The sequence below is a fragment of the Amblyomma maculatum genome, chromosome 5 (genome assembly GCF_055883805.1).
Source record: "Amblyomma maculatum isolate TAMU_Amacu chromosome 5, ASM5588380v1, whole genome shotgun sequence".
Classification (NCBI taxonomy): domain Eukaryota; kingdom Metazoa; phylum Arthropoda; class Arachnida; order Ixodida; family Ixodidae; genus Amblyomma; species Amblyomma maculatum.
Window position 1 is genome coordinate 112,247,669 of NC_139348.1, and position 139,677 is coordinate 112,387,345.

Here is a 139,677-nt window from a genome sequence, read left to right on the forward strand (position 1 = left end):
CAGGCCATGTTTAGTCCCACCATATTTAAAAAGTTTTATGCAGCGTGTAAACTTTGCCTGAAAAATAATTAAAAACATATTTAACAAAGTATTCCATTGTTGCACAATGTGGAACTTAGATAAAGCAAAATATTTTGCCATGACTTCTAATATCTCAATTCAGAGCAGAATCGACCTTATATATAGTTAGTGCGTTCGGATTCGTCAGACCTGCTTATAATTGGTTAGCTGTCCAGTGGTATGATAACATAGTACATTTGCGTGAATCTGCAACCTACGTACTGCACTTAATACCACGTGTGCGAATGACATTATAAATTGAGCTGCTAGCTGGTGGCTCCTCAAAACACTCTGCACGTATTAATTCGATATCATTTAAGGTGCCAGGTTCCTTGCAGGACGAGAACAATCGTCAAATATTAAGCTCACTGTTAATGTAATAATGAGACTATTTTGAGCCTCTTCTAATTTTTCACATGCAGTAACTGCCTTCGGCAAATTGTTTCACAAAGTTGATTGAGAAATGGTAGTGTTTAGTTCGCTTGTTGTTCTTGTTTTACCTTGCTGATATTATTTATCTGCCCCAACACCAAGTTGCAACCATCGAATAAAGTTGTCAATTTATCGCTTAATCGCGACATAACTTAACATGCCACCGCATCATAAGCATCAAATCAAGACAATCCTCTACCATAGCCGAAGCTCGTTAGGCCTGTCGCAGCGAGGATATTTTCTGGAAAGGCGTTGGTGCCGCAGTGGAAAAAAAAGAGCGATTTTTTTGCACAAAACAACGAAGTGTGGTAAGGGCTATCAGCCGGGCTTCCGCCTTGAGCGGCTTTCCGCAGCGTCATTCTCACCTCTAAGATGTATGAGGAGCCCCGGGGATGTCGACGTTGAGGTAAGGTGGTGATGGATGGACCCCGATGAAATGTCAAGGATGCCATACTCAAGCTCCAAAACTTTGTGTTCTTGATCCACACAGGCCAGTGGAAAGTCTCACGGATTGACAAGACCGAAAACATTGATGTGCGCTTAGATTCTGTTCTCGCTTTTTAGTACCCGTCGACTAAGCCTGGAAGAATATATATATCAAAAGCGATAGAGCTTAAATATGAAGGAAATGCATGAATGATATGCTGTCTTGGAGCGATGGCTTATTTTTACTCTCTGTATTTCGGAACGAAAGAGCGTAGTAGGCAAAAGGGAAGGAAACAATTTTACTAGTGGAAAGGTAGATAAGGTGCGCCGTTTTCAAAATGACTTTCTCCGCCCAGCATTTTACGTACAACTATTATTCGTAGACAAGGCCGGATTGTCCAGGCCTCAATAGAGTCAAAGCATGTTCCTGATTTCTCACAATTAAAATTAGAGCTTAGGTATTGCAATTTCGAATGCTTCAATAGATATTCGACGCATCGAACGCTTCATCCCAAAGCCAACCTGATATCTTTCCCGTCGAAGTACAGAACATTTTACTCACCCAGATCGATGAAAGAAAAATACCAAATTCAACTTTAGCTGGTTTTAATTGGTTTCAGGTGATTTTCATTAGATCGCAGCTGGTACTACTTTGTTGCTAACTGATTCTAGATACCTGCCAGTTGAACGTCAACGGGTCCCAATTTGTGGCCAAGTTCACTGAACAGGTTTTATCTGGCTTTCAGTAGCGAGTCAGCACCGACCCCAGCCATTTGGGCTGTTGATACCAGATGGGTGGTTTATTAATATGAGCTGCGAAAGCTGTGAGAGAAGCAATAAATCGTTAGTTTGAGACTATGACTCCTCCTAGCCGACAGCTCCTGAGTAATTTATCACTGCTGTGTGTACAGACGCGGGACTCTCAGGCTGGTCAACTTTGAAGATCTAATTAAGAAACTCCCCCCGCAAATTGCTCGAAACGCTTATTGAAACGTAAGTATGTTTATTCACTTGCTTCAGGGCAGAAAAAATAAAGCATGTGTGTTGTAAGAATAGAAATCCCATTGAAAATTTGAACTCCTGTGAACTATTTAAACGTATCTTCTACAATGTTTAAACATGTAATGTTTCCGTAAAACAAAATGGGAGGCCGCTTAAGCTTCGCCTTGTAGACACGACAAGATAGCACGGCTTAAGTCATCAACTTGTTTTAAACGTGAATGTACGCGAACGAGGATCTTCATGGGTGGCTAGCAATGAGAGCTATTACGCTCTCCTGTATTGCACTTAAAGAAGTAGGTTTACCATCTACCCTTTTTTCAGGGCCAACCCTATTTTTTCCGACCGCTGTCAACGGCAGCAACGGCTTCTCGTAAGAACGAGCTGCATACGCTTTGTCGTAAAATGTAAATTTATTCTGTAAATTGAAAACAGTAAATGTACCTGACACCAGCAAAAGTGCATCCTCTCGTTCAAAAGTGGAAATTATGTGCAAGCTATAAATATACTGTCTTTGTGTGAGGACAATCTGTCTAATTTTAAATATATATTACTTAATACTTGAGCACGATAAAGCTTTGGTTCTTTGTCAGTTCAGTAGCGATGTGATTTCTACAGACGCCACCATTTAGAAAAAACATAGCACCCCGTATAATGACAGCGTTTCGGGCACTGAACAATGTTTGCTGTACTTTAGGTAAACATATATAACATTGCTTTGCAGTTTTTGTAAGCACGCTACCTTAGGCGAACTTCAATTCGCCTTGCTGGATGAATTTACGAAACGATTACATGTTTGGTAGCATTTTTACGGTAACAATTTGCGAACTGCTTATGAGCAAGACCCATATCTACTTACTCTGTGCTGCCACACAGCCAGTCGTCCTGCGCTATCGAATTAGCCAAGAAAAAGAACACTCGATAAAGTTATTTTTTAGGAGTGCATGTTTTGAATTTTGAGGAATGTGATGCTGTTATTTACTAGAATAGCTCAATCTGAGGGACGCAAGTCTGTGCGTGTGCTGAGCGGGAAGGTGTTTGCTCGGGCGCCGTTCATAAACAGTCCGCAGATACTTCGAGTAAATATAATGTGCGTACGGTAGCTGTACGAAACTCTAAAACGCGCCGTCTCAAACATTACAGCATGAGGAAGGCAATGTGGTGGGTAAATAGGGTTGCTCTTAATTTTTTTTTTTTTTTTTTTTTTTTTTAACCGGGCCCTCACCAATGTTAATCCGCCCCTGCTCGCAGAGGCTCCTCCGTATTAAGTGCGCCTAGGCTTGGGAACCCTGCGCCTTACTATGATGCCCAGATGAAATTCGTGTGACACTGATTTAGCATTTCAATTGTTGTCCGGTGGAACAACGTTTGCAGTTATATTTTCTCTGTGCCAATACATTCCATTCAGAGGACACAGTGTTAGAGTTTCAGCTGTTGGCTATTAAGGATTAATTGACTTATTGAGTAAACATTAGGTGGACGCTTCAGCTTCTCCTTAAAGGTGGATGCGAAGCACCATTAACAACCCCTTTTCATTGCGCGAATTTTAAAAATGTCTTCTTGTTTAAATCATTTCAATTTGAAACTAATGATAACTGTGACATCAGTTCAGTTCAGTTCAGTTCAGTCGTTCAGTCGTGTCCGACTCTTCGAGACCCTATTGACCATGTCACGCCACGCTTTCCGGTCTCTCACTATCTTCCTAACATCACATAATTTCATCTGCAGTGCCTCGAGGATGCCATCTAACCATCGCGTTCGCTGCCTACCCCTTCTCCGGCGACCCTCAACCTTTCCCAACATCAAATCTTTCTCCAGCGACTCCTCTCTTCTCATCAGATGACCAAAGTAGCTGAGCTTTAACTTTAGAATTTGACCCTCCAATGAGCAGTCAGGGTTTACGGTCGACAATATTGACTGATTTGATCTTCTGGCAGTCCAAGGAACTCTCAAGAGTCTTCGCCAGCACCACAATTCAAACGCGTCAATTCTTCGGCGGTCAGCCTTTTCACAGTCCAACTCTCGCATCCATACATCACAACTGGAAAGACCATAGCACGAGTTATACGGATCTTGGTTGGCAGACTAATGTCTCTGCTCTTTACTAGGCGGTCAAGGCTAACCATTGCTCTCTTTCCCAGAAGCAGGCGTCTCCTAATTTCATGGCTGCAGTCTCCTTCCGAGGTAATCTTGGAGCCCAAGAAGAGAAAATCTGTCACAGCTTCCACTTCTTGTCCCTTGATGCTCCAGGACTTGATAGGGCAAGACGTCATGATCTTTGTCTTTTTAATGTTCAGTTTAAGCCCAAACTTCTCACTCTCTTCTTGTACGCGCATCAGAAGTCTCTTGAGTTCCGCTTCACCTTCTGCCATTAAAGTGGTATCATCCGCATATCTAAGGTTGTTGATACGTTTTCCAGCAATCTTCACTCCAGCTGAAGACTCGTCCAGACCAGCCTTCCTCATGATGCACTCTGCATATAGGTTAAATAGGCAGGGCGACAGTATGCAGCCTTGCCTCACTCCTTTCTCAATCGGAAACCAATCAGTAAGACCATGCCCAGTTCTGACTGTGGCCTCTTGCCCTTCATACAGGTTCCTGAGGAGACAGATGAGGTGAATTGGAACTCCCATCTCTTGGAGAGCTTGCCACAACCTGCTGTGATCTACGCAGTCAAACGCTTTCGCGTAGTCAATAAAGCAGAAGTAGATGGGTTTCTGGAACTCTCTTGCTTTTTCCATGATCCAGCGAAGGTTGGCAACTTGGTCTCTAGTTCCTCTGCCCTTGCGAAACCCAGCTTGCACGTCCGGAAGCTCCCGATCCACATACTGCTGCAGCCTACCTTGGAGGATTTTCAACATCACCTTGCTAGCATGCGAAATAAGCGCGATCGTGCGGTAGTTGGAACAATCTTTGGCACTGCCTTTCTTTGGAATGGGGATGTAAACTGACCTCCTCCAATCCTGTGGCCACTGCAGGGTTGTCCAAATCTTCTGACATAATGTATGCAGAATGTTAACAGCGTCATGGTTGAGGTTTTGAAGCAACTCAGCTGGAATTGTATCAATTCCGCTAGCTTTGTTCTTAGCAAGGCTGGCTAAGGCCCATTCAACTTCACTCTTCAGGATGCCCGGCTCGAGATCAGTGACCACAACCGTCTTATGTTGGGTTTGCACATTCGGGTCCTTCTTGTACAGTTCTTCTGTGTATTCCTGCCACCTCTTCTTTATCTCTGCGGCTTCAGTGAGGTCCTTGCCTCGTTTGTCCTTTATCACGCCCATCTTAGCACAGAAGCTTCCTTTGATATCTTTGATTGTCTTATACAGAGCTCTTGTGTTCCTTAATTGGCTGTTGTCCTACACATTATAAATGCACGTTAGTAATCTATACGCACTACAGCGCCCCTCTCACATGCTTTCTACCAATGACACTGCTTTACGTTCCCTTGTCAATGCTTTGCGTTCCCTTCTGGCGTGCATATGATCTAGTTTGGACCCAAAATGGCGTAAAATGTATTTCATTGAACCTATTTCATTTGTTTATTTTGAATGTGAGGTGTTTGAAATTCCCGCATGAGATCATGTGGTTGTGACGTCAGAACCCTGCGACCAATCAATATTTTTCCGCACTAATATTTTTATCCGTAGGTCCCAACAACTGCTACTAGGACACCGATGGCTTTATCGACTGAACACGCTTAATACGTTTCGCCTATAACGGACAACAATGACGAACGAGACACATTTTCTGTTGCCGCGGCATTTGCTGTCGATGCCTGCATCACATCAGCTACACCTGTGGTATGGATTGGGAAAAAAGAAAGAAGAAAAGAAATAAAAAAGAAATAAAAAAGAAAGGAAAGAAGAACGCAACAACGCCACAAAAAAAAGAAAGAAAGAGTTCTGGGCTATGTAAAAAGGCTTCGTGAGACGTTTACGACTGCTGTTTCCTATGAAAGAAGATTCCTATAGTGTGCAGGTCTCGGGCAAAGATGTGTACCGACATTGCCAGGTCTCTTTGTTCTGCATTATTTGTCTCTGCAGGCTGCACAGAATGAAGACAAACCATGTTGCTTGTAGAGGCAGCAGTCGCTATATAGAGCTTTGTAACACTTGCCCTTCATAGAAAGACCTCGCAATGTGATAAACAAGGTAATGAAGACTAACGCGGCAAAAGAAGGGGCAACACATGAAAGATAGTTTTCGCTCGCAGGAAACAGTGCTTTAACTGCACACTTCATTTATTACCTGCTGTCCAGCCTATTTCTCTAAACGGAAAATCGATCCCGCCATTGTATGAGAAAAAGCACGCGGAGAAGTCGCTGCAACGAGATGTGTACTTTTTTAACACAGTACAAAAAGAACGTTCGCAGCTTCGCACGGATCTTCTCACAAATGTAGATTAATCTTTTTTGAAGACGAACCTTCCAGCGCGTATTCCCGAGAGTTCCCAGGAGCGAATCTAAGGTTTTGTGTGTCAAGTAGAGAAAAGAAACAGTCGATAACAAAGTCATTAGATAAGCAATAGGCCGCACCTTCTGTTTCTCCTTGTCTCCGGTGACCCGCAACAGGTAAATCAAGAAAATGGAGCTGGTCGTCTCATAGGCTTCTTATTGTTTTCTCTTTCATGAACAATTCTCTGTGCGGTATCAAACGTGCCGCCTGGTCTCTGCGGAGTCTGGTAGGACGAAACATGGGAGCCACTTAATCAGCAAAGCTGTTCTTACGAAGTGTATATTTTTTCTCTGCAAGTGACGCGTATCGGCATTACGTTTCGAGGTCTATTTTATGCCTTAAGGAATACTTCTTACGAAGTAAATACGCAAGACAAAGCGGGGAGATATCAATAACGCATAGCCTCAGTATAAATGCTTGAAAACGTTTGTAAACTATCGAATAAAGAAATATCTACAAGGTCCGCAGTGCGACGCACCGGTATATTGCATTTAATTAGGAGCGTCCTCTATATCAGCGCTTTTATGTAGTGATTTGGTTTGATTCGTTATTTATTATTACTGGCACAGTTTGAGATTGTCGAATTTTTTGGTAAATAAATGTTCTTTGGGTTATATCTGATCTGTATCTGCACTACGGCACGAACGTCATTAACGGAGCCTGAATACCCTACTGAAAAATGAAATGCTCTACGGGGCAATAACCTCATAAAATCTTATTTCATCGCATAGAGTTTCATACGGTGCACATCATTATCATCAAATATCGTACATAATTTATGATAATGTACAAGAAACTATGAGAACTTGTGCAATTATATGCGACTTGTACGTGATTTCTTATGTGAATTGAGTGAGATTGTGTGAGAAAATGTGAGGTTATCGCCTCATACAATGTTTTCAGTAGGGTAAGGCACCAATGTAGTATAGTACACTAAAATTTGCAGCTATTTGTAGGCCCTGCTAATATTCGTTATGACATATATATTGCAGTGAACATACTTTACTCTAAAGTTTTCTACTTCGCTCGGCAAAGAATACTGCTACCTCTAAAGAGAGGATGCAGTCAGTTCTACGTAAATGAACATAAAAATGAAAGGTAAGCAAAACGCGCTTGACAGTTTTTATTTTAAATGTATTCGCTCCGACCTTCCCTGTGTTTCGTCAAAACCTGCCTGCTGTATTATCTTCCTTGCTCATTCACAACGCCATACTCTCCCAGAAGAAAAACGCTAAGCACTTTAGTTGTTTGACAAATAGGTAAGCAGACAGTGCTTTCAAAAAAATTAGTCGAAAATTCAAGGCTTGTGCAATACAGGTACTTTGGCTGCTTCCCTAAGGGCTGCCACATGCATCGCGCAGAACTACTCGATTTTGCAACGCAGTGTCAAGCCAAATCATAAATAACATTTTTATTTGAATACTCTCCCTGAAAAGCGATAATGAACAGGTATGATCAATAAATCTGCATTACACTGTTTCATATTTACTCTGCTTCGCGAAAAAGCTTCTTATAATGCTACCACAATTGTCGTCAAATATCGGAGTAGGGCAGGAGCGAAACAGCAGCATTCAAAATTGAATAACCCTAATTTGACCTTCAAAATGTTGAAAGACATTGAAAGCTGAGACAGGTACATAGAGGCTAACTATCACTTATACGTTCGACATTTCTTGAGTAATAATGCCTCTCGCAGTATACCGTCACAGTTTGCTACATAGTTGTTTGGCGCTTGCCAGGGATAGGTAGAGCAAATCATAATTTATTCAGCCGAAAAGAAAATTTGAAAAGAATCAATTCTTCAATAATACCCGTGGCTGCGATTCAGCGTCTAAGAATCAAGGCAGGCCTTTTTCTGCCAGCTCTGCTTTCCCTCTTAACTCGATAGTGTTAGAAGCCCCGTTCACTGAAACTCCAGCGTTGGCGGCCGTCGGTCAGCGCCGTCCTTGGCGTTGTGAGCGAAAACTATAGAGGACGGCGCTGGCAGGCAGTAGTTGCCAGCTGACATGGCCGTGCACTACTGGACGTAGGGCCTACTGAATTTACGTAAGCGGCAAACATGCTCAGTTAAATGCACAAATATACAACTAGATAATACAAAAGCAAGCTTTGAATTGCCGTAGTTTTTTTATACAAGCAGAGCCACGCTCAAACAGTAAATAAATAGAGAAATTATATTGCTCAGTTACCTGAAGTTTTATATGGTGGGATGCATAATGTGTAAGAGCCTCCGAAAATGCAGCGACCATAAGGAATTTGCAGTAGTAAGCCTTCCTATGACGTTGTTTTAAAGGCAAAAAAGTTCGAATTTTCGGAGAACTGAGGACGAGAGTTTTTATCATTTCGGCGTGCTTTAAAATAGTGGCCATAAAAAAGGCCGACATATTAAGCCCGACTGAATGATTTTTGGTCGCTTTGCAATTCACAGACGTCGAACGCTCCTCAGATATTAACTGGATAACTGAGATTCAGAGCTAACCTTGAAATGCTGTTGCTTGAATTTATTTTCTTCTGCACTGGCAGATTGTGACATTAACAAGGCGAACGTGATTGGCCTTGTGGGGAAGAAGCGATATTGTCAGCGAGGTCTCGAGACCGTTCCAAACAACGCAACGACAAATTGAGCCGAAACAAGGCAGCATAGGTCAATTAGCACCTCCATCAAAGGAAGGCTGCGATTCGTCCCTAATAATGATCTGCGGGGTCCAAGAGCGACAGATTCTATTCCTGCGCCGCGGACCGTGTCTTAGTTTCCCCATCACTCCATGTGTGGTGGGATATTGCGACCACAACGTCTACTACTGGCCTTCTGCATGGTTGGCCAAAGTTTGTATACATTACTTTAGCGGGGGACCCGCTTTTAAAGGTTAGCATTAGCTTCACAGCCTCCAGCATATAACTTTACAGAGTCGGCGCGTGTGACTTATAATTAATCCTTAAGCTCGTATAAACTATTCAGTCGTACGTATTTTGCCAGAGACAAGCAAGGAATGATTGTGATCTGTGGCAATCGTCTTGAATGGCATCAATTTCAGAAAGGCGCTTATACAGCTGCGGTTCGGCACCGCGCCTTAGAGGGCGGTGCAGAGAAGGAAGTAAGTACAACAAAGCGCCGTCTTACCGCCAAGGAAGCAAATCTTTCAGGCGCATATTGAAACGAGCAGGAAATTGGAGCAAGTTAAAAGTAAGAAAAAAAGCTCGGTGAGTTCATGTAGTTTGCCTCATTGAACGACGTTCTTTAAAGAGGCTTTTAACTTACTCGAGCAATCTAACTAAGCCGGTGAAACCGGATCTGTCATCAGGAGAGTCTTTAAAGAGTGAAGAATATTCAATACTGCTTTACAATCTTAATGTTTGAAGTGAAAGGTTCACTACACCATATAACGCCAAGGGCACAGTGCGGGCGAGAATCCACTACACATGCGCCCACCTTCTTTTCTTCTTTCTGGCCGTCTTCCAAATCTTCTCGGTTTCTGTCTGCTTTTTCTTTCCGTGATATGTTTTCTTCTTGTTGGCGTATTTCGAATCTTCTGCTCCATTTCACCGACCTCTTCTTCTGTAAATAGAAACTTTATCATGCGTAACAATAAGCATGAAGCTTGCTTTTACACACTAGGTTTATTCAGGGTAAACACTCAGCAATATTTTACTACAATGATGCAATATTTGGTTCATTTTTCCTTTGCGCTGACCACGCTACCTAGAAACAGGAACAGAATAGGAACAGTTTTTTAAGGCGTTATAATATGTTGTTCCAGATTCCACAACAATTTCTGCCTCTGCGCAGCGCTTGCATTATCATACTCCAGCAAGTAATACCAGTGCAAAAGCTTGCATGTTCTCGGCTTTTAAAACCGCTCAACAATGAGACACAAGAAATCCGAAAGCACGTTCTAAAGAGCTACACTTTCACTCACGCAGAATGCACATATGACAAAACCTAAAAACCTTTCCTTTGTATTTTCTTGTGTCTGCCGTCATAGAATTGTGCGCCATTTGTTGTAAAGGGATCGACATATATGTGCAGTCATAATCTGTACACTGTTTATAAGCTGTAACCGAAAGCAGAGGAAACATGACACACGCACAAAATGTAATACTGGGATTTTAGGAGATAAAAATTGTATTATGGTTTAAGGAAATCTTAGTCGAAATGAACAGTATAACATGTACTGCTAGAATACGCTATTGCATCTACTCTTAAGGCGAAGTTTAGGTGTCCTCGTAATGTTGTTTGTGGTGCAGTAACATATGTCATGAAAACCTAGAATGAAGATTACTTCTTGAGGACATTTTCAAAACTCCTTGGTGTGCAGTAAATAAATTTTTTTCTGAAGCTCTCGCAGATTTTTTATGCGTTACTTAAATGGATTTTGGTTTTTCAGATTCATCTAAAGTAAAACGAATCAATAAAGTACTTTGTGAAAATTACCTTAATAGTAAAATGCAGTAATAGGTCAATAGATGTATGAACCTTCAAGTAAAATACAGGTCCTCACGTCAACAGACAACGTGCAGTGAGTGTCTTGATGTATACGAGAGCGCCTTGCTTAGCATTTATATTTCTTGAACGTAAACCTCTTTTTCATTCTGTCGTGTGAATAAAATCCTTGATCCTAGTAACCCATTTCCTTTATTCAGGAATAATAGTGTAACTGGAGTGATCTGGGAGTTGTGAAACAAAAGAACGTTTTCCGTGTTTTAGCCAACCAGCAAAGACACACGGGAAGATTCCATGGGCAAACCCACATAGCGCGCATACCTGCGACAACTTGCTTTTCTTCTTGGAGGGCCTAACATCATCTCTGGAATTCAGATTACTTTTATACTTTACTGAGTTTCCGTACAACCGTAGGAGAATGTCGCTTACGAGTAGTAGCAGTAAGGGATTTTATTCAAATAAACAAAAAAGCGGAAGTACAAAGGTGTTTGCCAGCCCAAGTGTCTGCTATCTAATCATCATAAGCACCTGAACTGGGGCGGCGGATATAAAGGAATTTTAAGTAAGAAGGCAGGAAATCAAAGAGCGGAGGGGGGTGGGGGGTGGGGGGGCTCCAAGAAGAAAGGTATGTACACTATATTACAGGGGAGCAGTGGGATGCACGAGTCCCGCCCGTAAACTGTGTTAGTCACTGGAGTACTCAGTACAGCGGGCGAGCCTCCGCACGAGTGATGGCACTGGCATTGTCACGGAATTACAATGTGGGCTGATGGGCCATTATTGTCTGAGACTGCACACGCGGAGCGATCGGTCACTGCGCGCATTGTCTGGCGAGGTAGAACAAACAAATCGTCAAGCCCACTGTTCGAGGTATTTGACAGGCTCACATGTATTTACCCAGGCTCATTGCACGGCGGCCACAGGAGCGTCTCAACGCTGTACGGGATTACACCCTGCGTCCTGTAAGCCGCCAGCAACTCGCGGCGGTGTTCGGCTAGTGCAGCACAGTCATTTAGAAGACGTTCGAGAGTTTCTACCACGCCGAAGCCTACACACATGTCACTGGTGGCGAGTCCGTGGCGCATCCGTCGTCTCCAAACCACACACATATAATGCGCGAGGAAGATGATTGCGCGCTTCAACCGAGTCATCGACCGGCTGCCTGCACTATCAGAGCGCTCACCTCGTGCGATGCGTGGGTCGGGGTGCTGCGTCTGAAGGTGGTCGTCGGTGACCGCACGCACGTCCTCCATGGCGAGAGAGTCGTCGCTGGGAGGAAGTTGAAGTTCTGTGGTGGCGAGCTCGTCGGCGCATTCGTTGCCCTCGATGCCGCAGTGATCAGGGATCCGCTGTGCTCGTATGGTGCAGCCCTGCTCCGCCAGGCATTCGAGGCGCGCACGAATCTGGCACAGTAGCTGGTTCCCCGGACTGTGGTTTGAAGGCGGCAGAGTAGGGGGTGGGAGTCGCACAGCTAGGAACACCTGGATGGTGGCGGAGTAGGTTCGAGCAGGAGGTCGAGACCTATGCGAATTCTCTGCAGCTACGCCGTGGTGGAGAAACCCAGGTGCGCAGAATATATTTACGATTCGAAGTGTTTAGTCAGCATAAACGTTCAGCGTTTATAATAACAGTTCTCTCGCATTCTGAGCATTGTCATGTTTTTTTTGTTTTTTTTTTTAATAGAGGAAATCAAAGCTTTAATCACGAATAAGCCCAAAACAGAGCAGTAAAGGTTGACGTATCTTTTATACTCCTTACTGAAAAATTTTGAAGCTCCTGATAAAAACCGAAATTGGCAATTTCCTTGCTTTACTACTGCGGCGGAAGTAAAATATCAGCTGTGGTTTAGCTTGTGGTTAAACTTGTAGTTACGCGAAAGTAAAGACACGGCTTTTGCGCGTAGTAAGTTACTCTATGGTTTAAGCTTGATTTGTGTCATAGGGGAACTACTTCATGTATGAGCACCCCTTGCCTCTTGTCTTTGACTATTCTCAATCGGGTGTAGGAGACTTCCACTGATATGACATCGTCTCCACGTCGGACGTATACAAGGCGTGATAAATTATTTTTTTTTCCAATTCTACCTAGGTTGCTCTGCAGTTGTTCGGTTTAACGTTATCGGCTACACTGCCGTCAAAAAATTCGAACGAACCTTCTGTCCTAGCAACTCGCGGTTGTCGTTCCCCTCTAGCAACTACGGAGTTATGTGTCTTCTTCTTCTCATTTATTTTCATCTCTTTCTTCTTATTTTTTCTCTTCTTTTCTTCTTTCTTCTTCTCCTTCTCCTTGTTCTTCATCTTCTTTTTCTCGTCTTTTCTTTCTTCGACTTCCACGCTGCAACAATGGTACGGTGTAACGCCGACAGTTTGAAAACATACCGCAGTGTACCTTTCGCTACAAAACATTTTAGGGGGCACTTTGGACCACTGGAAATGAGGCGAAAGTGCTTGTTTAAAATGCCGCTTACTACTGTTTTTACTGCGTCTGTATGGTGTGTGGCACGGCGTTCAAGGAACAGCCAAATGAAAGCCGCTGCACGGACGTTTAAATGGGACGCCCGGAGGGGTCAGCTCCGCATGTGCTTGAATCGCATGATGGCGTCCCTAGTCATAATCGGATGTGACGTCATGATAATGTTACATCCTATGATGAAGACGCGTCCGGTTAGGGCCAATGACGCCACCAGGTTATGACGTCAGACTGTGGCGGTATACCGCGGAATCTCGCGAAGAAATGACGCTTCCCGCGGACGCACTCACGCACCGACGGACACTCTTCAGCTTACAAAGACTCTCTCTTGAATAAAGCCTCGACATGATTTTACTACTTCTCCAAACAGAAAAAAATACGTCGGTAAGAATACTTATTCAGACCAAAATTGAGTTTGAGAACTCCTTGCTGAGCGCCTGTGCGGCCACCCGCCGCCTTGTGGCTGCGCTCTCTTTGGCGGGCCAGCAGTTCAGGGCGTCCTCATCGCCGCTGGCTCATTTTTTGCATCTGCTTGTATTCCTTCACGCGATTACCACGCTACAAGGCACAGGGTTACCGACGCCTTCTATGGCGATATGCTACATAGAAAGTATACTTGAAAGCGCCAGCAAGTTCACTGAATGCTTCGTATGGCTTCTCCTGTGCTGTCGACCTGCGAGATGCCTATAGCTTCAGCAGGCTACCATGTCTGCTTCTTTCAGGTTAATCGTGAATTAAAACAAACCTCCTTTGTTGTCGTGCCTTGTAGTCAGATATAAAAAGACATATCTGCATTTCAGCACGCAATGTCTCTAAGGGTGTGGTCCGCTGTTCAAGTGTGACGGGGCTACATTCCTTTATTTTGATACATTACAGACTGGATACCGAAGATGAGAGCAGGTATCAACCTTTGGTTTTTCGCAAACTTTTAAAGTATGGGCCCAATACTCGCCTGACATGTTTTGCAGCAATAAAGCAATAATTGTAATCAGTGCTTGTAATTCCATTGTTGTATTCACTCTGGAAACAAAAGGTATAAAAATAGGCTTGTGTTAAAGTGTTGCATTTAAATTAAACTACGTAAGGAAAGAAACTATCATTTGCAATCGTAGGAAAGAATGACAGCCCATAGTTGACTATCCTTGCCTGTATTTTGCACAGCACTTTGAAGTGAGGCCGGGTACGTCCTGGAAGTAGCTTCGGTAAGCTACCTGGCCCAGTCCCACATAATGTGCCACAGGTTTGTCGAGCCTACTTCACATACACTGCATACACCGCTCGTGTAGAATCTATATAGCAAGGTTGGTAGTCACCATAATTGATGCTTAGTCATGTTTTCTTTATTTTTACAGAGTTAAGGTTGCAGCGGCCAATGCTCGCGCTTAAAAGGTTACCTTCAAATTATTGCCTAGTAACCTTTGCACAGTAACCTATGAGTTCAAGGTAACCTATGTGTTGACAAGCCAGAAGATGTGCGCAGGAATACGCGCATGCGCACACGCGCTGCGCTTGACATACTTTTGAAAAGCGGTAGTTTCGCTAACGGTTGGCTGCGCTGGACGCGGTGGTCTGGACGGCGAGATATATCCCGAATGTTAGTGCGGCGGTGGCAGCGCCGTTAGCGCTGTCAGTTCGAGGGATTCAAATCTCATGAATCAAGCCGTTAGTTGGCGGCTTTTTTTGAGTGCATTGCTTTTTTTTTATATAGAAGTCTTTGGGCTTGTGCGCGCACTGCAAAATCACAATTGACGCTAAGCAGAAATGGCTTGTGTGTGCATCGCTGTAACTGTAACGAAACTTTAAGTGACCGTCGGCGGTATGTCATTGTCTGCTCATTGGAAGGCTTCGCAGCTAGCACGATTAGTTTTTTGACTGTTGTAGCAACTGTCCGGACGTTCACAGCACAATGATGGATTTGGGTCAGTGCCTTTCTTGCACCTAAAACATATTAACGACTTGCGACGTATTCGTTTATACGTTGCTTAACAAAACGTGTATTTTCTCTGCACATTTCTTAACTTCGTTGATTAACTGCACTTCAAACCTAAATCAGGTTTATTAGCTTTCTATCAATTCGTGACTTACCTATCACGCGAGATTTTGTATTGATGAGTCTAGTTACCTATGATATTGATTCGCATCGGTAACTTGGATACAATCTAAGAAAGGTACAGTTAGGTAATCCACTACTAGTGTTTGCTTCTTGGCATGCGTTTGAGTGCGTGTGTGACATGTGCACTTTTGTTTACTTTCATATGAGCAAGCTTGAGATGTGCGGCTGTACTTGGGTTCGCGATAGCAATTCTACGCCTGTGCTCATGTTTTCACTTCTAGTCGATTGATTTTTTAGTGCACACATATACGGCGCTAAATCCAGGTACGTGTAAAAAAATATTGCATATGTGGCTGTATCGAGCCACAGGCTGTGCATTGTGCGATATACCATACAGCGTACTGATGTTTCAGTGCAGTACAGACGACGTGCAGCGACACAATATAGCGTGACAAAATTTAACACGTCTTGCGAATTGATTTTTTCGTGCGTTTTATCTGTTATTCTGCCTAGGAGGCTTAAAGCAAGAAAGTGGAATTCAATCGCCCCAGCATAGTTAAAACCATGGTTGCTCAAATGGTTAGGGAGCTCAATACACAAATGCTAAAAACAAACCTAAGTTCTGTAAGCACTTGAAGACGCTGAGAAATGTGGCTTAATTGTTTCAGCGAGCACTACATTACTCAAGAAAAGCGTTATACCTCTACTTGAGTGCTTAACACAAAATCTCATATATAGAAACGCTACAGGTGTAGCGTAACCAGGTGTGCGTACACGCAGTGGCAAGCTTTAGCAGAGCTAAGTGGTATCACCACCGAGCAGACCCCGTCACCTATACTAGAAGTGATAAATTACTTTTTTTTTCCAATTCCAATAAAATTGCTCTTCAGTTGTTCGGCTTCGCGTTATCGGTCATCCCTGGACATTTGAAGCCTCACTGAGGCCCCTGGGAATGCGCTTATATTGCTTCAACGCTGATTCATTGCATTTCTAAAGCAACAGTTCAAATACAGAAAAGCTAAAAGAAAAAACACAGAGAGAATCACGCATGTCGTAGTCTTTTTTGGCTAATACACGTTCGTATACGTGTTCCGAAAATTGGGCTGTATCAGCTGGCATAAAACATCGGCAAGCATACTTCGTATTTCTCTGCTGCTACTCTGGTGTTCGGCTTCGTGTAACAGGCCTCGACTGAAAGTTTGAATCCTTTAGAAACTACGGGAGATGTGGCTAGAATCTGATCACTTGGACACCGGCTGTTTGTGCAATGATCTCCTTTCACATCTGATGCCTCAGATGCTCGAACAGCCTTATACACGAGCTAGGCGAGCTTCCTCAAGTTCTGTGACCTGCTTCTCGGACTATTTCTTTCTTAATTATTGCATTTTCGCTTGTAATCAGGTGAGAAAAGAAAAACGAAAGCTTAGGCTTCTGGGAGTCCCATTATCCACCGCATAAAGTTGATGTGGTCCCTCTATACGGCGAGTATTCCACGATTTTCTCAATTTAAGGTTCATTTTCAATTTAAATTAAAAGAGCGTTGTTCTCTCGTTGAATCAAATTTCACTCTGGCGATAATATGAGCTATGTATTGCATACGAAAGGTTGCACACTGCTTTAATGTGACATTCCACCGGTTCGATGACCTGCAAGGGGCGATGCTTCATATACCTCCATCGCAAGCACTTTTGTTCATGCAGAAATTACTATATGAACGATCTGGATCACCAGTCGAAGTCTAGAGCGTGCTTTCACATTCTGCCTGCTGACATATTGCATAAAAAAATAAAGTATACATCGATGCACGTCCTACATTCTGCAAACGATTGCGCTGCAAAGAACTATACAGTGCCTCGAAGACTGCTAAACAATCGCCAGAAAAGCCTGGTCACCCATTTTAAGAAGACAAATTTGTGAATGTTTTGTAAACAGAAATGTTTCGCTCGAATAGTTCCCTTTCTAAGATGCTGAGGTATCATATGTTAAGATAACTTCATTAATATTGTTTTCCTAACCGCAACACATCTGCTTCTTCTATGGCTGTAAATGTAGTCAACCTTACGGCATTGTTTGAACGACACGTTCTTGTTCATCGCTTTATTAATCCTTGTTCATATGTTTGGAACTGTCATCATATTATTATGGAACTTTCCGTGAAGGACATTTGTTGATATACTTAAGGAGATGTACTCTACTTTATGAAGTTGTACACTCTAAAGTGACAGACAGAGTATAGAATAGAAAGGCAGGGAGGTTAACTAAGCGATACCCAGTAGGCTTCCCTACAGAAACAAAGGGAGAAAAAGGAAAGAAAGAGTTCAAAGGAAAGGAGTCTGTTGCATGTCCAGAGATCTATAGTAAAATGGTGCAGAAAGCGTACACTTAAAATCTTGAGCTCAACCCCTAGTCCTTAAAAACTTCGGGATCGCCTTCACTCCTTTCCTTCGTGATGAAGGTGCCGTCCAAGGACCCAGACTCTTAGCTTGTTTAAGAGTCCGAGGCTATTTAGAGGCTATTTAGGACAGGTAGTACCCGCCGATTCGGGCCATGAAAGGGAAATAACAAGGAGAATAAGACTGGGATGGAACGCATTTGGCAAGCACTCCCAAATTATTACTAGCAGCTTACCGGTATCGCTCAAGAGGAAAGTATACAACAGATGCATCTTACCTGTACTCACCTATGGGGCTGAAACGTGGAAGCTAACAAAGAGGGTTCTACTTAAGTTGAGGACAACCCAGAGGGCTATGGAAAGAAAATGGTATGGATAACGTTAAGAGATGGAAACGTGCAGAGTGGGTCAGAGAAATAACTCAAGGTACTGACATTCTAGTGGAAATTAAGAAGAAGAAATGGGCACGGGCGGGACATGTAGCGCGAAGAGAGGATAACCGATGGTCGCTTAGGGCAACAAACTGGATTCCAAGGGAAGGAAAGCGTAGCAGGGGGCGGCAGAAAGTTAGGTGGGCGCATGAGACAAAGGCGTTCGCAGGGATAAAATGAATGCAGCTAGCACAGGACCGGGTTAATGCGAGGAATATGAGAGAGGCCTTCTACCTGCAGTAGGTATAGTCCGGCTGAGGATGATGACGGTGATGACAGTGAACTATTCAGTTTGTGAAGGAGCCGTATGATGAACTGCCATGCCGAATCGCCACGATCCTCAAAGTCAGTGTAGCGAGAGAAATGTGCCTTGGTGCGGGGAGTGTACGCCTCTCTGGAAGAGCCGCTTAGGTTGCTACCGCATTGCGGTGCTTGTGTGTGCTTCCAAGATTTTTAGCATTTGTTTTGATGGCGAATCAGTTGGGTATCGTGGGCTTGATTTAGGCAGCCCGGTGATTTGCAGCATTAGCTGTTCAGCGGTCTTCTCTTCGGAAGTTTTCCTGCATAAAAGAGAAGAAAGAATTTAGACGGGTTAAACACTGCTTAACCGAAAATGTAGCGAAAGAACTAGATGCGGGTAACCGAGCGTTCTTCTTCTTCTTTTCCTTTTTCTTTTTCGTTTCTTTTTCTTCTTCATCTCCTTCTTAACTAGACGCGGCTCTCGCGCATGCGCATAACGGGCGGGGCACACACGCGAAACTGGGCTCTGACCCGCGTGGTGTAGCTTTACGCTACAAAAACTTCGTCGTAGCGTAGTTGTTACCGCATTCTGCTGGGGCGTGAGAGTTGGTGGTTCTAGTCCTGGCGTGGACAGAGTTAGTTATTTTAGCGAGATAGTGAGCGAAAAAATACGAACAAGTCTCTGAATGGTAGTAGAAGATAGTTGATATCACCATGCACTGATCAGACTTAGGGTTAGTGAAGGTTCCTTAACAGGAGCTGCCAACTCAAGTCTGTCCTTTCACATGAGAAGACAATATCAGAATAAACTTGCCAGGCCTCTTTCATTGACGTTGCCCCTACGCCACGCAACCACGTCTATACGTCCCGGTTAAAGTGGGGATTTATAGGTCGAGTTGTAGCCTACGCTATCATGACATACACTTAATGGCGGAGCTAACTTGTCGTCCATATTTTTTTTTTTGCAGTAACACATCCGGTCCATACACCTCTTAAGGCAAAACATTTTTTCACTCAAAAATACGAACCCCATATATTATCCGCAATCGATTTCGCTTAATGTACTTACCTATAGAGCATTGTGCCGATGCGGCACTTTTTACGCCACGGGAATGCTATGAAGGAGACAATAAATAGCTGGCCGGACACGCGTTGAATTTGGATTATGTATTCAACACTTCGAATGAAAACAACCACGAAGCGCCACTAGAATAATTTCGAGAAAAAAACAAAACATAAAACTAATTTTGGACATTCCTTTCAAAGCTCCAGAAGCAGGGAACACAACTATTGTAATATTTCATTGCTTACAAAACAAACAGTATTTTTGTGGTTCGGCATTAGAATATATGTTCTACAACATATACTACTCAAGACAAATAAGATGTTTTCACGACCAGCGTGTTCGCGCTGTTGTTGTTATTACTTCATTTTCTAAAAGAAAGACATAGGGGACGGTCCTTCGAGAGGCTCGAGGTGGTAGACGGCCAGCGCCCTCTTCTCTTCGTCTCCACCCTCTCGCGTGCAGCCTTGTGTATACGACCCCAGAGAAGCTCGGCACGAGGCAGACCCTGTCCACCCATAGATGATGGATTGGTGAGATTCGGTTGTCCAGGAACGCGTCGCTAGACGGGCAAGTGCTTTGCGTTTTGAATGATTGGCGTTACAGCGATTGAGATGTTGAAGGTGTCTCCTTGTAGCCGTGGCGTCAACGATGTAACCCCAGAATTGATCGCAAGTGTGGGCTCTCTCACCATCGAGGAGGAAGGCGGAGGATTTTAGGCTTCGGGGTCGAACCCATCTACTTCGCGATCTCGAAGATTAGGGTACGGTTTAGGGCCGTAGCTTCTCCTACTACTCGCGTTGGTAAAGCTCGCCTAGATAATAACGCATCTTTGTAGCTCACCTAATACAAGCGAACTGTAGTCATCTAGAGTTAGACACCTTCCACAAAAGCTTTCAAATGTTTCCATTCGGCGATATCATGTTTTAAGGGTGGCTGCGCAGCTGTTGGTATCTTTGTTTTCATTCTAAAGAAAAACTCACATCCGACCACCTTGCACTATGAATTCACGATGGGCTGTCCAAGTAGCATGAAAAACGCTCTGAAGGGATGCCTTAACTCGTAACGAAATTCCTGGTTTAGCTGCTTTTCTTTGGAAAGCCACTGACTGTAAATGGGCCACATGAGAATGGCTGCGTCGGGCTAGATAACTCTCATAGTAATTTTTTTTTATTTGATTACTCGGCAGCTTCTAGGGCTACGTAATAACGTTCATAGAAACATGCTTTTTATAAAAGTCATATAGCCCCATCATGACCGCAGTAATTGTCGCGTTACTGCTTGACTCTGAAAAATAATAGTGCCGATGCAGCTTAAAAGTACATGAACGCGAATGCGATATTCCAAACATTCTTATATTAAATAAGATGCAGTGTATTCGTTTCCATCCCCACTCGCACCGGCTGCTCGAGTTACAAGGATCGATTAGAAGACGGAAGCAGAGTAGAGCATTTGGTTAGTACGCGCAGCTGCAACAAATGCTGAGTAGTAGTAGTATAAAACATTTATTTGGGAAATTGTGTTGTGGGACCTACGTAAGTTTCCTTTTTCATTTTAGCGCGACACGTTTAATGCCTCGTTCACCAGGAAATATGACATCGGCGTTACAGGCGTCGGCATTGCATTTATACGAACGGTACTCCTTCAGGTTGCCTAAAGGAGCACAGAAATGGCATCAGAGGAAGGATATAAACTACGCATGCCAAATGGAGCAGACAACCCAAGCCTACATTTTAACATAGATGACACACATTTATTCTCTAAAGGATATGAGGTTTAGAATCAATATAGCGCCTCAGTCAGTCAGTTCAATCGTTCAGTCGTGTCCGACTCTTCGTGACCCTATGGACCATGTCAGGCCACGCTTTCCGGTCTCTCACTATCTTCCTAACATCACATAACTTCATCTGCAGTGCCTCGAGGATGCCATCTAACCGCCGCGTTCGCTGCCTACCCCTTTTCCGCCGACCCTCAACCTTTCCCAACATCAAATCTTTCTCCAGCGACTCCTCTCTTCTCATCAGATGACCAAAGTAGCTGAGCTTTAACTTTAGAATTTGACCCTCCAATGAGCATTCAGGTTTTATAATCGACAATATCGACTGATTTGATCTTCTGGCAGTCCAAGGAACTCTCAAGAGTCTTCGCCAGCACCACAATTCAAATGCGTCAATTCTTCGGCGGTCAGCCTTTTTCACAGTCCAACTCTCGCATCCATACATCACAACTGGAAAGACCATAGCATGCGTTATACGGATCTTGGTTGGCAGACTAATGTCTCTGCTCTTTACTAGGCGGTCAAGGCTAACCATTGCTCTTTTTCCCAGAAGCAGGCGTCTCCTGATTTCATGGCTGCAGTCTCCTTCTTAGGTAATCTTGGAGCCCAAGAAGAGAAAATCTGTCACAGCTTCCACTTCTTGTCCATTGATGCTCCAGGATTTGATAGGGCAAGACGCCATGATCTTTGTCTTTTTAATATTCAGTTTAAGCCCAAACTTCTCACTCTCTTCTTGTACGCGCATATAGCGCCTAACGGAGCTTAAATTGTAAGCCCTTTAGTTTTATTGCAACTCAAGGTCTCTCTCCTAAAAACATGGGCCACACATAAATTCCTCCTCAAAGGGTATGTTATGCGACAACAATAACTGGTCTCGTCAGTAATTTAACTCACCCATGACGCCTTCATGGAATTTGTTACTAACAAGGTGCCTTCTACAGCGCACTATGACGCTACCTTGGCCTCCATGTCAGCCGAGCAATTGTGACGTCCTATGATGGCTAACACCAGCTGCCAACATCCTCTCCCCCACAATGAAGCCATCTGCACTCAGGGAGTCTCCATATATCCAGTGGAAGGTGACATCCAGCGCTGTGCCCACCAATGAGAGAACTAAGATAATAATGGGGCAATCCGTCTGGGGCATTCTGTAAGGTCGGACTGACGCCGCCACCGACGAAGATGACGTTGGAGGAAATCTAACGCTGATGCATAAAATATTATTCAATATATACACGAAGGATGAAATGTTCTATCCTGTCTTTTATATCCAATCGTGGTACAATTGCGTACTATTTGCTTCAATTATAGCTACAAAAGAAATATTGTTGTACCGTGTACTGCACAAGCGACCAGTAATTTAACGGTATAGCTGCATCGGCGTTAACAATTCCCTTTGGCAAAACGAGGAAAGGAACCCACATGCTCCACGAATGCCTCCTATTCGTAGTCAGCCTACCCCTCTCTTTTTTAACAGAGCTTTCTAAGGCCAATTCTTTGGCACTAAGGTGATAATGTTGAAGAACAGGCTAGGGGATGGCACGGAGAACATGCGCGATTAGTAGCAGTAGAGAAGGAAGCGTTCCTCCAATTTCCATATGCGAGTTCAGCAGATTCTTGGTAAATCACCGACTATCAAAATTTATTATTACGATCATGAAACTATACCGTTTATGTAGACTGCGGCGTTTCACCAATATTTCCGTTTATCGTTTCTGGAAAAATAAGTAGGACGCACAGGACGGCGCTTGAAGTAGAGATTAAAAGAATGACATACAGGACTTGGTTAATCGCAAAAACAAAAACCTGCCACTTCACAACCTTGAAAGAACCAGAGAAAGTAGAATGCAAAAGGAAACTCTTTCGATAAGTGCGGTACTTAAAGAAAAAATAAAAATTATATCAGAAGAGAGATTATTGAAGAAAATAGAATCGCATAGACCTTGTGGACCATTGCGTTAACGTTATATTCTCTGGTGATATCAAAGACATGGCGTTCTTTGCACTGCGTAAAATTATAATTAGCTTCGGCTTTCGAGTGCTATCGCACTTTTATTCTGTGATGCTTCAAGCCATGTACTCTTATCTTCGGCAAATGAAATCAGTGATCAGTCAGTGATCTTTGTGTATCTTCTATCTTCGTCTTCGTCTTTCGCGGTGTTTATTCCATCATGAGCAACCAGCTGGACCGCAAATAAACGCTTGTATACACTAAATATAAAAAAACAAGTCATTCAGTAAACCCACATTTCAAAAAAAGAACTGTTTTACAAATGCTTTTTCATCAAAATTAAGACCAGTGCTACGAACTGCGCTTGGCACAGGGGTGCCTTTTTGCTTTTTGTCCTAGGCGTCACAAAAGAAGCAGCCTTGGTTCCATGACCGGGATGGTTCAGTCAATTTGCGCCAATCGCACTACTTTCGAAACGCTTTGCAGATGCATACTCCGATAAAATTCAGGATTGCAGCGGTAACACTGCTCGAAAGAAATCCTGGCCCCGATTGAGTCCATCGAGATTGTCGCGATTAATCTCGTGGTTCGCTTTCGTGATCTGCAGCCTTAGCTAAGTATAGAAAAGGGAAGCAGAGACGCCTTTTTCACTCTGTTGTGGTGTGTATGGTTCGCAGAAGGAATGCGGTGGACTGGAGGAGGAAGTAGAAGTGGAAACACGGTTGGCTGTAGCCTATTCTTCACGAGACGGGGACAAAGGCCAGCCACTTTCTTTCTAATGCCTGGGGTTGTACGTATAGCCACAAATGTTTTCCGCGAGTATTTCACGCTGACTTTCTTGCTAAGGAGTTAATCTCAATGTCACGAGGACTGACGCCATAGGCTGGAGGACCTCCTTTGGGGTTATTTGTCGGTTTGTTGTTGAGTTGTATTCGACTACGGTAGATGAAGCACTCAACTACTTAGCCTGTCGCCAGAAATTCCGCTTTAATAGACTACTGAAGAGGCGAGTAAGACAACGCTTTTCATAAAATGTGTAAAAAAGCTAAGCATGCTTAATATTCGGTGTGGCATTCTTGCCCACTAAGATTCAGTTGCTTTTCTTTTACTCCGATTACCTATTTTCCTTGGAAAGCGTAAAGTTGCTCTTTCTCACGACGCCGAGTGAGGATACTTGCAGAACACATAGAATGAAACTCAGTTTCTAGCAAAGGTGCATTCCAGTCAACTAGAATAACCACTTCGTTGCTCCTCAGTTATACGGTAGACGATGCTTGCCTCGTCCGTGCATATACTGTCGCTAAGTTCGGGATAAGGGCCTCATTTGTTCCATCCCAGTTGAACAGCGCGCAAAACTTGCGTATTACGACATCGTTACACTGCCGCAGAATGTTCTCATTAATTTCTGCCGGGGACGTCAGTGTCATAGAGATTTTATCAGAACTGTTGCTCGGGTTTTCTTTGAAACTTTAGCAGTTGTGCGCCAGGGCGCGCCATTTGCATAATGAACGCCTAGTGGAAGAAATGGAATGTGTTTTGGCCGATAGAGCATCAATCTTCTCTGGGAATTCTGGTGAGCGTGTTCCAAAGGAATTACTATGAAATCCTGAGATTAAATAATGTACAAAGTTTCGCATAAAAGAAAGGCGTTTTCCGCTTGAACTAAGCTCAGACGAAGTTTTGAAATATCCCAAGGTAATTTATGTCTCTAGTACATCCGCTCGAAAGTATTCAATAGAGAGAGTGCTTAACGAAGACTATGTCAATTCGTTTCTCTAAACGTTTGCCGCAACAGATGAAATACTTAGTTCACTTTCACGACTGGCAGTCCTGTATGTTCAATAAGCGACTGCTGTTTATTTTTTAAAACAAATTATCTACCGAAACGGCTTCTTGCGATTGAGCTTATATATTAGTAATGAGATAAAAATTTTGCAAGCTCCCAATTGTTGATTAGTGGCCGATTCTGACATCTATCAGAATTGTAAGCCGTCTATTTTGATCAAGTACTCACCAGTGCTTATTGGACAAGTCTCATGGAAAGCGGGGGGGGGGGGGGGGGGGGCAAACGCTGCTCCAGAGTAGCGCATCTTGTTTTGAGCAGGTATTGCAATATGGGCCATGGTCCCTTGCATCATACCTACTCAAGCTTAGTTGTTAAAGGCAATCATCACGGAGATTTTTGTTAGTGTTTTACGGCAAATAATTTAGCCGCTACACGATTCTAGCCGTATTACGTTGTACGCTAGGCGAACGCTTGTGCCTCTACACTATCGCTGCATAGATGATCACTTGTGCGCTGAGATAAGATAACAAAAACGTTTAAAATATTCTGAAAGCAATAAAGCAAGCTGCCATAATTAAAATTGTAGTGCAACGCCTAAACACAGAAACAAAAACAAGTAAACCCCCTCCCCCCCCGCCCCGCCAAGAAAAAAGAAAGAAAATAAGGCCAAGAGATAGTGATATTCTAGCCGCAAGTAGAAAGAAGCGATAAACAGTGCCAGGGGATGAACTGCGAAGTTCAGATAACATATCATGATTTAATGTAACTGTATAGATTGCTAGGGAAGGCAAGCGGTGCATGGCGCTGCACAAACTTACATGACTAGAAAAACCGCAAAGCTGACCAGGATCAGGCGGCTCCCTATTGTCAACAATGAAGTTAGCTGAAGCGATTTGGGAAAGGCTTTTTTTCTACAGTGGGACAAAATGAACCCATTATTGACGAGTACCCAGTATGCCCACTGAAAATGTGTTGCAAATAATGCCATTGTAGTTTTGATATTCTGCTCCAGTCGGTAACTGCTCTTTGTGTGGCAGTAATCTTAGTCTCTCGCTTCGTCGCAGAACAATAAAAGAACGAGAAATGAGGCCACTGGGAAAGTAGAAGTTGAACAATGTCCCAAATGCCGGGTCACGTAGTAGTGTTCATCTGGTTGCGGAGAAGAAGATCAGCAGTGGCCCGAGAGGAACCCTAGCGCTAGCGCAGCGATTAAATCATATTTTATCCTGTCTTCATATTGTGCTGTCTTCTCTTTTGTCACCACGTGTCATTTTTTGTGGAGTGCGGTTCTACTCCATCCTCGCCTTAGTGCGTCGACGCAAACTTACTAAGAACGTAGTTCTTCTAAATAGCCGAAGAAAATATGCGAAAATTGCTTCATAAAACTCCTTTATAATGCAGGGGGAGCAGTAACCATAAAGCAACACATTCATAGGTCAAGCAAACAGGGCAATAGTTTTATTCACAGCTCTGGGTGAGGAATAAGCACAGTATGGGTTTTCAAAATGTTGAAGCCAAAAACAAAGACATCACATCACAATAGACGAAAGCACAAGAGAGATGAAATTGGACGTACATATTACAACGACGGCATTTAGGCGTATAAGTTTGAATCCTCTCAAAGAACAGCAGAAAAACAGCAGACAGACAAAGTGTGTACATGGTATAGGAATAGGTGATCCATTCCATCAACGAGGCGTCACTACTGAGCCAATAACATATATTCGGTCAACACTATGGAGTTATTTACAGATGCGATTTTCATATACACACGGGTGACAGCTGCCGCCTTTTAGATACACTGGTGCACAGCGTTACATAACACAACAGGAGTTTAATAAAAAGGGGAAAAAGTTTTATTTCGACCACCCGAACACTTAACGATACCAATTTATAAAGGATGCCAATATGCCTCAATAAAGTTGAAAATATAGGCATCATCGTGAAAAGACTTATATATTTATATCGCACTTCTATTGTCGCGGTTTTTGAAATGTCCACTGCTTGTGTTTGGGCTGAGAACATTTACAGGGTGAAAAAGGAGATTCAATTATTAGTGGCTAGATAACTTTCAAGTTTAAACAGTGTTCTTTCAGCGGGTGTACCTTTTAGCAAGAATATATTTTATTTGTGCTCAATCAGCCCCCCATAATCACCTGCGTTATGGGTGCCACACAGCTTAAAAAAGAAGCTCTGGAGCTTCACTACAATGAAAACAAAGTAAGAACATTTTTATATAAACCGGATCTTTCTCAGCACCTTCATGCCTGTAATCTGATGTATGCTAATAATTAACACTTCCTTTAAATTGAGCTACTGCTCCATGACCACTGGTACTAAGACCGAGGCAATTAAAGAAAAAAATACATATTTCCGTAAGTTCATATTTCAAAGCGCTAAGAAGCTGATAAAAGGAGGAGGGGGAGATGGCAAACACATGATGTCATGTCTCTGTTTTCACCGTGTGCGCGAAGAAGAATGTACCAACAAGGCGAGGTTTCTGTTTTCACTGAGCGTCACGAAAACACTCGGCAACAAGAACCAGGAATATTTATACTTTTTCAATTTAAATGCAGGTCACGTGGTGCGCGACGAACAGCTAGACAGTAGACGTGTGCACGAGATCACACACACACACACATTCTTAAAGCACTCAGACCCAGTCCAGTGAGGGTCCGGAGACTACGAAGTGGAGTGCCCCCCTTCTCGCTGTCTTTCCGACGCCGAAGGGGTCACAGAATGGAACACAGCATGGCGCACAAAACACACGCACACACAGTGGCACAAGCGAGTGTGCTCCCACATGAAGAAACTCCAGTAGCACGGGAGAAAATAGTAGATCACAAAGTACGTACACATAGCGTGATGGAGGAGGAATTCGAAATAGGCACGTCCGCAAGTGGGCGCCGCAAGTCTTTGATTTTAGGTCACAGTCTTTCGGGTATGACAGGAGGTAGGGAAAGAGACAAAATTCAGTGCTTGGACTACACAGTCCTGCCCTGAGCCCACTTTGCTCCTTTCCGAAGCGCCGCCTGGCCTATTGGAAGCAGCCGCTAGTCGCTGTATCACACGAACGCTAATGGTATAATGAGCACTTATGCGGGAGGCATGAGAAGTTCGCGGGACCGAAAATATTTGCTTTTGTATTCTGTCTAGTAAATCAATTTGTACCGTCATTTGATTGGGCGCGGAGCATAATTTTCAGCTCTAACAACAACTGGAGTGCTTTATAAAAATAAAGTACATTTTCCCACAAGGTAGCCACTCTGTTGTCAGTGCTAACTTTCATCATGCGATATGCACTTCTACGCAACAAAGTGTGGTCAATAAATATCCACAGAGAAGTTGAACACCATAACCATTCCTCTCGTCCTATTGTTTATGGCGGTTTCTTTGAGACCGGAATCAGACCTCTCGTCAAAAAGTGTTTGATTTGCTACACTTTCATCACATGTATCAAGTTATATCTCTCAAATATTTATCGACAAACCGGGTTGAGAGGACAAGTGTTCTGTTTTTTTTACTTATGGAAAAATACGTTTTGAAAGTCGACTGCCCTACGATTGGAACCGCTATCTTATACGACATTTATGAAAGCGCATCCCCACTGCAAATCCCAAGGATAAAAATTTATAATATGATCATAAATAACATTTTGGCTTTTTTTGTGGTATTTCAAAATTCTTTGAAACAGCTGCCAGCTCACAATTCTTTTAGCGCTTACCCAAAAATGTTATTGGCAACGTGTTCTTTTCAGAAATTACAAGGCTCAATGCTGTTCTCCTCCTACTTGAAGCACAAGTGATACAACAGCACGGAGACTCGAGCTCCTCCTAATGCAACATAAACATTCCACCGAATCATTTCAGTGCAGTGAGGTGGGGCTAGCACAAATTTACTAATCGTGGTACTATGCCATGCAGGAAAAAGCAGTGGCCTAAATTTCAGTTGCCAACAACGAAATGCAAGCATTCTGCCTCTTCACGTTAAATTTTTTGTTTTGATAGAAATAGTATTTGACAATACATTTAGGAAAATATACTCCGGCTCAAAAAGTTTGCAATACTGCGAAAGCCGCAGGCACCTCGGCCCAATCAAAATCACGCGCAGTATGTAATCAGTAGGTAACTGTGCTCCTACGCGCATCTCGCGCACTGAATTGGCGGGGGCGACAGTGGGAGTACAATTATCTATTTTAGTGCAAAGGAATGAGAGGTGTGCAGGAGCACAATTACCCCTTATAAAGAGCCTTATAATACTGTCCCTAGCAATGCAAGCAGCTTGTGAGACGGAGTATAAAAATTTACTTTAGGCAACTCAATAAAAGCCTCTAGCAGCGACTTCGTGTATTCTTCAATTATAGGTTCCTGCAAACTGACCTAATTGAGGATTTGCTTCACGGATAACCCCATCATGCTTCTGTAACAATCCACACGCAATTTTTTCAGCATTCAAAAAGCAGAAAAAGATAACATCCTTAATGTCAATCAAAACTTTTGGAATACCGCGCCGCAATGCTTGAGGCAGTGCTTTGCTGTCCACAATTTGTAACACAAATGACTACTTGGATCTGTATATAAATTATACCGCATTTCTAGTGCAGTCCTCTTGTGGCAGCGTAAAAGACCTTAGAGAGATTTAGCCTACCGTGATTCGCGATCCGCTACCGTGACCCGCCACCGCGCGTTCCACTGCGCATGCCCAGATCTCCTTGGCGCCGATACAGGGCGCCGAATACTTGATGTCGGCACATAGACCTGCCACGTGGGGACCAATCCCAGCCCACGCACGGTAGAGGGTCACGGTGGCGGTCCAGTCGCGAATCGCGGATCACGGTAAGCTAAATCTCTCTATTTTCGCATACGTCTCCACACGTATGTGCTCCAGAAGCCAATGTTGCATACGCATCGGCTCACAGTATCAAAAACAAGTAAAAATTAACATTTCCATATGAATATTTAGAATAACAGCATTAAACAACCGATATGTCCTCGAAAATGAGGTGCTCAATGTTTCTTTCGGGAAGCTAGGCGGCAGAAGCTACGTGTTCTTTTAGCTTATCACGCTCAGTTTAAAACTCTAAAAACTCTTTCGGCCTCAGGTCCCTGAGGATGTTTTCGGAGATCAGCCCTGCTCAACAGGCGTTGAAAAGGCCTATCATAGAAGCAGCAAAAGATATTACTCTCTCGAAGCACCTGCATTGCCTGTACGTCTAGGCCTGCACGTTTAGGTCTGTACGTCGAACCACCTAGATAATCACATGCAGCGATAATCAGAACTACCTATAGCACGTTCTGAGGTAACAGGACTAATAACAATTATATTTCTATCACTTTTCAGTGTCGTTAAAGCATAAAAGCGCTGCTTGTCTATTCAGAACCATGTTGGAGCGAGGCCCATAAGAGCATGCGTATTGTCAGTGCATCTTTTAGAAATATAACTAGGTACCATAGAGCAAGCTCATTGTTAAAGCGCTTGTCGGCAGCTTAGGCTTCCATTTCATCGCTCGAAACTTTTCCTAACGCCCGCCTTCAGCATTTCGCGTTGGAGTGTTTACTCGCTCTTGCCACAAAGAAGCGGATGCTGGATTATGGCAACAATCATTTTTAGCCCACAAGCAACACAGCGCCTAGAGGATGTCGTTAGATAAATTGGATGCCTTCGTGATGCAAGTGGCTGTGGTTTCACGCTCAGTTCGTTCCACGTCGTCCACCGTCCGCGTGCGTGCTAAGCAAGACCCACCGCTGCCTCCTGGGCCACCAGCACCTTTCCGGTAACAGAAGATGACCTTGCGGAAGCTTTTGCGGAAGTTGTCCGACAGGAATGCATAGAGGAATGGGTTGACGCACGAGTTGGTGTAGGCGAGGATTTGCGACGCTATCTGCACGACGATACGAGGAGGGTTCATGGGGCGACCGTAGAGGTCGACGCTCTTGAGGACCAGCACGACGTGTACGGGGCACCAGCAGACAGCGAAGACCAGCACGACAACCACGACGAGTCGGGTAACCCGTTTCTTGGAGCGCACGCTTTCGGCACTCACCCTGCCGCCCGGAGTGACTCCTAGCCAGAGCCGTTTCAACATGAGAACGTATAGCGCAAAGATGAGCGCCAGTGGGACGACGAAAGATGACATGAAGAAGGATATCTGGAAGGCTGCTATATTGTAACCCAAGTCGACTCTGAAAGTGCAAGACGAGTAGGTATCTTCAATGAATACCATGCCGTGAGAGAAGAGGGCGGGGATGCAGGCTATCAAGATAATTATCCACGTAAAAAGGATTGCTAGGTAGGCATTCCTCTCAGTCCTGATGGACATGGACGTAATAGGGTGTACGACGGCTAGAAACCTGTCCAGGGACATGAGGACCAAAGTGTAAATACTGGCGTAAGCGCACACAATCACGAGATACTGCACAATCCGGCACCACGTGTCGCCAAAAGGCCAGTAGTTTAGCGTGTAATCCCAGCCTGTGAATGGCACACAGAAGACAATGAACAGAAGATCGGCCATGGCGAGGTTGATGATCAGAATGTTAGTAGTGGAACGCATTTGCGGATTGCAGAGCACAACAAGAACGACGAGGGCATTGCCGAAGAATCCTATGACAGCAATAGCTCCGAAAAGGATCGGTACTGTGATGGCCAATACTTCTTCGACCATCCTTGTTTCACCGTAGTCATCGTACTCTCCTCTGTCCTGTTCCAGAGATGACGTTCTAGAAGCATTCGCAGCGCCGTTGTCCGTGCACTGTTCTCCAGTGTTGTTGCAGAGAGATTCAGCGGAAAGGAACGTGGTTTGTGTGAGCATGGTCAGGATTGTTGTGAAAGCCGCGACAGGTTGTGGTGTGGGGCTTGTGAATGGAGATTCCAACATGGGCCCGTTTCTTCCGGCTGCATTTGTTGCAGCAGTTGACAAAAGGCTCGCAGAAGTCACAGCCATTGCTGGTTATATCCGTCCCTTTTCCTTCAAAAATTCGAAGAGGTTCACAGAGTCATCTGCAATGAACAAGGAAACAAAATATGAGCATTAGTGATACAACAGCAAGATATACAAACACACTGCCTTTTCTCGATAACGCACGCATCCTCAAGTAAACTGTGAGTGCAGTAATTTGCCACCTAGTGGCTAAATTTCAATGCTCCCAGCCTATTCACATTTGGCGCCAAATCCTAACATCTCAACTATCACTTCAACATATTAACTAAGGAAACTATATAAAACCTTATGGCGAATGCTTATAATTTAAGGTACTCTAAAACCCACTAACCTAAAGGCCTTGCCGTGTCCAAAAAGAGATCGTCAGCCAAGGCACTGGGTTTTGTGACTCATTCGAATATCGCTAATACACTAGAACCTGTTCCTGCACGCATCAGACTATGACGATGACAAGAACGTTATGCGGAAGTAGAACTGTACACCAAATTTCATCTTGCGCCTATGGTTACAAGGGCTTTTAAACTTTTGGTGGAATAACGTGAAGCATGCTTTAATAAAACTGCACCTAAATCTCTAACATCAACGCAGGTTTCGCACAAAACTTTCAATATTTCATTGCACACTATACAGACATTACTGCAAAACAATAAAGACCTGCCTAACAATGCACCTGCTGGACGCTTATAGCTGATTTGTTATTGAAATTATTATTATCAGTGTCGATAAATCGACCGCACACTAACGGATCCCCAAGAATTACGCTCACAACCATTTGCAGGTGCACGAGCCCAAAGGCAATAAGTAACACCTCTCTCGTGAAGCGGTACACGGAATCAAAGTTCGCTTGACCTTATTATACTCGACCAGTTTGCTTTCTCCCTACATATCGGGACTACAAAAAGCAATATCACAAATACGCTCGCTAATATTCTAACTTCCGCAATTATCAACTGACAGCTGTTTAGGAACGCGTTCTGCTTCACACGTCGCACGATTGCCCTTTAAGAGCACGTATACACTGAGCGCACCTTTTAATATGCCAGTATGGCGAGAAACGCAGCCCATTGCATTTCTATTGCCGTGTTATCTGCGTATTGCAATTGTAGGCCATGTTTTAAAAGGTAGATATATTTAAACATCTGAAGAATAGTCAATCCCCATAAACATGATTACAAAACGACGTTACAATGTTTTGCAGCTGCTCCCTAATAAATGTAATATCCATATAATATTAGATCATATTTCACATTATCAAGAAAGAAGAATTGCAGAATGTATAAACAGCAAAATAATCGCACATTGATATGGAAATGTCCCTGTAACTCGTTTGTGACCACATAGAAAAAGTGAAAAAAGAAAACGAAAAAAAAAAATGCTTGCTAACGAACGCTAAGCGCAAGTACGGATTATCAATGGGTGTTTAGAAATTCATCAATCCTAGGCGCGACGTGCATAAGAAATATAAAACTTCCTCGTAAATAAATAGCCGATATGGGCATGTAATGAATTGAATAACCTGGTCGGTATGTATTAACAACCCTGCCTGGCATAAAATACCCGAGGAGAATAGATGCCCTCATAATACATGAAATAGTTGCTAAGTGCTATTTCATTATAGCAGGCAAATATTGAAGAAAATACGCACCCTGAAATCTCTGAAACAATATATTCAATTCAAAAAATATTTTTAATTAGTTTCCATTATGTAACCATCTCGCAGAGGCTGTCCAAATCATCGTTTTGTCATTGCAGTAAACAAGTGCAAGCAAAAATACTGCGCCTTCTGTAGCGTCTGTGGAAAAAAATACTGTCAATTGTTTTTTAGAACATAGAAGTCCTAGTAGCCAAATATTTACGTAGCAGTAAAGCACAGGTTCTTATTATGGCAAATATAATTTTTCAAAGTAGTACTCAGGCACAAAAGTTAGTATGATGATTCTTGAAAACAGTTACCTATGAATTTCTTCTCTTTCGGAGCAGATAGTTAAGAAGGCATTGCTGTGTATATCAAAATAGTGCTTAGAGCAATTTATGTTTAAGCTAAAAACGCAACTAGAAAAAGTAAAAAAAAAAGACCACCAAATGGTAGCATTTGAGCATTTAGCAAATATATAATGAAATAAAGAACACGCTTTAAAATACCGATTTCTCTAATTTCAGAATCGACTCGGCAAAAGCAACCACAGTATTTATAATCTATGGGCATGTGATGAATATACATATTAAAGCCGATAGCTAATGGCCTTGTATTTTGTCCAATTTACCGCGCTGCTAATGCTATATGACGCCCTTTGCGATGTCAGTGCAGGTTAAAGAACCCCAGGTGGTCGAAATTTCCGGAGTCCTCCACTACGGCGTCTTCAGAGCCTTAGTTGCTTCGGGCAGTTAAACCCCACAAACCAAACCAAACCAAATGTTCGGATATGTCCATCATCTTCATGTGGCACAAAACCCATGGTCTCAATTCGCTTATTGTTAATAAAGACATTTGCACTGCAAATTATTCTACCGTTGGTGCTGCGATGCAATCACAGCACGCAAGTCTAGCTATTAATCTGATTATTAACGCTCTAAGACGCCTATTGATAACGTTATAAAAACAATGACCCCTTCAGACGAGCACTATGTTCGAATATTTCAAACAGTTTGAAAATATGTGTTTACATAAGTTGCATATGCTGATTTACAAGAAAGATATAAACAGCTCAAAAAATTCACCAAATAATCCTCGCTTCATTCTAGCTTGGTGCTGAAATTTGATCATTACTTTTTGAATAAGAAAACTTCTGCCCATTAATATGTCTTTTTATATGATGAAATCATTACAACAAAAAAAAAAAAAGAACGCAAAGAACGCAGTTGTAGTGTCCTCAGTTTTACAGATTCTATTCTCTCAGTTATCGACGCAAGTGACCATCCTACAATACACACAACCGCACCACTGCCGAGATGCACCGTGCACTGCTGACGCCCATCTCTTTTTCTTGGTTGAAAAAGGCGACTAATGTTTTTAGACTTTCTCAGCCACTCTACATTGGCGATCACAGACGTGTTTGCCTCGCATAAATCGGATTAAAAAACGCTCAACTAAATATGACATGAAAAAGCAGAATCTCATTTAAAGTTTAGTAGCATGGCCCACTTTCGCAAAGAAAATAAAAGATACTAAACTAGAGTAAGTGGTGCCATCTTAATTGCGGGAATTTAATTTAAAGGCAAAGCAGACCTAAACAAAAACACTCAAAACCAGTTATCCGCGAGCAGCTCGTTAAGTACGTGGGAAGGAAAGGAACACCTATTCGGGAGCACCGTTTTGCATTTAGAAGAGAAATTTCACGCCCATGTACAAACTAAAGGCGCCCAACAAGTGGAGATTTTTTCTTGCTTTTTTTACTTTTCCTTCCCATATTTTGTCTTAAACTCCTTTCACTTTGCAGTGCTTCCCCGAGCCCCGTGCGGTCGTTATTCACCGCCGGTGCAAAAACAAAAATGGCATTCTAAAGCTGTCAAGAACGCCTGCCCCGTTGCGCCCTCAGGGACTGCTGAAAAGCAATGAAAACTGCGTTCGGATCGGAAGGGGAACTGCGCTCTGTTAGGACAGCCGTGAAATTGCACGCCGTTGGCGCAATGAAAACTGTTGTCCAGCGAGCGCACGTTGAAGGCACTCTTTCCGTTCTCACCCTTCCAGCTTTCCCGAGGCCGTTCTGCAGCACGTGTTGCTATAAATTACCAACCTTTTCTTATTTCCGGCTTCTAATATTGTTTGGTTTGTTTTTAGTGGACCGGAAAGAAGTCCCATGCGCCCAAGAAATACAGTTACTGCAATTCCTAAACCTAGATGGTGCTAAATAAAGCTATCCTTTTATTTTCGAAGCAATGTTGACAGCTTCCTATTAGTTACACCTGCGCCCTCCGTCATAATAAAGTGCCCTGAAATTCGCACTTAGGTTTTAATTAGATTAGAGGATGTTTGGTTGAAAAAGCGATACAGTGAATAGAGCCATACAGCGATGTATATATATGTATATATAATATAGGGTCGTCTTTCTGGTTTCCGCATTTTTATAAATCTGAAACTAGACATCTCCGTCCAACATTCACTACGTCTACGCCATCGCTTAACAATTCTAATGTTCATGCGATATTCAATATGGCCTGCCTTTATAGTAACCGCAATACTGTGGAAGACCTGGTCGCCTGTTTTAGACCAGCTTCAATATGAAGCTTGAGGAGCGCAGGTAACTTCAAAGTCAAGCATTTTAAACAGCCCAAGCATCCGCCTTCTGCTTCAGAGCGTCTTACCCTACATAATATTTTGGTTTTTCATGGGCACTATGAAGAACCTTCTCCCGGTGGACATAATATTAGGCTTCAGTATGCAAGGTTTTTTTCCTTACTTCCGCGATCGTGAGCTCTCCAAACTTCATAATTTTTTCTTCATTTCCGTCTTTTCATAGAATATGTTTATATTATTTTTTTACCGGAATGACTTAGTTCTCGTCATCTCGATGTTTGCGAATCGCATGCTTCCTTCTTCGCTTCTACTTTTTCTTTGTAATAGAATTAGATTTTGTAAAGGCATCTCTGAATGGTGTATGGTGCATATTATAGACATTGCATGTTTTCCTGTTTTTTAAATAAGACTTGAAATTTCTCCAATCAACACTTTTATTTTATAAAACCCGACGTTTCGGAGCCGGCTCGGCTCCTTCTTCAGGGGTGCATGACGCGGGGCTGCGTGCAGCTATAAGTAAAGGAATGGTCGAGGGGGAGAAGAAGGTGGGGGGGGGGGGGAGAATGGGGAGGGGGTGGAATGTGTACGAAAGGAATGAGAAGGAAGGAGGGGGGTTTATACTCCGTTTCATACATCAGGTGCAACGCAGCGAAAGCTACGCAAGTAGTCCCCAAGAAAAAAAATGGAGGCGTATCACTACACGTTCGTTTTGTGGTAGAGTGGTTCTTGCGGAAACGGACTGTATTCCGAGCATACAAGTTTGCAATAACTTGCTTCACGTGCTTAGACATCTTCGCAGTGCGGATCTTATAGAAAAAAGGCGCACCGAAGAACCATTTTCTCAAAAAGAAATGCGCAGCGCAGAGGGCACAGCCAGCGCCATCTAGTGGCACAGCTGGCAAGGTTGCGGGGCAGCGAAAACGCGACACGAACGCAAACGACAAGAAAAAACATAAATTCACCGAATCCGATCCTTTCTCCTTAAAAACGGTGCTCTTTATGAAGTTGATGGCAAATGTAAGATGTATTAAGCTTGCAGACAAAATAACCATTATTTGCTCTCGTCAAGAGTAGGCACTATTTTTCATCGCGGATGCGGAGAGCGCAAACAAGAGCTGTAGCATTGGCAGTGTTGCACTTGATGTATGAAACGGAGTATAGACGAGTGAGGGTGCCGCAGGTGCAGGTGTGCTCGCTGGCGACTTTTTTCTTTTCTTCTGTGAAGTGGCCAGGAGAGAGCGAAGACCTTGCAAGTATACAGCAGGGAGGTTGCCTGTTGTCCGGTTGATGTTATTTGCGGTAGACTGTATGTGCCATGACTCGAGGAGGCGTCTTTTGCGGTAATTGGTCTCGGTCTCCAAGATGAACGTTTCTTCGAAATTGATTCCGACCACAGAATAAATTTCGAAGAAACGTTCATCTTGGAGACCGAGACCAATTACCGCAAAAGACGCCTCCTCGAGTCATGGCACATACAGTCTACCGCAAATAACATCAACCGGACAACAGGCAACCTCCCTGCTGTATACTTGCAAGGTCTTCGCTCTCTCCTGGCCACTTCACAGAAGAAAAGAAAAAAGTCGCCAGCGAGCACACCTGCACCTGCGGCACCCTCACTCGTCTAAACCCCCCTCCTTCCTTCTCATTCCTTTCGCACACATTCCACCCCCTCCCCATTCTCCCCCCCCCCCCCACCTTCTTCTCCCCCTCGACCATTCCTTTACTTATAGCTGCACGCAGCCCCGCGTCATGCACCCCTGAAGAAGGAGCCGAGCCGGCTCCGAAACGTCGGGTTTTATAAAATAAAAGTGTTGGTTGGAGAAATTTCAAGTCTTATTTAGTTATCAACCCAACCAGACAGGCAAATCTGTCGAAATGTTTAGCTTTCCTGTTTTTTGAAGGAGATCTTTTGTATGCGCATAGCTGGCGCCGGCACTATTCGAGCGCAATGCAGCGTTAGGGTCGCACTTGCTTCCTGAAAAGTAGCGACAATACCTTTTAACTCTCCATATTTTTCAACAATAATTTATTACAATTGAAGACAACGTGTGTCAGGTATTAACAAAGGCTGTCAAGCCATCGATCAGAGTGAAGTAAAAACCGTTAAAGGTGACCTAAAAGAAAAACGATTACAAGACATCATCATGTCCTCGGCACAAATAGAAGTCTTATGGACATTTTCTAAAGTAACTTAGAATAATTCCTTGTTCCCTTTCAATTAACACTGAAAAATAAAAGCTTTAAGAAAAAAGAAAACCAAGGGTCGATCTCTATATACGTCCAGACGCAGCTCACGTACAGAAATGTCGGTCCACGCAAGCCTACCTTGCGTGGAAGGCTTCGAGAAAGCTTCGCGATGAAGCACACAAATGAAAAGAAGGGTTTTTGTCTTTCTCTCGGCCGTAATGGACCAGCTCTCGCGCCTTGGCTACCCTCATGATTACTCTGAGCCGACCAACAACAAGAACAGCAAGAAGGAACAACCTGCAGGAGTCAGTTTCTTTATCTATCGACCTCAGCATGCACTTCTCCTAGTCATCACCTATTTCGGCCACGCTGGGAACGACGCCGAAATTTCTCGGGAGTCTGCTGTGCAGACAGTCGGATGGAGTGCACATCCGAACGCTCACCATGGCAACCGGCGCGAACCCATCGAGAGCCATTACTGAGTCAATCTCGGATCGCTTGAGGAATGCGATAAGGAATGTGAGCTCGGGGCTGTTCTTGATGGGCGAGAGGTCATTACTGTCTCTCTTCTCGATATTCTTCCATTTGTCCATGCAGGAATTTGCTGCTGTAATCAGGGAGCCCTCGGCTCTATCTATAGGTATTCTGATAAGCATTGGTTCGCTTGCAAGACTTGAGTAGAGTTGTTGAGCGGCAGCTTGAATTCGTTTAGTCATCGACTGCTGTTCCAAACCATTTTCTTCGATTCAAAATATATTCCGGGAGAGTGTGCAGACATTGTTGGATGATTACAGTGTTTATCAAACTCTATTGAAGCTTCATATATTTTTTCTGTTCTTGTAGAAGCTCAAATAACCTCGAACTTTTCAGTACACATGACTCCCGCTATGAAAAAAATGACCAAGCTAATAATTTATTCTAATGTCCTTCGCGCGTCACGGCGCTGTCGGATACAAGCGCGAATAAGAGCTACAGTACCACGAAAAAATCAGAACCTAAAGGTTAACAACAGCCCCGAAGATAAAAGAAGGGGTACGTTCACAAGCTGCCCAAGTTAACTTTAGCCAAGGGTTAAAAAATTAAAATTTTAGGTAGGCCAGATAAACCTTTTGTATACAGCTGCCAGCCATTTAACACACCGCAGGCATTTTATTCTTAGTTTTGCAATTAAACAATTCTCTAAATTATTATTGCCTTCCGACAATAAATTGAATTTGCAAAGTTGGAGAACGCCTTATGAAACTCCCATTACATTTATTTCCGATAAACAAAGCCTCACGTATATTGTTTTTCCAAGCTCTAAAGAAAGCCAGCGAAAAATATAAAAAAGAAAATATCACGTGACTAATGGAACGTGGTTTGAAGGAACCAAATTAGCTGCGGGCGTGAGTCGACAGCCCAGGTCAAGGAGTAGGCTTATATGTTAGCGATGGTTGCAGCGAATGCGGTGAGCGCTCTGCAACTTCTACCGTCACGTGCGCTAACTGCCTAAAGCGCAAGAAGAAACCATCGCAGATATATCGGCCTGCTGCTCCAATGGTGCCGTGAAGCCACGGCCACAGCTAATTTTGTTCACTGAAGCCCCGGTTCAGAGCAGCACAATTATTGCACCCAAATGCGCCAGCCACGTGATAATTTTTTGGATTTCGCTAGCTGTCTTTAAAGCTTGTAAAATAGATGCCCGTGAGGTTTTTTGCATCGGAAATATATGAAGTGACGCTTGCAGAATGTGGTCTCAATTTTGTAAATCACATTTACTGTCAATAATCAGCCAATTAGAAAAACTGTCTTAATTACTAACTTCTTAATTACAAAATTGAAAAAAAATTACCCGTGGTACGCCAAAAGGGTGACAGCTGTGTACAAGTGGTTTATCTCGGCTACCTCAAATGGTTTTTTTTATCTCTATCCTAAAGTTACCTTAGACAACCTGTATATTGCAAGTGATCTCGGCCTAAGTAAAGCCTTCAATTAGAACCGATAACGAAACCGTAGCCTGCAAAATAATTATAAAATTCGAGAGCCACAATTATGTTCTTTAATTTGCAGACATTTCTGCTTGATTTTTTAAAAATCCCATATTTCTCCCTTAAAGTCGCTACTGCTCACAAAGGAAACTTCAGTAACGCTTATATGCTTCGCTTTTATTATTGAAGCGCGGGTGTGTTATTGGGATCCGTTGGTATGCTGTCTTCACTAGGTCCGTCGTTTTAACAGGAACAAAGGAGACATCGTGAATGATATGCCTCTGCACAAAGAGATTTACGATCAAAATTGACTTTCTGTCGAACTGCTATCCGTTTTTATATGTTCTCCTTTCCTGGAACCAGCTTCATTTGTTAGACGTGTTCACCAGCGGGTTTGTGTCTAAATATTTTTAACTGAGAGGTTGCAGCAGCAAACAACTGCCGCTTCTTATTTATTCAATTAAATTACAGCGATGAACACAAAACTTCTGGTTTCAAATATTCCAGGTTTTCGACTGAAACTATTTTTAACGCAAAAATCGTTCCACATGAGCGCGTTCATCAGCCGATAGTAAATGTAGTAAACAATGTCGAATAAAACGCTTCACGCCTACCACGGCACAAATTGTACAAAATAAAAAATTGTTAATTATTACCTTCAGCACAGTCTAAATGTGCCGACGATATAAACAAAAACGCGTTTGTGATTAAATGGTAGGCCAATTTTAAAGTAATTCTCCATAAGGTGGCGCCATTAATACGTCGCACGTGAGCCTTAATCGTACTCCTCGTAACAGCGTGACAACGCTACGCTTAGAGTAAAGGAAGATATTAATGAACTTTTAGACTAAGTTCCGCACTGTTACAGCCACTGCTTATATATTTCCAGGAAAGTGCTCGTTGTTGCTTTGCTCGGAGAATGCGCAAAATTTATGCAAACAATTTTATTTCAATTGTTATTAGAAGACGAGTTTCACACCTTCAGGGGTTCAACTCTCCTTTTAGTCTACTGAGAATGAACAGGTGCCTCGTATCTTCATGTATATTAAGCATAAAATACTTTTAGCTCTTGCTTTCGAGTTAAAACTGAGAGCAGTCTTTAAAAGAGACGAGTTCTGCGTACTCCTACAGGTCCAGCATACAAACGCTATGTGCTGCCGAAACCAGCAGCAAGTATAATTGTTTCAACTTTATTTTCAATGATCGCCGAGATATTACTCGAGCTGTGATTTAGAATGCGCTGAAGTTAACTTTTCATCTCAAATAACGCCTTGAAAAGAGCAGATACACGACAGCATAAAATTCATTATCATTCTTTTTTTTTTGCATGCCGACGTCCTTCAGAGTGGGCAGCTCCTACTTAAGAGGGTCGCTGCGTGGAAGAACAACTTCCTCGCCCTCTCCAAGGTTGGCACCACGGTTCCATGCCTATACCCATTTACTACTTTTTTAATTCTACTGTTGATTACGGGACAATGAGTGATTTTTTTGAACTTATATTCAATGCCAAATATCTTTGGTGTGTATGGAAATGTAATATTTCAAACAATTTCCTCATAAATCTCTTTCATCCTTATACCTTGAATCTGGAGAAGGAAACCAACTTCGCAGAAAGGAGATTAAGTCCAATACTCTAGTCTTCCTCTCTTTATGGTTTAGCGGGAAAATTGTGTTACGAAGTTTATATAGAATACATTCCGGACAAAAGCATACGATTAATTTTTCATTTTCTATACGAGAAGGCTCTCTATTCTTCTGTCAAAATCAATACTTCCGACTACCAACATAGCGGCCACAGGTGTTCATTTGGCTGCACCATTCTGAAAGCCAGACTCTTTTCAGAGTTGTCCAGGTACTGAACTGCGCTCTAATTGTTCGGTTAATTCCACAGCACATGATGCCAGAGTCTATGAGGTCACTTTAGATCTGATACACAGGAAAATGTTAGGGCCGATAACCAAGTTGGGTACTTGGCTTTAGTGAATAATGCATTTTTGACAACCTGCCTTGTCAATCTGAATAACACGATCTGTCGGGCTAGTTGGTAACCTATCTTATTTCCTATCTTATTCTTCTTTTCCCCTGATTGTGTTCGCGCTGCTGATACATATGGTTTGTCAATCTGACCTGCTTCTTTGAAGATAAGAACACCAAGCCTTCTCTGAATCGATGTTATTCAAACATGCAAATACACGCATTGCGTTACATTGAAATTAAAAAGAAAAAACAGAGCTGATGGTCTTCCGTTCGAATGTTCTAGCTACATAAAATTTCTCTTTTCTCTATTGGGATGGCACCGTGTCCAGGCCACTAAATTTAACATATGACCTAATTTACAAACACGCTGAAAATGTCAGATGAACTGGAGGTGTATTTAACAGGAATTTAGGACAGGCGAATATATGAAATGCAGCAGCTCAAACTTATGCCACCACCAGAGTAGAGAACACCATTAAGTCACTTGTGCTACGACCTGTTCTTCTGTCTTGTGGTTGCATTCTTTTGCGCTGTTACATCTCCCAGATTGATTATGTATCATCTTACTAAAGAAGAAATTTTATTGCAGCTTTAATCAGCACGGAGCGAAAATGAACGCAATATGTAAAGTGGATGACAGCGTGAATATGCAAAAATTTGCACCATAAACTAGGTGATTAGTTATGACTAACCCTTTTCAAAAAAATATGAGATTACTGCAGCAAACGATATTTAGAATGGAAAATAGATATTTGTTCACCATATTTTATCCCACACACACAAGAAAATAGATTTTTATTTTTACTGCTATAGTTCTATTCATTAACTGGAGGCGTAATAAAAGTGTTATAGCAAAACACTTTTTTTATCACGCGTAGCACACCTCCGCCGCAGCCTAAATGCTGGGTTTGATTTCTAACCCCGCCTGAATTACTAATTTATTTTAAGCTCGATTAGTTTGCAATAATTACGGAGCCTGCTTGAGAGATTGAATCTAGGTCTGGATATTTTATTCCTGTTTTTGAAATTTTTGTTGTTCCATTGAAACTTCTTCAACACGGCCAATACATCAATATTACTCATTATCTCCCACGCTGGACGCGTGACACACTCTCACGTTATATTTTCATCTCTGTGTTGACCTCATGCGCTATAAAAGAACTATCCAGACAGGCTCCAGATCCTTTGTTCTCTTAGACTCCGCCAGTAGTTAACATTAAATTCTAAGTTTTTGTGTTTATTTATTTATAACTCCAATAATTTACCGAATAAAGTATGCTGGAAGCAGGCAAAAAAATTCTTATGAAGAGCTCACGATGCCGTCGACAGCATACTGGTCGTTCCGGTGTGACGCAAAAAAGAAACTGCCTCAGAAAACAAAATCGCTCAAATTAAGTGCCCACCCTAGCTCATTGACAGCTACTATAAGACCAAACAATGGTTACTTGATATGGCTATTAGCATATATCAGCCTTAATTCACAATGAATCAAATTCGAACTCTGATCGGTGACACCGATATGTAGCTGCCTTCATGGTACATTAAAATGCAAAGCTATACTGTCCCATGTTCCGATATAGAAAATTATAAGTTTTAAATACAAAATTATCAAGGAACACTTCATTTAGAAGAAGGCAACAGCTCTGATGAAAGCAAAAAGAAATTCTTTTCATGTTTTTTAGAGCTTCGAGAAATATTTCGCACTGCAATGGACAGGAGGATGTTCTTGTTGCCACCGCGAGACCGATATCTCACTCCTAAGCAGCAAATGAGGCATAGCCAGTTGTTCTGTACTCCAGTCTCGCTTCTCTGATTTTACGCTTCTTGGCTGGCATTAAACTTGTAGAATGACAGTCCCACAAACATTTCTACAGAGTGACCAACTATTCGTCCAATCAGAATTTTTATTTTATTTAACCTAATCCCAGCTGACAGGTAGAAAAAATTGTAGCTATTGCATTCCGCTGCTGAAAGCTGGACAGAAATACGAGTGCACCGTGTTGAGTGAAGTGCGTCTCTCTTTTTTCTCACTACACATTTCTGTTTCTCAGGCTCTTTCTAGAAGATGATGACTTCGAGATTACCTAATCAGAGGAGGTGTCAGAACGGTAGATCGACTACGCAAAGGAAGAAAACGCGCAGACTTCCATGTGACTTCAACAAATAAGAAAGGCCTTGCGCACTATTGCGTATGCATGTCTCTGTCATGCTTGTTCTCGTTTTGGCGCGCGGCCTCACTAAGAAAAGCAAACAGACGCTACTTTCGTATTCAGCACAAGAGAAAGAGCGAAAATGTTCCATCCTCCAGATATGTTGCTGCAGGTAGCGACGCGAAAACAAGCAGTGCTTCCTTATGAGAGCTTCTTCCTCTGATGCAAATATCTGGAACAAGTTTAGCATAAAAGTGCATTTTATGGCGGCAGCATCTTGACGACAGACTTCGGCCACCAGCCTAGGGATGCTTTTCTAACGTAAAAACAAGAACAAAGCAACCATGCTCGGCAAAACTTCGGGAGACCTTGCAATGTAGACGTCCACATCTGAATATCCTTCCCGCGAATGAGGCTCAGGGAAAAGGAAGCGAGTCTGATTCCGGAGCACTTTCTCGTTTCGGCGTGCCGCAAGTTCCGTACGTGGGTTGGCTGCGTGTAAGGCACAACGACAAGCTACGCACAACGCCAACACGGCGAGCGGCAAGAAACCTTTCGCACGCACTCAGTGCTTATGCCACGGAACGCATGCTGCTTGCCTCCGACGTAGCTGTATATATTTCGAGAGCACGATTTTCCCGTTGCTCCGCTATGTAAATGAGAAATAACGTTTCCCTCTTGCGGTGGGCGCGTGAATTGTTGTCATAATCATCTTAGCCTGAATCCCACTATAGGATAGTAGGCGCTGCTATTTAGTTCCTTGCTGTCTTGAAACATCTTTTTTTTTAACCATAGTATGACGGCCTTCATGGTTCTTGCAGGATAAAGCATTAAAACATCAGCGATTGCTGACTATGCGCTGCGACGTTATGCGTGTGTATTACTCCACTGAACAGTAAACACGATCAGATTTTGCTATATGACTCAACCAAACAAGCGCCTGTGTCTCGTCTGCCCTTCTCTGTCCATTGTGAAGTTTGCGCTGTTTTTGCTCTACCACTATCAATTTTCGTTCTGCAGCCCTCTGCGTTGTCCTCAACTTAGGTAGAAGCCTCTTCGGTAGCCTCCACGTTTCAGCCCCATAGGTGAGTGCAGATAAGATGCAACTGTTGTATACTTTCCTATCACTCGATGCCGGTAAGCTGCTAGTCATAATCTGCGAGTGCTTACAAAGTTCGCTCTATTCCAATCTTATTCTCCTTGTTATTTCCCTTTCATGGTCCGGAGTTGCGGTTACTACCGGTTCTAAGTACACATATTCGCCTACTACTTCCAGTGCTGCGTTACCTAACGTAAACTGCTGTTCCTTCCCAAGGCTGTTGAACATTACCTTCATCTTTTCCATATTGATTTTCAAGCCGCTTACTGCTCTATTTTTCCTGCCTAGGTCATCAATCATTCTTTGCAGTTCCTCCCCCGAGTTACATGGCAAAGCAATGTCATCGGAAAATGCAAATTACTGAGGAATTCTTCACCTACCCTAATCCCTTACTGCTCGCATACCAAGTCTTGGAATACTTCCTCTAAGCAAGCTGTGAATAGTACCGAGGAGATCGTGTCCCCTTGCATTACACCTTTCTTTATAAGAATTTTGATATTTTATTTACGAAGAACTGTGGCTGCTGTGCAGCCCCTATAAATATATTCCAGCACTTTCACGTACGGCTCCTCTACACTCTCATTTCGCAATGTCTGAATGACCGCTGAGGTTTCTACCTAGTCAAATGCTTTTTCGTAATCAATGAATGCTATGCATAAGGGCTGGTCATGTTCCGTGTATGTTTCTCTCACCTGGTTGATAGTATGAATATGATCGATAGTAGAGTACCCTTTTCGAAAACAGGTTTTAGCTTTTAGCTTGTTACCTTAGTAAATACCTTATGCGTAGCAGACAGTAAGCTGATTCGTCTGTAATTTTGCAGCTCCTTAGCATCCCCTTTCTTATGAATTAAGATAATGTTTGCGTTCTTCCATGACTCCGGTACCGTCGAAGACGCCAGGCACTGCGTATACAGGGTGGCCACTTTTTCTAGCACGATATTCCCCTCGTCCTTGAGTAGATCTACATTTACCTGATCCTCTCCAGCTGCTTTCCCTTTTTTAATATTTTCCAACGCTTTCTTAACCTCGCCCTTTGTCAGTGGCGGAACAACTGACTACTTTTTCCTACTGCGAATCTCAATATTGTTCTGCCTACTTTGGCTACTGTAAAGATCAGTATAAAACTCTTTAGCTACTTTGAATATCTTCTCTATATTCATGATGCGTTGCCCGCGTTGTCTCTTAGCGCATACATGTGATTTTGCCTGTACCCAATTTCTTCTCCACAGCTTTAATGCTTCCCCCGTTCTTTACAGTATGCTCAATTTTCTCCATGTTATACTTTCTTATATTGGCTACTTTGTGCTTATTGATTAACCTTCATACCTCTGCCAATTCTATCTGGTGTGTCGGATTGGAAGATTTCATCCTTTGGCGTTTTTTAATGAACTCTTTCGTCTTCTCAGACAGCTTACTGGTATCACCTCCAACTTTCCAGCCGCCTACTTCTAAAGCGCACTTAGTAATGATATCTCTGAAATTATTTCTCGTTGCTTCTAGGGTAATGTCTTCATCCTTGGTAAGAGCTGAATACCTATTCTGTATCGAAATTCTAAACCCTTTTGCCCTCCCCCTCACCGCTAATTCGTTGAAGGGCTTCTTGCTTGCTAATTTGTTTCGTTTCTTCTTAGGATTAAGTCCAATTCGAGATCTTACTATCCTGTGGTCATTGTATCGCACTTCCTTGATTACCTCTACATCCTGCATAATAGCGAGTTTCGAACCCAGTATGAAGTCAATTTCATTTTTAGTCTCCACTTTAGGACTTTCCCTAGTCCACTTCTGGTTCTTACGTTTGCTGAAGAAGGTATTCATGATTATTAAGTTATTGCGCTCTAAAAAGCAAAACTAGTTACTCTCCCCTGCTATTCCTAGAATCAATTCCATGGTCACACCACTACCTGGTTCCTGCCTACTTTTTCCCTACCTTGGCATTGAAGCCGCCCATTAATGCAGCATACAGCGTCTTTTCTTTCCGCATTGCCGATTCTACATCTTCGTAAAAGCTTTAAACTGCCTGGTCATCATAACTACATGTATCCGCGTAGGCCTGTTCAACCTTCAGTTTATACCACTTATTAACCCTAATTACGATACCTGCCACCCACTCATTAATGCTGCAAAATTCGCACAATAACACAATGATTATTATTTTAAGATCGGTATTGACGACCGAAAATATCTGAAGCCACCGTTATATGTTCCGAAGCGTAGGGACCACAATTTAAAACGTTTTGAATTTTCCTTTAAAGGTGACGGACTCTATTATTCATTTTTTTTTGTGAGAACAGTTCGTGAATGGAATGTTTTTTCAAAGCATGTTGGTAATATTGTATTGAATGAAGAGTTTTATGAAGAGTTAAGTTCATAATTTCTTGTTTTATGAATAGGAAAGTGTCGCCCCCCCCCCCCCTATAATGCCTGCCAGCGATGCAGGTACCAAGTAAATAAAAAAACTCATCAATATACCTATTGACAAAGAAATCTTCTCCTACCTCGCGGCTCTCAGGTAAACCTCTACAACACAGTACATGCCCGTCCTTCAGTACGGTATTTGCCTCATTCGGCCTCCAAACCTCTTAAGCCCTATGGCATCCCATTTCATACCCTCTAGTTCCTCTAACAGCACTGCTAAACCAGCCCATCCTTCAGTATCACAGTATCACATAGCAGCTAGGATTCTGGCGTTCAACGTTGCCAGGGTCAGTTTCCAATGGCGGCCTGTCCAGCGAAGCCAGAGAGCACCACCCGCTGCGTCACAGGTCCGACTGCTGCCGTTGTCAGTTGTTCCGCAGCCGCTAGTGACTGATGGCTTGGATTTTATTGGAATAATCATGGGAGGTTGCGGCTAATTACTGCACCAGAGTGGCTAACTCCTGTTCTGGTGAGGGATTGCTTTGCCAGAGGTATTCATCAAAGTCAGGTTGCACCCCAAACCTGTTTATGCAATTCCAACAATACGCGGATTTTTTTTCTTTTTTGATCCGGTAGAGAAATCCGCGGGACAGGGATCCGCGGAATCTACCGGATAAAAAAAGAAAAAAAATCCGCGGGACAGGGATTTTTTCTAAACACGGTGCTCGTGCATGCGAAGCGGATGTTCTAACTCTACGCCAACGCTGCACACACACACACACACACACACACACACACACACACACACACACACACACACACACACACACACACACACACACACACACACACACACACACACACACACACACACACACACACACACACACACACACACACACACACACACACACACACACACACACACACACACACACACACACACACACACACACACACACACACACACACACACACACACACACACACACACACACACACACGCACACACACACACACACACACACACACACACGAATTGGCACGTGATTGTTTCGTTGTCGTCATGTTTGTTTTATTAGCTGGGCCTTGGATTAAAGGCTTAAGCATACTTGTGAGTCAGCGCTAATTGTACTGTGGCTTTCTTTTATCTTGTCCTTTATCTTCGTGTTCGCGCTGTTTAAATTAATAATGAATCACCTTTGAGATGAACAAGATCTGATGCTTCGGCACAATACTGCTCAGTGTGTATAGGGGGCGCACCAATGTTTGAGCAGACCCTTGAAACGTACAACGCCCGATATACCCATCCTTGGAGCAGGGTTCACATTCAAAAAAACATCTTAGCAAGCTTTGGTTTGAGCGGATCCAGCTTAATAGGTTTAATGTGTTGGGAAAGGTGTGCCATTCTTCTCTCCAAGCAGCTACAAAATTCGAACATGCCATTTACATTGTAATTTCGCAAGAAATGCAGACAGGATATGAGTACTCTTAAGGTGAAACCACCTAGTGCATTGAGAAATGTGCATTAAAGTTTATGTCATCTATAGAATGTTTGCCAGTTGTAAAAGGTAGTGCATTCATCTTTCGTCCTCTTTTACGCCAGATATCAATAGTGGACGTTGAGAAAAATTTCATATAAACAAATTAGCGATCGTGAAATCTGAAGAGAAATAAAGATCGTGAATCGAAGTAATTTTCGATTCTTTGCGTTCTGCAATTCAAGCATAAGCATCTTTTGCCTTAAAATATTTTCAAAACGGCAGAGTATGAAAGCTTCCAATCCAACAGACCAGATCGAATTGGCCGAGATATCAAAGCTAATCAATAAGCGCAAGGTGGCCGATATAAGGAAGTATAACATGGAGAAAATTGAGCATGCTGTAAAGAACGGGGGAAGCCTTAAAGCGGTAAAGAAGAAATTGGGCATAGGCAAAAACCAGATGTATGCGATAAGGGACAAGGCGGGCAACGTCATCACTAATATGGACAAGATAGTCAAAGTAGCCGAGGAGTTCTATACAGATCTCTACAGTAGCCAAAGTAGTCAGGACCGTAGTGAGATTGGCGGTAGGGAAAAACAGTCAGACGTTCCACCAGTGACGAAGGACGAGGTCAAGAAAGCACTAGAAACTATGAAAAGGGGGAAATCAGCTGGAGAGGATCAGATAACTACAGATTTGCTGAAGGACGGGGGAGATATCGTGCTAGAAAAACTGGCCACCCTGTATACGCAGTGCCTGGTGTCATCGACGGTACCGGAAGCATGGAAGAATGCAAACATTATCCTCATTCACAAGAAAGGGGACTCTAAGGACCTTAAAAATTACAGACCAATCAGCTTACTGTCTGTTACGTATAAGGTATTTACTAAGGTAATCGCCAATAGAATCAGGACAACCTTAGACTGCAATCAAGCAAAGGATCAAGCAGGGTTTCGGAAACGGTACTCTACTATCGATCATATCCATACCATCAATCAGGTGATAGAAAAATGCTCGGAATATAACCAGCCCTTATACATAGCATTCATTGATTACGAAAAAGCATTTGACTCAGTTGAAACCTCGGCGGTGATGCAGGCATTGCGAAATCAGGGGGTAGACGAGCCGTACGTGAAAGTGCTGGAAGATATATATAGTGGCTGCACAGCAACCATAGTTCTACATAAAGAAAGCAATAAAATTCCCATAAAGAAAGGTGTTAGGCAAGGAGACACAATCTCCCCAGTACTATTCACAGCTTGTTTAGAGGAAGTATTTAGAGACTTGGAATGGGAGCAGTTAGGGATAAGGGTAGATGGAGAATACCTCAGTAATCTGCGATTTGCTGATGACATTGCCTTGCTAAGCAACTCGGGGGATGAACTGCAAATAATGATTGATGACCTAGACAGGAAAAGTAGAATGGTAGGCTTGAAAATCAATATGCAGAAGACTAAGGTAATGTTCAACAGCCTCGGGAAGGAACAGCAGTTTACATTAGGTAGCGAAATACTGGAAATAGTAGGCGAATATGTCTACTTAGGACAGGTAGTAACCGCAGATCCAGACCATGAAAAGGAAATCTCAAGAAGAATAAGATTGGGATGGAGCGCATTTGGCAAGCACTCGCAGATTATGACTAGCAGCTTACCGGTATCGCTCAAGAGGAAAGTGTACAACAGTTGCATCTTGCCTGTACTCACCTATGGGGCTGAAACGTGGAGGCTAACCAAGAGAGTTCTACTTAAGTTGAGGACAACGCAGAGGGCTATGGAACGAAAAATGGTAGGGGTAACATTAAGAGATAGAAAGCGTGCAGAGTGGGTCAGAGAAATAACTCAAGTTAATGACATTCTAGTGGAAATTAAGAAGAAGAAATGGACATGGGCAGGACATGTAGTGCGAAGAGAGGATAACCGATGGTCGCTGAGGGTAACAAACTGGATTCCAAGGGAAGGAAAGCGTAGCAAGGGGAGGCAGAAAGTTAGGTGGGCGGATGAGATTAAGAAGTTCGCAGGGGTCAAGTGGATGCAGCTAGCACAGAACCGGGTTAAGTGGAGAAATATGGGAGAGGCCTTCGCCCTGCAGTGGGTATAATCAGGCTGATGATGATGATGATGATGATTTTCAAAAATGTGTATTCTTAGAATGGCGATGTTTCTTTCGCAATAATAGGGACGCCTGTGGCACACGTCATAAAATGTGAAAGAAATTTATTACTCACGTAATTAAATATATCTCCATAAACGAATTTTAAAAGTTAGCGCATGTGAGTTTGATGACAATGATAACATTCCAGCAAGCTGTCAGGCCACCCAAAGTCAATTATCAGAGGTGCAGGAATGTAATTTACCCTGCGCAACGGAGTAATGAATTTCGCCTGTCTACACATGCCAGTCCGCAACAGCGCTGGCAGGACCAGCCTAGTGCTTTTGCTACTGGATGCCCCCCTCCCTCAGAGTGACTATGTAAGCTACATTGACAGCGCACAACACTTTGGTGCCTGTCAACGGCTGAAATTCCTTACGGCTTTGCGTGACAGTAAATTGCTATAATTGGCGTCCGCGGCAGTGATGCTCTGCAACAATACTTCAACTGCGACCAAGTGCCTAGCTTGGAAAAAGGTAATTAGTGAATTTTAGGGTATTGCCCAAGCAATCAATCTCCTTGCTGCTTGAATACTGGGCAATTGCCATCTACGGTCAACACCGTCCCTTTGAATGCGAAGGATTCGTAGTTTTTTCCCCAGAAATGAAGTTATTGAATATTACTTAACATCTTTCTTAGAACACCCCAATTAGACTAAATACAGAATGTCTTGAAGGGGTCTATCGTCTTTCGTGAACAAGAGCTGTAAGTGACGTAAACAAGTTTAGTTAGGCGTTCATCTCAGACCACTTACATTTAGAATTCCCGGAGATTTTAGGTAAACAAACATCATTTTAGATTAGTGTGAGAAGGTTATGAGCCCTAGGTCATACTGCATTGCGTAACAGCTCCTAAACCAAGCTGTATATTGTCACGAAGACAGGGATTTATGGGTACCGGCAACAGGGGCAGATACACACAGTCAAGAGAGAGGTTCCCGAGAAACGGTAGCACGAAGACACAAGCTCAAGAGTCCACAGGGGTTAACTAGCCGAAGCGCGCGAGAGTCTCCAACTTCTTTGTCGTTCAAGCGCTACCTCGAACCGTCAGGTGGCATTATTCCCCCCCCCCCCTCGAAAAAAAATCCGCAAGCTCACAGAAAAAAAAAATGCTCCGGATGGCAAATATGACTTTCAGCGGGTAAAATACGGCTTCATGCGAAGCACATGCACCAGGTCAGACGAGCACTGACGACTAGAACTCGGTACAGTTCCGTCTGGAATAACCTCGTACGTAACTTCTGAGAGGCGACGCAACACTCTGTAGGGTCCGAAGTAACGATTGAGAAGTTTTTCTGACAGGCCTGGGCGCCGGACAGGTGTCCACACCCAGACTTTGTCACCAGGCTGGAACACGACATAGCGATGGCGGTCGTTATATCGGCGTGCATCTGTTGCTTGCTGTTTTGTAATGTGATTACGGGCGAGTTGGCGAGCTTCCTCAGCGTAGTTGGTGAATTCTTCTGCGTCAGCGGTAAGCAGCTGGTCGTCAGCCGCACATGGCAGCATAGCGTCGAGCATGGTCTGTACATCGCGTCCGTATACTAGGCGAAACGGAGTGAATCGAGTTGTTTCTTGGACGGCCGTGTTATATGCAAATGTGACATAAGGCAATATCTCGTCCCATGTTTTATGCCGGACATCGACATACATGGCGAGCATGTCCGCTATTGTTTTGTTTAGTCGCTCAGTAAGGCCATTAGACTGAGGATGGTAAGCAGTAGTCTTTCGGTGATGTGTCTGGCTTAGGTGGAAAACTTCTTCAAGAAGACGCGCTGTAAATGCCTTGCCACGATCAGTAATGACGTATGAAGGGGCGCCATGGCGGAGGACAATCTGCGTCATGAAAAATTGTGCCACTTCGGAGGATGTTGCACGTGGCACCGCCATAGTTTCCGCGTAACGTGTCAGATAATCTGTAGCCACGATAATCCACTTATTGCCAGCTGACGATAGAGGAAAAGGGCCAAGAAAGTTTATACCAATTTGGTCGAATGGTACTAGCGGTGGGGGAATAGGCTGCAGGAAACCCGCTGGCTTCAATGGCGGTGTCTTGCGTCGCTGGCACTCGCGGCAACCTCTAACATATCGATGAACGGTGGCGGTAAGTTTGGGCCAGTAGTAGGCCTGGCGCACTCTGGTAAGAGTGCGTGCAAAGCCCAAGTGTCCAGCGGTGGGTTCATCATGGCAAGCATGAAGGATTTCATCGCGGAGATCTGCAGGGATGACTAGAAGATAGGCTCGGTCACTGTTGCCGGCGCTTTTCTTGTAGAGGATTCCGTCGCGCGTACAGAAGGATGACAAGTTCTTAGCAAACAGTCGAGATACTGTAGAATCGAAACCCTCCAGATGATCGATCACAGTTTTGAGGTCTGGGTCAGCCCGTTGCCGGGCCTTTAAATCAGAGGAACTGATAATGCCAAGAAAATGGGCGTCTTCATCCGTACTGTCATGGGCCAACTCCACGGGTGATCGAGACAGTGTGTCAGCATCTTCATGTTTACGTCCGGATTTATAAACGATAGAGTAATCAAACTCCTGCATACGAAGGCTCCACCGTGCAAGACGTCCTGATGGATCTCGAAGACTAGCTAGCCAACACAAAGCATGATGGTCTGTCACAACTTTAAATTTACGGCCGTAGAGGTAAGGTCGGAATTTCATTGTGGCCCAAACGACGGCGAGACACTCCTTTTCAGAAGTTGAATAGTTTGATTCTGCCCGAGAAAGGGTGCGGCTGGCGTAAGCGATCACTTTTTCCTCGCCTTGCTGGTGCTGGACCAGAACAGCACCCAGACCGGCATTGCTGGCGTCGGTGTGAATTTCGGTGGCAGCGTCCTCATCGAAGTGTGCAAGAACGGGAGGGTTGTGCAGCCGTTGGCGCAGCTCGGTGAATGCCTCCTGCTGCTCGGAAGACCAGACATACGGGACGTCATCACGTGTCAGGCGCGTCAAAGGTTCTGCAATCTTGGCAAAATCGGCAATGAAACGGCGATACTACGCGCACAGGCCCAAGAAACGTCGGACTGCTTTCTTCGTGGTAGGGATGGGAAAATTGGCTACAGCGGCTGTTTTCTCAGGGTCAGGCCGGACACCGTCAGCGCTAACCACATGACCGAGAAATTTTAGCTGCTGATATCCAAAGTGACATTTTTCCGGTTTGAGTGTCAAATCGGCCGAGCGAAGAGCGTCCAATACCGTTCGCAGCCGCTTAAGATGTTGGTCAAACGTTTCTGAAAACACGATGACGTCGTCCAAATAAACCAAACAGGTTTGCCATTTAAGACCAGCAAGTACGGTGTCCATCATTCTCTGGAACGTCGCTGGCGCTGAACACAGACCGAAAGGCAATACTTTAAATTCATATAAGCCATCGGGTGTCACAAAGGCAGTCTTTTCCCGATCACGCTCATCCACTTCTATCTGCCAATAACCACTTTTTAAATCAATGGAGGAAAAGAACTTGGCGTTGCGAAGTCGATCGAGTGAATCGTCGATACGGGGCAACGGATATACATCTTTTTTTGTGATGTCATTCAGTTTCCTGTAATCAACGCAAAAACGCAGTGTGCCATCCTTTTTCTTAACCAACACGACGGGCGACGACCACGGACTTTTAGACGGCTGAATAACGTCATCATTAAGCATTTCCTGGACTTGTGTCCGAATTGCCTCACGTTCTTTGGCCGAAATACGGTACGGCTGCTGTCGAATAGGTCGGGCATCGTCAGACGTTATGATGCGATGCTTGGCGATAGAAGTTTGCCGGACTTTCGATGATGAGGCAAAGCACGGGGCGTACTCCAGCAGTAAGGCACGCAGGGCGCGTTGTTGACAGAAAGAAAGGTCACTGCTAACATCGATGCGGTCTAGAACACTGGGAGTATCAATAACGTCAAACGCAAAACATTCAGAAACTTCCTTTAACAGTTCGCCGAAAGCGATGGCAGTAGAGCGAAAGAGGTGGCGAGATTCATTCGTGAAGTTCGTGACGAGAAGCTCAGAGTGACCATTATTGAGAATAATTAAGCTTCGAGCTGCACAGATGCCATGAGAAAATAAAAGAGAACGGTTGCTTTCAGCTATTATCGGCCCGTCACGAAGCCCGTCGCACACAACACTCACAAACACGCTGGAGCGGGGAGGCACTGAAACACACTCGGCTGAAACCCGTAGGGCGCACGTACGTTGGCCATCGGTGGGGCTGACAGCCGCTTTCTCCGTTGAGAACGAGACCGTTCGGTGTCGGAGATCGATGATGGCGCCATATTCCCGCAGGAAATCCACACCGAGAATCAAATCACGAGAACATTCCCGGAGAACGACGCAGCTGACAACGAACGTTGACGTACGAATCTGAATTCTAGCCGTGCACTGTCCAATGGGAGTAATTATATGCCCCCCAGCCGTGCGTATTTGCGTGCTACACCATGGTGTCATAACCTTCCTGAGGGTCGCTGCCAGTTTCCCACTCAAAATCGAAAAGTCTGCTCCGGTATCCACTAAAGCGCTGACATTATGACCATCGATGCACACAGGGATGTCCAGCGATAGCCGGTCTCGTGAACAAAATGCTGTCGTTTCTGCTCCAAAATCTATATCTGTTCTCATTGGGGGGACTTCTTTGTGCTGCCCTTTAGCGGCCCCGCCCCCGGAGGTCGCTCTACTCAGTTTTCCCGGTGGGGGCTTGGCGAGCGACCAGGCGGTGCTCGCGGGAAGTTACCAGTTGTTGAAGCGGTTTGCCGACGTGGGGATGGAGACCTGGATTGTCGGCGCGCCATCCGGAGGTTCTCTTGTGCGAGGTTGTCTCCAGTGTCACGAGGTAGTTGTCCGAACGTGCGTCTAGGTGCGTTGGTGTAAAAACCTTCCGGTCCGAGTTCCCGATAAGGGCACCACCGGAAAATGTGACCAGGTTCCCCACAGTGGTAGCAAAGGCGGCGGCTCCGAGGGGCCTGCCAGACGTCCGTTCGTCGAAAATTTGATCGCGGTGGCCGCACGTACCGCGTAGGCTGCTGTACAGGAATGTATTGCATTGGCTGCTGGACGGGCATGCACTGGGTTGGTGGTAACGTAGACAACGGAGCTTGGACGGGAACTGGGCGTGTCCACAGGCAAAAGCTCGGTGTCGTTGGTTCGCGGAGGGGTGTGCGACATTGAGAGGACAATTACCCAGCGGCTCCACCAAAACTGTCACGAAGACAGGGATTTATGGGTACCGGCAACAGGGGCAGATACACACAGTCAAGAGAGAGGTTCCCGAGAAACGGTAGCACGAAGACACAAGCTCAAGAGTCCACAGGGGTTAACTAGCCGAAGCGCGCGAGAGTCTCCAACTTCTTTGTCGTTCAAGCGCTACCTCGAACCGTCAGGTGGCAATATCATTATTAGACAGGCACATTTCAGTACACATGTTTATCGCTATTTTCTGCTGCTATTGGGGAGTGTTTTTTATGCTCGAGATGTTGACGTTGATGTACACTCATGGGCCTTCACATAACGTTAAAAATAGAGGGTTATTGCTAGGAACTGTGCTTTTACGCATTGCAAATATATACACCGTCCTTTAAGACGGTGCACTAATATGTCTTTGTTCCAAGCTATGCACTCCATATTGAAACCACAGAAACTACAGCTCTTAGTCTTTGATATATGTCTTCAATACCTCTCCATCATTTTCTTCTTTTTCTGATCTTCTGGCGTTTCCTCTCATTCACAATGACTGCTGCCATGGGGAGGAAGACCAGTGGTCATTTGTAAAGGTTCGAACCACCGTAAAAATAATAACAGAAAGGATTTTTTTCCCGAAATATATTTTTTTATTAGTATCGGAGCTTCATAAATGGCTATCTAGAAGAGTAATTACCAAAACATTGGTCGCATAAATTGCTGTTGACGTCTGCTGCGAACTGCACACGCCATAGCCTTCGTCACTATTGAAATTCAAATGAATCTTCCTCTGAAACTTGTGTTGTAAATAAGCTGAAAGTCATCCTTAAAAAAAAACTCTAAAGAATTGCCAGAAACGTAAATAAACTAAATAAACATGTTGGCTTTCGTTTGCTCGCGAGTGAAGACCGGTGCGAAGGTGGTGATGGCTTCTTTGGAGTGGCTCATTACTACGGGCAGAAGAGATGGCAACAAGTGTAGAACTAATCAAGGAGCGCGAGCCAAGCGCGGAACTTCAGCCTCGCGATCCTGTGCAGCCTTATGCACTATTAGCGAGGCCCCGGCTCACATTTAGGCTAACCGAACAAACACTTTGGCGCCCTTCCCTGTGCAACAATTTTCATCCTTTAGGTCAGGGAAAGTTTCAAGGCGAAGATATAGTTTGCAGTTATGAAAAAGTCAATTTCCCGTATAAATTCGTTGCGGTCTAAAATGTGCGCCCTGCTTTCTCTTTATTTGTTTGCTACCCGATTCTGATTCTAAATTATTCAACTAAGCTAAAGAACGGTTTCTTTTTTACTTTAATTTACTATTCTTTTACGCTAAACTACTCGGTATTTAATTATTTCATTTCCCTCTTAATCACTGCAGACCTATTACATTTCTCTCAGTGAATGCATTCAATCCGCAGTTTTGTCGCATTTTTCCTGGTAGAAAAATACTAGCGGGTAAAGGTTATTCACTCACTGAATTTTGTAAATTTGCAGAAACCACCTGGGCAGAGCACGGGGCGCTAAAAAGTACCGTAGTTTCGACCGCAACGTTGGTCGTTTTGTTCTCGCTATTGGGGATGCTTTTAGGTCCGTGCTTGTCCAGCTGTGCGCTTAGAGTTTCTTAATAAAGAAAAATCACAGGATTGTTAAGACTGTCCAACGCGCAAGACTAAGCCTAGATGTGCTCTCACAGAAAAAAAATTGCAAGCACGCTTAGGCTTCGCTTTAAAAGTGATACCACCTTGAACACCACCTTTTCATTCCACGTCGTCCTCCAATCTTTCTTTTTAAAGTCATTTAAAATTCTAAAGCATCATTGATGCAACATGTGTACACACGCCACATATACGTGAGCATTCCGCCCCACGACGCTTTCACTACGTGTTGCTTTAACATTACTGGTAACGAGATACACACTGAGACATTGCCTATTAAAAGCCGTTACTCAGAAAGGCATTCTTGTGTGCAGTAAAATACAGCCTTTATGATCATTCAAAAAGAATTGAGCATTGTTCAGGCATTGCACAGATACAGCGCTCATCTGGGATACCTTGCAACGCACATTGAAAAAGACGCTTAATTTATCACCGCTTTTAAGACGGTAGCTCATCGCACTGCAATTGTTTTATGATTCATTAGACATGTTGTTTTCAACTAGCCTCCGCAGCTTCGGAAGTCTCTGAAAAACACACTTGATGGGCTGTCATAACAAATCTGCTTTTTCAGCAAAAGAACATTTTAGAACGACGACTGTTTTTTTAAAAGAAATCTATGCCTAAACTAGAAGTGGCGCTCCCTCTTAGTTGTGTGCTCTGTCGTTGCTAGTTTTGCTGTCTTCTGTAGCGTCTTGATTTAACATGTCGTATTAGCTTGCGCAAAGTTTATGCTAAGTCATTGCTTCGTTATAATAAATACCAGTTAAAGGAATCCTTTGTAGCCTATGTGTTTCGCGCCCACCCGGAATGCATATAGGGTCTGGGTTATAACTATAATGGCCCCAAATTTATTTCATTCAGCTTTTCGGCAAGCTTATGGGTTACGGTTTCTAATTATAGGTTATGAAGACATATTTTGTTTGAAAACGTCCTATACAACATCGCATAAAATTACTGACAGTGGTGTTTTGTCACTTTCTGCTTGCAAAATCAGACAACCGAATGTGACTCAGGGCATGTACGCGTCTCAAGTGATAAGCTTAACTTAACTTCAGTCGGATGTTGGCTTACAGCAGTGAGTTACCTGTATGTAGTTTCTAACTGGATACCTGCCATCATGCAGCGAGCAATCTTCAGTTAGTACACCTATGCTTACGCGTGAATAAAAGTCATATTTTAAGGTATTTTTCCAAAATAGGTTTCGGAAACTATCTGAACACCCACCTATGAGTGGCACAATTTTAAGTGCGAAGCTGGTGTGTTGGATGCTCTTTCAAGCTAATGCACCCTTCACAAATACCGCCAAATACCTCAAGCACTTGTTCCCAGCGTTGATTGGAGATGGATATCAAACCATCACTACCTGCTACTAAGGCGGAAGCCCAAGCCACTAGAAAACAATCTTTTCCACCGCCTCCACCATGCCCCTTCTTCAAACTCTGAGGTTTGCTTTCATTTACACCCCTAAATGCTAAGGATATGATAACTTTCTCTCTATTTTTTTCCACCTTCGAATCGAGCCAGGTGGTGTTGCGGACATAGCTCGAAACTATAAGCAACAAAGAAAGAGGTGTGAATGCTGTAAAGAAAACGAACACTCCTTCTGCCGAATTTGATCCGCCTGGCTGACAAACAGCTCGACCCAGTCGGTGTCCCAGGTAGTCATCGGTTTGTTTTCAGATTAGTGGATACTGTTTCCTACTGAGTGGCTAACTGAACTATAATAGCCGGTATCACAAGGCTATTAGCAGAGGAAATTGGCCATTCAAGCCTTTAGGTTGTTGAGCCGGGCAGCAATAATCCACTGCCTAATAGAGATCGATGGAGGATAAAGATGATGTCCTGCAGTAATGACTTTTCCACATGAGAAGTCACGGTCCGTAATGCGGTTCTTAGGGAAGCAAGCGGGGCACTTATCTTAGATTAGAAAGTCACTGCCGATTTTTCTCGGAGTCAGCTGCTAAGCGTCTCGGTTCATTGATCCAGCGGTCATCCTAATTACAGCCTGTTAATCCGGTTAAGGCCTTGCTGAGGGGCAGGCATGGCAGAATAAGCGGCTACCGTCTAGCTGGATAAAGGCACTTCAAGGTTCATTTAATTACGCCGCGTAGATGGCTATTTTGAGATTCTGATTTCTTCAGCTCTTCCTAGTGTTTTGCTTATTTCTGTCTGTACGGAACTACCACATTGTTCTTATTGTCGGGAACTGCATATATTGAACAGATGCAGTTGTACTTTCGTTCACAATTATGTTTCACAAAGCAGAGAATTTTGCTTTCCAAACGGGGTTCACAACTCTCAACAATCATAAATAGCTGCGAAATATTTCCTTCGCGTTTCCAAAATTTCTATCGCAGCTTTAAAAAATTTCAACATTTACGCTCCCCTCACGGATTTAATTATTGCGTGTAGTATTGTCAGCATCCCCATAGCCAGCATTTTTTTTAAATGCGTCTAGGTAGCGGTTGTACGGGGCCAATATGGAGGGGTTTTATTTAATTTTGAGTTAGATGACTAGAGGCTTGAGTTAGAGAAAATTAGGATGCTTCGAATTCGATTTAAATGAATCTAGAATTTTCAACAAAACGAGAACAGACTTCAAAAGACAAATTAAAAGGTATCAAAATAAAACTAAAGCAACCAGATGTAACAACAAACCCAGGAGAATCGGGTATGACTCTTATGGCTTACGGTTTCTAATTATAGGTTATGAAGACATATTTTGCCTGAAAACGTCCTATACTATATCGCATAACATTAATGAGTTTTGTCACTTTCTGCTTGCAAAATCACGCAACCGAATGTGACTCAGGGCATGTACGCGTCTCGAGTGGTAAGCTTAACTTCAGTCGGATGTTTGCTTACAGCAGTGAGTTACCTGTATGTAGTTTCTAACTGGATACCTGCCATCATGCAGCGAGCAATCTTCAGTTAGTACCCCTATGCTTACGCGTGAATAAAAGTCATATTTTAAGGTAGTTTTCCAAAATAGGTTTCGGAAACTATCTGAACACCCACCTAGGAGTGGCGCAATTTTAAGTGCGAAGCTGGTGTGTTGGATGCTCTTTCAATATAATGCACCCTTCACAAATAGGGCCAAATACCTCAAGCGCTTGTTCCCAGCGTTTACTGGAGATGGATATCAAACCATCACTACCTGCTGCTAAGGCCGAGGCCCAAGCCACTAGAAAACAATCTTTTCCACCGCCTCCACCATGCCCCTTCTTCAAACTCTGAGGTTTGCTTTCATTTACACCCCTAAATGCTAAGGATATGATAACTTTCTTTCTATTTTTTTCCACCTTCGAATCGAGCCAGGTGGTGTTGCGGACATAGCTCGAAACTATAAGCAACAAAGAAAGAGGTGTGAATGCTGTAAAAAAAAAAAAAAAAAACGAACACTCCATCTACCGAATTCGATCCTCCTGGCTGACAAACAGCTCGACCCAGTCGATGTCCCAGGTAGTCATCGGTTTGCTTTCAAATTAGTGGATACTGTTTCCTACTGAGTAGCTAATTGAACTGTAATTAGCCGGTATCACAAGGCAATTAGCAGAGGCAATTGGCCATTCAAGCCCTTAGGATGTTGAGCCGGGCAGCAATAATCCACTGCCTAATAGAGATCTATGGAGGATAAAGATGATGTCCTGCAGTAATGACTTTTACACATGAGAGGTCACGCTCCGTAATGCGGTTCTGAGGGAAGTAAGCGGGGCGCTTATCTTGGATTAGAAAGTCACTGCCGATTTTCAATCGCATTCCAGCTACTTCACGGAGTCAGCTGCTAAGCGTCTCGGTTCATTGATCCAGCGGTCGTCCTAATTACAGCCTGTGAATCCGGTTAAGGCTTTGGTGAGGGGCAGGCATGGCAGAATAAGCGGCTTTCGTCTAGCTGGATAAAGGCACTTCAAGGTTCATTTAATTACGTCGTGTAGATGGCTTTTTGAGGGTTCTGATCTCTCCAGCTCTTCCTCGTGTTTTGCTTATTTCTGTCAGTACAGAACTACCACATTTTTCGAATTGTCGGGAACTGCCTATATTGAACAGATGTAGTTGTACTTTCGTTCACGATTAGGTTTCACAAAGCAGAGAACTTGGCTTTTAAAACGGGGTTCACAACTCTCAACGATCATAAATAGCTGCGAAATATTTCCTTCGTGTTTCCAAAATTTTTACTGCAGAGTTGAACAATTCAAAATTTACACGCCCCTCATGAATTTAATTATTACGTCTAGTATTGTCAACATCCCCATAGCCAGCCTTTGTTGAACTGCATCTAGGTAGCTGTAGTACGGGGCCGATATAGAGGCGTTTTTTTTTTTTTTTTTGAGTGGGAGGACTAGAGGCGACTATAATATTTTAGGAAAATTAGGATGCTTCCAATTCAGTTTAAATGAATCTAAATTTTGCAACGCAGTGACAATAGACTTCAAACGACAAATTAAAAGGTATTAAAATAAAAACTAAGCAACCAGATTTAACAACAAACCCAGGAGAATCGGGTATGACTCTTACTCAACTGCTTGTAAATAGTTCTTGATGCCACGTCTCATTTTAAAATTTCTACTCAGTGCTTCTGGAAGGAAGCCTACAATGCAAGCATTAATTTCACTAAGGGGCGGGAGAAAGCGTACACTGAAAAATATATTGACAACGGAACGACTAAGCCACCAGGGTATCACCGCTAGCACTTGGTCAAATTCGCTTACTGAATCTGATATGACGTTTGTGAACAGCTCTTTTCCGCCACCAGTTGCTCGTAAGGGGAGCGACTGATCCTGAATGGTATCACTGCTATTATTTAGCAAATTAACTTCCTCAATCTGATATCATGTTTATGAACGGATCTTCTCTGCCACTCGTTTCCCGCAAGGCATTCAAATGACGCTGAAGAGACCCGTGGCACGTGAAAAAGAGGTATAGGCTCAGGAATTACCCGTCCTCGATAGAACTGTTTTCCAGGTTTAGTGATACGTATGTAAATGGTTATGATCACGCATTCGCTTTATATATGAATCATGTGGTGAGACAGTTTAGTCATATCAAGCTCATTGTGTCTGGGCACATACCTTCCATACCTTTTTTTACATTTCACTCCAGCAACAGATGACGCTGGTGGCGTCATTTCTAAGAAAAAGCAAATAATTCGCAGCTGCAGCAGGCGGTGATCTCTTTGTTCCTGCAGCAGAGAGAGCGGACTGATAAATAAATACAGCGGGTATGTCGACAGCACGGCAACTTCGGCACGCAAGTACCGTTGTCATGGAAACCGTGGCAAGGAAGCGGATGCGCAGAAATGGTTCTATTTTTGCCTCACTCACCGGAGAGTTTCACCGGCTGGTAGAAGCGGTCAGTCAAGTTGCAAAGATACCATGCACTCCGGAGTTATGACACAGGGCCAAATTTATTTCCTTCTGAGGTAACGGCATCAAATTACGTCCGCGATCATCAGATGGTATTTGCAATGCGCGAAGCTGCTTATGCGCGTTACCCTTTGCGATCTTCCTCATCTGCTTCATATCTCAAATTGTTTCTATCCAGATAGGAGCTCAGGCGTTGGCATTCGATGCGATGTGCACATATTTAAGTCTTAGTTATTTCGTTTCGTTAGACTATGTTGGCTTTTGCTTTTATTATTAGAAAAAGAACGTGTGTCTAATAGACCGCCAGACGCCCCGTATGAGTTCCCCAGTAAACGACAGGCCTGTAAATTTACAATATTAGGGAGTTGATTGTTAAACATCTTAGTATGCACAAAAGTTTTATACATGTTCCTGTCTTCATTGCCGGTCGGTATCTTGGGCTTAGATAATAAGCTCTATTTACTTTATAACGAATGTAGTCAATAGCAATATTTTATAACGTCTGGAAAGCCTGTTTTTGCATGAGTACGCGTCAATATAATTTCACATTTGTCTTCGTTCATGTGAACAAAAACGTTTGTAAACTTTTTCTTTTCTTTTCTTAATAGAATATGTAATATCAGATCTGATTGATTTCATTGATCGATGGTAAAGAGCAAACCCAGAAGAAAAATGCCAGCACTGAAATGCTGTAAAACATGCCGGATACATTGTTCACTTCTCATATCCAGGCAAGTAGGTTATATCAACCGTTTCAGCCTCTCCGTACTGGTTATTACTGAAAGTATTTTACGGCATTTTTTTTGTTTATCAGGTGTTGCCTCCACAATCTTCTTACTATTCGAAATCCTCTTGCCCTTAGGAGGAACCACTTGCATTTTTTAAATAAGTTCTGCGGTGCTTCTTTCATCCAGGTCACGTAATATAAATACGTGCGTAGAATTGTCCTCATTCCCCAAATCTCAGAGTGAGATTTAGATATGACCGTGGTAAAAAGACGCGAAATTGATGCTTTGTCTACATGTAGTAATCACGACATGGTAGCAGTAGTAGATTCGTCTAGCTTGACAATGTGCCAAATTCAACCTCCGAGTTCCGACACAGTCATAGAGTTCCTTACACTACCTAGAGGGAAAGCTGAGGGCGCTGCACTTCAGCCACCATGGGCGCGCTAAGAATCATGGGCCGGTGTGCTACTTGTTGCGGGACAGTCGGGTTTTCTCGGGTACGTGGATTGGCGTTACTGCGATGTTCCTTTTTTGTCATCATCATCATCTGAAGGTGCGTACATAGATCGCGAAAGCCATCGTAGCGAAGGCGCAAAAGCAGACGTCTCCAATAAATGGTTTCTGTTTCCCGAAATGCCACTAAAAAACTTCCTTAAGTGATCGTAAAACCATAAATATTTTCATAACGTTTTTTATTATAAAGTTTGGGTATTAGGTGCGAAATATCGGTATTTATGCTGCTGAAAACTAAGCCAATAGGAGAAAGAGCCATCGCTTATATTGGATAAATCTCACATTGAAATGCTGTTTCTCTCTCTTTTTGCAATTTATAGTCACAACATTCAATCTTAGGACATTATTTATGGTAGAACAACGTTTATCTTTGCATTAGTTTTGGCCAAAAGTTGCAGTCCTGCACTCAGTAGCTCTCCGGCCCATGATGCTTTGAGCGCCCATGGTGGCTGAACTGCCCGTCTGGAAACTCCATGTAAACTCCCATAGACGGCAGCACAGCTTTCCCTCTAGGTAAGAGTAAGAAACTCTATGGTCGCAGTAAGAGATGTATCGGAGTGGCACACCTTGCCTTACGCCAGCACTTCCTATGCAGCTGCACAAAGCAGACTGTACCACAGTTGTGATAGCCTAATATGATTTCCTTATTTATTAGATGCTTTTAGTAATGTATTTTGAGCAGTGTGCGTTTCAAGAGAGATTTTTTGACAACCGTTTCTCTCTGATATGAATGTACCGTTTTATCTTATTTCAATATGTACTATGTATTCGAGTCCATCTTGGAAGACGAAAGCGTGTCTAATTCTGCTTTTTTCAGAACTCGGAGCAAACAAGGGGCAAAAGTAACACCACGTCTTCACCTCTTCTGATTGTGGCATCAGCTTGTTTTATCTTTCAGCCTTGTCTACTTCACTTCCCGGTCAAAAAACTTTACGCTAACTTGACCTCCAGTGGCAACATGATTGCAGGTAGTTGTAACATTTTTATTTTCTATAATAATCTGCATTCGTACAGTAGGGGCAAGTAATCATTTACTCGGCATACTGACGCCAGCGGGCAAACATACCTGGCGTGTTAGCAGCATGGGCGATAAGCTTATTCAAGAAGACTTCTTGACTTCGGGTGAGGTGGTTTTTTCTCGTAAAAGGTATATCTCATCTACTCGGGGATTGCCTCGCTTTTTCTTCTGGACGCTGCGAGATCGAACTCTACCACCTGAACTACCGTTTCCTTCTAGAAACTGATGCTAACACACAGAGGAAGTATGGCTCCCTTAGGGGCCTAGTCAGAGCTATATGATATGAGTGACGACCTGTGCAAACAATGAAGGCTATGAGCCTTCCTATTCAATAAAGGACGTTCAATCAATGAATCAATCAATCTACAATCCAAATCAAGCCAAGCCAAGGACCATTGGGTAAAATGGAGTCCAAAGGCAAATTCCTCCCGCACCACTATTGTATCTTGGGTGAGTAAAGCCAAGGGTCAAGAGAAACAAGAGAAACTGGAGATGGCTTGGCTTGGTTTGCGGGGCTTGACGTCCAAAACCCACTCACGCTATGAGACTTTCTAGCTCAGCCATTGGGCAATTTTGAGCGACTACAGTTTCTACGTGTAGAAACAATGCACAGTATGTCCAACTTGCGTTTCGGATATATCAATTAACGCGCGCGCGTTCGTAGCGGGCAGCATTAGCACAGGTTTTCTCAATCAGAAATCAGAAAGGAGATGCGGGAGAAGAAGCAAAAGCCGGGAAGCAATTGTTACGACCAAGCATCCGCATTTGCGCGCTCTATTGTTCGCCTGTGGGCATGGAAAAGTATTGTGAATATGTGGTGATGGTCCAATGGCTCTAAGTGAGCCTGTTTCCAGGAATCCTGTTTTGTAAGCCTGTTTTGCTTTGTGGAGGCCTGCAAATGCCAAATTGACCCTGTCAAGAAGACGTCTGGAAAAACACAAAGAAACGTCCCCCTGCGGGAAATGCAGGAAGTGCTTTCTTTCTTTTGTTCACCCTTCCAGTCGAGAAGCCCTATCGTCCAGTGAGGAATGTCTACTTTCCAAAGGAGACGACAGAGTGACATGTCCGCTGACGTGCAGGACAAGAAAGGAGCATGACGCATACAGCCATTAAGTGATTTCCCAGGAATGCAGGAAAGATTTGCAATTGTCGAAAACGGACAATGCTGGGAGCGGATGCGGCGCCACGTGCACTCGGGTTTCTGAGAAGTAAAACCACTTGTCAGAACCAGCCTGTGGTTTCTTTGCTGAAGAATAGAAATGTACCTCCTCTCCTCGCCGTTCCCAAGCTTTTCCCGCCAACAAGTGATCACGCCCAACGAATGAATGCCGGACCAGTCAGTGCTTCAGACCATCAGTGCAGTGATGTGTTCGATTGGATGCCGATACCTGAGGGGCGTGCCCTGGATTTGGTTGGTCAGCATCTTCAGAGAGGGGCTGGACATAGGGGGTTTTAAGGACGCTGCAGAGCACGAAATGTCGCTCTGGGCCCTGGGTAAACGGCTCATCCAGTCGCTTCTCGCTATGAACTCTTAACGTTTGCCATTTTGCTGATGTACCCTTCTTTTTCGTGTAAATAATCTTGTAAATAAGTTTCTCAAAGTGCCATTAAACCTGCTTGTACATATTTCACCAACTTCGAAGATTCAGTCCTTCTTCAACCCCGAGTCTCTGCACGCTACCAAGTGAAGGCCGGGTCGACTTAGTCCCAGCGTCACGACAACTGGTGATCAGCGGTGGGATCTGAATCTACAAGCAAAACAACTGGTGTCCAGCGTTGGGATCTGAATCTACAAGCCACAACATCTGATGACTGGAGATGGGATCTAGATCTACAAGCTACAACATCTGGTGATTCGAGGTGGATCAGAATCTACAAGCCACATCTTGTGATCGGAGGTGGCATCTCAAGCAACAAGCAGGCGCAACAATCGGCCAACAAGAGGGCAGCTCGGAACATCGATCGCATGTGTGGGTGAGTGCTTGGCTTTCTTCTGATGTGGACCAGGTTCTAGAACAGGGTTAGAATTTAGAACTGGTAAAAAGTGTTGAAACGCCTTTAGGTTTGGTAGTTTGCACTGTTGTTTTGGAAGTAGCCGACACTCGGAGCGATCATGGACCTACAAAGGCTGCAGAAACCGGACCTGTTGCTATTGTGTGAGGAATTGGGAATTGATACAAGTGGTTTAGCACGAAAACCCTTGATTATAAAGGCAATCACTGATCTGGGAACTGATGATGAGGAGCTCAGTGAAGCATGGAACCTCATCGGGCAAAAAAAGGAACAGCTCAGACAGCATAAAGAGCGGGAAAGAGAGGAAAAGAAGCTAGAAATTGAGCTCCGGAAATTAGAACTAGAGTTGAGCAAGAGGTCGGGCGATTGTCCCCAGCTAGCGGTACCTCGTCTCAACAAGGAGGCAGATTTCAAGATGTCAAAGTACATGCAGCCATATGTGATATCAGGGGATATCGGTCTGTATCTGGCTAACTTTGAGCGAACTTGCGAAAAACTGTCCTTCCAGCGAGACACTTGGTCTCAGAGATTATTGACGGTTCTGCCCTGCGAGGCAGCGGAGGTTGTCGCGCGGCTAAGCAAGGAGGACGCGGACAACTACGAGAAGGTCAAAGCTTGCCTTCTGAGAAAGTATAGGCTTAGCGCCGAGGCGTTCAGACAACGTTTTCGGAACGCTACTAAGTCCAGGGACGAGAGTTACCCTGAATTCCTGTACAATTTAAGAGTAAATTTGGGCGAGTGGCTAAAGAGCACAGATTCCTACAGTGATAGGGACGCTGTAGTCGAGCGAATTCTTTTGGAGCAGTTTTATAACTGCCTCCCAGAAAAAGAAAGAAATTGGTTACAGGACCGAGGCGAAATTAAGTCGGCAACTGAAGCTGCCGAACTTATTGAGGAGTATGCTTCGCGCCGACAATTCAGCAACCCAGCAGTGGATAGGCCCCGCAATCCCAAGTTCAGTGTGAATAACCGTCAGAAAAGGCACTTTGCTAGATTTGCAAACGAAGAAAGGAAGGCTTCTTCAGGCAAACGCCCTAGAAAGGACGGCAGTGAGAAAGGTGGGGAAGTGACCAACGCGCAGAACACAAAGAAAAAGTTTGAGGCTAGGAAGCCGCTCACATGCTTTAGGTGTAATGAGCAGGGTCACATTGCCGTCAACTGCCGGAAAGAAAAGTTTGTTTTCTCGTATGTCAGTGACTGCGATGAAAATATGCAGCTTTTGGAACCTTACATGCATGACCTAGTAGTCAACGGGAAGCCTTGCAAGGTACTGCGCGATTCGGCCGCAACGATGGATGTTGTCCATCCGGCGTATGTGTCACCTTCCGACTATACAGGTCAGTGTGCGTGGATCCGCCAGGTAGTGGAGGAACAGAGTGTGTGCTTGCCAATCGCGAACGTGGTCATCGAGGGCCCTTTCGGCAAGTTAACAACCGAGGCTGCCGTTTCAGGAAAGCTTCCTAAGTGCTATCCGTATTTGTTCTCCAACAAATCGGACATGCTACTGCGAAAGAGGGGCATCCTTTTCGGAGACAGAGTTGTGCCAGCCTTAACACGTTCAAAGGCGCGAGAACTAGCTACACTGCTCATTCCAGAAAAATCCACAGCGGAAGAAACGGCAGTTAAAACTGTGGTCGATGCGGAAGATAGCGGGTCGGAAAACTTTGAGAGCGAGGCATCTCAGATAAGTCAACTTAAAAGCGAGCTTGATGAGACGCGGAATGAGGACGTTCTTGAGAGTAACATCTTGCCGCCAGTGTCTAGTAATCTCACGAGACTTTTAAGTGGAACCCGAGAGGACTTAGCTATGGAGCAAGCCGTGGTAAATCTAACGTTAAACCTTCCCGAGGAGATGGGGGACAACTTGATTTGCCTCAGCGGAAAGGGAAGCAACGCTCAGGAGCTGCTCAAAAAGACGGAGCAGAGAGGAGAACTAAAGAAATCCCAGCTGTCCGATCTGGGCGAGATAATAACAGAGTTTGAGGCCTGCTTCGTGGACAGGCCAGGCAGAACTGATTTGACTGAGCACGATATTGAGCTGACTTCAGACGTGCCAGTGCGATCAAGGTGCTACCGATTTTCTCCAAGGCAAAGAGAAATTCTGGATAGGGAAGTAACTCGCATGCTGGAATTGGGAGTAATAAAACCCTCGGAAAGCGATTATGCTTCGCCTATGATCTTAGTAGAAGCTCCAGGTAAAGACCCTAGGCCTGTGGTAGACTACCGAAAGCTAAATTCTCTCACCAGGGATCAAGTGTATCCTATTCCGAATATTGAGGAGAGAGTAGAACAGGTCAGTAGAGCGGCATATGTGACTACGCTGGACCTTACTCGAGGATACTGGCAAGTACCGCTCACTGAACGCGCCAGCAGATACGCGGCTTTCGTCACTCCGACGGGCAGCTACCAGCCAACAATGATGAGTTTCGGGCTCAAAAATGCTCCATTTTGTTTTTCCCGACTCATGGATAGGGTTTTAAAGGGGTGTGAAACATTCGCGGTGCCTTATTTAGACGACATTGCGGTTTTTTCCGACTCATGGGCGGACCATATGGTACATCTAAGAGCTGTACTGAGCCTTTTGCGTCAAGCTGGACTAACCGTAAAGGCCGAGAAATGTTGCCTGGCAAGGGCGACCGTGGACTACTTGGGTCACAATGTAGGTCAGGGTTTCAGGAAACCCAGCGAGATTAAGATTTCTGCGGTAGCAGACTATCCGCGGCCGAGCACGAAGACGGAAATTCGAGCATTCCTAGGTCTGACTGGGTACTACAATCACTACATCCCTAACTATTCAGCTTTGGCTAGCCCTCTGACCGACGCTCTCCGCAAGACAGAACCGACAAATGTAGTCTGGGACGAACAAAAGGAAGCCTCCTTCGTAAACCTGAAGGCTGTGCTGATTAGCCGTCCGGTATTGCGAGCTCCAGACTATGGCCGAGAATTCACGGTCCAGTGTGATGCCAGTGATCGAGGGTTAGGTGCTGTTCTCTGCCAGAGAGATGACGACGGTAATGAGCACCCCGTGCTCTACTTGAGCAGAAAGCTGAGTTCTAGAGAGAGGGCTTATTGCGCGTCAGAGAAAGAGTGCGCTTGCATTGTATGGGCCATTCAAAAATTGCAGTGCTATCTTGGAGGGGCCAAATTCACCGTAGAGACGGACCATTGTCCCCTGGCTTGGCTGCAAACTGCGACATCGAAGAACAGTCGCCTTCTTAGGTGGAGCTTGATTTTACAGCAGTACAATTTTGAAATAAGATACAAAAAGGGGAAGTTAAATGGGAATGCGGACGCGCTTAGCCGCTCTTTCTAAGCGGTCCGAGATGTTCCTCACCATGTATCCAAATTGATAATCAGGTTTTTTTTTTTTTTTTTTTTTTCGTGCGCTTGTATATGTGTGGCTATGTAAAGCAGCACGTTTGGTTTTCTAGGAATACGTGGGTCCCGAACGTCTTGAGAGTGGGCTTTTCTCGAACAACAATGGCAGTTTTCTTTTAACCTGGTCTCTTCAGACGGGAGCCGAGTGCTTGCTTCGACATGTGGTTGAGTTTCAGACAGCTCGAGCAATTTGGCCTACAACAATCGAGACAACGCGACAAGCAACAGCGAGCTTCAAGCGTTCACGTGCAGGCCATTAAGTCGTCTCTTCATGCAGCAGCTGGGACTGCTGCCCTCCGAGACTCTTCTGGCGGGGGAGGAGGCTGTTACGACCAAGCATCCGCATTTGCGCGCTCTATTGTTCGCCTGTGGGCATGGAAAAGTATTGTGAATATGTGGTGATGGTCCAATGGCTCTAAGTGAGCCTGTTTCCAGGAATCCTGTTTTGTAAGCCTGTTTTGCTTTGTGGAGGCCTGCAAATGCCAAATTGACCCTGTCAAGAAGACGTCTGGAAAAACACAAAGAAACGTCCCCCTGCGGGAAATGCAGGAAGTGCTTTCTTTCTTTTGTTCACCCTTCCAGTCGAGAAGCCCTATCGTCCAGTGAGGAATGTCTACTTTCCAAAGGAGACGACAGAGTGACATGTCCGCTGACGTGCAGGACAAGAAAGGAGCATGACGCATACAGCCATTAAGTGATTTCCCAGGAATGCAGGAAAGATTTGCAATTGTCGAAAACGGACAATGCTGGGAGCGGATGCGGCGCCACGTGCACTCGGGTTTCTGAGAAGTAAAACCACTTGTCAGAACCAGCCTGTGGTTTCTTTGCTGAAGAATAGAAATGTACCTCCTCTCCTCGCCGTTCCCAAGCTTTTCCCGCCAACAAGTGATCACGCCCAACGAATGAATGCCGGACCAGTCAGTGCTTCAGACCATCAGTGCAGTGATGTGTTCGATTGGATGCCGATACCTGAGGGGCGTGCCCTGGATTTGGTTGGTCAGCATCTTCAGAGAGGGGCTGGACATAGGGGGTTTTAAGGACGCTGCAGAGCACGAAATGTCGCTCTGGGCCCTGGGTAAACGGCTCATCCAGTCGCTTCTCGCTATGAACTCTTAACGTTTGCCATTTTGCTGATGTACCCTTCTTTTTCGTGTAAATAATCTTGTAAATAAGTTTCTCAAAGTGCCATTAAACCTGCTTGTACATATTTCACCAACTTCGAAGATTCAGTCCTTCTTCAACCCCGAGTCTCTGCACGCTACCAAGTGAAGGCCGGGTCGACTTAGTCCCAGCGTCACGACACAATACAAAAAATAGGAAGGAGAAGTTGAAATCCACTAAAAAAAAAAAAAACGAGCAGAGGAACAGCAAGATAATAGCAAAATGTGGAAGGGTGATGAAGAGAAGAGGAGGAAAGTTAAAGGAACGTGAAGGTTCTGGCTGAATCGTCTGAATAGCTACGGAGTGCATTAAAAATACCATTTTACTAATCGCCATGCCCAATATCTTAATGCAATGTCTTAGAGCCAATCCGCCTCTGCTGTGCCTATAAGTTTTTTTATTGTTTCTCCTTCTTTTGGTGTCTGGTCTTAACTCCGACTGATGCCTCATAATTGGAGAACAGTGGCTGTGACACGCGCTGCATCAGGAGAGTGGCGTTAGTCCGATCGCTGGTGGCCAAATATCCTCAGGAGAGTAGGTGGGCAGGGCTTATGGCCACCAATCTTAGAGTTGTGTTGCGCACCGCTTAGAAAGGCATCACTAAAGCAGGAGGGGAACACTTTTATTGCAGGTGTATTCATATACCTTATCAGAAGGGTTACGTTACATGCTTGTTGGTCGCCCAGTTTTATAGCTTATTAATTCATGCGGTGCACTTCAAGTAATTGGTCTGGCTTGGGACACTTTGCTTTCGAGTACATATATTTTTTTACTGTCAGACCTCCTTTCAGGCTAACCATTTTCCGCATTCCTTCAAACATCAAAACTAGCACATGCTTTATGTTCTTTCCGGCTTGAATGCTATTTCGTATTCTTCACGTTTTGCTGTAATTATTCCTTGACCTATTTGTACTTGTAGTTCTCACTGGCATAATTGCATTGTTAACTTTTTAGCTTTCGTGTTTGGATCTAATGCGGTCGGCACAGCTTCACAGACGCAGAGTTTGCGAAACACTGTCTAAATAAATAGCGTTTCAGGCTTGATCCTGACCCACGAAATGTATTGTTGAAGAAATAAAGGCAGCCTGTAGCTGAGCCACCATAAGATGTTTCTCGTATAGTCGCTCATATCTATCTCTGATCTGCGCCAGAGTATGGCTCAAAACACAGTGCAGCTCAAAGCACTAGTACAATACCAGGCCTAATTGTTTGGCATTGCAGCGGATTACTGGCGGTGACAGTGACCATATGTGATGTAGCGTCAGCCATAAATTATTATTTAGCAAAATTACATCACTAGCCTTGGAGAGCTGCACATTGTAAAGGTGTTTTTGTTTGATCTTATGAGGACGAGGTACTATGAAAGTGTAGGTAAAAAGCAAACAAGAGAGAAACACATCACAAATGAGCTAATGTTAGGCTGATTTATTTACAAAGAAACAAACTGGACGTCGAAACTGGTGGGCAAGCAGGCGCAGTGACCAGGTAGGGGAGCGGGAGAAGGGGAGGAGCAAAATAGAAACAATAAAGCAAAGAAATTGTACATGCTGCACAGAACACAGCTTTTTAAACAAAAATGTTCTTGTACGCCGACTGATCCCTGACAGAGTGCTGGACTTCGTAGGTGCCATAAAGTGCAGATTATATGCGACTTTATCCAGCTTCCCTGAAACCGTTTCGTTTTGTCTTCTTCCTTTCTTTGCCCCTTGTTACTCTTCCTCGATCTCATTTGCCAGACTGTATTCAAGTAGCATGGTCTAGAAAGTAGTTTTAGAAATTAAGAAATTACGAAAATTAGCGCTTGTGATTTATGTCGCAATTGTTAGTAATTATTTTTTTTTTGCACTATGCCTTGTTGTGACCTGGCGAAGCATCCACATTAATTAGAACGATCTTGGTTAGGACGAAGTGCGGTAAGATTTTAAAAGGTCCTACGGCATTAACCTATAAGCTTTTTCTGCCGTGAATCTAAAACTGGTGTTGAACGTAAAAGGTTACGCCTGAATTGCTTCACTCACTAACCACTAGATGCGCTCTGAAATGGAAACTCACAGGTTGTGTTTCAGGGTGGTAAGTACAAAAAGCCGCTGTAATTTCAGTATATCGCTCAATGCATGCTGCCGAGCAGTACATCGATCGGGGACATGAGCATGCTATAAAAGATCTGAAGGAAGAGAACATCCTTCATGAGACCGTTTCCGTAATGGTGGAAGTTCTCTCCGCGCTTTGGTTCTAGTGTCAGGGTGATGCATTTTTCGTCACTCGAATCGATTACGTGAAATTGATAAAAAGATGGCCCTATCACAGCGTAGATTTAAAAAAAAACTGTGACTGGTATCCTTTCTCTCTCTATCTCGCTTCCCAACGGAAACACACGCACAGCTATCCCCTCCACCACACACACATATACACACATGCGCACACACTGAAGTTCAGTTCCTAATCTTCATATGGCGATATCCACGCCATTATAGTATGCGCCAACCACCTATCAGTGATGCGTCAATTCTATTAGTACTGGTAGCCATTGAGTCAGCGCTAGGATTAGAAGGCTTGCAATTCCTATAAACCACATTACACGAATTTCCCATCAAGTTTACCGCACTGTGAAGTGTCCGCAGCTTCAGTCATAACGTAGGTCTATATTACTGAACGCAACTACTGGAAAATTGCGAAAGTTATGCTGCGTGAAGCGATTGCGACATAAGGCTTTTTGTATGCACAGTAACGTTAATTCTATGCAGGTCCGGTGCACGTGGGAGTTTATACTTCATGCCCTTCAGGCCCTCTACTCATTGTATGCATCATTAGGGGCTGAGCCATCATCAGCTGAAACGCACGCAGCGTTTACTTCCTTGCATCTAAAGTAATGTCCGTTAAGGTTGCACTACAATTACGCTTGACCACAACATTACCCGGAATGACCGGCGATCCTCACTGCATGCGCATATGCTTATCGCTTCCACTGTCGCTGAGCTCCTTGCCACGTTGCAACATTTATAAAACTGCAGCGAAGCATATTTATAAACCACCCATTTCACAAATCAGATGCCTGCTTATAACCATTTTTGATTACCCATTGCCTAGTTTTCTGCATCATTGAATACAGCGATATATCATTGGAGTCATGTTGACTATATTGCGATAATGACGACAGTTTTAATGTGCATTTTTCTGATAATTTACTATAACGTTGGCCTTATTCAGGGCATTACGTATTGCATAATTTCACAGGGCATACGAGTCTTCTCCAGAATTCAAATATTGCAGGTTATCATGAGTATGTTGTTCAAACTGGACTCACCTGTACTCAGTGCATGGAAATTCTAAAGAAAGCACGTCGTTCCTTTTAAAAATCAGAAGTGGAAATAATTTAATGGCAAGGCATTTTACCATAGATGCGTTGGTTTCGTTCAACGCGTACACTACTGGGTGCTGAGCAGAAAGAGTCCACAAAATATAAATAGCGAAAGCTTGCCGTAATATGACCGCCCACAGTTTTGCCTTTTCTGGATAACTGGACCTAGGATATCGGCGAAAAGTAGTGGCCGGCCACAGAGCTTGCCGCAAAGATGATTCCCTTCGCAATTCTTTTCAAATCTTTTTCATACTGCTCCATGTACCTGGTATGCAGTTATTCGCGTCTGTAAAATTGTTTGCGCCCAGCAAGCCCTGAGTGCTTCAGGTGAAATTGCTTTATACGGAGGCGAACTAGCCGACTTCAGTTCATTATTTCGAAAAGCTAAGGCGGGTTATACTCTGCGTTGTTTCACCGCGGTGTCTCCAGAAGGGCACTGATACTCTATACTCCGTTTCATACATCAGGTGCAACGCAGCGAAAGCTACGCAAGTAGTCCGCAAGTAAAAAACAGGAGGCGTATCCCTACGCGCTCGTTCTGTAGGCGAGTGGTTCCTGCCGAAACGGGCTCTATTCTGAGAATACACGTTTGCAATAACATGCTTCGCATGCTTAGACATCTTCACAAAGTGGATCTTATAGAAAAAATGCGCACCAAACAACCATTTTCTCAAAAAGAGATGCGCAGCGCGGAGGGCACAGCCAGCGCCATCTGGTGGCACAGCTGGCAAGGTTGCGGGGCAGCAAAACGCGGTACGAACAAAAACAACATAAAAAAAATACAAATTAGCCAAATCCGACCTTTTCTCCCTAAAAAAGGTGCTTTTTATGAAGTTGATGGCAAATGTAAAATGTATTAAGCTTGCAGACAAAGCAACTATTATTTTCTCTCGTCAAGAGCAGGCACTATTTTTTATCGCGGATGCGGAGAGCGCAAAAAAGAGCTGTAGCTTTGGTAGTGTTGCACTTGATGTATGAAACGGGGTATAGAGGCTTGGGCACGTCGTTTGTATTTGAACTGAATTAAAAAAGCTTATTTCAAGAGCACCAGTGTTATCTTTCCAAGATCATCCTAATCCTGATCTTTACATGCGGCTATATACAGCGCGTTGCACAATTACCGGTGCGCTGTAGAATGCTTCTCCCAGCTATACCGCGGAATCCTCGTAGCTCACATTTCGTACAGAAATGGCATTTTGTAGTCAGGATTTTTTAATGCCGAATTCTGGGTAGTTTCCTTATTTGATTACAAGAAGTAGTATGTTCCCATCGTATGCGGCGACGGCGATGCAAGAAAGCCGCTGCCCCAGCCGTGATGAACTGGTGGCGCCATCTTGTGCTCTGCAATAACCTTCCGCCAAAAACGTTCACCGCCTCTTTTTTTGACACGGTTGTAAGCAGCACGAGATGGCACCTCCCATGCCATCTCTGGGGTAGCGGCTCGTCGGGATCGCCGCCGTCGCATAGAATAGTAACATCTGACTTTTTATGATCGAATCAGGCCAGTACCCCAGACATATTGGTATTAAAAATACTAACAACAAAATGCCATTTCTGTACGATATTTCAGCTGCGAGAAATCTGCGGTTTAGCTGGGAGAAGCATTCTACAGCGCACGAGTAATTGTGCAACGTGCTGCATTGTGGAGGTCTTTTGAACCGATCGCCATAGTCGTAGCGCCAAGGTTTGCATTGTAGCCGATATCTTCACGGGTTAACTGAAGAGAGCCATTCAAAACCTAAAGACTCGAGGTCAATCCAGCCGAAGACAACAGTATGTGGGGAGGGAGTATGGACACCACTTTTGCCCTCGACTATTGATTGGATGGCGCAATATGCCATTTGGCTCTCCATATAACTTGCGTCGGGTATGAAGCAGCCAAGGTAGTAGGGACCCAAAATTGAAGCTCTGGTTATTCTCCAGAATATTCGATACTTGGACGAGAAGCAAATGCCAAGCTACAAACCTAAAATCTGCAACCTATTACCTGAGGAGTTTCAAACTAGCATATGCCTACATTAGACATATAATCATGCTTTAACAACCAGAAAACTTCCCATCTTTGTATTACTGCCATTTAAATTAATTGTTGTTGTTGTTGTTGTTGAGTACTGCTTTATTTTGTTTATAAGAAGAATAGGAAAATTCTGTACCAAAAATGAAGCGAGGGGTTACATACTGTTCAGTTGTTTTTTTCAGTATGTTCTTTTCGACGGGGCTATTGGCAGTTCATATGCATATAAACCGCATAATAGACGACACAGTGTAGAATAGCGGACAATTTCGCTGTAAGTAAGGAAGTCCGTAAAATAACTAGCCCTAAATATTATATTTTCGTGGTAGCTGTCTAAGACGTCATTTTGATTTTGGGTAGTTTGCGAGCGGTGTCACTCGCCGGCATTGGTTTTAAAAGCAGGACAGCAATGGGATGGAGTTAATGTGCAGATCTATGAAAGAAAAGGCAAAATACTGCCCAAGGTTTCCAGAAAAAGAAGCCAAGCGAAAATATTAATTGAAACTAACAGACTATTTTACTCAAACCATAAGAGCATAAAGAAATAGTATCGCCATCTATTTAACGAAATCACAATTATAGAATGACGTCGCGTGCGTGTTTCATGGTTATTATTTGCTTTCGGATGGTCACTGATGAAACGGAAATAAAAGCAGACGGCTATTAATGACTTAGGTGTTTCCTTAGTCTAGTCTCATTACTGCGAGGTTTGCGGGCTGCGAATGGTAAGCGATTGCCAAAGTGGCTTTCCCGCGAACGTGAAGACCTAAAACGAGTGGCCGTGCTTCGACCAGTAATGTCTTGCATATGTACGGATATTTGTTTTACGATTTTCAGTAAAGATGCTACAGGATTCACTGCGACGACACTAACGGCTTCTACTACAAAAAGCCACAAAAACATAACAAATGTAGTTGCCTCTGCAGAGTAAAAAAAAGTGGACCAGTATAGTTTGGTAAAGTTTTAAGTGACTTTTCATTACCAACAAAAGTGCGCGGAATGACTCAAGCTGGAAGTTTTTCCCAAAGCATTGAAAAGTGCAGCGTAGGTTATACATCAGCATAGCTTACGTTTGTATTGTGGCGACCAGGAGAACAATTAACTAAAATGCCGAAAGGCTCGAGACACGCAATATTTGTCGCCAGTCGTTTTTACTTGACAAACTCAAAAGCTACCACTGATGCTACGCTATAAAACAGCTGTGACAGCGACAGAGGACACTGCATAGCTCCTAAGAAAAGAAGGATTTCTTGTGCAATTCTACGGGTGATGTAATAACAGGTTGTCTCGTTCTTGCAGATGTACTGGAAAGCTATTTTATGCTGGACCCATCGTAGCTACCATCTGTAAACAAAAAGAAAAGAAAACCTGAAATCCCTGCCTCTGGAGACGAGTTACACTCATTGGAGATACCAACCAAACTATTCAACTGATGCTCATTCCTGGTGCCGCCAAACATAACCTTAGTATGCATGCAAAATATATAGAAGCGTGCCTTCTGGATGACAATAAGCGGTCACCCATCTGCGAGCTATATTCTAGCAAAAGTTTTTTCTTGTCGCTTCTTTACTTTGTCTTCAGGCTGTTTTAAATACGAGGAAGGTGTAAGGAAGCTTCTGGCTTACAAAGTACGTCTTTAACAAGGAAGCAAAAAATAGCCACAGCAGTAGCCACGAATACCTACCGTCTGCATTCCTAATAGTAATAATAAAACGTTCTTGCAAGCTCCTTGGTTCATATGCGGGGCGAATATCACTGAAACTGTTTACTCGCTTCACCTTAGTTGTTCATCTACGTCATGGCTATGCTTCCCTGTTTTAACCGTTCGTTTGCATCACCCTTCCAGGTAAACAGGGAGGGATTTCATTATCACTGCATTCAGTTTCGATCTTATGTATGAGCGTATTTATTCGTATGCACTAGATAAAAAAGGAGCGACTGTATAACGACAAAAATGCAGCTATAACGGCCTCTGACCGCTAACAAAATGATAACATTCAAAGTTGCTTGCAAACCACATATTTCGCTGGGCTTAGCAGAATGACTACCACGACAAAAGGGAAGCGACGTCCCTGGAAAGAAGGACGACCAACAAGAGAAAAATCACCAACAACAGGCTCCATCTCATGCTGCCTAAAATCTTCCCCGCTGCTCCCAGACTGCTTTACTCAATGTGCATGCCAAATGCATTGTCCGTGTAAGATTTTTCTTCTCTTTTCCAGCGTAAACAACCAGATTCCGAGGTTCCATCATCGTGTTCTGCTCTGCAATTGGGGCCAAAATGATCTAGGCACAATAAAATCTAATATAAAGGCTGCTTTCGCCGTTCCCTTCTTTTATTCTCTTTTCTGCAGGAGACAGCCGTCGTGCATCATCTGGTGGCCTGTGCGAAGAAGGATGCTTTAGCTATTATCTGCCTTCTTTTTTCTTTGTTTTGTGATTATTTTTGCTGCTCCTTACCTTATTGTCATTTCTACATTACTTTTAGACGTTAAACCAAGTTGTAATACTAAGCACTCCGATTTTCTCTAGAGAACGGCTCCTTGATAAGTTGTAACCTGCAAAATTGTTCCGAAGCCTTTAGCGCACCATGTTAAGGCTAATTATTTTGACTTGTGATAAAGCTATATCTGCTTTTCAACAAAGTGTACATCTCATGGGAAAATTATATTACAATAAGGAAGGAAATAAACTATTCATTTCAAGGAAAGAACTATAAATACGCACGACACGTGAGAAACGAGCCTTATACTCTACATTTTTTTATCATTGCCGATTGCGCGATTTTTGAAAGACCATTAACTCTGTTTCTTGGTGGCTGCTTCTTGCTTACATTTGATTACAGACTACATTATACCCTAAATATTTCAAAAATTAATAATTACCTGCACCTGTGCAGAATATTATTTGCTAGCAGCTCTCTCTAATTAATGCCTTCAGCTACCCTCAACGCTCTGGAGAAAGGATTAGCGCCTACAATGAGATCGATAGCTCCACCGTAAACATATGGATTTTTCTGGTCGCGCTTCATCTATGTATGAGTAAGCGTTGGAAGTGATGAGCAATGGAAAGAATACAAATTACCATTACGACAGCCTTCTTTCCTCACCCATTACAGCAGGGTCTTCCTTCGGCCTTATTGTTCATATCTTTTGAAGTTACGGACTCACTGTTACAGGTAAGGTTGAAAGTTGGGCGAGTTGAATCTGATTCATTTTGAAGGTAGCGCGAACAACGAGGACCAAGTGTTGAAGGACACAACAAGAGCGCTTGTTGTGTCCTTCTACTCTTGGTCCTCGTTGTTCGCGCTACCTTCAAAATGATCACTGTTACAGTTTCGGCAGTTCTATAAGTCCGTCAAATGTCCATTCATAACTTGTAGCAATACGATTAGTGTCTTTTAATGCTTGATCAGGTTTGTTCAAACACCGTTTGTATTCTTGACTTTCCATTCGCTCTACAGTTTCCCATGGCACATAGAAAAAAAACAACTACATCCAGGGTAGATATTACGTATCTCAATGCACTAACGTTTTGCTACAGACTGCCAAACATAATCTGTCTGTCTGTAGTAAGTTTTGCTGATAACATGCTGGGAAAATTGCCTAGAGGTAAAACAGATCTGCAAGCAAAATAAAAGCTCTTCCTGGATTTAATCTCCGCGGTCGATACTTTAATTTCCTTCGAAATTAATCCCCGCAGCATTACGCGAAAAAACGTGCTGAGATTTCAAGTTTCTTCGGAATAGCCGCGGCAGGTTCGCCAGCGGGAACTTGAGACCCACGCTTTCAACGAAACACGATATTACAAGGAAGCCATTTCCTTCTCTTGAACTCAATGTTTCTAAATGCGAATTCAGAAAACTGCTGACTAGAAAGGTAATTTCAGATGACCAAGGGGCCTCATATAAAAAGGCTGTATATTTTTTAATCGCCGTTTTAACTGAAAACAAAAAGCAATAAAGGGACCGTAAAAAATAGCTGCTTCAAGAAATGTGTCCACACTTTAAAATTAATGCGAAAAGAAGCCTTGATTCAAATATTTCTAGGAAAACGAATCTATTCTGGCGCTTGTTTCGTCGATGCTGACGTTTAGGCCAAAGGACTTGCTGCAATTATTTTCCAAGAAGCGGAGTGAAGAACATAGCATTCACATCCATTACACTTATAAAGACTATGCCGGAAGTGCCGCCGGGATGCCCATGCACAAATGAGTGCTCGTGATCTTGTGGGAGAGCCTCAGAAAGAAGCGGTGGAAATCTGTATCAACCATGTGCAAAAACGGCATTAGGGGGTGACACATGTGTTTTTTTACTTCACCTTTTCACGATAAAACAAAATGCTGTAGCTTTCAGGGCATTTCGTTGTCGGCCATTTAAACGCGGAACTCTATTGATGTTCAACTTATGTCTGATATCAGTGTCCCTACATGGTCTACAATAAATTGATTTTATTCAGGTGATGAGGGTCAAAATAGTGCAATTACAATGTCAAGAACTCAACATCAACTGCAAGCGCTTTTGAATTACCGGTGACCGCAGTTGCTTGGGCCCCTTACTTTTAATGATGTGAGCAAATGCACTCAAAAAAACCTTTAAAGCTGTACATTTTTAGCATCTCGCTTTTGTTGAGATCCTGGTAGCTGTGAGCAAAATTTCCACAAGATCTCTAATCCAACCAGTGTCAGAACCTCATTTGGCTGTCATTGCAGGTCAGTTGAAAATAAGCTAGAGTAGCATTGCGTAGGGCCCAAATAAAGACGTGTAATGCCTCGTCCCGAACGTTTTCTCTACCTATATTATCGGAGCTCGGCGCCGTCATTTGGTTCCTACTTTTGGAATTGTGCTGCAAAAAATGCAGAAACAACTAAATAAATTCCCAATCTTCTAAAGAAGAAACAGAAGCGTGCTGGTGTTATTTGTGTCCAAAAGGAAAAAGATATAACAAGAAAATCGCTTTTGAATCATTACAAAATTTTTACTCCGCAATGACTCTTGAACAAGGGAGTCGCTGGGGGGACACCGTTTTCAGAAGCGGATCTCGATTGAAATAATAAGCAAAATAAGAATAAAAAACACTGAATAACGTCGATTTCATTATGCATTCATATTAAGCCCTGGGTGGAGTTTGCATTCATATTTCTCAAAAGACAATCTCCATTTATCATTTATGCAGCAAAACCAGTACAGGTACTCAAGATTAAAGTATGTGTGAATAAAGTTATCCAATTAAGAGGAAAATTACAGTGCCAAGCTTCCAATGTGAAAAGTTTTCTTAGCAGCCCACAAGAACAGTTATAGAGGCTATTTTAGGTAAGCTAGGTAAAAATAACAGCGCTTTACGCAAATAGTTTTCTTCAATATGTTCTTCTCGCCAATTGCGATACCTACTCCTTCGAAAGCATAATATGCACAATGTGGCTTACAATATTGCGCCTCCTGTAAATATGTGCACAAGGATGGTTAATTAAACCTACTTCCAGCACTCCAAACAAATACATAAATCTGCTTGATACAGTGGTTAAGCCAAGATGATCATTCCGATTAAATGCGAGAATTCAAATTATCTTAGCAGAAAAGATGTTGCGTTTTAATAATGATCAATCAGTCTTCTCTCACGCGCTCTAAAACATGAATATCCGCGTTCACAGTGCATTTATTCCCTTGTCTACTGTGCGCACGAAGGAGAACACCATGTCGTAGATGTTATCTTTTTCTGACAATCATACTTTCTTCCCTCAGGGTGCCACTAGGTAGCCGGTATCCGTTTAGGCAGTTCAAAAGAACTGTCGAGATTCGTAGAAGTTCAAGAGGCGTGCCACAGAAAGGAAGTTACTTCCCACTATGACACACAAAAGTGCCACGCTTTATTAGATGTGCCATATTGTGATTGTATCAACAGGATTATTTTTTTTTCTCTGTAGGCTGCATTGTGTGATCGGTTATACTACGTGCTACATTAATTTTTCTGTTTTTTTTTTTGTCGTGTCTAGCTCGGCTATTTATTGTACGTAACCTCTGTCATATTCAAACAAATGCTCGTATGCGGCGTGCACTCGCAAAGGCCTCTATAGTTTTAAGTGTTACTCCCCCAAAATTCTACCTAACAACTATCTGGCTTCGCCTAGCAGCTAGTGCTGAATAAAAAGTGCGTCAGCAAATTGGGTGTGCAAACACGAAAAAACAAATGTATTGACGTTTCACAACGTCTCGTGTGGCTAAAGGGAATGCTTGGCAATGAATAATGCTTAAGCCAAACAAGATCTAGTCACAACAGAAAGCACGTGCAGAACCTCTGCTATCACGGGCTCCCACACGCAAATCAGCTGCAAGCAGAAACATGTGCTTCCCGGTACTTCTTCTATATGTTTTGCGAAATTAGGCACAAAGAAGAAAGCGGGGGCTACGTGAAAGGATCACGTAGCCCCCGCTACGTGATCACACGAGGATCACACGCTCCTCTGTTCTCTCACGCCTGGCCTCCAAAGCTTAATGGCGAAGAGGATTACGATGACGTAGAAGTTCTCTAATACGTTTTTTGTGGCATTAAAATGCAAAATTCAGCTTTACTAAAACAGGGAACTACTAAATATATAATGGCCTCACGCTCCGCGACCAACAGCTGCCCATGCGAAACGCTGCACTGCCAAAATCCGCTGCTTCGCTCTACAGTTGCGACTTCTTTTCTTACCCGGAAAACACGGGGGCGTAATTGATTTTTCGAGGCAGAAAACGGGCTTTATATCGGATTAGAAGGACGTTGTCGGCTCTCGATGGCAGTCCAGACACGCGTACGCTCGCCCTAAGAACGATCAGCATTCGCCGACTCGCAGCTCCAATTAATTACCGGTTGCTGAGACGAAATGAGACATTTCCGACACCATCCCCCGGCCCGACTGTTCAATTTGAGACAGAGTAGGATTTCCGTCCTGCGAGGGAGACCAAGTGAACTCATTAATTAAGTGTATCGTCGGCGAGGCAACTGAGCTGTCTTCATTTATAGCGTGCCAGAATTTTGTGCTCTGGTGCTTAGCTACATACACCAAAATAAAGCACCATGCGGAGGAAAAACCAGCGTCACTATCAATGAAGACTACCGAGTGGTCTTCAGGAGTCGCGATGTAGGCACGGCAGTGCATGTAATGACTTCGCCTAAAAAAAGAAACGAATGGTTAAGCGAGAGTTATCGAACTTTGCACCCTCTTTTCATGGGAGAGACAAACAACTCATGACCTCTCCAGGCATGCTCACTATGGCTTCAAAGCTGGATGACATGAGAACAAGCATGTATAGTCTGCGAGTGTACGTTCCAGGTATTCCTCATATGACCGTAGAAGTCTTCCTCGGTGACCAGTGCTATTATTGGCGTGAACTACTTAGATGTTCACATAGCCTTTTGTTTTTTCCTGCCGGTGAGCAGCCACGAACTTTGGAGAGTAGAAGACAACCTAAGAAATTTGAGCCTTCAGTAGAATTTAAAGCTCGTCTTTTCAATTGACCAAACTTTTCGCTGCAGATTGACTACCGCCTCATTAAATGATGAATTGCAATTTTATCCCTACATTATCAGTGAACGCCGATATGAAGATAACTGCTACGTTGAAGAGTGCACGTGACATCAAGCTGGGAGGATTGGCGAGGATAACAAAAAAACAAGTCACAAATATTCCTGCGAGTCGATTCTGTAACATTTCGTTCTCTAACAAACGTAACATTTCTAAACAATAAAATTAACTGCTAGCCATGTGAATAACAAAATAGGCTCTATCTGTAATCACCTAGATTGCTTCGTCCCAGGCAATCTTATTATGGGCTTCCTCGATGTGAGCAGCACATTTTTTGATAGCCGAGGCATAACGTTCGTTATATAATATATTTATCACCGCGTCTACGCATGCAGGCACATGTTTCCGGCTCCAACGAGTTACTTTAGCACTCTCTGAGCGGCTGCTGAAAATAAAATTAAAAACAACTGGCACATAGTTTCGGAGAACGAGTCGGCGTTCGAGTCCCAAGACAGACATCGTCGTTCGTGGCTACTTGGTGGAAATGGTGTTTCCATCCGCCTGCTGCCCATACATATTTCACCAGATGTTGCGAAAGGTTCTCGTCATCAAGAATGGCGAAACAATGCTCCTGAGCGGGCAAGAAAACCAGAAGTGGCGTCACAGAATTTCAAGAGCGGACGAAACAGGACGGCTATTTGCTCCCGTCACGGGCTGTTTTCAAAAGAAGTGCGAATGGGCTAAATTCAATTTCTTTTCCTTCCGAACAGTGCTGCGATGCACTATATTTTACCAGTGGTATACGTGTTATTTCATGCGCTCCGTTCTTTTTCTATTGGACCGTGAGAAGTATGCGCGTTAGACTAAAGCTGCACGCCGCACCTTTATAACCCTATTGATTCTGGTTTTGTTTCATGCCTCGCTTCATTTTACGAATCATGCTTCCTTAGTTTCCAAGGGAACGTCGCTGCATTGTCTGATGTTTTGATGTTGCGCATGCGTGCATGTCCTGTACTAAGGATGTGTTCAGATTACAGAAACGGGGTCGAACGTCTCTTAGCTATCTTGTACACCTGAAAAAAGGAGAACTTGAACGTACTAATCGCTAATAGTTATAGGGTCATCAAGAGGCCTTTTCGTTTACTCAGTTTACTTCTGAATAATGCTTCAACCTCCTTATAAAATGAATCCATATTAAAAGAATACCACCCGTCAACTCGTTGTGGCAGTTATATGTGTGTCAGTCTGGTTTTGTTTTTTAATTACCATTAGGTGACCGCCAAGCGCGTGTCACTGCTGCTCGAAGTATTAACGAAAGTAGAGATTACTGAAGAGTTTGGAATCTGCATAGAATCCTTGAAATTGAAGGCGGCTTCATGTGATGGGCACATTTGAATAATGTCAATCAAGCCCTGCCTATTAGAGTCTGTTATGCCTCAGACCTTCAAGAGGATGCGATTTCGGGTTCGTGTATGTGCCTCCTGAGGGAGTAAAACAGAAATACCACTGCGTCTTATTGTCTTCGAAAAGAAGATGTACTGTCCTGGTCGCAACTGTCGAGTTATTCAGGTCACACCAGGCTCTACCTTGAATTCTTCTCCTTAAGCCTCAGATTAAGGACACGGATATTTTCTGCACGAGACGTCACACGTACAGACTTTGTCAAAAGTATACAGCCCAGGGGTCATTCTTCGAAGTCTCGTAATGGGACTCGTATCCAACTCTGGCGTTCGAAATCTCATAGAAGACAAAACTCGTCCTCATCATGCTCTAGCTTGCATTCTTATTCCAGTATCGCTATCAGGAGCCGCATTACAGGCCTTATATTTTTACCAAAGACTGTACCTAACGCGAAAGCGTTAAACGACCGGTTGACGTTGAAATAAGGTGTCGGCGGCCACCGGCGTTCGGGCTGTAGTTAAAAATCACGAGCATAAATATGACAGGTGGTAGCTTGCAGCTGACATGACCGAGCACTAACTTGACGTAGGGCTTCCTGACATTGCGTTGTACAAGAGCTGCCAACTCGGGCCTCTTCGTTCATATGGGAGGGTAATATCAGAATCAGGCTACCAGCATCCTTGCCAAGACCCTAGGCGGCGCAGGACTGTTCATGCGGCTTGGTTAAAGCGTGGCTTTATATGTGGACTGGTAGCCTACGCTATCGCGTCGCGCGCTTAAAAGCGGAGCTTAAGTGACCCTCAAAATTTTGTTCTCCTCCTTAACATCTGAGTTTGCCCGGTGCCGGCGGATAACCTTCAATCCCTCAACGTCAAACCAGGACTTAGTAGTTTTCGTAGAGATTGAGCTAGTCCACGTGCAGGTTTTGACACTAAAAAACTGGAAAACCAAGGGAGTGGTTTGTGATTTGTGGTTTGGGGGGTTTAATGTCCCAAAGCGACTCAGGCTATGAGAGACGCCGTAGTGGAGGACTGCGGAAATTTCGACCACCTGGGGTTCTTTAACGTGCACGCTGGCTTTGTTAACGGACGACATTAGTGTGCACTGCCCAGAAAAAAGTCTCAAGACATGAAAGAAACGCACCAAAAGGAAAAATAAACAATAAACGACTACGTGAGTACAATGGAATATAATATTACAGAGACTAGGAAATAGAGCATTACTTTCAGGAGTGACATTTGCGAACACGCTACTGTAGGGTATTTGTTAATACTGTGGTACTGCTTTCCTGCTTTTACAAGGGAGAATACAAACAATGAAAATTTTGGAGAATACAAGCGAATAAAACAAACGTACATAGCTGTAAGGTCAGTCCAAAAAAGCGCTTAAAACCATGCCTGACAGAACTGGCCTGTTTTTCGCTCTTGAGGTAGATTTCTTCCCAGAAAAAAATTCCTCTGACGAAAATAATAATCAATAAATAATTATTTATTGTGCGCAAGAACAAGCATGTGGTCTTCGTGCTGCAGCACAAAACAAAATGAAAATGCACACACAAGTTTTACACACACAGATAGAACACAAAACAAGAAACAAATACCACGTTAAATGAAACTCAGACGAAAAGTGTCACGGAAAGGAAGAAAACAATGAGTAGCATGTCTTATATACACAGTCAGAGAATTGTAGAGCACATCACGAAAAAAAAAAACGATAGAGAAAAAAACAAATGCCTGGCATTGATTATAGTAATAGCAATATACATAAAACAAACAACCATTCCAGTCGAAACAAGTGCGTGGTACTTAGAACACAGGCTATGAATACAAGGAAATACAATAAAGAAATAGAATTGAACTCGGGACAGTAAGATTCAAAAACAAAGTTTAAAGAAAAATATAGATAAGAAGAAGATAAAAAGCAGTACAAGATACTTTAAACAGCACTGAACAAGAGAAAAAGCAAAACGTGAAGTAAATTAAATACAATAATTAGGCTAGAAAGTGGAAGTTATATGTGATAAATAGTTTAGAATACAAAGCTACGAACGTCTAATATAAATGAAGAGAGAGAGTTATGGAAGATGTCAAGGTGAAGACAAAAAGAGTTAAACAGCATCTGTATTCTGTCAAGAGGGGAATGGGAATGAAGAGACGGAGAAACTTGAAACGGTCTGAATTCTCTCAATAATAATAATAATAATATTAATAATAATAATAATATTAATAATAATAATAATAATAATAATAATAATAATAATAATAATAATAATAATAATAATAATAATAATAATAATAATAATAATAATAATAATAATAATAATAATAATAATAATAATCAATCAATCTTTATTTAATGTGCGCGGGAACAACCATGTGGTCTTTGTGCTGCAGCACAAATAAAAAAAAAGAAACAAAAATGAAAAAGCACAAACATGTTTACACACACAAAGAGAACACAAAAAAAATAAATAATACATGAAATGAAACAGACGAAAAGTATCACGGAAAGTAAGCAAACAATGAGTAGCATCACTTATATACACAGTGAGATAATTTTTTAGCACACCAGGAAATAAAGAAAAAAAAAAACGAACTGTAGATAGAAGACAAAAAAAAACAACAACAAATAACTGACATTGATTATAGTAATATAGAAATATACATAAAATAAACAACCCTTCCAGGCGCAACAAGTGCATGGTACTTAAAACACAGGCTAGAAATACAGAATAATACAATAAAGAAGTAAAATTGAACAAGGGGCAGTAAGATTCGAATATAAAGTTTAAAGTTGAAATATAAGTAAGAAACGGATAAAAAGTAGTTCACGATACAGACAGCATTGAACAGGAGAAAAAGCAAAAAGTGAAGTAAATACAATTTAAGGCTAGAAAGTGGGAGTTTTAAGTGATAAAGTACTATTTAGAATACAACGCTACGAACATCCAAAGTAAATGAACAGAGCGAGTTTTGGAAGATGTCAAGGTGAGGACAAAAAGAGTTAAATAACCACTGCATCCTGTCCAGAGGGGAGTGGGAATGAAGAGGAGAAACCTGAAATGGTCTGAATTCCCTCATGCTCTTTCGCGGAACGCGCAGTAGGATGTACTCTAAGAGCTGAGGGCACATAATGTGGCCATGAAGGAGTTTGTACAGAAATATGATATCAAGTCTGATACGACGGCAGTGAAGGGTAGGAAGATTCAGTTGGGCGCTCCTGGTGGAGCGAGATGGGGAAGTTGCGCAAGGAAAGTGATAATGAAATATCCGTAAAAATTTTTTTTGTACTCTGTCAACCTTGTCCAAGTTCGATTTGCAAGTGCCATTCCAAACAACCGACGCATACTCCAAGACCGGCAGGCATATGGACAGGTACAGTTTTAGGAACGGAAGTGGAGTATGGAACTCTCTCGAAAGTCTGCAAACGAATCCGAGTGTGCGCATAGCCCGCTGAGCAATGCGGTTAGTGTGAGAGGAGAAGCTGAGGGTGCGGTCAAAAAGTACACCAAGGTCATTAATTTCATCAACCCTATCCAACAGCACGGAATTCACAGAATAATGGTAGAGAAAGCTATGTGTTTTACGAGTAAAGGACACAACCCTAGTTTTGGAAGAATTGAGGGTAAGTCGATTCATCGCACACCAATCAGAAAAAGCAGATATGTCCGATTGCAACAACACGCAATCTTGAAAAGAATGTATTACCTTGAATATTTTTATATCATCAGCATAAAGAAGAAACGAGGAGTTCTTTATCGCCGCGGAAACATCATTAATAAAAACGGAGAAGAGAAGCGGGCCTAGTACTGAACCTTGAGGAACTCCACTCGTTGCAGGGTAAACGAAAGAAGTCTGTCCATTGACACTGACAAAGCAGAAGCGATCAAGGAGATAGTTGCGTAGGAGGGCTACGAGAGAGACTTCAACGCCAGAGAGTAGAAGTTTTTCAAGAAGTAGTGAGTGAGTAACAACGTCGAAAGCTTTGCTCATATCACAGTACACAGTGTCAACCTGACCCCTCTGAAGCACTGCTGCAGAGGCATACGTCATAAACGTGACAAGGTTGGTAGAAGTAGAGCGGCCCGACATGAAGCCATGTTGATTCGGTACTATGATATGTTTGAGATGGAAGGAAAGTACGCTGTGCAAAGCTAATTCGAACAGCTTAGAGGTTGCACATAGAAGAGAAATCGGACGATAATTGGAAACATCAGATTTGTTTCCAGACTTGAAGACAGGAAACACGCGTGCCATTTTCCACAAAAGGCAGCATTTTTTAAACAGTTATTAAATATGGCAGTCAGTACTGGTACGAAGATATAACTGAAGGCTTTTATTATGGCAGCTGGAATGCCATCAGGTCCAGGAGACAAAGATGGTCTCAGACGCTTAAGACTCTCAGTTATCAACTCCTCGTCAAAGAGAATGGACTTAGATAGTGCACCAGATGGGAGGCAAACGGAATCACAATGTGGATGTTTGTAAACGGAGGAAAAATGTTGTGCAAAACTGTCGGCAACATCCCGAATTTCCAAACCCTGAGAGTCAACTAAGCTGATACTTAAATCTGATTTAATGGAACGCTTGCGAACGTAACGCCAGAACTGACTAGGACGATTTGAGGCATTCCTCTCTAAAGACTCAAGATAGGAGTCGTAGTCCCGCTTGTATAAGCGTTTGCAAAGAGAACGCACACGGCGAAACTCATCTGCCCAATTGTGAAACCCAGGGCGTTTCGCTTTACGATGGGCCCGTTCCTTGAGCTTTAACGCCGTTATTAGTTCCCTTGAAAACCAGGAAGGGAACTTCCTATGCGTAGGAGTATACAAAGGTATGTACCGACGCATACCATCAAGAACTATTTCTGTAAAGCGACTGACTTGTCTATCTGAATCATTAATGTCATTTAAAAGGGACCAGTCGACGGAAGAGAAGAAATTGAAAAGACCGACATAACCACCACGTGCATACGCGAAACGGGGCGAATTCCCCACCCGATCTGAATTAGTAGAAGGTGAGGCAGAGAGAGCAGTAGTAACTAGAAGCGGAGGGTGAAATTTGTCACAGCGAGTCAGCGGTATGTCTGAACTCGAGACTCGAACACTTTCAAAATTCGATAGACAGATGTCAAGAATATTACCGCAACAGTTTGCAATGAAATTGTGTTGCTGCAAAGAGTTAAAGGCTATAAAATCAAGTAGAGCGTTACACTTACTTAATATGTAATGATTGTTGTGAGAAGAAATAAGTGAGTTCCAGTTGATACCAGGAGTATTAAAATCACCTAAAATAAGAAGTTTGTGTTTGCTATGACGGGTTATAACATGTTCGATTGAGAGCAGAACATCATCATAGGCTGAAGGAGGTAGATTCGGAGGAATGTAGAAAGCTGCAAGTAAAAGTTTTTCATATCGATTTAAAGTGAGCTCGAGCCACACACATTCTTCAACAGTTTCCAAATCGGAACGTCGAACACACTTCACAAAACTGTCAATAGCAATGAGCACTCCACCTCCTCTTGATTTGGGACCTGTTTCAGGGCGGTCGCTACGAAAAACAGAGTAATTATTTGGAAAGAAATCATTGGAAGGAATATCACTTGAGAGCCAGGTTTCGGTAACCACAACAGCGGTATAACAAGAGGACAAGACGCTAGAAAAAAATTCTGATCCCTCAGTCCGTAGACCTCGGGCGTGTTGATAATAGATATCCAAATTAGGGGCCACTGCAATTTTGCGTCAGTTCAGAGGGATGAAGCATATCGTCGTAAAGCTTCCCACGAAAGTCCTTGTATATGCAGCCCAACGGCCACATCGAAGGCTCAACAAGCTTACTGTAGGATTCTTCATCAATTTCAATATGGAAGGACGAGTAGGAGTCGTACCTTGTTTTTAGCTGCCGGCAGGAAATGGGAGTAATATTCACTGATTTTAGATGGTTGGTAAGGTCTACCGATGTAGTATCGGGACTGAGTTTAGAGACGAAAATAGTCTTCGGACGCTTCTTTTGGTAAATGGCAACGTTCAGGACAGATGAGCTGGATGCGCCAGTGATGGCTCGACTTCGGTGCTTCTTCATCGCACTGGGTAAGTCAACCGCACGGCGAGGAGCAGAGGCAGAAGATGAACAGGTAATATCTCCAGTAGTCATCCCTCGATGAAGAGCGGCGGAGTAGTCCACAGATGGCTGCTCCTCACGGGTAGGATTGCCCACGGAGACAACGAGAGGACGCTCGACGAGAGGACGCTCACACTGCGAAGCAGCGCACCGCACAAGCTCCTGGCGTAGGCCGTGAACATCGGCACGTAGAGAGGCGATAACCTCGGCTTGTTGTACGAAAGCCCGCGAGTTCTCTACACGAAGGCGCTCGTTCTCTTCCCGTAGCTGGGCAACCTCATCGCTCAGAAAAGAGATTCCCTCAAGCGCGTCGAGGAGGAGAGCCCGTAGCGAGGCAAACTCACCGCCATGTTCGCCGGTCGCGGCTGAAGGGGGAAAACCGGTCGGGTGGCTGGGCAGGAGCGGGGCACCAGGGACACTAGCACCACCGTCGCTAAGCCTAACACCGTCAGACGACGCACACAAATTACACAAGAATGGCCGAGAGCCGGACTTCAGAAGTTGCAGCTCGTCATCCGCCCAGGTGACGCACTTCGTGTGAACACGTTTCGCACAGTCGGCACATCGTAAAAACTGCTGCTTGCCAAAAAACGGGCGGGAGCACAGCGCACATGCGTCCTTACTGGGCGCCATCTTAATAATAATAATAATAATAATAATAATAATAATAATAATAATAATAATAATAATAATAATAATAATAATAATAATAATAATAATAATAATAATAATAATAATAATAATAATAATAATAATAATAATAATAAAATATAGTAATAATAATGTTATTATTAACATTATTCAATTTTTATTTATTGTGCGCAGGAACAACCAATTGGTCTTAGCGCTGCAGCACAAATAAAAAAGTGAAAAAAAAAAAGTGAAAATGCACGGACCAGTTTTACACACACAGATAGAACACAAAAGTAGAAATAACACATGAAATGAAACTGAGACGAAAAATGTCACGGAAGGAAAGAAATCAAGGAGTAGCACGTCTTATATACACAGTGAGAGAATTGTCGAGCACATCACGAAAGAAGAAAAAAAAAAACGATAGATATAGAGAAAAAAAAAAGCATAAACAAATAACTGACATTGATTATAGTAATATAAAAATATACATAAAATAAACAACCATTCCAGGCGCAACAAGTGCGTGGTTCTTAAAACAAAGGCTAGAAATACGGGAAAATGGGAACAAAGAAATAGAAATGAGCTCGGGACAGTAAGATTCAAATATAAAGTTTAAAGTTAAAATATATTTAAGGAACAGATAAAGCTGTTCAATATACAGACAGCATTAAACAGGAGAAAAAGCAAAAAGTGAAGTAAATACAATAATAATAATAATAAATAGTTTTCTAACTGGACGAAGAGGTCCTTCAGTCATTGATTTTTAAACTATATGTTGATTTCGTCGCAAGACACATCGGCTGTTTGCAGTTAAGTCACGGTGATTGTCCCACATCCGGTCTCTTTCGCTTTTCTGCGAAAAAACGCGTGTGATATATTGGCGCTAAAATGGCTTCCAAAACTAACTTTTTTTTCATCATTTGGAAATTAATATATCGGTGCCCTTACAATCGTTTCGAATTCCCATTTGCCCATAGCGAAAAATACGTGTTACATAAAATTTATTGAATTTAGTTCATTAGCATTGTAATATAAGCTTTAAGAAAACATTTTCTGACCGTAGTAGAGTGTTTGTTTTGTAAACCAATTTTATTTTCCTATCTTCAGGCTCTCAGCTTCTACGATATTTGAAAGAATTTCCCTAGCACCACGATTTATACTGCATTTGTAAGCTTTCATTAGCATACAGGAAAAAATTCGCACAAACAAAATAGAAATCTTTAAGTAATTCTTGTTCGAGCGACTTTTCCCATTTGGTTGAAAACTATTTTTCCTTCCTTAGTTGATAAAACAATGGTTAGTTGAGATATTTTACGAAGGATTAGGCGTGCACTGTTTTTGGGATTATCCAGAACTTGAAATTTATAAATGTTGCATATCCTCCGTATTAGACGATATATTGTCAATAAATGAAAGGCGCGCAAAATTAAAGATTTTGAAGTAGTTTGTGTTTAAAGTAGTGTAATCAAATTCGGACGCCACAGTTTGCTAGAGCAAGCACAACTGCCTGATTGCAGTGGTCGTGTTATCAATACCGCGTATCTTGCAAAATTATTTGATGGCAGAGGGTTGGTTTGCTGGGCGATTTCCAGGATTTGCACACGGAGTGCGTCGGAGTATTTTGCATGTTACATTAAATTGCCCCCCACTTAAGAGGCCATCAGCCGAGGTCCCGGCAGTGCTAATTAGCCAGCGTCGAACGTCATTACCTAGCGCCAAACTGTTAACCTACGTTGAACAACAAAGTTAATCTATAATCACATCAATACACAGACCCATGAGTCTGATTAACACCCTAACATGCGAAACATCACCTTGGAACAGCATAGAATATTCATGAAAATCCCATCGGCCAAAGTTTCCTCGAACACCGATTAGACGGTGTATTTTGTGGATAAAACTGCTTGTAAGAAGTAGAATTCACTGTATTTTTTTGTCATCCGTAGGATTTAGTAATTTAACTTTGCATAATTATAATAATTCCTACTTAAACAGTTTTACAAATGTCTTCCGAAGTGCGCGCTATGCTCAGCCTATCCACACGAGGAGATTGGGACGAGGTTTTGAAAACTTGGAAAATTTTCAGGAAAAGCGTTTTTTGATTTACTGTGGATATTCATGCGATTTCTGTCCATTCTTAGACTGACAATGCTGGTTTTTAGCGCTGCTTTTTGGGCGTATATTGTTTATTTCATGGGGACAAGTACTTGCATAATATGAGTAGCAGCTTACTAGCATCGCTCAAGAGAAAGTATCCATCTAACCTGTATTCACCTATGGGGCTGGAACATAGAGGCTAACGAAAAGGACTCTACATAAGTCGAGGACAACGCAGATAACTATGGAATGAAAGATGTTAGGTGTAGCGTTAAGAGAAAGAGGAAGCGGGCAGAGTTGGTCAGATTAATACCTCGTGTTAATGACATTCTAGTGAACATCAAGAAGGAGAAATGGGCATGGGCAGAACACGTAGTGCAAAGAGAGGATAACTGATGATGGCTTCTGGTAAAAAATTGAATTCTAAGGGAAGAAAAGCGCAGCCGGGGGCGGCAGAAAGTTATATGGGCAGATGAGGTTAAGAAGTTTGCAGGTGTCAAGTCGATGCAGCTAGCACAGGACCCGTTTAGTTCGAAGACCATGGAAGACGCCTTCGTCCTGTAATTGGCAGAGTCCGGGTGATGATGATGATGACTTATAAGTCATGCACATGCGAAAGAAATCGAACAGTTTATACCACAGCTGAAAGAAATGCAGAGATCTCGAGGTTAGAAAGCTTTTTCCACAGTCGCCTTAACTACTGGGAATCGAATTTTTGCGAGAGATTATTGAAATTTGCACATTTAGGATATCATAGCCTAAGTTCCGAATATTCCGTACTCTAAACACTGTGCCCGACGCAGTGCTCGAAAAAGGTAATTTCGCCAAGGGTTAACTGTCCTGTGCGGCTATTTTAACATCAAACGAATGCCGTGGCTCTCGCAACTAAAGGGACTTCTGTTTTACTTCGGGCAATAAATAAATCTAAACTAGGTTGATGCGTCTCTCCGGGTTAATGCGAGCAACACCTTTCTAAAACTTCGCGCCCCTCACCAGTTAGTCGTACTGAACAAACATGTTTGGTAAAGCGCCCACTGAAGCTATAATATAATAAAATTGCTTCCTGCAAGTTCTCTTTGGGACGCTGATTGGAAACGATGGGGTGACAGCCAAATCAGAAAAAAAGAAGAACAGGCAAGCCGTGTCTAAATAAGATAACACAACAAGAACGAGCATAATATAGAGGTAGCATGCACCTCCCACGCCACGTGTAATTAATTTTCTCTCTTTGTTTATTCTTTTGGATAGTATAGGCTTCGTTTCCTGTGGTGCACTTAAGACACCACTCGATCAAGACAAAGGCTGGGTGATTGCAACGAAAATGTTGACACTATAAAAGGAACTAAGCTGCAGTAGCTGCTTGCTGGGCCGAAGCGTGGACGTCAAGGAGTTTCAGAAGCTGCCAAATGGGTCGCCAAGGATGGACTTCATTTGCTGTAACATGCAATCCGAGGGTGTTTCACCGGACGTCCCCAGTACGGACGTCCGTCAGTACGGACGTCCCCAGCTCATCACGGGACGAACAGAAAATAAGAGCTAAGAACTAATGAAGAAAACAAGGACGCAGGGAGTATTACCATGCTTTTTCTGCCTCCCTAATCGACTTTAGTCGACAGCCCAAGTGTGGCGTAGAAATCCAATAACGCCTTCAATGGTGGTCCCTCAAGGCGCCCAGCGGGGACAGGACGCGGCAGAGCAGGAGCCGCTTTGCGGAGCTCAATTCAGAGTGTGGTGAAGCTGCCACTATATGGCGAGCTTTTCTTTCCTGCATTATCAACTACTGTTTTCTGCCCCATTGATCCGTGCTCGCTACTTCCTGTGTTAAAGGGCAAAATCAAGGCCCCCTTCGAGATTACCACCTTCGACCGGCTGCACTGCAAGGAAAACTTCCTAGCCGGAAAATTGCCTCTAGGACGTTGCTTCCCCTGTATTGGAGAGAAAAAGAAAACATAAAGCTTCATGAAATATACCAAGAGATCCGTTTAGGCATTTGTTTTACCGCTGTGGGACTGTTGCGTTCATTAAGGGCGATATTTCACGTGCTGTGCTCCAATCTTCTTTGCTTATCTATTCCCACCTGGCCCTTCTTTTACAATCAAGACAAACAGAATGATGGTTCTGTAAAACAACCCGACGAAAACAGGAAAGTAATTTGTGGGGAGAGAAGAGCAGCACCTCGGCACCCATAAGATCTTATACTTTTAAATAAAAATGAAAAGTCGTGAGTAAAGTTATGCGGGGCCACTAGGTACTAACGAAAGCCATGACTTCATGTTTTCAGAAAACAAACCCTGTACGGGCCTCTTGAAGAAAGAGTTTTTTTTTTTTTAAGCCCGAATGACAAAAGCAAATTATGCGGGTTTATAATCAATTCTTGCAGTCGCTTCAAGGAATTTTGTTGGGCTGATACTTTGAGAACAATAAATTTGTAATCAACCGAGTTACATGCATGTAATCATGAAACTACCCACGAGCCAAAGTCTACACACAACAAAAGCCGCAGCCGCTTAAGGCGGGCGAGATTGTGAGTGATGCGGTAACTGTCATACTTCTGACAATCTGTGCTTCTGCACCTATGTGAAGATATATTACCAGAATAAAATGAAACGAAGACAAAATCCCAGGCAACACAAATCTTGGGCGCAGTGTTGGCAATGTCCGGCCCTAAGTGAGATCGGTCGTTACTGAAGTAGTACCTACACAGGGCCCATGTTTTTTGCTGCCTGGTATAAGCGAAGTCGGTTAAGTAAAAGCAGACCATAGACAAGAGAGACTGAATAGGAGCGGATTTGTTTGTTCTTAAATACGTAAGATACGATGCCTGGAAGTAATAACGGACGCTCCCTGACATCTTATTAAGCAGAGTAATGCCTCAATTCTTGTGCAGAGTTTTCTATTTGTATTGTTATATACATACACAGGCTCACTTGTGCAGATTACCAGTGTAGGAATATAATATACGCTCATTCACAGTAACAGCTTGAGGGGCTAGTTGGTGCTGCATAATACCCAGAAATGTGGCGCAACAAACACAATCACATGCGAAGAGACGCAGCACACGCGCGTGTGTTGTGTCTCTGCGCATGTGATTGTGTTTGTTGCGCCACATTTCTGGGTTCATTCACAGCCTTGGAGAACTGCTTCTGACTATTGAGTCTGCGGACATGTAGCGTCTCTGGAAGCATCTATATCATCATCATCATCATCATCATCATCATCATCTATTGACCATTAAATACCCCTACGAGGGGCATTACATAAGGGGGGGGGGGAGAGACATCTGAATAAGATATAACATTTTAAGTCAAAGCGAACAAAATAGGTGAAACAATCGATGTAAGGCAGGCTTCAATGCAAAGGAAAAAAAAAAGAAATAAAAAATACATGTGTATTTTTATTTATTAAGAAAACAGGTACAGTGAATCATAACAGGTTTAAGAAAACAGGTACTGTGAATCATAAAATGACAAAACGAAATGGCAACAGTTACCACATTAGGATTGTAAGTGTAAAAACAGCATCTGCCGGAATTTAGAAGCATCCTGCTCATTTACAATACATTCGGGTAATGAATAAAATTCTTCAATGGCAAGAGCAAGGAATGACGTGTTAAATGCATTTGAGCCGCCATGGAGTCTTAAAATGCTCATAAATTAGAAAAGAAGGCGCGAAGTTCGGAGGGGAGGGAGCAAAAGGGAGTCTCGAAGTGAGGGAAAGCAATAGTGCTGTTTATGGAACAATGAGAATGCCGTAAATGAGCGCAATATATATATATATATATATATATATATATATATATATATATATATATATATATATATATATATATATATATATATGTGTGTGTGTGTGTGTGTGTGTTAGTTATTTAGTTTTCTATTTATTTATTTAGTGCACTTCTAAAATTACCAGAATATGGACAATAGACAAGGCGAAATAAAATGCATCAGAGAATGTAAAAACAAAATTCATTGCACTCGGATTAGATAATAACATTTTCTGCTATATTTCTCAATTTAACGTGCTGGTATGGGGTATGGCTGCTAGGTCATTCCAGTCGATTGTTCGAAAACAAAAAAAAAAGATATAATGCAGGTGCGCAGTAGTATGAGTGTGCGGAGGATAACTACTCTGGTGTTACTGGTGGGAATGACAAGCAATGAGCCGGTTTAAAATCGCCAAGGATTCAGTGATAACAATTACGAAACAGGCAAAGTCTGAAGATGTTGCGCCGCGTCTTGGGGTCCGTAGCAGTAATACTATAGCAGTAATAATAAGACCATAAGAGTTACGGTGGTGGAGAAACCTAGCTGCGTTGGTAAATCATTACACAGGAGAGTGCGCGGGGTAAAAATTGATACAGTAGGAATTGGCGAAAAAATAAAATCTCCGAATTACAGACTTCGGTAAAAATACCATGTGCAATGGTGTGTGGCGTCATATCGATATGCACTGCGCGTGCAAGATACAATTTCTGTGCACCTTTAAAGTCTGTGGTATTAGACGGAAATTAATAGCTGTTTGTCTTCCCTTATTGTACGGGACTTCCTCAAACGAGACAAAGCGCAAGCATCACACTCAAATAATGCTAATGCCTTTGAAACAGGCACTATAGTCACTCTCGAAATACCATGAGCAACGCTTCTCCACAAATGCCACTAGGGGCGGTATTAACCACACCTTTATCTAGGAACGGCTAAACTCACCCCTGCATAGTTTCTTTCCGTTTTCAGCAGCCGCGTTCCGGCTTGGCATGCAGGAACCACATTATTAGCCGCGGGGTCATCATCTCGAAGTTCTCCGGCGATAACGCGGCGCCACTTAGCCCACGAATCGCCATTAGTGGAACGGCGAAGTGGATGGTCCACCACGCATTATAACGCGCCCCGCTCTAGCCTTGATCCGCACTCAGCAGCTTGCCAGCGAAAATGATAGACGTGGGCGGTTCCCGGAGCCCTCATTATTGCTTCCAATGCTTTCATTTTCTCGTGATAAGCTCCTGCAGTAGACTGCTTTTTTTTTTTGCACACTTCCGCCTACAGGAAAACACTACCGCCTACAGGAAACGCAAAAAGAACAAGAAATGACTTTGGAAACTCTCTGCGGTTGCGACAGGGTTCAATGTTGCATATCTCCTCAGGCGCAGTTGATTCGCTAAGCAGCAGTTAATTTTGGGCATTCCGGCTTCTTCCGAGGACTCATATCCGAGTATAGACGACAGGATGTAAGGGCAGACTGTTAATTCACAGACTGGTCTTTAGGAGCACTCTGGTAGAATACGAAATAAGCTATTTTTTTCGTCTAAAATATAGACTCTTTGCCTACATCTTTTAAGCAGATAACCCAACATTCAAGAATAGCATCCAGTTTTCTACGGTCATCACCACAGCGCAGTTCAGACGCAACAAAGCTGGACAAGAAAAGAAACATTAAATAAAAAATATGAATACTTAAGCTGCGCCTTTAAGACTATGACGCGTTAGCGTAGGCCACCACCCCTCCGTATGAAATGAGAGCCCCGAGTTGACAGCTCCCGCCAAACGTTTCGTCAGGCAACCCTACATCCAGTTAGTGCTCGGCCATGTCAGCTGCCAGCTACCGCCTGCAAGCGCTTTGCTCGTGACTGTTGCACACATGGTGCTACCCGGCTTTAACTACCAGAGTGAAGCTTATCACTTTAACATTCGCAATTTTGCAAGAGACTAGTAATTTGCGAAAAAACGACAACACATCTAAGGGTTGTAGAAACATGAACGCCGGTACCGATGTGTTATGAGCTAGCTCTAAAATGGAATGGCGCGGATCCCTTTTGCCGCCCAAGCATACATCTCGTTCCCAATAAATAGTAAATTTTAAATTGATACTTTCATCCCGTCAACTAATTCGTCCATAACTTTTTAGCATTTTGTAAGTGCGATTACCACCAGGGCGCGATGTTTCTCTTTTGCACTTTTTCGAAAATCTTTGCAGCAAACATCGTGCAGTCATTGTTTAAAGCAAGTAACAGGTGACCTTTCCTGATCGCTGCTGACTGCTACATCCTACACTCAATAGAGGGCATTCTGCACATGCTCTAAGCTTTAAGGATTGAAGGAACAGTGTAGGGGCGTACATTAGAGCAGATTCGTTTTTTGAAAACTAGGATCTCATGCTATAATATCGCCAAAAGTTATTGAGCCGCAGCGCCAAAGAAAATCATGCTCCGGAAAGTTTAAAAATTTATATGTCTGTTACTAGTGGCCGCCTTCAAGTATCTAACGGCTACCAGACACTTAGATGCGGTACTAAAAAGGTTAGTTATCAGTAACGAGTTTACCAGCTTAACCGTTAATATTTACATTTTTACCTCTTGTTCATATACATGGGTAATATTGCGGCGGAGGAGCCTAGTTCGCACTGAAACACTGAAAACCTTTTGCTTAAGAATTTGTGCCAGGCTTTGCTGAAGCACTTAGTATAGACATTTGGACTGGGCGAGATTGCAGTCCGCTTACACAAACCCTCCACAGTAGTCTACTTAAACGTAGCCTGCAACAGTCCAATCTGAACTGTTGGAAACCATTTTTGAAGCCGCTGCCAGCGTGTCACCGCGAGGTGTTCAGGACCCTGGAGTGGCCAGTATGGTGGTGCCCAGGAAGCCTTTATTTTCAAGCTGCGTAAAGCTGACGGTACTGAAAATGTTTTGTATGTCAAATTTTATCGGAGCTAAATCTACTAGCCCACTGTGATCAACAGGCTAGTGTAGCAACCCAGCACGCTCCATAGTTTTCTTCAAATGCAATTTGAAATAACACAAATATTTACGAGGGTTTTCCTATTCTCCACAAGGGGACGCCAGTTTATTTCAACTTCATTGGCGACCCCGTCATTCTGGTCCTAATCAAAATAACACATAAAATAACCAGTAGGAAATACACTAAAAACGTGACCGATTGACATTACATTTTTTCATCGTTTTCATATCAAGAGACGTTCCTGCACGTTAACAGTTTTTTTTTTTTTTCGCGCTTCTCTTGTTTATTCTACTTCCAGTACGTCTCACACACCAGTAATTATATACTATTTTTATAGTAAAGCGACAAAATGATGTCTGCACAAAATGTTGGTTATTACTAGGAGTTTATGGGGAAAGAAGAGGATGAGGAGGAAAAACTTCATTTAAATAAAATAGAAGAAAAAAATTGCTGTGGAGGAAAATATATTCTGTAGGTTTTTTAACTCGTTAGAATATTTAAGAACATAGAGTACAATCTTCCCATAACGTACGTCAGTTAAGCGGGATTGGCAGTGCAGACGTGTATATTATTTAAACTAAGCGCATAAAGGAGACGCGCGATTTTCACGAAAGATGGAACGAGCCTTTCTGTATTATTAAAACAGCGCCTATTCGATGCCAATGATGTGTTTTTATATCCCTTTCATGGACTTGAGCAAAAATATTTACAACGATTGCACTTCTAAGAAATTCCTACCTATAGGAATTTTCGTGCAGTTTTTGGACTCAAGTAAATTTTCTTTGTTAGCACAGAACCGGGTTAATTGGAGAAATATGGGAGAGGCCTTCGCCCTGCAGTGGGTATAGTCAGGCTGATGATGATGATGATAACGACGACGGCGATGATGATGATGATGAAATTTTCTTCGTTTTGACCCGCATTTATGCTGAACTTTGGATAATTGAAGAGGACACGTGTGAAAAGCGAGCTCGATTAGCTGCGTCGTGCGTTGCACACGGCACGGCAACGGCCGACCGCTGCTCTTCGCCTACGTCCACCCTTGATTTCAACGATTGACCGCGTCCGGCAAGCGCATCAGTAGCCTGCCACACGTTGAGTACATTCGATTATCAGTGCCGGAATGTCTGGGACTACTTGCTGACAGCTCTCCGGCGTTCGGTTTTGCTAGGGCCGCCCAGGAACCACTCCCATCAGTAAAGCTCCTGGGCCGGCGGCTATACTGAGTTAGACTCCGGGCGCGTTCTGATTACTTTTTGTGTTCCTACAGACGATATCGTGCGCTAAATAATGACACAAGCTCCAGCTTTGCATCTCCACTTTGTTGTCTTAACTTCTCTACAGATGGAAGCGTCCAGATCCCCAAACACCGATAGTTTGTTTGTGCTGTCAAGTTCATCCCTTTCGCAATCTTTACAGCATGCTGCAAGTCTGCAAACGTCGCAAGCGGACCGCTGTGTACTGAAGCAGCTAACGCTTATTCTAAATATATTTTCAAGTGCTTTCTTTAGCTTCCGAAAGCGGTAAGCTGGGTCCTTGGAGAAACTTTGCGAGCATAAAAGGCAAACCAACTCTGCACTCAGTTGAGTAAAATGCTACGCATTCAGACATGTGACGATTCCTTTGCAAAAAGCACCGATTGACTGGCGCCTCTGTAATCTACTTGCAGTGTTGCACACACGCAAAAAATAAACGTGCGTGCGCCGTCTAGGCGAAAGAACTGAGTCGTGGTGACATTGATGGTTGCATCGTCTGCTGAAAGCAATCGCTGGAAGGAGCTCGCAAGATCATGAGACCATCACAGCGATGCCTGCCAGAGCGGAAGCCGAGACCTGTCAGCAAGTAGTCCGAGACTGGAAAATCTAATGTACCCGTGGAGGCACGACACGCTCCGCCAGCGATCACCGAAACAGCCTCCCCGAACCTGAATTGCATCCGACAGTTGTTCCCGCGCAGAATGTGCGCACTGAGGCAGGTATGACGAGGATCGGAACTTCGCATTTCGAAGATAAAGCTCAGACAGATAGTTTTGCATTTGTTCCTTCTTCCCGCCATCGCTGGGCTGCGATTTGGCGCGCGCATCGAACGCTGTTTGGGGCATCACAACTTTTTTTTCATTTTTGGATGGCATCATGCTGTTGTAACACATACGCATATGCCCCGCACATGTATCCACGTTCTGCTTCCAACTATATAGCACGCGGTTTCAGCCCACTGTGCGGTTTGCCGTAATGCCTCACCGTGGCCTGCGGAGAAGCATCCTGAAAACGAGACAGAGCCGCTTAAGGCAGAGCCATCACTGAGTAGCCCTGCGAAAGGGTGGGGAGGCTTTTAGGAATTTGGAGCAATCCTTCAACCTTCCCGACAGAGCGCAAGCAATTCAAGTTCTTTACGAAATCGGGAAAACACTCGTTTTTCCTAAGGTTTCATCTCAAATGCAGAAAGCTGTCATGCAGATGCTGATCAGATAAAATTACTGGAATGCAAACTATTTTCTGCAATTTTTTTTATTCAAATCAATACACTGAACTTTAGGTCAATTTGGACAATTGTCTGTTTTTATGGAGTCCAAACTGAAAATGAATATATGTAGCTGCGACCAGCAAAATGTGCTGAGTAGCATTATAACGCCATCAGCCTGCTCCAACGTGCTCTGAAACAGCCCGAAAATTGCTCCAGACAAGCTCAGAGGTCGGACATTTGCTGCTCCAAAGCTGCTGCAAAATAAGATTTTTGCTGTTCCCATGCCTGGACCAAAGACTAGAACCTGCTTCCACCACTGTGTTTTTAACATAAGAATTGTTTTCGAAAGGGATGCATTATCTTAAAAAAAAATTGACCCTTAACGGTGTAAAAATTTGTTTTTTGTTGTTTTTTTTTTAATTTCTAGCAGACAGCTTGCATACTAGCTGTCGCGTCGCTGCCCGGAAAAAGTGTGTTCAATAGAAGTTGGACAGCAGCATATATAGCGTATTTCTTTACACCGTGGACCCGAGTCTTAGGGAGTATGTTTATATACGATTCTCAGATTTGATGTTTGGTAGATTAGGGTTGAAGACACAGATTTCACAATTACAAACCAAAACATATGCACAAGGTATATCTGAAACAACACTATCTTTTTTGCACTGCACTTGTCGAAAGACTGAAGACGTCGGATTTACACTTCCCGTTTGAATTTTCTACTCTTGCATTTGTTAAACTGGCCTTAACACCGCTCACACCCGACGTAACTATTTAATGTACTATTAAACAACACAAAGAGAGCAAGTTCGGCCATTAGGGCATGGAGCATAAGATGTCAAAAACAAAATACACAACATCCCTGTTTCTGAAACAACGCGCAGTTCCACTGCAAACCCTTATGAGGACTTAAATTTTCGAATCATAATGTTCCCATAAATTTTACGGCAATTGGATTTGAATGCGCAGTAAATACATTAGATTCTCTTTTTTTTTTTTCATAAATTCTCGGCGAACATAATTTGGTTCCCATTGATTGATCTCGGTAAACCCAACCGTGGTTTCCCATTGGTAGGTGGGGTTCTCTTCTGTCTTTGCGTGTGATCCCGATACACCCTTGCTGGGTTTTTATTCATAGCCAGTAGTATGGCGTCACATCCCTGCCAGCAAATGGGAATTAGAGACATCGGCGGTCAGCACTATTTTTTGCCTCGATCTGTTCACATAAATTTTGGCACACACTATTCCGATTTTCTGCGAAGCTTTCTGCTAGAGAGCCCCTGTCTTCTTTTGCCTATCAGTTTAGTTTTTTTATTGCTTCGAACTGCGCTTCTTTTAGTTTTTCAATTTTTTTTTCAATTGATAATCGCTCATAATGTACCATTGCACATCAAAATACTAGTAAAAGAACTATATTACCTACAGTAACGCTTCATATTACTTGCGAATGCTAACTTATTTTTTAAACTAAAAGATGCCATTGTATATTGTATTGTTAAAATTACCACTGCAGCCAAAGTGGAGTGACATCTTTAGGACAAAACCAGCCTCAGTGTTCTAAAAACAATTAGGTAGAAATAATACATTTATCTGTTAAATTGACTAACACAATTTATTGGACACTTGGTACCCCTACCCTCACAGGCACTAAAAGGTATATGTGAGCACACAAAAGCCAAGCTGCAGCTTGACCTAAACAGCAAAATATCGCAGGGGCAAGAGCAACCGCAAAGGCAAATAAAAGATGCCTCGGTGTCTGCTTTCGGCAAAGACTGGAAGGCGCCGCGGAACCTCATAAGAAGATAGGGATACGAGGTCAACAGAGGAAACCAAGTTAGGCCTACAGACAGCATCAACAAAAGAAAGACTATGTTAATAAAGGCTCCGCCGACGCCTATAGCTACGCTGCAGGGCTGACGGGTAGCCGATTCGTATTATCTCGTGTGGGTCGAACGGCACTTCGCTATTTCTTGTACGTTTATTTTTGTCGGCCATCTTCACGGCAGTTTCGTCCATCCCGCTTCAGCATAAATGCGTTTGGTTTCCTTGCATCCGTTTATAACATTACGGATTTTTGTTTGCGTTTCTTTTCGCCTCACCCGAGCTCAATGACAGCCGTGCAAGTGACATAGATGTTTTTTTGATTTGCACATATCGCCTGCAAATATATATTGCCTTTTTGTTTTTTACTACATTCGTGATTAGTTTGAGGAAGTCGGATATCAGCACAATATTATCGCTCATTTCTCCGCTCACGACGATTAAATCTTTTTGCCCGCACTGCTATGTTTGCGGATATCGTTTAAATAAGATACGAGGAAAACGTGCGACGGTCTTTGTTTCGCTGGTTTTGTTCCTCATCGCTTTCCGAAACGTTGGGGCGCATGTTTTTTTCGCAATAGTTATATGCAGCGAAAAGCGTACATTGGACACTGAATTCCTTCCGGGGCACAATCTTTATTCAGTTGTTTTTAATGTCAGTTATTTCTTTTACATATAAAACTAAGTTTTAGTCAAAATTAAAGGTTCATGCGTCTAGTAATGGTGACGCCAAAGTTAAGAACCTAATTTTTGGTGATGTTTTTCTCCCTGATGTACAGTACAAGGTCAAGACGAGGAGCAAGACTAGTTGAGTGAAACCTGGTGCTAAGGACCATTAAGCAAACATATTAGAGGGCGTTTAATACGCGGAGCTTTTTTACCACTGAGCATGTAAGTCATATAAATGACAGGAATGCCAAATAAATAAAAAGCGATTTTGTAACTAGAATTAATGTTTATTTATATTAAAAAGCGTAAATCTGTAGTTTGTAGTTTATGAGGATTATTTCTTTGTTGTACTAAACATGAAATTTAGAATTTATTGCAACAAAAGCAATAAATAAACAGAGAACTTTTCCTCGATCACAACTACAAGTGGGGCTGCAATAGCGTGACTTTTTTACCCGTTTACAAATCGTCATATTTCAAACTACGAGAGATATGCCGCATGTGAGCTGGGCAGTTGAGGTTTACACCATTAAGGACATTCTGTGCATTACTGAAAAATTGCATGCGACTACTAACTACCAAAACAGGAATTAAAAACATATAATTTTCATTTTGAACTGGACATGTTTTACTGATGACCATCAAAATCAGAAGTGAGCCTTATTTTGAAGCCCTCGTTTAACGACAAAGTAGTCCGAAATATCGAATAAAAAAATTTGTTGTGGTTTAACTCTGGTAGCCCTATTTGAATTGCGGTAGCAACGGCGAAAGCTTTTTTTTTTTGCCTGATACATTATTCCCCTATCACGCTCTATCAGTGTAAGGTGCTATAGTATTGGAGACATTTAAGCTCATCATTTAAGAGTGTGACGCGAAAGCGTAAGCTACCGGCCCACATATAAATGAGAAAGGTTCAATGCTGCTTAACCCAATGTAGAGCGAAAGCCTTAGCTACGGGTGAACGAGCGATCTTCTTCTTCTTCTTCGTCTTAGTCTTCTTTGTCTTCTTCTTCGTCTTCTTTTTCGTCTTCTTCGTCGCCTTCGTCTTCGTCTTCATCATGGCTGTTCAAGATCAAACGTGGCCCTTCCCGGAACCATGCGACGGGCCGAAACCTCGCGTGATATTGGTGTCGCAATAAAAATATTGCATTTCAAAGCTGGTTGATAAGTCTTTCAAGGTGGCATAGTTACATGATGAGCTCGCTGCGCATGATAACATCGTCTCAAGTTCTCAACTTAAGCGCTACGAAGCACCATAACAAATTAAAAAATATATATATAACGACACTTACTTTTGCGTTTCACATCCTTCAAATATTATACATATAATATTGCACTTAAAATAAAAAAATATAAATTTGAATGTATACTATTAATAATAATTTATGCAAGAATAAATTTGTATCACGTAAGTGATGGTCGCTTTGCTGTACAACTAAATCTGCTTAGACCACACAGCCGTTCCTGTTGTATTTTTAACACAAGTTTGAAGACAATTAGGGATCACTGTACATTTGGAATTTTCGGAACTGAGGGGACGTCGACCATTATAGGTTTATGACGAACATGACAACTGGCGAATGATCGTGGCGCAACATACTGCTCTACCGTAAAGTGCCTGCGATAGAAAGAAGACATTTCGAAGGTGAGTGCACCTGGCGAAATTTTTTTTGTGCGGCAGCCAGCCGCATGGACGCGCTAGCAGACAAGAAAAGGTGAAGGCCTCTAGCTGAAATGGGCAGCTCCCTTATCCTTCTGCGGGGAAAGTTACATCTTCCAGAAACAAAGGCAGCGGCAAAGCCCTTTAAATATCCAAAAGGAGTGGCCAAAATGAAACGCATTGCTCATTCCAAGAGTCCAAAATTGTTTTTCGTGTCACACGCACGGAATCAAAGGAGCCGCGTAGGCAGATTATAAGTTGATGTCATTACGCGCAGTAAAACGTGAATGCATTAACACGTTCATTGGCCAGTTTGAAAAAATAAGTACGAATTTGCTAGCATACTCGGAATATTTAAATGCGGGAAATAAAATGGCTCTCTGGTTTATTGAATGCTCAGGTCTATGGAAGACATAGTGTTCACTAATAAATGGAATGAGAAAATAACTTTCAAATGAGGGCAAGGAGGTTAAAGACCGTATTATTGAACGTGCGTATTATTGAACGCACGTTTCTTTAAGAGAACATCTTAAGGCGCATTATAATTTACAATGCATATTTGTTTATTTCCTTTTCATCTATTCAAGCCCATCTACAGGAGAAAAGACGACACACAGCCTGCGATATTAACTGGTTGCATTAGCTCCGTAAGAGGTAAGAAAAATGTGCTGCAAATTGGTCGTAAAAAAAGCTCGGCGACCACAGATGGGGCCTGGAACAGAATTGCGCTCGGGCAGTTATCATTAATGAAACGTGCCACTTCTCATTAGGGTAATTATGTTTTCGAATAACACGAAAAAAATGAAACTGCCGCATCGTTAAACATCAGCTTGTCTACATTCTGGGGTCCTAATTAAGGAAGCCGGTGCTGTTTGGCAGCGGATAAATAAGCTTTAAAAACGAGGACCATATGCTGGAACTAATAGAGGCTAGATTAAGCGGAATGAATTAAGGTGAAGATAATCTTATGAGGGTTATAAGGTTAAAACTTAAGGAGGTAGGCGGGCGCAATTGATACGGTGCCTTTAGCAGCCCGCTACATTATATGCAGTCCCTAATCTTTTTTTCTGCTGGGCCCAAATTGAAGCACCCTTTCCATATAAGCCTAAACAAGAAATAAAAAAAAAAGAAATACGTGCCCACATAATGCGACGCGGTGAAATAAAAATATTAAGAATAAAACACTGCTCGCCTCATTTATCAATTTTGACTCCTTTCCTCAGCATTTAAGCACGTGTCTCACGTATTATAAGTTGATGTTTGCTAATGAGTATGAAGTGTTCCTGGTTTTGCTCTTGCTTGACATTACAGCGGGAAAAAAGATGCAAAGCACAGCGTCATGCGTTGGTTGGAGTCAAAACAGGGACGAAGGCGTCTGCCTCTGACATGCATGACGCTTTTTTGCTTCTCTATTGAGCTACGAGCTATCCCTCAACTATACCCGCCTAATATAAGTTTGCCGCATGGTTCTGAAATATCCTCAGTGCTTCAGAACAATTTTCCCCAAGTTTTCTGCTCCTGCAACACGTATGGTTGTTTGCGTTCTTTATGGAACCCTATGATGAAGTAGATCGACACTTACTCAGAATATCTCTGTATAATAAAGAAACCTATAGATATAGCATATCCTTTTTCACAGAGACTAGATACTATACGAAGCTCTCGTTTCATCTGAAGAACGTAGATGTCATCTTTGCTTCCGTAATTAGCGCAGCTGATTTGATTCATGGCATACCCTGTGCCGTTAAGTTCGGGGTCTGAAGCTGGCTGCTGCTTTGATTGGTCGCTTCCGAGAAAGGGCGACAGATGGATGTCTATAGCCCCTCACCACGCATTCATTTTCATTTCTATGTGGTCCGACATGTAAGTATACATGCACGCAAAGTTACATAAGCGTACAAGTGAAAATACGTTCACAGCAATTTCAGTTTTGTTTCTTGTACCTTAATTATTAGCATTTTCCTCTCGATTTTAGTGTTTTCTGACGGCATCATGGTACTAAGGTGGAGTCCTTGACAACTTGTTAAATCATATTTGACTTAAAGCACAAAAAAAAACGAGAATTGGTCAATGCTGCTGAACAGAATGTGGAGCGAAAGCATTAGCTGCGGGTGACCGAGCGTTGCATTGAACACAACCAGTATTGCATTCTTCTTTTTTCACGGTCCCACGGTGTCATGCCGATGGCTTGAAAACCAATCGCAGTATAACTTTCCCTATAAAAGGCACACAGACTAGTGAGCGAGGCGGATAGAAATACGCTGAACGTTTCGTCTCCAGACGCTCATCTATGTCTCCGGGCGCGTTTCATGTCATATCGCAATACCAGCTACTGAATAATTACAGACCTTGACAAACTATGACCTTGCATAACTATGACCTTGGTCTGTAAGTGACCAGTTCGCTTCTAAAACCCCACAAGCCAGTCAGACTACAAAAAAATTAGAACTATTCGCAGCAATGCGTTAGAGTAAAAATCGAAGTGATTTTATTATTTCATATAATGATAGACACTTGCCTTTGCGGGACGCAGCCTTTCTGCATTTTCTTGTCCTACTTTAAGCTTTTCTCCCCCCCCCCCCCTTGTGACTTTGCTAAAGCGTTATGCAGTTCATCTGCCGAGTGTAAAGTGATGTGATTGAAAACGAACTAGAATGTAAAGTCGCCTAATCCTGCGTGATGTGAGTGAGTGAGCCGCAATCAGAGTTGATAAGGCCGAGCGCTATCGGCTGCTAAAAAACAACAAACAGAGTTTTGAAGCTTTCGAGGCAATATATATATATATATTGTTACGAAGCGGTAAGCCGATGAAGACAGGAGACAGAACATGACCGATGACGATGGTAGATGACGTTTAATGAATGTTCGCGGGCCTAGCGCGAGCGCTCCTTCCCGCGGAAGGAGCGCTCGCGCTAGGCCTTGCGGAAGGAGCGCTCGCTTCCTTGTCGTCCGCGCATGTTACGGACGACAAGGAAGAAGAAGCGGGCAGTGGCGCGGGAAGGAGCGCTCGCGCTAGGCCCGCGAACATTCATTAAACGTCATCTACCATCGTCATCGGTCATGTTCTGTCTCCTGTCTTCATCGGCTTACCGCTTCGTAACATTTGGTTGGAGGTGCGGCGTACGACATCCCCATCCTCGCCTTGGAGCATCGAGGCCATCTTCAAGCTGGGACCATCACCGAGGGCCCAGGGACATCGCCGAGCAGCTTCGCCCCAGCCCTTCAAGCCCAGACCTGAACAACTACCACCGCCCAGCCCGCAGCCCGGACCTGAAGACAAGGAGAACAGAAATACCAATCAGAACCGAGACGAAGGACCCGAAAGACCCGAATGACCCGAAGGAACCGATGAACACGAACACGCAACCCCCGCCCAAGCTGCCCGACGTGACCTCGAGCCATCGGTCCCATGGACTCTGGTGACGGATGGTTGACAGCTCCAAGGGAGGCGCATCACCCACGCATCAGACATCGTACCGGCAAGCCGTTCTATTCTTCCTTCTTCCTCTTCTTCTTCAAGCATCCAGACATGCCCATCATCATGCCATAAAATCATTAACATCGCTAAACTACCTCGTCCACGATCGGGACGATCGCTCGGTGGCCCCGGGTCATGTTACGGACGACAAGGAAGAAGAAGCGGGCAGTGGCGCGGGAAGGAGCGCTCGCGCTAGGCCCGCGAACATTCATTAAACGTCATCTACCATCGTCATCGGTCATGTTCTGTCTCCTGTCTTCATCGGCTTACCGCTTCGTAACAATATATATATATATATATATATATATATATATATATATATATATATATATATATATATATATATATCGAACTGAAAGTAAACTGCCAGGAAATATGCCTGTAAAGCTGGTTTCACCTTTGTAAGACTACTATTGCAAAAAAGCCCGTTTACAAGGCGGTTCAGGAATCGGGCTCGAACTTCCAGGGTAGGATTATTTCGAGCACACACCTGCCGAATATCTCAAAGCCCGGGCGCATTTTCCAGAGGAAACTTCCCGCTTACTACTTTGGTAAACAAAACCTTGATAAGCTAGGGTAAATAGAACTGCTCGTTACTGTTAGCTCAAACCTTTTTTTAAATCATTCCGAGCGCTACCCGCATATCACGGTCTGCATTTGAAGTTAGTCCTGGTGTTTATTCGCGCATGCCGAGTTAATGCCATTAACCGCTAAACGCAGAGTTTGACCGAAACTTGTCAAATACGAAATTGAACATTAACGCTATTGCATTAAGACTCCGTAACTTGTTTGACATGGAAGACACTGAGTGAACGTAGGGTTGCATAACATCATGTGACCACATGACATGACTTATTTGGCAGGAGCTCCCTACTCGGGCCTCTCCGCTGAGATGAAAGATGAGAGTAACGGCAAACTTTCAGTGCCCTGACATTCCGATGCAGACACACTAACTCTAAGTCACTCACGCCCAGTGCTAAGGCTTTGTTAATCTCTTAAGCAAGGTGTTATATCTATATCAGATGGCTTTCACACACAACCGTATGATAAAGAGTGTGTGTTATATACTAGGTGCAGAAAATGAAGGATTACTGATTGGGCGCTGTAGCGTCAGATCCTTAAAGGCGAAGATTATTGTGAATCAATTTGTTTGGAGCCGCTATATTGTTCTTAATATTTCGGCTGCCTTATAAAAAAAAATACAAACAGGAACAGTAAACAGACTCGGAAGTTTGTCCTTCCTATGAAGCCAGAAATGATGGAAAATAAGACGATTACATTCTAAAGGAGTTCTTTATAGACTGTGAACGCTATTTTGAGTGACGGTTTTTACATTTAATTGTTACGGGTGATGTATACCGAATTGCGCCCAACTATTGTAACCTTTTTACGTTACTGTCAACAGCCGCCGGCATGCGAGCTTATCTCCTGGCATTTAACGCACTGTGCGATCTAGGTAGCTCCTCGAGGATTTCGTGCACTTTGTTCACACTCACTCTCGCTGGGACGTGGATTTATCTAACGCGTTCAAACGCACGATATGCCGCGATTCAAGTTACTACATTGTTTCAGATTGGCCAAGGTATCCCTGACTGGCTTACTGAGATGTTTCCTATAATTTGAGTGCTGCCGAGAGCAGCGGGGATACTCCACTAAACGATAATTGCTTAGCCATTATACCAGAAAAAATCTTCCCAGAAAAAGTTCATTTCACTGCAACGCCTGTCTTCTCACTTGCTACTTACAAGACATGAAAAATAATATGATTCTTTGAATTCAATATAGAAGATAGGTACAGTATATAAAATCCCCAACCACTTTCCCCGTTGAAGATAGGCTACGTAACTTGCAAGTCAATTAAAATAGAACAATATTGAAACGTATTAGCAGACATTTAGCGAAACATATGTTTCTTTAACGTGTTCTGACATCGCGGATACACGGATACCTTGGTTATCGCCTTAATCAAAAAGCAGTCGCAACGGCCGGCACTCGATCCTGCTTCCTTCGGTTCAGCAGTCGACGGTCGCCATAATTACAGAACCACCACGACGAGACGCTTTGAAATCATTACAGAATTGCAAACCGTGTCAGCACCGCGGCGCAATGGAATATTATGCTGATTATTGCGCACTCATGTAATGGAAGCGCTTGCTTTGTTTGCGGCTAATAAAACCACCGCCTTAGGAGCACTGTTCAGGCGACAAGTTTTTACGGACCATTAGCAATGGGACAAGGTGGCGGCGTGCAAAAACAAATGACCCTGAAAAACTGGCAGGGCATCGTCGAGAAAGCCACTTAGGCGCTGTGGTCCTATGGAGGGTTAATGCATTACACAAATGTTACCATCTCAAATACAATCTAATCTCCGCTTAAACAAACTTATCCAACCTTAATCTACTCCTGTTTCTAAATCTTAATCAGCTTTATTTGAGTTATTATGGCATATCAGGCGTTCACATTCTCATGGAGCTAGAAGTCCTAAGTGCCCTCTGATATGTTAGCTATGCAGGAGACATTTTTCAAGCAATGACACTAGAAGGCGATTATGTGCTTAACGCAGATTCGGTTCAACAAAGCATACAAAGCAAAATACCATATTTTAGAAAGGATACAAAGCTAACACCATGTAATGCTGCTTCCTTGCGGACACATTCGCTTTTGTGCAACATTTTAAAAAATTATAACCTTTTTCATCGCCAACTTTTTCTCCGCGTGAATTTGAACAGAATATACTAAGAGGCATGGGCGTAGTCTAAAATATCAACATTATTATTTCAATATTATTGCGTGGTCCGAGGCACGGTAGATGCTACGATAATAAGGGAACAGGACATAAACAATCAGTTCAGCGATATAGCACAACGCAGACCGAGCGCGCCCGAAGCACGGAGACTATGCCCTAGGCTTCTTCTTTCTCCGCGGCAACATTTGTATGCATTTTAGCTCATTGAGCAGTATCACTAATCCAAATAAAACATTCTGCGTCCGGTATAAAAATTACTGCATTTTAGGAGTACTTCATTAAAGAGAAAACAGTCTCCTCATGCTGAGAAGCGGCCCGCCAGTGTCACGAAAAAAAAAAAAAGACGTGCGATAGTTGTAGTCGTAAAATCAAAAAGCTGATTTTGCTATTTATCCTTTCATGCTCGGCTTTGACAGTTGGATAGTAGGCTCCTGGGTATTTGTAGCAGATCTGGCTAGAGCATGACACCCTAAGCGGCTTTAAAACAACCAGTTCTACTTCACCAGTTTATTACTCTGTTCTGGAAAGTACATTAGTCCATCAGTGTTTAAATATCAAATGTAGGAAGAGAAACAGTTCTGAAAGCAGATTAATTCTTCTTTGCTAGCTCTGCTTGGGATCCACTTCCCACTCCTATGACGAACAAAGCGAGCTCCTTCATTATTCAGATAAGGCCGGCGCGCAAGCCCACATACAAGCACTATACTCGTCTTCCACTTTGATGCAGCAGAATCGAGAGCCGTAAATGTTTTATGAGAGGACTGCAAGCCCTAATCTTCCAATCGCTGAAACAGGAAGCAGTGCGTATCTTTTTTCAATACAGACTGGTGAATGGGACCCAGAACAGCTGAGACCTCGAATTATATATTATGTCTGATGATGGTCACGACGGCACAAAACCCACTTGTGCCTAAGTGGTTCCAGCACGTCCAGCGGTGCGAAGAGCTGTATCCAGCCTCTGGGTCTTCACTCAGGTACTAAGCATTGACCCAAACCTAGAAGGCGACCGTAACTTGTGTTCCTCTGCTGTATAAAAATTTTTGTAAGAACTTGCATAGGTGAGCCGCTGTGCGCAGTTTACCAGCATAAGCGAAGGTTTTTCTTTTCTGCCAGAATGTTGGTATGCTTCCTGCGTTTATTCAAGAGCAGCCCGCCTCACAGGAACATTCATGTATGGTTCCCCTTCGGCGAATTGAGTCACTGTGTATCACTATAAAAATTCTCCGTTTGAGAATACCTGATTAAGAGAATTAAGAGATTAAAATTAAGATTAAGAGAGAACTTGAAAGTGCGAGTAGTATTGCTTTCGCAATAAAGAAGTAACGAACGTCACAAAGCCCACAAATGTCACTCTGATATGCGGCTTCGCAACTTAACACAGCACTGGCTTTCGTGTGTGATGTAGATCGCTCGGCCCAGATATTTCATCACCCCGCTGGCATCATCTGATACCCAGGCGGGAGCACGGCGGTTTGCTGTAATTGTTGCATCGACCGCAGCCTCCCTCCCGCTAATAGCCGCTCCGTCATTAATCGATGCACGCAGTCATATCGCTCGTAATGCCGCCTGAAAGCCCCGAGGCAGAGCGGTGTATGCAAAACGCCTATCAGACTGACATCTGTGGGCCTTTACCATGAGAACAATTTTGTAAAACAAAACTGATTTCTTGGCTGTAATATCTGGAGGACGAGTCCAAATTTCGAAAATGCAAAAGTCTCCCTATAAGAAAACATTAGATATAAAAGTAAATACTTAATTACCGAGCTAGTTGAAGCAGTCCTCTTGTTACCTCGTGTCCGCCGTAGCTCCGCACACAACTCAAGAGTTCATGAGAATCTAAGTTCTTAATTTTAAAAGAAATTGGCTGTGATTTAGCTTCGGTGAAACCTAGTGTGAAGAGACAGCTCCGACAGAGGCGTGCGGCGCGCCTTGATATGTTCTCGATATTGACGCCAGCAATCATGTTCCTCATCAAGCTCACGTGTTCACTACTTCCCTTGCCAGTTGATCTGTGACTTTTGACGGCTACCTTTTGTATTATAGCTACCCAAAGTGATTGTATCTGAAGTTTTAACTTGGCCTCGAAGCTGTTTGAAGGTCATCGGAAGAACACATTGACCCTTGCTTTACATCGCGTAGTCAAGCTATTGCTTAACAAATCCCGGTACCCATTTATAGACGGCATGGCCGAAGAGGCAATACCATTTCTTTGACTTGCGGCTTGTCCTCTCATATTAGCGGAAAGAATAAGGGCAAGGATTTTGATCTAGGCCGCACAAATCACGCTCTGCAACCTTAGTGACCCCCCCCCCCCCCCCCGCTTCCCATGCAGTTCGGTTTAAACTTGGACCCTCTGCAGTAACCTACCGCACGTTGCAAACGTCTCTTTGGGGAAGGGGGGGGGGGGGTTAGCCCTACTGCTTGTTTCCTTGTCAAATGTCCTGTTTTAAGCATGGTCCCACTCTTAACGCGGCAACCTCATATTCCCTGGTCCCCAATGAACAACACGTGTGGTTCTTGCACCCGGTTGCTCCAACAATCGCTCTAAAAGCCGAGGCTAACCATTGATGTAGAACTCTCATCGGCATTTCGTACATAGCACGCGTGCAAAAATGCGTTTTGTTGCAAAAATTGGTCTTTTTCTCAACAATCTGGTGGAGTGCCTTCAAGAAGATACTCCCAAATCATGAATGACATATTTTACCAACGTGAAGGAGTTGTATTACAGGTGTATTGTACCTTTATTTACCAACGCGTAGCGGCCACCTTGATATTGTCGAAATTAAACTGAAAGGATTGCTGTGTGCTCGGGAATGGCACTTGGTAAATGTTAATTTTAAAAACAGGAACAGTGCAGGGGGGGGGGGGGGGCGGGTTCAAAATAAAGGGCAAATTATTTTTATTATTATACTACTAGGCACAGTAGGTAGGCGCAGAAATGGTAAGAGATGTCGTTAGTAGTTACAATAAGATTCCAGCAGAAAGAAAACGTTGCATGGATCAGGCGAACGGAGGAGAGAGGACGTTTTTTTGTGATAGAGGGTCAGAGTTGCAGGAGGAAAGGCTTACTTTGACAAAAATGATAGGAATTTATCCTGTCTCGGGAGCTGTGATCCGATTATGATGATGAACATTCAATCGAAAATTGGTTCCTGTGTGAGTTGGCACAGAGAGCGAAACAATCGGACTGACGGTGCTGTTTATTCCTATTTTTCACTCACCAGTCTGGGTGAGAACCTCTCACTACTCCAGCAGCTTAGTTCACTTTTTCCCTAGCAGGAAGTCTTCAGGAGTTAGTTGGTGGTCTCTTACAAAATTTTCGCCTCTATAAATTTTCGAGACGCTCTACAAAGTTTGTTTACTAAGCTACTTCTTTGCGCAATATCACTGGGAAATTCCAGTCTAACTCATGATTCTGCAGTGTTTATGCAGATTTATTCTACAATTCTTGCTGAGACGCACACCTTCTTTCACGGAGTTTGACAGAAACGTCTGCATCTATCGCAAAATAAAGTTTTGCCGCAAAAATAATTACAATTACAAAAGCCATTCGTGGAAATCAAATAAACCATACTCTCCGAATACTATACTGTATGGCCACAGCTTTTTAACCAAACGAGCAGTATACTCACCTTCGTAAAAGGTTTTGAGGCGGGTAGAGGAATTATTACACACTTTAAGTGGTATCGGGTATATTTTGCTTAAACCACTGCAGGGTTAACAAATACACTTTTATTAGGCAAATCAAACGTTTTAGTTCCTTTATTCAAACCTAACTTCCTGTTTGAACGGATAAGAGACGGCCGAGATAACAAGCTCGATCGGATATGCAAGCGTGGAGAGAGTATGCGAGCACATAAGACTACCAAACGCAATTCAAAGAGCTCTTGTTTAAGGGATATTTATAAAACATTCTTGTAGTCCTATCTTTGTCGGAGCGAAATCAAGAAATATTTTTGCCATGTCTGAAGGCTCTTAATGTTTTTTGCTCTTTTACTGTACGTTTGTACATTAAAATACCTCGTGTGACAGAGAAGAAAAGTCGTCTGCGCTCCTGTCTGCCAAACTTCGTCAAAGGCTGGCAAGGGCTGGAGCCTAAGAGCACTAAAAAAAGTTTCGTTTCAACATATAGTGATAAAAGAATCTCCCTTTCTCGAAGGCGCGCACGATATCTAAGGCGATTGTAAGCCATAAAAAGCCTAATCTCTTTTCGCCAAGCCACTCTTACCGTCTCTTATCTAGTTTGAGGCTCTTTGAGCATCAAACATCAAAGTTATAGCTACGCATGCGTTCCTGAGTGCAGAGCCATGCTCCGTGCTACGCTGACGACAGCGAATTTATGGCGACGAGAGATCATTTCGGGAGAAACTTTTGAAATCTTTCTGAGCCGCAGGACGGCGACATCAGACTGGATGATATTTAGAAGTCCGATGCGGCTAATCCGATTAAATCACTTTATCCAAAATGAAAACCCTCACTAGGCGGCTTTTCTTTTTGACGAGGAGGGCCAGTATATGTTATTTGCAGACTAAGCTGCCTTTCGCCAGTTTCGTGGTATCGGTAAGATAGTTTTATCGATGTTGTGAAATCCGCTCTTGAGATTTCCGCAAAAGCTGGTTGAATAATGGATGCCGTTTTTGTGCTTGTTAAAAGTTTTGTGCGAAACAAAATAGTTATAACAAATAGCTAAGCTAGTGAGAGGGCAAAGCGCTCTTTTATTAACCTCACGCTTTGTTCACCACGTCATCCGAGTGCGGGAATCATCTTCTATATACGCAAGCGGCCATAGAGTTGGTTCAGAATTTTGAGCCGTGCCTTCAACCAATTTTGGCCGATTAATAAACCACTAAAACAATAATAAAATTCTAAGCCCGTTTGATTTAAAAGAAATCATAATATATTCTTCAAGTATTTAGAATTAAAAATTTAGGCTCTCGTGTATGAACAGCATATTTGCAGCGGTAGAGGACTCAGCTTTAAAAAAATTTGTGAAAGTTACAAGATTTATACAAACTGATATTGCACGAATAAGGCAGCTGATGTATTACAATGAGAATAAAGTACGCGATTATGAAACCGCGTAACCGTGGGAACATTTGTGGGAATAAAACATTGTTAGTGCTCTCATTTCCTCAATGTGGACAGATTTCTAAAAATAGTTTTTTATGAATTCGCTTAGCTGCTGCTATCAATAGATATTCTGGGTATCAATATGCATTGAAAAGAGAGCAAATGCGGCTGAATATCTAAGCAGAGGCCTTACACGATACGATGAAGCTGTACAACGTTTTAATCCCACTAGAATGAATGGACTGAACACCGGCTACATCTGACGAGAAAATAAATGTACAAGCGCCGGCAGTAGCGCGTAAAAGTAATTATTAGAAAACAATTTATTTTATCACCCTGAATGTATGCATACTTCAAAATATGTATCATGCCTTTTTCTTACGGTACGAACTCCACTGGCCTACGTTCTATCTTAATAAATATGCTTTACATTTTTCGAACAGACTATTTCGCACAGTCGCCGTGCATGAAATTTTTGGCGGCGAGTGAATGTGCTTTAGTGAAAACTGTCTAGAATTAGTTTAATTATTTAGTATTAAAGGAAAGAGTGAAATAGCTTCCTCACCTTTTCTTGATACTGCTGTGTGAAGGAGCCCATCTTTGAAAGGGGATAATCCTTTTCTCTTGGACGGCTTCTGCGCTTGAAAGCTTGCCGAACAGCACAAGCTGACACTCCGTGCTTAGGGGCACCCAAAGCACTGATCAGCAAAATCCGATGGTCTTTTATCACGACTGTCGCAATTATCCACGAGTCTTACTGATTAGCAGTAAAGAGCGGTTCAATTCACGCTTTGTGCGAAGAGAGAAAAATTGTCTTCAGTCTCACTGCCAACACTCGCATCCCTAGATCTTATAATACGAAATGCCAGAGCACGGCTTTCGTGAAGCGGTCTACGATTGGTGATGTAAAAGTCTCAGGAGCCGGTAATCTCAATTCTCGTGTGGTTTCTCACGACCAGTAGCCGTTTCTTCTCCGTAGTACACCGGAAGACGTTGCAATATTTCTTACTTTTTTTTAGCGTTTCCCGCACTTCAGCGATTGGAAAATTTAGTTGAAAGCCGCCAGATATCTGCACTTGGACCTGACGTTTGCAACACGGTATCTCTAGTCACTTCAGCTAAGACCAACGACCAAAACTGTGCACCTTGGAATCACTCAGCCATTCATAGCCTGGTAACCATTAGAAAACAGTTCTCTAGGGCTCGAGTATCTCAAAGCCAAACTCTGAAAGAAATTTACAAAAGGAAGGACTGAGCACTGCAGAATGAAGGAACCCTGCCACAAAGTTATCCGACCTATACCCGTTGAAACAAAGTAAGCTTTTTAAAGAACCTGTCCTCCGAGTTGATAATTTCACTTCCTGTTCGACGCGAGGAGGCAAAAGATAGTTATAGATAAGAGGGTAGAGGCAATAGAGCTAATGAAGGGTGAATAAATATTTCCGTTATTGGCTCCCTAAGCTTTCAATGACTTGTTTAAGCTCAGCAAGCAAGTAAGTGCAGAATCCAGGGAAGTTCCTGCTCGAAGCGCAGCACAGAACCACATAGAAAGTCGTCGATCACCGTATTTACAGTTTAACAGACAGATTCCAATAGCCGTGACTGATTTGACCGAGGTGTTATTCCGGTTGCAAAAGCCGAAACTTCAACACTAACGACCGAGGCGTCAAAACTGGCAGCAAAATACTAGAGAGATGTCTTCGATTTTTCACTCTGTGCGTAGTTGAGAAAACGAATTAAGAAACAACGTTCCGACAGTCTATATGTGTTAATAATATAACCTTTCACCACCTTCTAACCATGGCAGTCATCGCAACGATGCATCAGAAGCGTACGAAAAATTATTTAAGATATCAAAGACAGGGCCAGCGTATTGTCTCAGGCAGGACAAGAAAAGAAACGTCTTCACCGAAGAACTCGGGTGACTGGGGACGAATTCCTAATTTCCTCTGAGAAGAAGGCGGGAAGAACGGCCACTCCACACGCTGCGTGTGTCCCACAATAAGAAGTCCAAAGCGCGCGCACTTGTTGCTTCACACGGTCCCGAAGCACAGAAGTTCACGTCTCCGCACAGAAGTGAAGAGAGATGCTTCGAGCGGAGCGAAGAAAAAAACTCCGGAAGAAGCGTTGAGAGAAACTACGAAATTGTTTCTCTCGCGCTTCTAAATCGATGCGCGGAAAGCGTTCGCGAAAATCTGCCCCAAACCCCCGACCGACGACGATAGGCGCGACGGATCGACCACAGCAGGGGGCTCCTTACTCTTTGGGCCTCGAACTCGGCTAGCACTCGGCACAAGCACTTTGGCGCCAAAGCGCGCGCGCCACTGCTTGCTCTCTGCGAATTCTCACCGACGCCTTGAAAGCAAGTGACTTTTTGAACCAATGGGATCCAGCCGGCATCGCGCCCTAGCCAATAGGGACAATCGTTGCTCAAAGTAGGAGCCGGAGGCTGCAGGGTGGCGCCATCTGGTGTGGGGCATAGAGTTAGCGACGCCGGCTCTATACCAACGCAAAGGGCCTGGATGGGAACCGGCGGAGGCCGCGCGTCCAACCATTGGGGAGGCTTTAGGTAAACTTTAGAGTCGGATGGGTTAGAGAGGCGCCATTGACGTGCGATGTTAAAAAAACAAAAACAGTATTGCTATCGCAATAAAACAGACACGGTTACGCAGTTTACGTGAATTCATTGGTTGGTTAGCTCTTCTTACAAATGGTGCTAACAGAGCGCATTTATTTGACAGCTTTCAAGTTGTGGACAATTTGGAATTGTGAGCAGGGTGAGGGTTGATCCAAAAAGATGTTACAGAATGCAAAAAAAATCTTGTCTCCCAATCATTGTCTTTAGGAGCAGTTATAAATAAACTGCTCCGCGTGAGGCTAACAAAAAGCAAACGAAAGCTAATGGTACGCAGTTTCACGACATTCGAAATGCTACAGAACCTCAAGAATGTCTCGGGCAGATTGATTTTTTTTCCATGAGCGATAAAGTCTCTGGCACGACGTCAGCAAGGGCGTTAACATGAAGAAAAAGGACAGAAGCAGAGAAGGGGTGACTCTGACATGAATACATTACCAAATAAAGTTATCTACGCAATGTGAAGGTTTGTGAAGTGAAAAAAATAAAATAAAAATAGTTAAACTATCCTCTACGAGCAGAAATAACGTCGACGTAAAACTCAATCACAGCTTGTGGCTACTCATGTCCAGGTCTTTATGTCGTTCGTATGGACGCCTAGTCTTTAAAATTTTAGATTAACGTTTTCTTTTTGTTCTGTATAAATTGGACCTTTGAGGTAAAGCAAAAAAAGGTAATCTCATTCCTGATGTTTGGCTTTGAGTCACATGAATATGCCGCAGCCAAGGCGTGTGTCTACTTGCCATTGCAAAGAGGCCATTAGTGGTTCTGTTGTACTTACATTTCTTCGAAACGCTATTATGTCTTATACGACCCAGACATCGTCATTAAATAACAAAAAAATATACAGCTCTAGCCATAACAGAGAATGCTGTTATGTAGGCTGAATGGGCGGAGTTCTTGGTATCAGTGGTCAAGCCGTGGACATATAATTCAGGAAATGCAGTGATCTTTGTCTACGCTTGCAGGGAATCAATCCGTGACGTCACCAGATCTAGAACACTTCTTTCTCAAGAGACGCCTTCGAGACGCGCCATGAGACATTAATTTACTCTCTTATGATACCTGCGTCAGACCAGTACTCTCATATACATATGTAGCCTGATTCCAAATTTCCAATGAGTAATAAAGAAGTTTAGAGTAAAAAAAAATATCACAGACTTGTATATAACGACTACAGACAGACTCCCCTATTTAAATAAGAAGCCTATTCCGTGGCTAGGTCATAAGAAAAAAACAAAATACATCGACATTTATAACCGTTTCTATGATAATCTTCGTTGTCGGAGCGAATACTGCGTGACGCTGTTGAAATAAGGGGAGAAACAGCGTGCATTGAAATGCATTTCACTACAGTTTAAGCATCCTGTACTTTGAAAAAATGGTTTCATTTTTGAGCAAATCCTAAATATCTCTGTTTTTTGTTTCTTAGCGTCCTTAACAATGTACATTATTTTCTCATCTATTTTATTGGCTCCCTCTGTCTCTATTTCTTACATATTCTGCGTCTTTGATCCGCCATGGTAGTACAATTATTAAAAAAAAAATCCGCGGTGCTGCATCGGTTAGTGCGCTCGACTGCAGTGCCCAAGGATCCGAGATCAAATCGTGGCCGCTTTTCGAAGGCGGCGAAACGCTAGGCGCCCGTATGCAGTGTAATATCTGTGCTAAATAAAGAACTTCAAATGGTCGAAATTTTCAGAGCCCACCACTACGGCATCTCTCATAACCATTTAGTCGAGTTGGCACGTTCAACCTCATAAGCCAGAACAAACCAACAGGTATTTTCATCTGCTTTGCTTCACTTAACTTTTCACAGTCGTTTAGCATCTACTTTACACTTGGTAGTTATTCATTTATGAAAATTGTTGATATTTTGAAGTGATTACCACGATGCGCATGAGAAGGCTCGCGTGAAAAAAAAAGGAAATGATTCCCAAGATTTCTGATGAGATAGTAATAGGATTTTTTTTTTAGGTAAGGTCTTTTAAAGCTATCAGGAACTTGACTTCCACCGTAGAAACGAAAGCAAAAGCATTATGATCTTCTCTATCTTCCTCTCAATTTCTTCTTGGGGAAAAAGATAAAGGGCAGGCGTCTTTCCATCGTCAAGCACATCTCAAAAGCGAGATAAACGAAAATAACGGGCCAGTGCGCGCCCAAATCAAATAAGATATCTTGTGATACCCGAACTGTACCGCCGGGAATTCAATAGAGGCAACCCAGTTTTCAGAACCGATGTCGAAGTAACTTCGATGTGAGAGCGCTTCAAATCTGATTCCATTTCTCTTTCTTGGACCGGCTGTAAATTTCCTCCGAGAAGGCCATACAGAAGGTCGAGGTTTATGAAGGTTCACCCTCGGACTCTTGACGTCATCACTAGGGTTTTATTAAACTGATTTGTTCTCTCTGCGCTGTTTACTTTTACTCGTTACACTATTTTGCTTTCTGACTGCATCTTGCACTTCCTATCAGACTTCTTGTTTCTTTAATTCTTTTTCACTTCATTATTTCTTAAGTTCTTCCTGCCTCTACCTGCTCTCTTATGGTTCTTCCTTGCGTTGGTTATTATTTTCACCCTCTCAATAGTTATTTACCTTAATTCTCATTCTCTCTCTTTCATTTATTTATCTTTGGTTAGTCTGAGTTTCATGTTGGTCACTTTATTGTCCCATTTGATTCTTCATCAATCCTTTCGATCTTCGCCATTTCTCTCTATCTCTCTTATTTATTTGGCCAAGTTCGTCGTGAAACATGGAGTGCGCATTTAAGTGGACCTCTTCCTATCTACCCTTCGCCCATTTTGTAGTCTTCAATTTCAACTGAAGTGGCGAAGGACGAACTAATTTCAGACATTGTCCTTTCTGCGGTTGTCAACACTGCATTCTGTATTGCTCCCCTCAGGAAGCGGGCACGCAACGCTAGAAGGAGGGCCAGAGAGTAATGTTTTATTACCCTGTATGCATGCCTTGCGTACAGAAAGGGCTGGCGACCACTGCAAATACACTCATTAAAATACAAATAATGCGATGGAAATATACACGACTTCCTTAAGCAGCCTGGAAACAATTGGGCTAGTAGCAGATATGGAAGATGCTTTCTTCCAGTATGGAACTTTGCTAGCCTGATGATAATTATTACACCGGTGGGCGCACAATAATTGTAGGTCGACGCACTTAGTGGATTGTATATAACTGTAATTTGTTAGTAGCTGTGATATTTGCAATGGTGCTCGTAATTTTATTGCACTGGCAGATATCACTCACCGCTTTTGATATGCAATGTTTGCTTGCTTCTTCACGGAGTTTTCTTTTTCTTATATTTTTTAACTACCCGAATACTCCTCAAGAGCTTTGCGTTTTCTTGTTAACACAGCTTCAGGTAGAAATGGGGCAGTCACAGATACATTTACCACACAGAAAGGACGTCCCATTGTCTGCATTTAACTCATGTTGCCTTGCGACCTCCGTAATGTGCCAAATAAGTTTAATGCTTTAGAATAAGGAGAGGAAAATCACAAGTATGGGCCACAGCTGCTGTTTTCTTCTCACGGTATCTTAATCTGTGTCCGCGCTACAGCGGGAAAAATGACGCATACGAATGAAGGTAGGCATCGTAGGGTCAGCCTTGCTTCGTCATGACAGGGTCCAGCCGTAAAGGAAAAGCCTGTAATTACTGACCAGCGTGTTAATATGGGCTCCTGGGAACACACAAGCCACTACTTGCGTGCGCGCTCGAAAGTCTTCTTTCTCATTCTTCAGTCTTTCCCTTGTTTTTTCTTTGTCTTTCTTCCTTCCTTCATTCTATATCTCTTTTTTTATTCGGTCCAGCTGTTATGCTGCACCAGAGTAATACTTCTATCACAAATGACACTGGACACAGAGGTGACAGAGCATACCAGTTTTCCGCATTTCTTCTTTGAAAATTAATCTGTGGCGCAGTCTCACACATGCAAGTTACTGAACTTAACATTTAGCCTGTTACATTTTAATTACAAGATTGGGAATTGAAGTTTTGAAAAAATTTACTTCATAGGAAAAGAGCCGACGTATGCTCCACCAATCAATAAGGGGGCTGTCAAAATCCCATAATACTACGGTTTCCTGAATACATGACGATGCAAAACCACGCACAATTTTTTTGAACAGCGTGCAGTTACCGCTGCAAGCAATTAAACAACGGCTTTATAATATAACGCGGGTAGAAAAACATTATTGAATGTATATGCTTGATAATATTAATTGTTTTAGGACCATCGGTACATATCTTTGCTATTAGTTCTAGGTAATAGACCTGTCAAGTAAGTTATACATGTAAACATTTTAATGAAACTGACTTAAAGGCGCCGAAATAACTTTTAATTTAATACATCCTTGCTGAGTAACTTTTAATAGAAGGCTGCGCGTCGCCGCTCCTTGTTCCTGTGCTCTAGTTTGTCTGTTCTTTTTGAAACGAAGACGAAAAGCAATCCCAATATATGCTGCACTCAACAAAAATAATGGAAAAGCAATGTTTAACATTCTGCGCCACTCTTTTCCCAGCTGGAGAAGTATTTTCCATCAGAGTGCCGTGTTCTTTTCTGCGCTTTTTTTGGTCATAGCAGAACTTAGCGGCAAACAACTGTGGCCTCTCAGAGTAAAGTGCTCCGCACTTCCATCGTCAGAGTTTGTCCGAATGTTCGAATGTTTTCTTAGCCATATTTCTGCGAAAACGCTTTTTCAGTAATGCTTTCCAAACCCCACTGCTTCTGCTGATGGTGTGCCAGCGATCACTCCATACTGGGATTCGGCTTGGAACTTGTCGCATTTGCAAGTATTACCCAGCTCACAAGTCCGCAGATTTGTCATCGGCAAAGCGGGAAAATGATAGTATTAAATCTCCATGCACCAAAGAAGGCTGCGGTCTCTTGGCTGCGCAATTTTTTATGCGGCTTACTGCAGCTCTCGTCGGCTGTTCTTGCTTTCGCAAATGATCGTTGTAGGGCCTTGCTATCTTTAACGTTAGCCGCTCCTACTCCGTACGTAATGTGCATGCAGTACGCTACACAGATGAACGCAACGAACCTCAGAAAGAGTCACTGGTGAAACGTTTTTATTTCTTTTCTGTAATCAAACTTGTCTCTGCCTCCTATAAATATTTATATACACGCGGTAAGCATTTCGCTTAAATATGGTCAAAACTGCCTACAAAATGAAGGAATCGACCTTTTGCACAGAAGAATAAAATGCCATAGCAATGCTACCAGGTTTGCAATAATCTCTGCGATAAAAGGAGATAATGATTTTCTTTTGGTTTACGCAGTGCAGAGAGGATGCTTACACACTTAGAATATTATGTTAGAAAATTTCACTGAAGACTTCTTTCTGTGTTGTAAAGACCGACCTTTGATTGTCACCAGCCTGCCTGTGCGACTATGCAGGTATTCTGAAAGAAAAAAAAAAGAAGCTTTTTTTGGACAAAAAGAGAGCAATGCGCAAGTAAGTCAAACGGAAATAAATGTGGCTGCTTTTTTGCGCCTGATTTGCAGATTTCAAATTCAAGTAGGGCACATACGAACGGTTCTACAGGCGGCATCAGTGAAATATTGATCACTGTATATTTTTCTATGCAAAATAGTTTCTCTACTTTCGATAATTTTTCTGAACTGCAAGAACAAGAAAGAGAAAACAACCTGAGGAAAAACGATAATTATGTTTTAACTGAGCAGTAGTGTTAACTAGAACAGAGTTTTGCGTCAGTTAATTCTATCACGTGCTGCTTCGTGGTATCTTTCTGGCGATTTCACACCACTTCGGGAAACAATAAAATGAAACCAGGGTATCACACTTAAATGTAACATATCTACAAATTCATATAATTTTATAATAAGCTGAAGTTTTTGCGTGCAAATATTGATTATCACAGATTGAATATAATCACCGCTTTGCTTGCAAATATAATAGAAGCATCGAGACTATATTTGAGAAACTGCCTAAACCAGTTCACTCACGTATTCATAATTAGCAAGCCCTGTTCTAATTACTGGTTTTTACCTAACTGTGCTAGTGCGATTTAAAATACCTACTGTGGTGGCTCACGTGTTAAAACGTTAGGTTACCTAGCTCGAGGTGGCTTAAACGTTAGTAGTGCGGTCGCGATTGATGCAGCCAACATAAAAGACTTCGGGGCACTCTGGCAGGCTACTCCATGTTAAACAACCCTGTGCGGTAAACCTTACACCAAGCTCTGACTGCGGAAGTTACGGGTTTCTTTGCCTCACCCTAGTGCATAGAAAAAGTGTGCATGTCCCTTCTGAGCATATTGATTACTATAGGTAGCAATTATATTGTTACGATGCGGCGAGCCGGTGAACACAAGAGAACAGAGAACAAAGAAATGATGCTCGATGATCGTGAGATGACGTTTAACGAATATGTTAGCGGGCCTAGTGGGAGCGCTCCTGCCCGCACCACTGCCCGCTTCCTCTTCGTAGCTCGTCCGTAACATGACCCGGGGCCACCGAGCGATCGTCCCGATCTTGGAAGAGGAGTTAGACTGATGTTGATGATCCATGGCATGATGATGGGTGTGTATTGATGCTTGAAGAAGAAGAGGAAGAAGGAAGAATAGAATGGCTTGCCGACAAGACGATTCCCGGATTACTGATGAATCTAGTCCAAGACACTTTCGGACCATACGTTGCCACGACTCGATGGCGGAGGCCAAGGCACGCACCGCATGGCATAAGCAGGGGAAGATGTCTTGAAGTGTAGGGATGTCTTGGGTCGTAGGGTCTTTGGTCGGAACATCTGCTGAGTGGCGTAGGTCACTAATGGTCGTTCGGGTCTCTCCTTGTGTCGTGTGGTAATGTGTGGCTTTCTCGAGTCAGTCTCTCCTTCGTCGTGTCTTTTGGTCGAGGTGGGGGGACGGGGCGGAGGAACGGCAAGGTCTTGATGTGTCCGGCAGGCTGGGGAACAGCCACGCGATGCCTCCTAACCTTTCGCCAACGGCGCAAGAAGTCGCAGGGCGCAGAAGCTCCGAACCAGGATGAGGGGGTGATGATGAAGTACCCCGCACCTCCAACCAAATGTTACGATGCGGCAAGCCGGTGAACACAGGAGAACAAAGAACAGAGAGATGATGCTCTATGGTGGTGAGATGACGTTTAAAAGGTGGGTACCGTGTTATGTTTAGTGTTCTTACCTCAGAAGGAGCGCTGTAAAAAACGTAAATGAGCATTTCGGCTTCTTTTACATCTGTCACGGTTGCCCAACTGCGGGTCCCCACAAAGACCTTGTATAAGGTTGTTATTAAAGAACGGGGACTACATATGGTCATTGTAGGTGTGACAAATGTGAAAAGGCGATTGTTATTTATTTTCACTGTCCTTAATAAAAGAATAGCTCTCCGAATACAAAGAAATAAGAGACTAGGGTTAGGTGGAAAAAACAAAGCTTACATGCTACACCTAGACAGCAAAGGAAAGGCGAAGAATATTTCAGGTGGGAACTGCGCTGTCTTCTGGCTTGCTTACACTATCGATAAAACAACCATTAACTAAATCACACATGATAACCAAAGTATTCCTGGCTATCAATGCAATCGTTATTAATTTAGGGCTGGTGCGAATGTTTCTAAGGAGATTTTTTAGTGCTTTCAGCAGATCTATGTTTATTTCCTTGAACTAGTTGAATGCCAGAAAGCCCCTTCTAATCAAATAAAAATTTTCTGGAGACAGACACTCTCTCATCGATGGCTTGGCGGACGTGTTTTAGTGCGTGTTTATCAGTTCAGTTCAGTCGTTCAGTCGTGTCCGACTCTTCGTGACCCTATGGACCATGTCACGCCACGCTTTCCGGTCTCTCACTATCTTCCTAATATCACATAACTTCATCTGCAGTGCCTCGAGGATGCCATCTAACCATCGCGTTCGCTGCCTACCCCTTCTCCGGCGACCCTCAACCTTTCCTAACATCAAATCTTTCTCCAGCGACTCCTCTCTTCTCATCAGATGACCAAAGTAGCCGAGCTTTAACTTTAGAATTTGACCCTCCAATGAGCAGTCAGGGTTTATGGTCGACAATAACGACTGATTTGATCTTCTGGCAGTCCAAGGAACTCTCAAGAGTGTTCGCCATCACCACAATTCAAACGCGTCAATTCTTCGGCGGTCAGCCTTTTTCACAGTCCAACTCTCGCATCCATACATCACAACTGGAACGACCATAGCACGAGTTATACGGATCTTGGTTGGCAGACTAATGTCTCCGCTCTTTACTAGGCGGTCAAGGCTAACCATTGCTCTCTTTCCCAGAAGCAGGTGTCTCCTAATTTCATGGCTGCAGTCTCCTTCCGAGGTAATCTTGGAGCTCAAGAAGAGAAAATCTGTCACAGCTTCCACTTGCCCCTTGATGCTCCAGGACTTGTTAGGGCAAGACACCATGATCTTTGTCTTTTTAATGTTCAGTTTAAGCCCAAACTTCTCACTCTCTTCTTGTACGCGCATCAGAAGTCTCTTGAGTTCCACTTCACTTTCTGCCATTAAAGTGGTATTATCCGCATATACGTTGTTGATACGTTTTCCAGCAATCTTCACTCTAGCTGAAGACTCGTCCAGAGCGGCCTTCCTCATGATGCACTCTGCATATAGGTTAAATAGGCAGGGCGACCGTCTCACTTGCCTCACTCCTTCCTCAATCGGAAACCAATCAGTAAGACCATGCCCAGTTCTGACTGTGCCCTCTTGCCCTTCATACAGGTTCCTGAGGAGACAGATAAAGTGAATTGAAACTCCCATCTCTTGGAGAGCTTGCCACAATCTGCTGTGATCTACGCAACTGGCCATAGGGTTTTCTTGGCAGGAAATACTGGAGTGGGTTGCCATTACCTTCTCCAGTGAATCACATTTTGTCAGAACTCTCTGCCGTGACCTGTCTATCTTGGGTGGCCCTACACAGCAGACCTCACGACTTCATCGATGCGTGTTTATAAAATCCGCCTAAAGTGGTGTTCCGTTATCTTTGGTTTTACCTGTGGGGTTTAACATCCGAAAGCGACTAAGGCTATGAGAGAAGCCGTAGTGAAGGGCGCCTGAAAGTTGGACCAATACACATGATCCCCCCGTTGCTTGTGCCCTTCGTACCGGTTGAGCTAAACAGCCAGGAGAGCAAAAGTTTTCAAAACCTCGTAGAACGCCTATCTCCTCCGCGTAAAGTTTCACCCTAAACTATCGCAGTTTTCTTGCTCATTCAATGTGCCAGTGTTGGGCTTCAAATCGATCGCACAGAAGGTTCTCAGGAGCGAACTTTGTCTCCACGCAGCATGCTCTATTTTTCAGCTCCTTGTATCGTTTTCTAATTCTTTTCGCGGCTTAATGGCTGCACTTCTCCGAATGTGGCCTAAATCTTTGCCTCGAAGCTTTAGTCTTGAATATGTATAAAAGTCGATCATTGGATATCAGAGAAGGCAGTGAAGCGGAATATCCCCTCCAACATACGCATGAACTCTCTTCTCTATCCTTTCCCTTGCTGGCTTCTCGAAGGTCACGATTCTAAAACCACTCTCTTCTTCCATCTTTAATGCAACGAAAATATCGCTTCTGCTCTTTCGGCACGCTTTCGGATGTTTTAACCGTCTGTGCTTCTGCGGAGGTAAATTTATATGTTATGCTAAGCCTTGCATGAATCACAATACCCGAAAGAATGCAGTAAAATTGGCTTGTATTCCGCGATTTTTATTACATTGCCCTCTTTTAATGGTACCCATAGTAAGCAGCGTTATTGCCCTGGTATTAAAGTAATTTTTCTTTTTATCAGGATATATGAATGCAGCGTATCCAGGACGATAATTGAGGCAATAATTTTTCTTGGTAAATTCCTTTCAAATGAAGGCAATAGTAACAGAAATATACTCGCATCGCCACTTGTATACTTGACCTCATTTCACTGATTTCCAGGCTCTCGCAAACTGTCGCGTTCTTCAGACACAGCAAAGTATTGTTTACTTTGAAACTGGTTCGCAATAAGAAAAAAATTTAAAGTTTTGCGAAATACGTGCTCAAATCGTGTCTTCGTGCTATAGGACATTTTCACTGCAACTATGTACACTTCCTAAAAGGAGGGTCATTTCGTTATGTTTAAAATGATTACAAAGAAGCAATCTCTTGGAGCGTGGCTAATAGCGCACTTCCGAACCCGTCTAGAAGATCCACACACTGCTTTAAAAAGCTTTTTTCTTCGTTTCTGTGACCACATACTTGAGGTAATGAACAGCTGATTACCATTAACGCAACGAAGACACATATTTGCACTTTTTCAGAAAACAATTATCACCAAATTGGTCGTAATTCATACAGTATATGCTTCACCAAGCTCTCGACTAGAATATGTACGTAGTCATCAGCTCTCATAACAGGAACGAGCATTAGAAAAGATTGATCGGCACAAATATGCTAACGAAACATTTTCCGTGCTCAGACTTCTAAATAAAGACATATCGGATACACCTGGACGCTTGCACGATTTTTATTGCCGCCCATGCCAATAAACTATTGTCTATTAAATAAACCCAAAAATACATCCCAAGTAAGCAATCGGTCTTGTACAGATAGCCATGTAATATGCTTGTGATAACTATTATGTACTGATCTCCCCTACGACGTCAGGACAGAGATAAATAACATCCTTTGGGTCTGTAGAAGAAAGATGACATTCGAGCTCCTGAATAATGTAAACCAACGTAGTGCAAATGTTTAGTGCTATAGAAGAAGAACATGACACTTTGAGCCTTCTGCTGGGCAGAATTTATGAAAATAACAGCTCTATACTGACAGGTCAGCCCCTAAGGTGATGCGCATGCTGGCCACTTTGTGCGTATGAAGCAGCATTGAAAAACCGCGTTTTCAAAGAAGCAATACAGATTTCTTGATTATCCCTTTTAGCAGTGATGCACTGTGTAATAATATACCGCCTTGTCAGAAACATGCCACAGGGTCTATTTTGTTGAGACTGTAAAAAAACCCTTCATATTAAAGTTTATTCTTGAGTCGCATCGAAAAACCAATTCTTCCATGAAAGACTGAACATGTGCCTCTTTCGGAAAGAATACAAGAAAACTACAGGAGCTTGCACGGCAGTTCTGTATATATAGAAGGTGATTTGATGTCATTTACAAACTTTAACTAAAAATCTATGACACGTACGTATGTGCGACCTGTGCAGATGGGTTAAAGGCAGACATCATATACACCATAAGCGTTGACGATTAGATGAATATTTAACTAAAAATATTATTTAAATTTTATTTCCGTTTTTCCAAGAGAATAATAAATTGCGAAAATGAAGCCGTGAAGGCCGCCCCAAATTTAATATTATTCATCGACACTTTGGTTGGAAGTACCGAAAACTAAAAACGTATATATTCAAATTGTGAAGTTGGTTTTCCCACACTGCATCAATAGACAACGCTGTCGTTACGCTTGGTAATGATCCCAAACAATATCCGCCTCTTCAAAAGTGTAAATACACAAAGGAACTTTGTATTTGTTCCGTATAAATTGTAACAGGCGTAATTTTATCAATTTGCAATGACGGAACGCCAACTCAATGTGCTCTCAAATTCTTGTGTTTGAAGGTCCATTATTCCACCCACGCTTTCAAATATTAAATAACAAAAATGGATCAGGTTTGATGTTCTTGGCCTTTTATTTCACAGTGTATTTTTATCCATTGATATCAACAAGGAAAAGCGTATTGGATGATTTCTGGTAGATAGCCGTTTACTCATCCAGGTAGACCATGTGCATGGTGTGTATGCTTTGATTTAAAACACACTATCCCACATGATACAGCATACCAAAGGAGAATTAGTAAACAGTTGAAATAAATCACTCGGTAACGTATGAAATTCGGAGATCCTACCACTGCCTTTGTGTGAGTTCCACGTAGAAATTATAACTGTTTGATATAGTGCCGTCTATGATTTTCAAGAAAAAAAAAAGGCGTTTGCAAGGAGCTTGCGTGTAAAAACTGCTCTTATGTAGTATATGTGAGGTCATGAATTTCACGTTTGCCTTTAATATACGTCATACATAAGTTCAGAAATAAAACGCCTGAAAATCTTCTCAGACCAGACAGAACAAAATTCGCGGAAATCTGCACTCCTATGTTCCCTGGGTGGTAGGTGCCGGAACTTGAATCTCCTACGCACTAACGTTTATCCATTTACAAATATTTGTAACTCCATGCTGGTACTGCGAGCAGTTTGATTTAAAAAAAATATACAACCTTCTAAGCATTAGTAATCCAGCAAAGTGTCCTGACCCATGGGTATTTGATCGCCTTAAAACGTTTCCAGCCACCTGGCCTTTAACACTGCAATGTTCCACCGCCATTAGGTCCCAGTGATAAAATGCTGCCATAAAACGAGAGTTTAAGGACTCAACTGAGCTCGACAAGGGGCGGTTTGCTACTAAACCTTTCCATAACTTTTTTTCTTGGCCAGGTTCAGTTCTACCAACTTCCCCTCTCACAAGGCTCTTTCTCCGCATAATGCTTTCCGGCTTCCGGTCTTGAACGGAAGCGCTGCCATTTTGTTTTCTTAGGGCGAGTCTGTGGATTAAGCGAGTCGGTGTGTGAGTACTCTAGAGGCAGAGAAACTGCGAAGCAGCATGATGGTACAAGGTCCGCTCCAATATTGAAGTACGCTGCGACCATGTGATCCGAGCCCCACAGAGGCACTGGTATACAATCTGATACAAAATGGACGAAGACTGCCGGCAGAATGCGGAAATTAGAACCGGAAAAGCAATATGCAGGAATGGAAGGAAGGCACTGGCGCTCTGCAGAGAGTGCCGTCACTAAAAAAAATATGCTCATTAGCGACAGGAAACGGACTAAGTGACGACTGCGGCAGCTACGTGAAAATATTACTAGTTAGGTGCCGGCGAATGAATAGATTTTAGATGATTTCCCTAGCAGCATGCTTTTTGTACCGCCAGCTATAAATTTTGGCACTGATTCGTAAGGCAATAATTTTCTTAGCATGGTCACTGTTTAGACATAGGTAATATTTATCTGGGCGATCGGTGTTTGTCAAATTTCTTTTAACGTGTTCCTCATCGTTTCCGTTTAAGTCTGCAGAGATTCGCAGTGTTTTGTGGCAGAATTTGTTGAGTGGAAATAGACCTAAGATGAGAAGCTGGTTAATTTGAAGAAAATCTCGGTTGGGGAGGCGGAAGTCGCGGACTTGTACCGGTATTGAGTACCTAGTGCACTGCCTAGACTGGTTGCAACTACAGAACTCCAGTCTACTGCAGCCCGTAGACGATTTCAATAATGAGGTAAATACAGAAAACAAGAAACTACCGGCTACGCTTCCTCAAACGAAAGGCAACAAAATAATATAATGTCGCCGTTGAAAACAACAATTATGGTCTCTCCATTGTGGGCCACGTGGATTGGGCTGTCACTGGCAAGGGCTGCAATGGCAGAGTAGGTTAGGCGGGGCTGCATCGGGAGACCTATTCAAAAGTAGCAGAGTTGGAAAAAAATTAAGTGCTAAAGAACAAAGAATTTTCCAGAGTTCCAGATACAGAAAACTGAAACCAGAAGTCAGCACTTGGGAGGGAACGAGACAGCGCCCATAGTGCTTATCGCCGGGGATACTGATATGACCAGAATCAGTCGAGCTATAATCTAACTTATAAATCGTGATAAGCGGTTAACAGTCGGAAGTTCCACAGGGAGGACAACGAACACTCTACTGAAAGAGACCAAGAACAGGCTGTAGAATAACTCCGCAGGGTGCAATCTAGTGCCTGCAACAGCAGCACTTAACGATGCCTACAACGGTGACGTCATTCAAGTGGTATGAGACCGATAGCACAGCAAGTGCAGATTGTGATGTGCACATTGCCGGAAGTGCTAGAACACAGCGAGGAACGTTGAAAATGACGTGGTGCTGGTTAATGGCAACACAGAAAAAACGTTACGCATGAATAAATGCTTCGTAGTGGCACTAAATAGGGAAGTGATCGGAACACGCTTTGTCAAATAGTTTTCGAGAGATCCCAACCAATTTCAGCGAAATAGTGGGAGCAGAAATCGGCTGGCGCGTGGCGGGCAGGAAAGTAACTTTTTTAGGTTCTTAATGAGTGCTCCGGGCGCAGTGGTAGTTGGCATTGAAGCAGACAAAAGCGCAGCAAGGGTGGTTGAACCCAGCGGAATAGGATAGAGGAGGCCCAAGAGGAAAAATACAAAGAAATTTAGCTCCACGATTAGTTGCATAAAAATTAAAAGGATAGAAATTCAATGGTTAGATATTGAAAGAGTTGAAGGACGACGAAATAAATGTGTGCGTTTTATGAGAGACACATCTAAGTGATCTAGAAGATCCACCGTTTATTGAAGGCTACTTCTGAGAAGGGTGCAACAGAAGGGCAACAAGGAAGAAGAGGGGGAGTTGTATGCTTGTTGATACAACAAGGAACAAATTGTCAACGAATAAGATAATCTTCATATCTGGGCATAAAGTACAATTACCGGTAAAAGAACATGTTGGGGGTAGATTAATTACGAGCATGGGTCCAATTCAGGATGGAAAAGGAGGATTGTATTAATTGTCGAGCGTTTATACAAACACGTTTCGAGACGATGCTTGTATTACTCTATACGGGTAGTTAAAAGGCGACATCAAAGTTGTGGATGGAATCATTGATTGTAACGGGATGTTAATGCTGGGCTTTTGTGACTAGCGCGACCTAGTTAGCGTCAACAGAGAAACTAAATATGACGCATAAATCACGTGGTAATTTCGGAATAGGCACATCTCCACTGACTACTAATGTCGCAGGAAATTTATAGCAGCGTCACAAAAAGGGAAACCGATGAAAATAGGAGTACAGACGGGGAAGTCTGTACTCAAGTGTATCATAAGCGCATATCATAAGTGTATCTTAAGGAAGTGTATCATAAGCGCTTTAGCCTGCAATGAAGGCCCCGCTCGAAAAAGGAGCGCAGGAAAGAGAAGTAAAGGGAATCCACAATTAAACGAGAACATATAGTGGTAATATCAGAAGACATAGAGGAAGCAATAGAGAAACTTTTCATGGTAAGGAAGGAATATTATCTTAAGACCTACTCATAATTAAAATTAATAGGTGCAATGCATACGGCAAACGAACTATAACATAGAGAAAATCTGGGAACCATCATGGCTGGAAGCCGTTGTTTTCTTCCCTGCTTTCTTTTCTATCTTCCCTCATACACTCACATCCATCGTAATGTCATATGAAAGACCGTCGCCAGTCGTCCGCATCCGCGATCAGGATGATCGCTCGGTGGCCCCGGTTAATGTCAGGGACGACGACAAAGAACGAGAGTGGCTCAGGCAGGGAGGCTCGCGTTGGGCTCTCTGGCTTTATAGTAAAATAAAATACACTAACGTCACCTTAAACTAAAAATGTGGTCTCATTGTCATCGTACATCGGTTATCGGTAACGATATTTTGCAGCAAAACACTCTGAGTGGGTGGAATAAATTTTACTTATGTTATGCTTTTTTCACGTTTGTTATTCTTTCGTTATGAAGTGAGTTGTGCGATCCTCAGTGGCCTTAATGTTAGTATTGTACTTCCGATGTATATGTACATGCCCCCTCCCCCTTCTTTGTAATACCTTGCCAGCAGGGCCTTAGCGTGCCTTTAATAAATAGGTAGGCAAAGTATAAATTTTCAGAGAAGTTGCATAGAAATGATAGATTTATTTTCTTACACTGATATTATACTATGAAATAGCCACCTATGAAATTCCTTCACGATAACTTTAATTGAATTCGATTTGCAGTTCTGAGAACCATAGGTACAGGAGATTGAAATATACCTCCGCCTAGAGTATGAGGTAGATTTCTCAACAAAAATTGTGTGACAGAAAAAATTACAAGGGCTCAACGCTGCTGAACCAAATATTGAGCGAAAGCATTAGCTGCGGGTGACCGAGCGTTCTTCTTCTTCTCTTTTCTTTCTTCCTCAGCCAACATATAAAACCCCGCTTTGACTAACCCTTAGGAACGTGCCTTAGTGGCCTATAGTGTTTGCTACTCTCAGTGCTTGCTAGGGTACAGGTCTGTAACATATGTTTGTTTGCAAAGCTTGCGTATGTCCTTCAAGTCCTGCATTGTGCGAGGAGGAAAGTACAAGTTATACACAGAATATTTGCAACATTTGTGTGGCGATCTCAATGGGAGCCCATGCGGCGTGACAACTTGTTTCTTCCCTTAGAGTCTGGTGGAGTGGGCCTTGTTCACTTGTTTGTGCATCAACTTGTTTCCCGATTTTTCTTTTTCAAATCGGCAAACCATCTGTTTCTTGTAACTGTGCTCATTAGGCGTCTTAGTCCACATTTGCCTTATTCGCGCCAACTGGGCAGGCTCGTGAGGGGCGTTTATGGGGATTCCTTAAGGAGGTTGCTGACACTTTCAATTTTCTCACTGTGCGTTTCTCTGTCGATTACCTGTATAGCCTCTCGAGAAAGCAGATGACCCAGGCTCTCACTGAGTCTTTGTTCCCTACACCGTTGTATCGGCAGCCTTATCTGGGGTTTTTGAACACCACTGTTCTAAAGCGTGTTGGGCAAATGTGCATTCAGGCAGCTGCAAAAACGTTCTTTTTCAAAGTACACACAGCGACGTTGCCTGTCAAGACATTTCTTCACAATAAGGAGATGTTCGTGCCCTGGTCGGTAAATTGTCGTCTCTGTAACGTGCCTAAGACAATTGATCATTGCTTTATTCTGT

The 139,677-nt window shown here is 43.1% G+C and overlaps 1 pseudogene across 1 annotated transcript; it reads right to left on the minus strand.

Moving 5' to 3' along the window:
- Positions 1–30,354: 30,354 nt before the first annotated feature.
- On the minus strand, positions 30,355–121,354 carry LOC146189252 (allatostatin-A receptor pseudogene; annotated as a pseudogene). The gene is made up of 2 exons (XR_014707278.1): positions 120,839–121,354; positions 30,355–31,973 (listed from the first exon to the last, which is right to left on the minus strand). The product of XR_014707278.1 is annotated as an allatostatin-A receptor pseudogene (transcript).
- Between the last annotated feature and the right edge of the window lie 18,323 nt (positions 121,355–139,677).